Consider the following 144,179-nt stretch of genomic DNA (forward strand, 5'->3'; position numbering starts at 1 on the left):
AAACACGCCTGAACGCGAACACACCTGAACGGGAACACACCTGAACGCTAACACACCTGAACGCGAACACACCTGACCGCGAACACACCTGAACGTGAACACACCTGACCACGAACACACCTGACCTTGAACGCACCTGAACACGAACACACCTGACCGTGAACACACCTGAACACGAACACACCTGACCGTGAACACACCTGAACGCGAACACACATGACCGTGAACACACCTGAACGGGAACACACCTGACCGTGAACACACCTGAACGCTAACACACCTGAACGCGAACACACCTGACCGTGAACACACCTGAACACAAACACACCTGACCTTGAACACACCTGAACGCAAACACACCTGAACACGAACACACCTGAACACGAACACAACTGAACGCTAACACAACTGAACGCGAACACACCTGACCGTGAACACACCTGAACACGAACACACCTGACCGTGAACACACCTGAATGCAAACACACCTGAACGCGAACACACCTGACCGTGAACACACCTGAACGCAAACACACCTGAACGCGAACACACCTGAACACGAACACACCTGACCGCGAACACACCTGAACGTGAACACACCTGACCACGAACACACCTGACCTTGAACACACCTGAACGCAAACACACCTGAACACGAACACACCTGGCCGTGAACACACCTGAACGCGAACGCGAACACACCTTAACGTGAACACACCTGAACGCAAACACACCTGAACGCGAACGCAAACACACATGAACGCAAACACACCTGAACGCGAACACACCTGAACACGAAAACACCTGACCGCGAACACACCTGAACGTGAACACACCTGACCGCGAACACACCTGAACGTGAACACACCTGAACGCAAACACACCTGAACGCGAACACACCTGACTGCGAACACACCTGAACGCGAACACACCTGACTGCGAACACACCTGACCGCGAACACACCTGAACACGAACACACCTAACCGTGAACACACCTGAACACGAACACACCTGAACGCAAACACACCTGACCGCAAACACACCTAAACGCGAACACACCTGAACGCGAACACACCTGACCGTGAACACACCTGAACACGAACACACCTGATCGTGAACACACCTGATCGCGAACACACCTGAACGCAAACCTGAACGTGAACACACCTGAACGTGAACACACCTGAACGCGAACACACCTGAACGCAAACCTGAACGCTAACACACCTGAAGGCGAACACACCTGACCGTGAACACACCTGTACACGAACACACCTGACCGTGAACACACCTGACCGCGAACACACCTGAACGCGAACACACCTGAACGCATACCTGAACGTGAACACACCTGAACACACGCGAACGCAAACACACCTGAACGCAAACCTGAACGCGAACACACCTGACCGTGAACACACCTGAACACGAACACACCTGACCGTGAACACACCTGAACGGAAACACACCTGAACACTAACACACCTGAACGCAAACACACCTGACCGCGAACACACCTGAACGCGAACACACCTGAATGCGAACACACCTGAACACGAACACACCTGACCGTGAACACACCTGAACGCAAACACACCTGAACGCGAACGCAAGCACACCTGAACGCGAACACACCTGAACGCGAACACACCTGACCGCGAACACACCTGACCGCGAACACACCTGACCGCGAACACACCTGAACGCGAACACATCTGAACGCGAACACACCTGAACGCGAACACACCTGAACGTGAACACACATGAACGCGAACACACCTGAACGCGAACACACCTGAACGCAAACACACCTGAACGCGAACACACATGAACGCGAACACACCTGAACGCGAACACACCTGAACGCAAACACACCTGAACGCAAACACACCTGAACGCGAACACACCTGAACGTGAACACACATGAACGCGAACACACCTGAACGTGAACACACCTGAACACGAACACACCTGACCGTGAACACACCTGAACACGAACACACCTGACCATGAACACACCTGAACGCAAACACACCTGAACGCGAACGCAAGCACACCTGAATGCGAACACACCTGAACGCGAACACACCTGACCGCGAACACACCTGACCGCGAACACACCTGAACGCGAACACACCTGAACGTGAACACACATGAACGCGAACACACCTGACCTTGAACACACCTGAACGCAAACACACCTGAACGCGAACACACCTGAACGCGAACACACCTGAACGTGAACACACATGAACACGAACACACCTGATCGTGAACACACCTGATCGCGAACACACCTGAACGCAAACCTGAACGTGAACACACCTGAACGTGAACACACCTGAACGCGAACACACCTGAACGCAAACCTGAACGCTAACACACCTGAAGGCGAACACCTGAACGTGAACACACATGAACGCGAACACACCTGAACGTGAACACACCTGAACACGAACACACCTGACCGTGAACACACCTGAACACGAACACACCTGACCGTGAACACACCTGAACGCAAACACACCTGAACGCGAACGCAAGCACACCTGAATGCACACCTGAACGCGAACACACCTGAACGCGAACACACCTGAACGTGAACACACATGAACGCGAACACACCTGACCTTGAACACACCTGAACGCAAACACACCTGAACGCAAACACACCTGAACGCGAACACACCTGAACGTGAACACACATGAACGCGAACACACCTGAACACGAACACACCTGAACGTGAACACACATGAACGTGAACACACCTGAACGCGAACACACATGAACGCGAACACACATGAACGCGAACACACCTGAACGCGAACACACCTGAACGCGAACACACCTGACCGCGAACACACCTGACCGTGAACACACCTGAACGCGAACACACCTGAACGCGAACACACCTGACCGTGAACACACCTGAACGTGAACACACCTTAACGCGAACACACCTGAACGTGAACACACATGAATGTGAACACACATGAACGCGAACACACCTGAACGCGAACACACCTGACCGCAAACACACATGAACGCGAACACACCTGAACGTGAACACACCTGACTGCGAACACATCTGAACGCGAACACACCTGAACACGAACACACCTGAACGTGAACACATCTGAAAGTGCAGTAGCTCTGAAAGGAAAGTGGATCTCCAGAAGCAGGGTTGATGAGCTGTAGATCCTGATTAAAGATGGTTGCATGTCTTAACCATAGACTGTAAAAAAAGATGGACGACGCCCCTTCGCTCTCTTCCATTGATGAGAACTGAAGCCGCCAGTGTCCCGATATGGCGCTGACATATTGGTCCAAAGCCCGTCTATGGAAAGCCTGTTCACTCCAACGCCCTATTAAATCCTATAGGTTGTAGTCCCAATCAGAGTTCCACTGGGGGCGCTCGCCATGAGTGCAAAATGAATGGGAGTCAATGGGGCTAGACGGCTAAATTTGTCTCCCTCACCCGATTGCCGTTGAGAAATCTCAGATTTGATTGTAGGTTTTGCAAGTTCAACATGGGTTATAGATCGAAAGTTGAATGAACGAGTACTTATTTATTTTCGATTTCTTACAGGTTGAGTTGTTGTTGCCCATAACACGCTAGCATTCTGCTAATGACGTCAGCATTCTGATGTCATTGACATTTTGAAAGACTTTTTAAAGCAAATAAGTGACTCTAAAAAATCTAACACCAAGCAATGTGTAATTTCTTTGCATCCCCTTTCGAAAACAACATTCAAATTACTAGACAAAAAATTATATCCTAAGAAAAGTGGATTTTGAGCGGTATAGCTCCATAGACCTCCATTCATTCTGCACTCGTCATGTGAGCGCCCTCATATGGAACAAGAGTGGAACTGCAACCGGAAGTTTATTGAGTGGCACTTCTCCCCTCATTAGACATTCTCTGCTTGGTCTTAACTCATGGGGCACATGACAAACTGAAGGAGCCGTCACAATTGCATCTGACATCGTGGGGACAATTGATTGTTTGGCGGCCTGATATGAACGAGTTTGCCAAGTAAACTTGGACTAACCAGAGGCCATTTCACAGCCTTTCCCTTGACTTCAGCTAGGCTTTCCGCACAGTCAACCACCTCGATCTTAGAGCATTCCTCTCATGTGCCACCAGGTGCTGGGTTTCAGGAGACACAGAACAGATTTGTCATTGTCAATGTCACAAGCTATAGCTTTCATAGCTTTCATTATCAATTGATTAATGAAAGAAATATTTGATAGAACCATTTGATATTTAACAACCAAGCACCACACTGTAAAATATGGAAGCTTGTTTCCATCAAAAATGCGATTCGCAATTACAGGAGATAAAGTCAGAGTTGCGGAGAGGTGGACCGTAACGAAGTGCATTTACTTGAGTACTGTACTTAAGTACACCTTTTTGAGTATAACTTCACTATATTTGTAAGACAAATATCATACTTTTCACTCCTACATCACTCTTGTAGGGTCACGTAAAGTTCAATGATTTCCCAGGTTTTTTTTAACACTGATCCGTTGATGGCAAAATGGAAGAAAACGCGGTTCCTTGGTCATACTTAGAAAGTATGTTTCAGATTAAAGATTTGTTTTGTTTTAAATATTTGCTTTGTTTTTTGCCCAAAACGAACTATATCATAGCCTTCAAAAATTTGCCGTCTACTCTGCGGAAGCATTTTGAGGCATGCAAACTTTTAATTTCTGGTGAAAGGTTGAAATGGAAATTGTGCTTTTAGAGCTAAAGTTTCAGTATGAAGCAGTGATCATTTCATTGACGAATAATTTTCATCATAATTTTCATCAACAACATACTTTCATTGACGAAAACGAGACCACAACTAAATAAAAAACAGTTTTGAATGACAAAAACTATGACAAAATTGTATTGACATTTTCATCAATTAATAAAAAGGAGATGAAAATGTCCTTGCACACTGAGTCCGAAATTCGCGTCCGAAAATTTTGCACGTTAAAAAATAAATACGACCTCACGTTATGTCAATCACGCTTACACACTGCCTCCGAAACTTTCGTCCGTCATAAAAAAATTCGGATCGGGTTTGATTTTCTGCGTTCTTCGCATCCGTAACAAGCATTTGAATGGTGTTTTGACAATTCAGAGCCACTGAATCACGAATACCGAAAAAACGCATACGAAAATTTCGTACTCAGTGTGCAAGGATCTTTAGGGAGGGACTATTTGGGAAGAGATCCAGTCAGAACTGATGCCCTGCAATGTAAAATGCCTGGGAGAAAGAGAAGAGCAGACATATGGATTTATCTGAAAAAGCGCAACGACGCAAAAGAGAGCTCTACTCAGTCCGGTTTTGTGTGCGCACGCAGAAAGCCGCCTCTCAGACGCCAGCGCACGAGTACTGAATTGAGCTGTATTTCGCGTCTTTTTCGCACTTGATCAGACAAATACGGTCAAAATGTCAGTTTTGGCGAGTATTCACGTAAACACAGTCGAGTATGTCTTAAGTGAACGAAAACAGTTGGGAGAATATCAGATGTGTGTCTGTACGGGATCCGTGCATTCGGTCTTAAAGTGACAGCAGCCTAATAACTCATAAGTCCATCATTAATGTAATCAGACAACAAAAGAAGAAGAGAAAATCACTCAATGTTCTTGACTCAATAACTTTAATAGCTTTCATAAAGGTTAATCTATATTTAATTTATACAAATAAATGTCTGCTTGGAAGAATGAAGAATGTTGTATGCAAGTTGTTAAAAGAAGGCCATGTTCTTGTTTCTTTATGAGAAGTGCCGTTTTATGTCATTTTTAAGATAAATAAAGACATGTTATATGTCACAGCAGTTAAATCTGTCTGTTCAAACCTTAATATATTCATATTAGCATGTTTTCTCCTGAAGTAGACTATATAATGAGTTTTGAAATTTGAACTAAACCCATTAGATTTTAGTCGACTAAATCTGCTGTGTATTTAGTCTAAAATTTAAACAAGACTGAAACTAAAACAATTCAGATGACTAAAATAAAATCAAAATTTGCTGTCAAAATTAACACTAGCATGGTCGGTCAAATCATTTTTTTTTTTTATAGATTTGCCCGCCAAGTTTTCATAGCCTTGTGGATACACTGCTAACACATAGTAAGGTTCAACAACAATGATGTTAGTTAGCATGCAAAAACATAGTTGGGCTAATAACGTTTAATGAAGTCCTTTCAGAAATGAGTTTTAGCATAATCTTATGTTTTAGCATAATTTCTTTTCTAGTATCTTTTCGGCTTTGGAAAGAGCTTTGTAACTTCTAAACAAGTATTTAGAAGAGTTCAAGATAGTCGTGTGCTAGCATGATGGCACAGCCTGCATTCATAAATGCAACAATAATAAAACAATGCGTTGACAGGCAAAAATAAATTTACTTTTGATGCATAAGCACTTTCAAAAGCAAGTACTTCTGTACTTTTACTTAAGTAAAAATCTGTCTTTACAACGTTCACTTGTAACGAAGTAATATTTGACCAGTAGTATCTATACTTTCACTCAAGTAATGGAAACCTCTGGAATGGCGAGATATAAACTTGACTTTTTAATCATAAACTCACAATTGAGAGAAGGAAAATTGTGAGATAAAAAGTCACAATTCGCTTTCTTATTTTTTATTCCATGGCGGAAACAAGCTTTCACAATAAACTCCTCGATAATATCAGTTCATTTCAGTGGAACTTCAAAATGAAAAGAATAAATACATAAATAAAAAGCCCTAGCCAGATTCACTCGCACACTTTTGCGTCACATTGCACAAAACCTCACATTTAACAATCAGTATTTCTGACTGCACACACAGTCAAAGAAGAATGCATAAAAACTAAATTTGTGATTACATATCCGTTAGCTTTGAGGTCAACTCTATACAAAATATGACAAAATAACCTATCAGCAAATATATGTTTGATAAGTTATGCAATATATGTACATTCTTCCATCAAAACAGGCCAAAAAATATTGATGCACTCACGGGTATATTCACATTTTTGTCCAATAAAATGCTCTCTAGAATGAGAACGACTTTTGCTTCTGCTTCTGACTAGCATTAGCAATTACAGTGTGTTTGTTGGTTGAAAAAAAATGCTTTTACTTAATTTCCTTTTCCAACCAACAACTGCTAGAGGGAAGTGGACGGTATTAACCCATTTAGAAAGAGACATCACTGCTTTCGCCCATGTTATTAGAATGGTTTTGTAGAATTATGACATAAACTAAAGGAATTTTGAGAAAATGTCCCATTATTAACATAATTTTTTTTGTCTATACAATGACATTTATTGGAGTCCAATGTTGTCTGGACTCCATCATTCTTCAAAATATCTTCTCTTGTAGTCCAAAGAAGAAAGAAAACGATACAGGTTTGGAACAACACGAAGGCGAGTAAATGAAGACGATGTTTACTTAATTTAGCAATCTCTCATTCTGCTAAGGTCAAATATAATGCATGTGAATTTCCCAGAGCATGAGTGCATCCAGCGCAAGGAAACATGCTTTAAACAAGTTGACAAACTAGTTTGCTTGGAGAATAAAAAAAACAGTTTTTGAGTGCTGTGATGGTTTAGCACGATGACCTAGTTGGGTCTTGGTTTACTCACAGCGAGCAATCACATTCATGCGTACTCAGTAAAATAAACAGCTCTCACGAGGATTTAATAGCACAGAATATCAGCAAAATACATCAAATTAAAATAAATAAATTCATTGAAACAGTGGCAAATGAACGTCCTTCTTATTCAGACAGCAAAGCTGCACTTTAAATGGACTATATTTGCAAGAGGAGACCTGAGGTGAACAAGTATGATCCCAACGCTTGAGTCATTTCTCATTTCACTAAAGCTCTTCTAGGCTCATCGCTTCAAACTGCCGTGGAAAAAACAGTAGCTTATTGCTCAGAATTGTCCATCTTGTGAATCTGCAATACAGAACAATGAGACAACATATGAAGTGACTAATTATTGACCAGATTAAGAGATTGTGTGTAGAATCACCAAAATGTAAAGTAGTTTTTGTGGCAAACCTTTATTTTCATGCATCAGGATTCTTTGAAAGCAAGGGTCTGCGCTGTTGATAGGTCCTCATCCAGCCCTGGACCACCTGCAAACACAAAAGAGGAAAGCTTCTTATATTTTAATGTGGCTTATTACATTGACTGGGATTAAAGGGTTTATTACACCGGAACATTACATCATGAGACCAGGTGCTGTAAATATTTGGAAATATGTTTAAATCCACTCTGGTTGTCGTAGGTCTGAAACATTTGATATTCCTTTTTCTCAAAGTGACCTATTATTTTTTTTTTTTCAGATATTAGCTGTCATGTAGTTTGTTTATAGCTGTTTGTGAATGTAAATGTCAGCAATGTTTCAAAAATCAAAGTGCAGATAAATGGAGCTATCGTCTCCCGATTCTGAACTGCCTGAAACGAGTCGTCAGTAATTCCAGTCTCACTTCCTGCACAAACCTGCGTAGGTTTGTAACACATTTGCATAATGCCAGCCTATGGTCTTCATTAGCTGTCTGCGAACAGGGTCTACTTTGACCCTCAAACACTGTAGTTGTAGCTGAGACTGGAAGAGCTTGGTTCGTGTTGACGTGTTCATGTCGAGAAGATGCTGTTTTCTGAGCTGCCAAAGCAAATCCACATTGATGCACTTCAAAATGATGAGGACTCGGAATTAATACAATAAAACCGATGTCTATGTCACTGTTCATATCACTGTGTATAAAGTGATGAGGAAGATGAAATTCAGATATGGAAATGGGCGTTTATAATGACACACTCTGTAAGCCTTTAACCAATGACAACAGACTGGGCCATCTGACCAATCAGAGAAGAGTAGACAAATCATAACAGACTGGGCCATCTGACCAATCAGAGCACAATAGTCCAATCACAACAGACTGGGTCATCTGACCAATCAGAGCAGAGTAGACCAATCACAACTGACTGGGTCATCTGACCAATCAGAGCAGAGTAGACCAATCACAACAGACTGGGTCATCTGACCAATCAAAGCAGAGTAGACCAATCACAACAGACTGGGTCATCTGACCAATCAGAGCAGAGTAGACCAATCACAACAGACTGGGCCATCTGACCAATCAGAGCAGAGTAGACCAATCTCAACAGACTGGGTCATCTGACCAATTAGAGCAGAGTAGACCAATCACAACAGACTGGGTCATCTGACCAATCAGAGCAGAGTAGACCAATCACAACAGACTGGGCCATCTGACCAATCAGAGCAGAGTAGACCAATCACAACAGACTGATCTATCTGACCAATCAGAGCAGAGTAGACCAATCACAACAGACTGGGTCATCTGACCAATCAGAGCAGAGTAGACCAATCACAACAGACTGGGTCATCTGACCAATCAGAGCAGAGTAGGCCGATCTCAACAGACTGATCTATCTGACCAATCAGAGCAGAGTAGACCAATCACAACAGACTGGGTCATCTGACCAATCAGAGCAGAGTAGACCAATCACAACAGACTGGGCCATCTGACCAATCAGAGCAGAGTAGACCAATCTCAACAGACTGATCTATCTGACCAATCAGAGCAGAGTAGACCAATCACAACAGACTGGGTCATCTGACCAATCAGAGCAGAGTAGACCAATCACAACAGACTGAGCCATCTGACCAATCAGAGCAGAGTAGACCAATCACAACAGACTGGGTCATCTGACCAATCAGAGCAGAGTAGACCAATCACAACAGACTGGGTCATCTGACCAATCAGAGCAGAGTAGACCAATCACAACAGACTGGGTCATCTGACCAATCAGAGCAGAGTAGACCAATCACAACAGACTGGGTCATCTGACCAATCAGAGCAGAGTAGACCAATCACAACAGACTGGGTCATCTGACCAATTAGAGCAGAGTAGACCAATCACAACAGACTGGGTCATCTGACCAATCAGAGCAGAGTAGACCAATCACAACAGACTGGGTCATCTGACCAATCAGAGCAGAGCAGACCAATCACAACAGACTGGGTCATCTGACCAATCAGAGCAGAGCAGACCAATCACAACAGACTGGGTCATCTGACCAATCAGAGCAGAGTAGACCAATCACAACAGACTGGGTCATCTGACCAATCAGAGCAGAGTAGGCCGATCTCAACAGACTGATCTATCTGACCAATCAGAGCAGAGTAGACCAATCTCAACAGACTGGGTCATCTGACCAATCAGAGCAGAGTAGACCAATCACAACAGACTGGGTCATCTGACCAATCAGAGCAGAGTAGACCAATCTCAACAGACTGATCTATCTGACCAATCAGAGCAGAGTAGACCAATCACAACAGACTGGGTCATCTGACCAATCAGAGCAGAGTAGACCAATCACAACAGACTGGGTCATCTGACCAATCAGAGCAGAGTAGACCAATCACAACAGACTGAGCCATCTGACCAATCAGAGCAGAGTAGACCAATCACAACAGACTGGGTCATCTGACCAATCAGAGCAGAGCAGACCAATCACAACAGACTGGGTCATCTGACCAATCAGAGCAGAGTAGACCGATCACAACAGACTGGGTCATCTGACCAATCAGAGCAGAGTAGGCCGATCTCAACAGACTGATCTATCTGACCAATCAGAGCAGAGTAGACCAATCACAACAACAGACTGGGTCATCTGACCAATCAGAGCAGAGTAGACCAATCACAACAGACTGGGTCATCTGACCAATCAGAGCAGAGTAGACCAATCACAACAGACTGGGTCATCTGACCAATCAGAGCAGAGTAGACCAATCACAAGAGACTGGGTCATCTGACCAATCAGAGCAGAGCAGACCAATCACAACAGACTGGGTCATCTGACCAATCAGAGCAGAGTAGACCAATCACAACAGACTGGGTCATCTGACCAATCAGAGCAGAGTAGACCAATCACAACAGACTGAGCCATCTGACCAATCAGAGCAGAGTAGACCAATCACAACAGGCTGGGTCATCTGACCAATCAGAGCAGAGCAGACCAATCACAACAGACTGGGTCATCTGACCAATCAGAGCAGAGTAGACCGATCACAACAGACTGGGTCATCTGACCAATCAGAGCAGAGTAGGCCGATCTCAACAGACTGATCTATCTGACCAATCAGAGCAGAGTAGACCAATCACAACAACAGACTGGGTCATCTGACCAATCAGAGCAGAGTAGACCAATCACAACAGACTGGGTCATCTGACCAATCAGAGCAGAGTAGACCAATCACAACAGACTGGGTCATCTGACCAATCAGAGCAGAGTAGACCAATCACAACAGACTGGGTCATCTGACCAATCAGAGCAGAGCAGACCAATCACAACAGACTGGGTCATCTGACCAATCAGAGCAGAGTAGACCGATCACAACAGACTGGGTCATCTGACCAATCAGAGCAGAGTAGGCCGATCTCAACAGACTGATCTATCTGACCAATCAGAGCAGAGTAGACCAATCACAACAACAGACTGGGTCATCTGACCAATCAGAGCAGAGTAGACCAATCACAACAGACTGGGTCATCTGACCAATCAGAGCAGAGTAGACCAATCACAGCAGACTGGGCCATCTGACCAATCAGAGCAGAGTAGACCAATCACATACAGACTGGGTCATCTGACCAATCAGAGCAGAGTAGACCAATCACAACAGACTGGGTCATCTGACCAATCAGAGCAGAACAGACCAATCACAACAGACTGGGTCATCTGACCAATCAGAGCAGAGTAGACCGATCACAACAGACTGGGTCATCTGACCAATCAGAGCAGAGTAGACCAATCACAACAGACTGGGTCATCTGACCAATCAGAGCAGAGTAGACCAATCACAACAGACTGGGTCATCTGACCAATCAGAGCAGAGTAGATTGGTTTTATGTTGCTTTTTCTTGCTGTAAAACACTGCACTGTCATTTGCAATGCAGGTGCAAAAATACTTTAGTTAACATTTCTAAAATTAACTAAATAAATACTGAATTAAATGTGATATTTAATCACTCTTACGTTCATGTATCTTAGTTATTTATTTATTTTTTGAGTGTCAGACTTCATTACTTTTAATAAACTGCAATTCACAGTTCTGAAGATGTAACTTAACATATCTTAATGGCATCACACTGTGTACAGCTCAACGTGTCAACCAACACAATGACAAAACGTGCGTTCATAGCCCACTGTATTACAGTTACAGATATACATGATCTAAAAATGTCCAATTAACACAAAGTAATGTGAGACAGATTTGTAAGCGGTCAATTATGTAACGGTGGTTCTGCAGTCCAGAAGACATTCCAGAGCTTAAATATTGAAGGGACAGTATTTATAAGAAATTCCTTTAACTTAATTTCTTGCAATATGTCTGTCTGTTACACAATGGGTAAAATAATGCATGTCTTTCTTTCTTATATATATTATAAATAATATTGTATATAATTTAAACATTTATGATTAGGAGCGGTGACAAACAATTTCCTCCTCTTCAAACTTCGAGAATGGCAAAACACATGAGCATCACATTAACAACACATCATTATAATCTTGCTTCAACAAGATGGATGAGAACCAGAAGTAAACCATGTTTACTCTTGCATCTGCCCAGGCCAGACTGTGACTCCATGGGTCGTAATGAACTGGTTGATGAGGATGATGCCAAGGAAACTCTTGAAGGTCTCCTCTATCTCTGTGATGCTAGTGTCCTTTTCCACCACCAAGAAATTGGGTTTTCGGTTTTTATCGAGCACTCCAATCCCTCCGAGGAGGAATCTAGTACATGTGTCTTCATCCCCTATAACGGCGATTAATTTCCCCCGAACCTTTTCTTATATTCACTCAAATTAAAGGACAGAATCAGAGGGTGAAATGGTTTCCCGTCCTGCAGGGGGTCTTATGCTTTCGTTCATGTATCTTATTGTAGGAATTCTCATGGATTCAGAAACTTTACTGAAGATGTCTGTTATGTAACAAAGATGAAAAATCTTGAATTAAGAGGAGAATCTGAACAGAGGGGTGTTGTGATTTAGGTCAAATCACCAGATATCAGATACATTTATTTAATACTACATTTTTAAATGAATTCCAAATATGTCATGTGGTTCATAAATGTCTGCAGTTCACATGGGGAAAAAATCTGGTTGTCAGTGTAAATGTTTACAGGAGCTTTCTTAATGTTTGAGTCACTTATTAGACATATTCCCATTTTTACTTAAAGGGTTCATGAACTGAGATATACATTTTTCCTTGAGCTTTTGGCATATATGAGGTCCTCATACTATAAGAATATCCTGTAGGTTTTCAGAACTGAAAACATCCTTGTTAGTCCAAAAACAGCTTTTATTTTAACCAAGCCCAGAGAACGACTCGTCCTGGAATCTAATAGATAGGCGAAAGACCGAAGGAGATCAACACCTACTTCCTCATCTCAACTTTGGCCCCTCCCACTGGCGTGTGTAGATGACGACGAGAGAAGAGCGATCATTGGATCAATGGACTAAAAATAACACTACCTTCCAAAGGATCCTAATGCAAAGAGTGTGGTTATTTATTTTCAACAATGTGAATGTCTTAGTTGAGCATTATTTATTTGTATTCGGTACATTTCACTGTGGATTCTTTGGTAAATCAGTCGCAATTTCGGTGCAGGTTTTGCTAAATGACTTTTATGATATGGACTCGACAGTAATGCCACAACATTTAAGTAACCGTGTTATTTCTAATGCCTGATCTGTGACTAGTGATTTTGGATATGTAATGATTCATGTACAGTCAGAGGTTCTTTGTCTATGTGCCAGTAAATCAAACCAGTGAGTGACTTAATGGTCAACTTCACATTGTTTTCTTATAGTGGGATGAAAATAATCTGTTATTTAAACTGTGATTAAATTATATACAGAAAGCGATCAAAGAACGCTCCCTTTACAATCGCTGGAGCTGTCAATCAAACAGAGCGAATTTATCAGTGACTCTCGCCAAAACTCCCGCTATAACAAAGTCCATTTTATCTATTTTATCACAGTTAGTTATGAAGAAAGCATTCATGATGAGATCACTGCATTCATGCGCTTAACATGTCTGTGATCGGCTACATGCTCATCATCACTGCAACCTTTGATGCCACAATCTAAATGTAATGCCATAGATCTAAATATAATGCTATAAGCAACACTTCACACGATTAGTTAACCTTGAGAGCTTAATAGTAAAAACGTGCTAAAAGTTTTCAAGAGTTTTCCACACGCCAATCACAGCAGTGGGCGTTTACACTGAAGTCTCACAGCCAATCACAACAGTGGGTCAGTCTGACAGATACACCCCTTCAAACAGAGCGTTCAAATCAGAGGGCAAAAATCAGGGTAGGAAAATGCTTTTTATTTCTAAATAATTATTTTTTCTATGTAAAAATCATACTAACATTATAAGTGCACCACAGGAAACATTATAAGACAATGCAGTTCATGACCCCTTTAATAGCTGTCCAAAGCAAACAAAAGCAAACACTGTGTGGTATTTTGTATGTACAAGGGTTGGACGATGTGGGGAGTCCTTTTGAAGCCCATGCAGCATCAGTTCATCTTGGGAATGACAGATTTAAGTCCTTCACAGCGGTCAGAAGGGATCTTGAGCCGTTACTCTTCCAGAACAGTGGTGAAATCACTATGTGATGCTGGTGGAGGAAAACTGACTCGCTCCTCCAAAATACCCCAAAGTGGCTGATAATATATAGATCTGGTGACTGTGCAGTCTATGGGAGATGTTCAACTTCACTTTCATGTTCATCAAACCATTCTGTCACCGGTCTTGCTGTGTGTATTGGTGAATTATCATGCTGATACACGACACCCCCTTCAGGGCACAACGATTGACCCATTAGGTGCACATGGTCCTCCAGAACGGTTCAGAAGTCCTTGGCAGTAACGCGTCAATCAAGCTCAGTCGGGAATGCCATGATATTACATCTCAAACCATCACTGATCCGCACGTGCTTCACGCTGGACAGAAACAGTCCGGGTGTTCAGCCTCTTTGGTTCTTCTCCACACCGTAACTCACACGGATGTGGGAAAGACAGATGGACTCATCAGAGAATAATACATGTTTCACATTGTCCACAGCCCAAGATTTGCACTGTTGGCACCAATGAAACCGACATTTGGCATTGACACAAGTGACTAAAGGTTTGGCTATAGCAGCCCAACCATGAATATTGACTTTGTGGAGATCCTGACGAACAGTTTTGGTCGAGGTGCGCATTTAATTTTGCAGTGATTTATGTTTTTTTTGGATACAATCCGGGTTAGTACCTGGAAACCCCTTTCAGACAGCGCAAATACCTGTGTTTACATCCTGTTTTTCGGCTGAAGTCCACAGTAGTCGATTGTCGAGTTCACGTGCATAGGTTTAGTACCTATGATCACGCGTGTGAACTCGACAATCGACTACTTTGGACTTCAACCGAAAAACAGGATGTAAACACAGGTATTTGCGCTGGCTTAAATAACATCATTTTTATACATATCTTTCACATCTACTGCAGTCAGACTCACTCGTGTTCACTCTGAAGGAATCACTCACATGACCTGTGCACTTGTAATGACACATCAAGGATGTTAAGAGGCTAAAAGCAGGTTTAAATATTGCCCCATTGAAGTCAACAGGGTGCAAATTTTTAAAAGCGGATAACACGGTGTAGGCAACACCGATTTTTGTCGTTGTTCTCTGTATTGACAGCACTCCAAATTGACCAAAAAATGAGCTCAATGTTAAAATTGACCGGAGTTCTCCTTTAAAATAGCCTCCGTCATTAATAAGCATTAATAAAACCGAATTTAGCCAATGATGAGATCCTTCAGAAATCATACGAATATGCTGATTTATTGCTTAAGAAACATTTCTGATTATTATGAATGTTGAAAACAGTTGTGCTGCTGCTACTTATTTTTTCGTGGAAATTGTGATTTTTTTCTCATGATTCTTTGATGAATAGAAAGTTCAAAAGAACAGCATTTATTTTAAATGGAAATCTTTTATAACATTATAAATGTCTTTACTGTCACTTTTAATCAATTATTGTGTCTTTGCTGAATAAAAGCAAAATATTAATATTGGTATATGTTGACATTTGCTTTCAGTAATCTCATTAGACATCAGCGTTTTTCATTTCATAACAGGATGGATTACCTTTGTGTCTTCCTCTTTCCACAGAATTTCCTGTTCGGCCTCGTTCAGCTCTTCGGTCGGGTCATAAGTGTAGACTGGAAGCAGCTGATGCCGCAGTCGATCAATCCTAAACGTGCATCAGACACACAAGCAGCAAACAAACGCTCATTCAGACCCAGTGTTATTTCCTTCAGCACCTTCTGTTGAAAACAGAGGCTCAGGCGTTCAGCCTAACGTCTACTGTTGTGTTTCACAGAAGAAAAACATTTGGGTTTATTAATTTTTGAGAAAAATTCTGATTTTTTAAAAATGTTTTTGAAAAATGCTCACCAAGGTTGCATTTATTCCATGAAAAAACAGTAATATTGTGTAATATCACTGCAAAACGTGGTTCTAGTAAGGCAAAGCTGTATTTTCAGCATCATTACTCCAGTCTTCAGTGTCACATGATCCTTCAGAAATCAGTATAATATGAGAATGGATGCTCAAAACCATTTCTTATTCTTATCAATGTTGAAAACAGTCGTGCTGCGTCATATGTTTGTGGAAACTGTGATACACTATCATTCAACGGTGTGGGGTAAGTAACGTTTAAAACAATCAGCAAGCAGGCCTTCAATTGATCAAAATTGACAGTAAAGATGTAAAATGTTAAACAAGGTCTGTTTCCATAAAAAGATATTAAGCAGAAAAAACTTTTCAACATCGATAAACATAAGAACCATTAATTATATTTGAGCACCAAAAATAACTGAGCAGCAAACCAGCATATTAGATTGATTTCTAAATATTTAAAGATTATTGTATTCAGAAAATAAATAAAAATAATTATAAGACAATTTGTTCCCTCGACCCATTGAAAACTGGGATTCAGATGTATCTTTATACCCTGACCCCAACTTGTGGACTTTGTAAAAATAGGTTTTCTTTGATTAATAATTCTAATTTACAACTTATACAATATAAGACCATGCATAGAATACATAATTACACAATTTAAAAAATACAAAATGGGTTTTTCTAATTTACCCATCGGTGTCCAATGTAACCTCATTAGCCCAGACACAGAGCTCCATTGTTCATGGCATTGTTCCTCTGTTCAAAGTGTTTGCTCAGAGTTTACAGAGAAATTGTACATTGTTCTTAAGATTAAAATACCGTTCTCCCCTTATGGATAATCATGTGCTTATTAAGAGCACATTCAGAGATTGATGCTGCACCACATTACGTCAAATTAGTTTATATTGCTCAACTATTTGCCAAGAAAGCTATTCTTCAATATTGGACAACGATACAATTATTAAATATTAATCACTGGTTAAATTTAGTATTAGAACACATGGCAAAGGGAAAAAAAAGGGCTACCGTAGAAAGAAAGAGCATGAGTCGTTTACATTTTCTTTTTTTATTATGTATATATTATTTTGTATGGAAGCTTGTTTCCGCCACAGAATAAATCATTTTAAAAGATAATTGCGACTTTTTATCTCACAATTGCGAGTTTACATCACGCAATTCTGACTTTATTTTTCAGAATTGCGAGATATAAAGTCAGAATTGCGTGAAATAAAGGCGCGATTGTGTGTTATAAAGTCAGAATTCTGTAGTCTTGGTTAAAACCAGACCATTCTCAGTAGTAACTGAGTTATGGTCTGACAAAGACAAATCATTTCCAAAGGGGCGTCACCAACGGACATCGCTCAAATGCCTCGTCAAGAGTGATCGTCATCGTGTAAAGCCATATGCTGCATCCCAATTCGCCTAAGTTACACTACGCCATAAAAGTTTGTACTCTTTTTGTGAAGAAAAGGTATTTACTTTTGAATGTGTAGCAAAAAAGTAGGCAAGCTTTGGGACATACTACTTCGTCATCTTTATCGGACGGATCTGTCGCGTGCATCCTGTCACGTAAACTGCCCTGTCAATCATCGTGTCACAGTTAAAATCCTCTATTAAATCTAATTTAATTTCCTACCGTTTCGGAGAGAAATGTAGTAGCACGTTCATCTGCCAGTGGGTCTTTCATGGAGACTGTCCTCATGTGTTTGCAATTTGAATATAATAATGCATTTAAAAGTTGAACGGACGTCGCTCAAATGCCTCTGGGCGCAATTGGATAGACCTAAAACCAATCAGAGCGATCGTCATTGTGTAAAGCCCGCCTCAACGTTTCTGATTGGTGCCGCGATTTCTAGGCCATGGAAATGGGCTTGAATGAGCTCTTTGCCAGACTACTTCTCGAGCAAATCTGAATTTGCCAGAAGTTGTCTGGGTTTTCCCAGGCTAAGAATTCTGATTTTTTTTCTCGCAATTGCGACTTTATATCATGCAATTCTGACTTTATATCTCGCAATTCTGACTTTATATCTTGTAATTCTGACATCTTTTCTCATGGGGGGTTCAGAGAAATGTCCATCGAAGATGAGCAAGATGTGGGAGTATTGTGAAAGCCTACACAAAAACTTTTCCCCTTTCTTCTGTGTCATGTGAAACTAGTAATAATTAAGTTTGTTTATAGGCTTGTTATACTACCGGTTATGAGGGACAATACGGTATGAAATAGCATATCAGAATAAAGCAGAAACACTATGAACGAAACTTCCTTGACACTCGAACAGTTGATATATCAACATCCTAACCAAGAGAATACACTTAACTAGTCCATTGCAAACATTACGCTTAAAACGTTAATGAAGTTAGTCGTTGCACACACGTGTATAGATGTATAAATCTTTTTTTTTTCAAATCAGTTTTTTTTTTCCATTAGAAATTGAAGTACATTATATATACATTTTTTACATATGTTGAATTTAGATACAGTAGAATTAATTTAAGGCATGACTTTATATTTTAGGTGTTTATTTCTGTATTTCTGAGCGTGTAAATTCCAGATTACACTGAGTAATTGGCAGCATGTGTTTTGCTTTTTTCTTGTTTGTTTTCTTGTCTTTTTCTCTTTCTCCTCATATCGTATTGTCGTAAAAAAAAAAGAGAGAATGATTTCTGAAGGATCATGTGACACTGAAGACTGGAGTAATAAAGCTAAAAAAAATGCAGCTTTAAATGACAGGGATAATTTATATTTTACAACATATTCAACATATACACTCACCTAAAGGATTATTAGGAACACCTGTTCAATTTCTCAGTAATGCAATTATCTAATCAACCAATCACATGGCAGTTGCTTCAATGCATTTAGGGGTGTGGTCCTGGTCAAGACAATCTCCTGAACTCCAAACTGAATGTCAGAATGGGAAAGAAAGGTGATATAAGCAATTTTGAGCGTGGCATGGTTGTTGGTGTCAGACGGGCCGGTCTGAGTATTTCACAATCTGCTCAGTTACTGGGATTTTCACGCACAACCATTTCTAGGGTTTACAGAGAATGGTGTGAAAAGGGAAAAACATCCAGTATGCGGCAGTCCTGTGAGCGAAAATGCCTTGCTGATGCTAGAGGTCAGAGGAGAATGGGCCGACTGATTCAAGCTGATAGAAGAGCAACTTTGACTGAAATAACCACTCGTTACAACCGAGGTATGCAGCAAAGCATTTGTGAAGCCACAACACGCACAACCTTGAGGCGGATGGGCTACAACAGCAGAAGACCCCACCGGGTACCACTCATCTCCACTACAAATAGGAAAAAGAGGCTACAATTTGCACGAGCTCACCAAAATTGGACAGTTGAAGACTGGAAAAATGTTGCCTGGTCTGATGAGTCTCGATTTCTGTTGAGACATTCAGATGGTAGAGTCAGAATTTGGCGTAAACAGAATGAGAACATGGATCCATCATGCCTTGTTACCACTGTGCAGGCTGGTGGTGGTGGTGTAATGGTGTGGGGGATGTTTTCTTGGCACACTTTAGGCCCCTTAGTGCCATTTGGGCATCGTTTAAATGCCACGGCCTACCTGAGCATTGTTTCTGACCATGTCCATCCCTTTATGACCACCTTGTACCCATCCTCTGATGGCTACTTCCAGCAGGATAATGCACCATGTCACAAAGCTCGAATCATTTCAAATTGGTTTCTTGAACATGACAATGAGTTCACTGTACTAAAATGGCCCCCACAGTCACCAGATCTCAACCCAATAGAGCATCTTTGGGATGTGGTGGAACGGGAGCTTCGTGCCCTGGATGTGCATCCCACAAATCTCCATCAACTGCAAGATGCTATCCTATCAATATGGGCCAACATTTCTAAAGAATGCTTTCAGCACCTTGTTGAATCAATGCCACGTAGAATTAAGGCAGTTCTGAAGGCAAAAGGGGGTCAAACACAGTATTAGTATGGTGTTCCTAATAATCCTTTAGGTGAGTGTACTTTGCAACATATGATTAACATCATATTGCTTAGTTGGGGACATTTACTTTAATATTCAACAATAATATTGATCTGCCTGCATTGACATTATCATATGAGAACTGAACTGGACGAGGACATCACGGTTTTCTCCAGAGCCGCTATATGTATAAATGAAGTCAATTAATAACTTTTTTACAACAGAAATGAACCATCACTGAACTTCCTTAAGCTGGACTGACACACTATTTTCTTCTGGAAACAAACTCTGTAAAAATCTGTTTTGTAAAAAAGCGCTATATAAATAATGGTGACTTGACTTGACTATTCAAAAAGAAAATAGCTATTTTAAAATGTAATAATATTTCACAATATTACTGTTTTTACTGTATTTCTGATTAAATAAATGCAGCCTTGATGAGCAGAAACGACTTCTTTTTGATTATTCCCATCTTTTGAACGGCGGTGCATTCTTCTAATGCCTTTCACAGAGTGTGTTTCCTTACCTCCGTTTCCTCCTTATGTACATCACCTATGAAACAAAAAGGTACATTATTATCTGGAAAGCACATTGAATAACGTCTGTAATAATGTCAGAGATCGTCTGCGCACGCATTCATAACAGGATAAAGGCCTTTTGTCTCTCTGGATGATCTGCTCAATCAAATGATCATGCGCCTTCACCTTCTTCCCCACACCAGTGAGAAACACCCAGAAGAAGCAAAGCAAAGCCTGCGTGCAGATGTGTGTGTGTGTGTACGGCACCCACCACTGCGGCCAGGACCCCGATCACAGTGATGAGGAAGAAGGGCACGAGCACGTAGCCGACGGCCACATCGTGAGGAGGAGGAGGAGGAGGAGGAGGAGTGGTGCTGTTCATACTGAGGCCTTCACTGCTCGTCTTCCGCACGCATGTGACTCCCACATGCTCCCTCCGCCCCGCGAACCACTGCGAAACACAGGAGAATACACTTATTCATGGCCCAGGAATGCTGGGAAACAGCTAAAAGGGATTCCTCATGTTATTTCAAACTTGTTTGCACTTTATCTACTAGCTAGATCAGTCATATTATAAAGTTTCTTTAAACATTCCCGTTTACAACACTGCTGGGACGTTCAATCCAACATCGGAAAGTTTATTTAGCAATATTTTGAGATACAATATGTAGCCTGATTTAGATCCATATTTGTCCCCATTGTGCCAATGAAGTCTGAATGTTTTATAGGGTTTTCCCTTCTAATTTCCTTGAAGATTTTTGTTCTATCTTCATTTTTCTAATTACTGTAATACAGCAAAACATAGGTTTTATTATTATTGCTATTTAAATCAGCATGTACATAAAGGCACTACAACAGATACTATTATAATGTAAGTATAATACACCATTGCAGTAATACGGGTTTTGAGCATTTAATGAGCATTAATGTTGTATTGTTATTATGCTGTGTTTCTGAGGTATTCTCTAACGTATCATGGTATAAGAATACAGTATAGGTTATATTAAAGTAGCATGTGTGAAGGGTGAATAGTCCAAACAGCCTTTCTAAAGCTCTGTATCTGCAAAACAGAGCCGTTGACATGTCAACATATACTTTTAATATCTGCATAACAATCACACAATCTGCATAACGCACAACTTCTCTCTGTTAGGGAAGTGTGGCATTTGGATTTAATACAAAGCGTCCAGCAGAAAACTGCTTTAATACACATTTTACAATGACAAAGCGTTTATGTCGCACATGACTTAGCGAAAAACTAACTTACGCATTCAATGACATTATCTGCTCCCGTGTGTTTACATAACGGTAGTTGCATCATTATTACGGTGACCGGGCACAGATATCATCAATGTCGCGATGATTATGAGCGGTTATAATCATAACACTGGTGTGTGCTGCTGACTCACGTGAAAACATCATGACCAGTCAAACTTCACCATCGAGGCATTAAAGTAAACACACCTGATTCAGTCAAAAGAGCAGAGTGAGTGTCACTTAACTATAAGACGACTCCAAATCCAGTTATTATAACACAAGTCATGGGTTTGTGTGACATTAAACCCCCACTGGCAGTGTTTACGGAAAGCAAGTCCTGCGATGAAAGGGAAACGATGATGATGGTGCTGGAGGGAGGAGTTATGATCATTCAATGCGCGATATTGATCAGCAGATGTCGCCACTGCATTAAATCCATAGACAGTAAAAGAAATTAATTATATCATACTACTGCATCATATCATATCATGTCATGTCATGTCATAAAGGTTAATAAAGGTGAAACCAATGCTATACGTTATAACAATTGCTATTCTATAACTGATATTCTTTTGTAATTATTTTATTTGCAGGTTTAAGGATTGGAGAAATAATGTTTAAGCTGTAGCACCGCTCTATTTGCATTTGTGTATTATTATTATTATTGGATTTTTATAATATATTTACAACAGTATTTTCAACTTATGAAACCTTGACGTAATCAGAAATTGCAAAACACACAAACCACGCCTACCAAAGACATGCCAGCCAATCTGATTTCAGCAATTCCAAACGCCCATAGGTGATTGACAAGCAAAGCGCGTTCTCTGATTGGCTGAAAAGCGCGGGCCGCCCCCTTGTTCTTTATTTTTTGGGATTTCACAAAGGTTTCATTGAGCTGTCAAGTTATAAATATATTATATTCCTGGCACATTTATACAATAACAATAAATAAATAAATAAAACATAATAAAATATTATAGAAAAATAACCGTGACAGTGTGTATTAATCAACACGTAAACGTCAGTGCGCTTTGAACCAGTTCTTCCTCTACTGCGCATTCTCATATTCACAAACAGGAAACGCGCTTTGGGGTTGTGCTTGAGCTACGCAGTTTACGCAGAGCTCAGAGTAATGGCGTCTGTGCGACGACACCAGCTCACAAGACTCACAAAATGAAGCGACGGAGGGAATATTCATGTTAGCAGAGGGCCTTTAGAGGGGTTTGTGGCTGCGGGACTGCATTGAGAGGCGCAGAGCTGACAGGAGTTAAGGACTTTCATCAGTTCAGCGCGATGATAAAGCTCAAGTCCAACCAGACGCGCACGTATGACAGAGACGGCTATAAAAAGCGCGCGGCCTGCCTGTGCTTCAGGAGCGAGCGCGAGGAGGAGGTGACGCACGCCAGCAATCACTGCGTCTTTATTCTTACTTCAACAAATACATTACCTCTAAATATAACCAGCGTTTACATTTAGCAGTGTGTATGTGTTAGAAGTAGAGTTGTACGTGTGTATATGATGGGTGTGTGTATTATACGACCACAGAACCATATCTGCTCTTATCTGTTTTGTTTTCGATAAAGTCTTTCTGTAGTAAAACATACCGTGGTTAACGTTACCGTTACTAGAATTTCCGCCAATATGATACGGTTTTTGTTACTACTGTAAACACATACATTACTGTGATATCTCCCTCAAATTGTTGCTTAAAAGTGTGTTTAACCTGATCTTTTGGACATTCTGCATGTGGTTAATCTCATGTATATCTTGAAGCACTATACACAAGTGCATGATTATTACCAGTACAATTGATTTTATTAACATCTTAGACCTTCACTGTACCATAGTACTGCCATAGCAGTGTTTATAATGATGACCACAGAGATTGTTTTGACCATGTTGGCTAATACCAGGAAACCACAGTAGTAATCTCAAAAGTAGCTCTAGTAGTAGTATTCAATATAACTGAATATGAAACATTTAGTGTTAAATAATGTTTATTTGCCATGCTAAAATATTCCAGAGTTCAAGCACACTGTTTGTGTTGTCAGTTGTATTAATTTACATTTCCGTAGCCTTTATCCATGATTCACCCTCACTATATCCCGTATCAGTGATTTTGTTAGCCTAGACTAAAGCACTGAAACTCTGAAACACAGCTTATGTTAGAAGTAAAAAGGGTTATGAATGGTTGCATCTTGACTTTAACCCTCTGATGGTCTTTATTTATGTCTACACTCGAGTTTTTTGGGGTCTCTAGAGACCCCAGACAATAACATTTAATTTTGTAACAAGATAGGCCTAATAGTTTTTGTTTTTTTTTCACAAATGTAATTTTATTCTGTTTGTTAATGTTTTTACTCAACATTTGTGCAGTTTTTGGAGAATTTATGATATTTTTTAAATTTCTATAAATAAATAAATATTTAAATAGCCTTTTTACAAAAAAACAGCATTTGATGTAAAATTCACTTTATAAAAGACCCAGATTTCTAACTTTCATTCATGGGGATAACATGGATAATTTTAAATGGTTTAATGTAACATTTATGCCCATTTTTTGGAAAATGCAGTTTTAAAATAAAAAATAATAATTTTAACCACTAGATGGCTATAGAGCTCCAGATTATGCTATTTGCTATTAGACTACCTGAAAGATATCTTTTCACAAGTTGGATTCAGTTGGATTCATATCTAAATATTATAAAATCACAATTATAACAAAAATAAAATATTTTTGTCAAAGTTTAGCATTTTTTTGTACCAAAAAAAACCCCAGTTTTTCAATAATGTTACATTATGATTAGAATCAAACCTGAACAAAATGTTACAAAGAGAAATGTTGGAGTCTTAAGATTTTATCATTTATTTTTAATCTAATTCTAGATTCTAGACACACACAATTGTGTGTGTGTGTGTGTCTGAGACTGAGAGATAAAGAGAGAGAGAGTGTGTGAGTACACATTGTCGATGTGCCAGTGTCACCACACCACTTTATATTTGTAGTGGTTCTGCATTTTGGATGATTTTATTTGACAAATTATAGCCTTACAAATGTTCCTGTGTGTGTGTGTGTGTGTGTGTGTGTGTGTGTGTGCGTGCGTGTGTGTGTGTGTGTGTGTGTGTGTGTGTGTGTGTGCACATTTTTTTTAATGTGTCAGTGTCACTAATTTATTTTTGTGGTGGTACTGCATTTTGGATGATTTTATTTTACAAATGATAAGAGAACAGTTTTTATAGTCTCAAAAATGTATTCCTCTATATGTGTGTGTGTGTGTGTGTGCGCTTGTTGTGAGCAAAATAATTCAGCATTGTGGATGCTTTTTGAATTGGTGGAAGTGTGCCACTTTATTTGTGCCATTTCTGTCGATGTGTTCTGCGTTGTTTCTGATTTTGATGATGAATTTTGTCTATTTTGATTGCGGGGGACCCCGAGGACCACGAGTGTCACAAATTTTGTCACGCTAACATAAAAACAGATATCATTCCAATTGTTTTTTTTTTTTTGTAGATCTAGAAAGTGTTGAGAGCCGTAGAAGGTTTCATACCATTTGGACAAAGGGAACATTTTTTTTAATTTGAGCAAAAGTCATTTGGGGTCAAAAAGACCCCCGCGGACCATCAGAGGGTTAAAGTTGTCTCAGCACATTAAACCAGGATAGGGGGAGGAGGGAGTGATGATACGGTTGTGGTGATGAGCAGATCATTGATCCGCATGTCTCTCGTGTGTGTGTGTGTGTGTGTCAGGTGCTGTTGGTGAGCAGCAGCAGTCATCCCGACCGCTGGATCGTTCCCGGAGGAGGGATGGAGCCGGAGGAGGAGCCCGGTGTCGCTGCTGTCAGGGAGGTGTGTGAAGAGGTGGGCTTTCCTTCTTTAAAACACTTACTTGTGCTTATTACTGTGATAATAGATGTGAAATCAAGGAGAATCGGTTCAAGGGTCGCACTAAATGACTTTAAAATCCAGGTTGTATAAACTTGTGTAATGCATGTTTGTTCATTATGCATAATGCTTATTTATACAGCTGAAATTAATTAGATACAAAAAAAGATTAATAAATGCCGTAAAAGTATTGCTTCCTGTCAGCTCATGATGCATTAACTCATGTTTGCTAAGTGAACGTTACTGTAAGTATTAACGTTTTAATGCTCTATTCCTTTGTTACAGTTTTCCTGACTCTTACGTCTGCATCATTAGTCATGCAGTTCACACTTTTCCATGCTTAGTCGAATAATAGGGATTGTTCCACATGTGAGGGTTACTGGTCAGAGCCACACACACACACAAATAACCTTAGGTTTATGTGACAAGCTCTTTTGTTTGCTACAGTGAGAACATATAGGGCTAAATCTGTTTTGTTTTTGTTAAATATTTTAATATGGTACTGTGATTTAGATGAATTAAGAGCGCTCTTTTCACCAAAGACATAGACTTTGTAAATATTTTTTACATTTTACTTCTGAGAACTGTCTTTTGCTTAAGTAAGATGTTTCGTGATGCTGTAAAATGCTACATGATGTTATCCTGGGTTCCCGCGGATCCTTAAAAAGTATTAAAATAGATTTTTTAAATTCAAAGTCTTATTTTTTACTTATGAGAGATCTTATAGACGACAGACATATCTAAATCCTTTACCAAATTAAAACGATCTAATTAGCATACATATTATTTTTATTATTATTTCTTTGTGGATTTGCTTTTTCACGTGACAATTCACGGCATTTACGACAGTATCACGTCTGTCTCCTGCACGCGAAAGGGAGAGAGAAGGTGAAGAAAATGGGTAAATGTGAGTTCAATTGTAAGTTCATTGTTTGTGCGTTTGGGTGTGCGATATACAGTACCAGTCAAAAGTTTGGAAACACTACTATTTTTAATGTTTTTGAAAGAAGTCTCTTATGCTCATCAAGCCTGCAGTTAAAAAAAAAAACATAAAAAAAACAGTAATATTATGAAATATTATTGCAATTTAAAATAATGGTTCTCTTTTTTAATATACTTTAAAATGTAATTTATTTTTGTGATGCAAAGCTGAATTTTCATCAGCAAGTACTCCAGTCTTTGGTGTCTTATGATCCTTCAGAAATCATTCTAATATGCTGATTTATGATCAATGTTGGAAACAGTTGTGCTGCTTAATATTTTTTTATAACCTGAGATACTTTTTTCAGGATTATTTGATGAATAAAAAGTTAAAAAGAACTGTATTTATTTAGAATAGAAATCTTTTGTAACAATATACACTACCGTTCAAAAGTTTGGGAACAATAACTATTTTTTTTTAAAGAAATTAGTACTTTAATTCAACAAGGATGCGTTAAATTGATAAAAGGTGATGGTAACGATTTATATTGTTAGAAATGTTTTTATTTTGAATAAATGCTGTTTTTATGAATAAATGCTGTTAACGTTTTACTCATCAATGAATCCTGAAAAAAGTATTCCAAAAAAAATATATTAAACAGCACAAAGTTTCCATCATTGATAATAACTGAGTATCAAATCAGCATATTAGAATGATTTCTGAAGGATCATAAGACACCAAAGACTGATGAAAATTCAGCTTTGCATCACAAAAATAAATTACATTTTAAAGTATATTAAAAAAGAGAACCATTATTTTAAATTGTAATAATATTTCATAATATTACTGTTTTTTTGTTGTTTTTTTGTTTTTTTAACTGCAGGCTTGATGAGCATAAGAGACTTCTTTCAAAAACATTAAAAATAGTAATGTCTCCAAACTTTTGACTGGTACTGTATGAGTCTATGATGATAGCGCAATTATTTGTTTTAACGATGTCTGAACGATCGAGTTTGTCACTCACGTGTTCACTGCATGATGTATGCAGTTATATGTATATATATATATACCGTTTTTGTCTTATATCATATGATGTAGTTATACAATATTACACGAGCAAGAGTGCCGTTTTCAAATGTTGTATATTCATTTTATACAACTGAAATGAATAATAAGTTAACATTGTGAGTTACATTTTAGACACAATATTGTTTTTCATTTATTTCGCCAATAAAGCTTTCAAAATGAAACCACAGCAGAAAGCGAGTCTCTGAGCAACAGACAGAAATTATTATTATTTTTTACTGACTGAATCCGTGTTTTGAACGAATCAGTTTAATCAATGTTTCAGTGATCCATTAAACTTCTTCATTCCTGAATGAATCAGGCGTGTGAACGAATCGGTTGAATGAATGACTCACTGACTTCAGTGACGCCTCCTACTGGCAGTTTCAGTTTCATATTTAAAGTGCCTTTTAATACAACATTAGAAATCATTTCATATTTAAATATTGAATTGAATTTATGCAGACTAATTGTCAATGCAGTGTAAATATAATAATGCCACACTAATGTCACTTCTGTCACTGCAAAGATGGGTTTTGTTGATAATGATTTCATTTGATTGGTAACGGCCCTATACGGTGTTATTACTTAATATAATGTGGTTTGATGAATGTTAGAATTTGACATATAAGGTGATACATACATCTAACAAGTTTAGAAAAAAAGCCCTTATATAGATAAAATACCCCTGGAAATCGCTTTAAATAACATTGCCCCTTAATATAAGTAAATTTCTGTCACTGCTATGAACTTTGTACACTGTGTTAACTAACCTTCAAACAAGTTTCATTGCCTTACAACTAGGGCTGGGTATTGACACAAATTTCACAATTCGATTCGATTTCGATTCACAAGCTTGCGATTCGATTCAATATTGATTATTTTGGATATCAGGTACAATACATGGCAAATTTTCTCAAGGAAAACAGATCTCTTCACTAATGCTGTAAGCTATGGGAGTCAGTTGTAGCCTATAGGCTTCATTAGCCTACTATAATATTGAAGGTAAATTAACTGATTTGTATACAAACACTTAAATTACACTTTTATTTATTTTTATAATAATAAAGTTATATGAAATTTTATAAAATTTTAAATGATGGCTGTCATAAAAAACTTTCCAGATTTATTCAAACATGCATTAAATATTGAAGAACATTAAACATTATAATGAATATGTGATATGGAGCATATATTTAGCAAAATGCTCCTCTCTAGAGTTAACTTTTCTTGCTGACTGACGAGTTTATGGTCACTGGATATGGTTTTTCTGAGGTAAATGTGACGTTACATGACATTGTTTACAAGCTGTTTTACTGACGTCTTTGCACGGTTGAAACACTGATTGAGCGATTCCATGTGACATGATACGGACTTCGATAAGTTGTACTCTATCTTTAACACACTTTCAGACGCTCATTCATGTTTATTTCGCGCTGTAACTGGTGTTATTAAGGCGGAAGAGAAGATCATGTGCTTCTCTTGAGCGATCTCATGCCACAGCGCCAAAACGGTGATTATGTTTTTGAATTTCGTAAGAAAATGGACGTAATTGAAATCTGAGACTTTGTTTCATATCAATAGTAACAAAACACAAAGATTATTGCGATTTATTGTATGGGATGCGCGCAACAATGATCCATTCATTCATGAACTGAAAACAGGATGACTGATCGATTCTTGAGATTTAAGGATCGATATCGGTTCGTAAAAATGAGAATCGATTAAAATCGAGAAATCGATATTTTTTACCCAGCCCTACTTGCAACACTCCTTCCGTGGCCTCCAACTGCTCTTAAATGCTAGTAAGACTAAATGCATGCTTTTCAATCGCAGCCGCCCACCGGACTATCATCACCACTCTCCACGGGTCTGACTCAGAATACGTGCCGTTCACAAGTTTGGGGTCACTAAGATTTTTAATGTTTTTAAAAGAGTCTCTTCTGCTCACCAAAGCTGTGTTTATTTGATTAAAAATACAGTAAAAATTGTGAAATATTATTCCAGTGTAAATCAGCAGTTTTCTATGTGAATATACAGTAAAGTGTAATTTATTCCTGTGATCAAAGCTGAGTTTCCAGCATCATTACTCCAGTCTTCAGTGTCACATGATCCTCCAGAAATCACTCTAATATGATGATTTGATGATCAAGAAACATTCATGATTATTATCAGTGTTGAAAACAGTTCAGATTTCTGTGGAAACCGTCATACATTTTATTTCTCAGGATTCTTTGATGAATAGAAAGTTCAAAAGAACAACATTTATTTGAAATAGTATCTTTTGTAACATTATAAATGCCTTTACTGTCACTTTTGATCAATTTAATGTGTCCTTGATGAATAAAAGTATTAATTTCTTTAACATCTTTCCAAAAAAAAAAATTCTTACTGACCCCAAACTTGTGAACGGTAGTGTACTAATACCTAGGGGTGTGTGTAAACTCAACTTCCAGACTCACATTAACCATCTCCAATCCAAAATTAAATCTAGAATCGGCTTCCTATTTCTCAACAAAGCCTCCTTCACTCATGCTGCCAAACATGCCCTTGTAAAACTCACCATCCCACCGATCTTTGACTTTGGCGACGTCATTTACAAAATAGCCTCCAACACTCTACTTCGCAGACTGGATGTAGTCAAAGTCCTTTTAGGCAAGTCGTGCCACTCGGCCGCCATCTTGGCAACGCCTCCGGGCAGCGATATTTTTTTTCCCAGGATGGTAGGGGAAGACTCATGAATATTCATTAGGGAAGTCATCCCTGATTGGTCTGATGACCTACCCCCTAACCCCACCCCTAAACCTACCCGTCACTGGGGTTAAGACCAATCAGGGATGACTTCCCTAATGAATATTCATGAGTCTTCCCCTACCATCCTGGAAAAAAAAATATCGCCTCCGGGCAGCTATTTCGGACTAACAAGACCAGGCTCCTATCTAAATGAATGGGCAGAGAGTCAGAACTGCACTTTCACTGGTCACCGGGACATAAAAACTGCATGTATAGAAACAGCAGTAAAATATGATAAAAATCGCTGAAAAAGTTTGATGACTTTGCCCTAAAATAAGGTTTAAAACGCCTTTTCCCCCACAGGTTATACTTTTACTATGCATGCGCAAGGGTTCACGTTCACGACACCAAACTTCATTTACGTCTCTATCCAGAATGCGCGTGTTGTGCCAAGCACTTAAACAATTATATGTATTTAAATGTCTGAAACCTAAAATAAACATTATGTGGTTAAAACACTGAACAGTTGTGATATAGCCTATGACCAGCGCTGAGCGCGTCCGTCTTTGGCTCAGCGCAAAAGCACAGGTTGAATATGGCAGTCATGTCACTGTACATTCGCTCCTTAGTGGTCAGCTGCTGACTGTTAAAAGCAGATGATTGGCTTTCCAGCGGGAGGGGCGGGACATGTGCATACAACCGCCATCTTTGCCGTTACGGGTTTTCCTTATATAGTTGGATTGAGGAAGTGGCATGTCTCATATAAATAGTCTCTGATGTAGTCTATCACAGTGCCATCCGTTTAGTTACCAAAGCCCCATACACTACCCACCACTGCGACCTGTATTCTCTCGCTACACACTCGTCGCCGAACCCACTGGCTCCAGGTCATCTATAAGTGTTTATGAGGTAAATCCCCGCCTTATCTCAGCTCGCTGGTCACCATAGCAACACCCACCGGTATAGCACGCGCTCCAGCAGGGATATTTCACTGGCCATCCCCAAAGCCAACACCTCCTCTGGCCGCCGCTCCTTCCAGTTCTCCAGTTCTCTGCTGCCGATGACTGGAACGAACGGCAACAATCCTGGAAGCGAGAGGTTTAAGCATCAGCCGTCAAAGCTGCTCATCAATCACTGCACCTGTCTATTGCCCGCCCGACTATTTCATCCCCTTATTTATTTTTTTACTTCCGCTTATTTTGCACTCCAGTATCTCTATTTGCACATCATCATTTGCATATTCCATCATTCCAGTGTTTATGCTAATCTGAAATTTGATTCGCCACTATGGCCTATTTATTGTCCTATCTTCCCGACCTTACTGCATTTTGCACTACATTTACGTTTATATAGATTTTCTCATGTGTTATTGACTGTACGATTGTTTATTTCTCATGTGTAACTCTGTGCTGTTGTTTATGTCGCACTGCTTTGCTTTGTCTTGGCCAGGTCGCAGTTGTAAATGAGAACTTGTCCTCAACTGACTATAAAGATGAAATGATAAAAAAACTGACCATCGCATAGAATATGATTAATATGAATGTCTTCATGAGTCAGCCGTCAACAACAGGCCTAAACCAGCCACTGTACCCGCACAAAAACACACATGCCAAAGTATCATCTAATTATTGTTATCAACAAAATCTTTGAAAATATCGAGATATCGTTTTTTTTGTCAATATTGCAACACCTGTACAGTATTTACATTTTTTCAGGTCTTAAAATGGTCTTAAATGTCACTGTTATAACCCTGTTGTGAATGTCCAGAGTTCAGCGTTTCACTCCACATGTGTTCATTCCCACAGGCGGGAGTGAAGGGCACGCTGGGAAGACTGGTCGGCGTTTTTGAGGTGAGCATTTTCTGATGGTAAACAACAGTCAAGAAAGAAACTGTCAATGGTGTCGAGAACAAAGTCGTAATGTTTTGAGAATAATCTCATAGAAGGCATTTTACAAGAATAAAAGTTTTGAGATTAGTAGTAATATTTAGTGACGTTTTTGAAGTAAAAATGATGATAATAATGTTGCAGCATTATAGATTTTTATTTTAATTAGATATCGATAATGGAAATAATCAACAACAGATTTGATTATCGATTAATCCTGTCTGTGTGTTTAGAAAGTGATTTTCGTTCCCACACCTGCGCATTACTTTTTAAATGAATTTTTGCATAGACAAAACCATTATGGACTTTATGTTCAAAGTTCTCCGCAAAATATCCTGCAGTTTTTTGTCATGATCCATAAATGTATATAATTGTGAATTGGAAAAAAAAATCTTATGCTGCTGGTTTTGTTTGTAACTCTTATTTATATTAATTTAAACAACACAAAATATCTCTCAAACTGACATTTATACATGTGGCTGAACATGCGAGACTGGTTATGGTGCATTATATACTCAAGTGTGAATGTAGACCATGAAATATGGCAAATTTGTAGAAAATATGCTTCAACTTCACGGATTGGCTCCAAGCTAAATTAAACTTACACATTATAAATTAAGCAAAACTGTGATGTTTATACATCAACATTTTCAGTAGATACTCTTATAAAAAAAATAAGACTCTTACTGATAAAAAAATAAGCACTCTTCTGTCCAAGTTGGCTGAAATGACTTGAAATGCTACCCTGTCCCCCTAATTTTGAATGCTGCCAAAAAATTACAATTCTACAATATTCTTTACAGCTCAAAATCAGCTTAAATTATAACACAAAGTATGTTTGCCGTCGAGTCTGAGAGGAATAACATTAGTAACGGTTACCTCAAGCGGTTAAAACAATGTGACAAAAACACAAGCAAACCTGACCCAAATGTTTTATGTCGCAATTGTTAATATCTATTTCCATTAGTTTATATCCAGCTGGTCACTTTTACGCATTCATTAGCCGGCGACGTTTAATATTTAAAGCTAGTGACGTAATTGCTTTCTCAACATTGATATGTTCATGCAGCCGACAGAAACATAACATTCGATTTAGTTTTTTTTTTTTTATCTCTATAATACATAGTTATTTTGATTAGATAATCATCATGTGTTGTAAAGTGAGAGACTGTACATGCAATATAGGTCTACATTTATGTAAGTTTAATGGCCATCTTTAAGCATGACTCTTTGAATTTATATGAAATGGTAACACTTCACAATTAGATTCAATGTTTAGCATTAACTAAGGTTAATACATGTAGAAGTATTATTCATTGTTAGTTTAATTTCAAAATGTACTAATACATTTTAATATTTATTTTTGATCTGTTATTACCTTAGTTAATGTACTATGAACTAACATGAATGATAAAGGTACAATTGTATTGCTCAAATCTTAATACATGCAGTAAAAACGTATATTGCATAATGCATATAGTTCATGAAAGCTTGCTAATACATCCTTGTTAACAAATGGGACTTGCAAAGTGTTACCTATGAAATATACATATGTTTCTAGGTTATAGCTAAAGAAACACACATTTGTAATATTACCTGTAATACCTGTAATATTTTAATGTTTAAATTATTTAAATCAACTTCTCATTTTAATATATTTATATATGTATTTCATTTAGCACATTTCAGTTCAGCACTGTTTTACTTGGAGTGTTATGTTTGTTTTTAATCCAGTATCCATCGGTTGAATAATCGGTTATCGGCATGTGCGGTCAAACCTAAATATCGGTATCGGTAAAGTCCACTATCGGTCGACCTCTTTAACACAGCGCATATTTACTCATCGGTATCATCCCTGTCACTATCATAGCCATCATCCCATGTGGGTCTTTCCTCTGTTTCCTGTGAAACATTTGCACAATTTTGGCACCGACATAAATCAGTACAAGACAGTCTTGCAGACACACAGGAACACCTTCCAGTCTCACATCTGCTAGTGGACTGCCTGCAACACACTTTCAGGGGCAGGACTTCGAGGTGCCATCCATTGCCGACGGGTGAAGGGCCACACATTATACCTTTCAGAGGATGTCTCATGATGGCTGCTTGGTAGTTTGCCCTTTTGCAGTGTTGGTACTTGTCGGGGGACATGGATAGTTCTGGCAAAGCTGACGACGCCATGCAGAATGCTTTGTATCTTGCATCGTTCACATTTTCGGCAGATGACTGGCCATTCGGGGGGCACACGTGCAAAGTAGCTCAAAGGTAGACTGGTCATGGTTAAAACTGCTACCCAGATTTGTAAACGCAGTCAGATATTCCTCTTTCTCACAAGCAACAGAAAATGCCTTTCTTTTGCCTTTGCCATAAAAGGCACTTGTAGAGTCACAACCTGAGAAGGGATGGATCCCAATAAGTGCCAAACAGACACTTGTGCCAAGAGCTGACGACACCTTAGCTAAGTCAATGATCCTTGTTTTTGTTGCCAACCCCCGTGAAAAAATACAACCTACATGGCAAATCTGGCTGCAGACTTAAAGGGGTACTCCACCTCTGGAAAGATGAATGTGTATTTAAAATAGGTCATTTATGTAGAAGAAATGTGAAATTATTTTTGAATTTGGAGCTTTCTAGACTGAGAAAATCCAGAAAATTAATTTTTGGCTTATGTGGATGAAAGACAACAACTCCCAGAATGCACTTGCTTTGCTGCCCTAGGAGGCCACGCCTACCGGTTAGAGAGCAGTTTAAAACAACAAGGCTAAGCTACTAGTGAGTCTCCGTGACGAGTTTGCCCGGGATTTCGAGATCACCCATAATGTCCGGGATTCGGCTTTTACGTCTACAGTCGCCATTCATCATGTTTACTGTGGCGAGCAGGACGAGACTGAGGGGCGCGGGAGAACGGCGCGAGGCCGGTGGCATGATTACTGAGACGCAGCGGTCTCGTGTCTCTCACGGAGGAGCGGGAATCTTCTTAGCAATGTTAAAACGCACATCAACCGATCACTTGTTTAGCGTTCATGTAAACACTATATTCAGATTCACCAATCGAAATGAATTCAGTTAGATTGAAACAAGAGGTGAGCATGTAAACAATGAATGGCGACTGCAGAAAGCAAAAGCTGAATCCCGGACATTTTGGACGATCTCGACGGCCGGACATGTCCGGGAAAAAGAGGATGGTAACCCCTACTTACTCAGCTTTCTCCACAGAACAAGAGCCTGCTAGCTTAGCTTCCAAAAAAAGTTGGCTGACACTATTTGTACATTCTGTGAGTGAGATCCCCCTATGGGCGGGTTGAAGACATGCGGGACAGCTCCTCCTACTGGCTGTAGTCTTTAGCCTCTGGCCAAAAAATCCTCCGATGACGCAAAATGACGATTTTTGCATCATCGGAGGATTTTTTTCCAGACAAAAAATACATAAATCTCTCCTCTCAGGGGGACGTGACGGAGGGAAGCACGGTAATTCGAAAATACTACAGGTTTTCTACTAATACAAAGCTTAATGCTAAATCCTGAAGTATCCCTTTAAAGCAATCACTGCCACATCAGCATCAGGGCTCTGATGACTACAGTTAGGTGTTCCTGTGCTGCATGTTGTGCATGTAAAAACACCCTGGTGTCACATTCCTCATGATCACATGTCAGATCTTCAACAGCACTGAGAGTTTGTAAACCCTCCATTAGTCATGCAGTAACACAGGTCTCCATGTGCTATGTACAAGCAAGGGGTAACGTAACATTCTCATTTTCCACTAGATATTTTCCTCCACATCTCATCAGCAACCTCGATGTTGGCACGCTGTGCATCAGCTGACCACTGAGGAGCGAATGACGTGACACCACTGCCAGACTCAAACTGTGCTATGGCTGGCGCTGAGCCAAAGACGGACGCGCTCATATATCACAACTATTCAGTGTTTTTACCCACATAATGTTTATTTTAGGTTTCAGACATTTAAATACGTATATACTTTATAGCAAAACAATACGTTTATAGTTTGTAAAATACACAATGGTGTCTATGGAGGCAGCAATAACAATCCACTCAAATATATTTGGATATTCATGTTTTATTCATATCAGATACACAGTGTATTACTCTATTCTTCGCCGAGTTCACCGGCCACTTACTTTAATGTATTTCGGGAGGAACTGATGAATTAATAAATCCAACAGACAGGAATCTCTGAACTGCGGCCCAAACAAACATGGCGGCGCCCATCTCCCGCTACAGATCAAGATAATTTATAAAGGGTTTTAAAACGACAAAACAAACTCACTTACACGTATTTGAGAATCGGAATAGAAGTTTGTTAATATTTAGAAATAAAAGCGCTACATCTGTCATTAGGGCTGTCACTTTTGAGAAAAATCAAATTCGAACGGATATCGAATATCAAGAAATGTATTCGAATATATTCGAATATCTACGAGTAAAATGTAAAATGAAGTTAACGAACAACCTCGATCCATCAGGAAACGCCACATGGTCGCTGAATTTCACTGCGCTTCATGAAGAGTTTTTCTTTTGCGTGAAGAAGCCGTTCGCCGGAGATGTGTTAAAGGGTTAGTTCACCCAAAAATGAAAATTCTATCAGTAATTACTCACCCTCATGTTGTTCCAACCGCGTAAGACCTTCGTTCATCTTCGGAACACAAATTAAGATATTTTTGATGAAAAATGAGCCAAGTCTGAATCCTCCATAGGCTGCTATGTGACCGAAACTTGCTGGCCCAGAAAAGTTATTAAAGAGGTCGTTAATATAGTCCAAGTGACTCCAGTGGCTCGATCTTAAGTTTATAAAGCGACGAGAATACTTTTTGTGCGCAAAAACAAACAAAAATAACGACTTTATTCCACTTTTCATTTCCTTCTCTCTGGGCCTCGTAGTGTTTTTGCGCTGCGCGTCTGTGTACACGTCATCACGCATCACACACATGATCAGCGTCGGCCAATAGTGAGCCTACGTGGTGACGTGTACACAGACGCGCTGCGCAAAAACACTACGCGAATCAACTAGACTTTATTTAAATAATTTAAGACTGCTCTTATGAGGACACTCGACAAAACGGACATTTGGCATAATTTGTGTGTTGTGGTTTGTTCAAGCCCGAAAGAGAACTCGATACTGACACGCGTCTTTTCTGTGGGTCGTGTGTGTGTGTGTGTGTGTGTAATAGGCAGGAATTACAGCGCGGACTCATTTGTCTTGTCGTTATCTTCCATTTTCAAAACAAGCTGGCTATTGGCTATTATTCGCTTGATTTGGTCACGGGCCTACGCTACAATACGTTTAGAGCGGCCGCTACTGGATGAGATGGCAAACAATAAAATAAAAAGCAAACGGTCTAATCATAGACTGTAAAAAATGCGCAAAACATGGCACTTTAAAAACCGGATAGTTTATTTATAGTTCGGTTTCGGATATTTCACGTCATGTTCGAATGCATATTCGAATATCGAATAAAAAGTGACAGCCCTATCTGTCATACAGCGCTATTTTGGCTGTGGTGAATCACGTGCCAAGCATGAACATGGAGGGTATCGGCTCAATACCGTGATGCCTGTCAGCCATCGCGATGGACGATGGCATCGCCTAGTGGCCCAACTCTACAATAAATCCATAAGAGCTGATTTGTTTGTTTTAGCAAGTGAACCATCAGCACTGGCTAAAGGATATGACACAGTTCCCAAGGAGTGAGACAGAATTTCCCGCAGGTCTGTCTTTCTACTTTGACCTATGACGAGCAATCTGGAGAATAGTTTCTTGTCGGCACGTAGCATCACTTCTGTGCCTGCTGCAGATTTCTTCTTTGTCTTTGCTTGGTCACTGAAGGTCTTCAGTGTTTGTGTTTTGATGGGAGCAAATATGTCAACTGATGGTGATAACAGTCTTTGGTCCGTAAACTCTTTGACAGCATTTCCTCCCTTTCCCGGAGCTCAGAGCAAATCCCTCGTGATTTCTTCAGCTGCTGCTGTCCCAGAGCTAAGACACACAATGCCATCTTGGTGTGTGTCAAAAGGATTCAGCATGGACTCTAGAGTGGAAATTATTCTGGTCACAGCCTTTTCATCAGCATGGATTCGTGTGCTGTCAAGGTCTTTTCGTTTGCTTATATGGGGAGATTCACCTGCCATTGCCTCACATTGTCTTGCTATGGCAGCTCTTTCATGTTGTGACGATATCCAGTGATACACTGCAGCTCGATTCTGTGTTAACACCCTTCGTCTTGGAATCTCTGTTGCATGTTTGCTCAATGGCCTGATCACAAGCAATCGAGAGAAACCCATGGACACTTTGACGTTGGACGTCCACTGGCCTTTAACACTGAGCTCACTGTGGCAAGAAGGATGTGTGAGGGGCAAATTGACCATTTCGGTAACACTTTATAATAACTGCACGCTATTAATCATTAGTTAAGCATTAGTAAACAGTTAATTCATCATTTATAAAGCATTAATAGACATTAATAAGCAGTTCATAAATACAGCTATAAATGCTTTGTTTTTGATTTATAAGCATATCTATAATGTGTTTAATAATTGTATTTTCATACTTTATTAATGATCAATTTATCATTTCTAAATGAAGTATTGCATTATTTATGAACCAGTTATTTAGGAGTTGTCAGTGGTTCATAAGATCACTTAGAAAGTGTAAGTAAATAATTAATAAATTTACTAATAAAACTGTTTAAATACATATTATTCAGACATATAGTAATAGTTACTTAGTGTGTTAGTAAATGCTTTATTAACATGCATTTCTACTGTAATTCAGGGTTAATTCAGGTAGTTATAAAGCAGTTAGTAGTGGTCAGTGAACTATTTCTGTGAGCTCATCTAAAGTGAGGACTAGTTATGCCTTGAAAAGCATTTATAAAGGAGATTTAAAGGCTGTTAATATTTCTATGTTCTGTATGACTGTGTTGTGTTTGTTTCCTTTTTCTGTTTAGAAGATAACTGAGTCTTTACATCTCCTTTATAAATGATTTACAAGGCATAACTAGTCCTCACTTTAGATGAGCTCACAAAATATTTTAACCGACCACTACTAACTGCTTTATAACGGCCTGAATTAACTACATTTACTTACACTTTCTAAGTGATCTTATGAACCAATGACAACACCTAGTTTGTAAATAATGGTAAATAATGTAACTGGTTCGTAAATAATGCTACACTTAATTTAGAAATTATAAATTGATCATTAATAAAGTATGAAAATACAATTATTAAACACATTATAGATATGCTTATAAATCAAGAATAAAGCATTTATAACTGTATTTATTAACTGCTTATTAATGTCTATTAATGCTTTATAAATGATGAATCAACTGTTTAGTAATGCTTAACTAATGATTAATAGCGTGCAGTTATTATAAAGTGTTACCACCATTTCCATCCAGTATGAAATGCCTAGCATAATTTACACGCAAAGATCGTATGCTAAAAAACCATGCCATCATCAAGCGCACTGTTGACAGGTGAAGCTGCCAGTCCGATTATCTGTACTAGTGCTGTCAAAGTACCGGGACTTCGGTACCAAGTTGGTACTGAAAATGTGACGATACCAGCATTTCTGTAGTACCGGGTATATTCGGTACCCACTAATAGGAGCTGCTTTCAGTCGCCTCCGTGTTTTTATCTAAGCGCAGGGCTCCAGACTAACTTTTTTACTTGGAGAACTGTCTTTAGCCGATATATACACGATATATAGTGTCTGTGTATATTAAACTGCAAAAAGACTATTTAAATATTAACCCTGCATGTTCTGCTTGTCTGTGTGAATGAATGGCGCAGACGCGTGGTTTCATTTACCTCGCACACACACACACACACACACACACACACACACTGAAGCACGAGTGATGCTCACACTGTTTTCAGTCTCTGCTGCCTCACGATATGATGACATGATGAAATTCATCTCCAGAGCCACTCTGAGAGTCACTTCATGAGCATTTTACCGTTTCATTTGAGAAAAAACTATCGTCATATCATACACACACAGAAACTCAAAGGTCTTCACGGCAACCCGTCAACATAAAAGTTCGGTTTAACTTGAAGAAATTGACAGAAAAAATTAGGCTACTGTACAGTAGATTTAGCTACGTCTCAATGGGATTTTTTTTTTTTTATAAGCAATATTTACCTTTAAACAGCATGTAGCCTTAAATGCTTATGTATTATTTACTTATGATTACGGTCATAAATAAAGTCATTGAATTGAATGTAATATTTTTTTCAAATAGTTAAATAAAATAGAAAAATAGTTCCAACAGATTTTGCTGTGGTACCGAATTGGTTCCGAGAACCGTAAAATTTTAGTGGTATCGGTACTGACTGCTGGAATTTTGGTATCGTGACATCCCTAATCTTTACCATGTTGATGTATGAACTCCAGAAGGCAAACGTTGGGTTTTCTGCACTTCTTCCTTTAACAAAGTCTTCATACTTTGAACACATTTTGTCAAATTTCTTATTTGCACACAAAACATCCATTGTTCTGTCTGGGAATGCACATTTAATCTCATTGATGACATCCATACACTCATCTCTCTCTCTGGTGGCAGAGAGTCTAAGAGGGTGAGAAGTCTCAGACTATCTTACAGAAGTTTGTGTGCCCTCATGCTGTGATTGTAATGATGACCGCTGATCACTCCATTGATGGATCCTGGGGCAACAACTCCGGACTCAATGAGTATGTCCTGCAGTCCTGCATCTCCAAACCTTTTTCCTAGACTGCTCAGGTAGTGTGACATTCACTATACGCTGAGTAAAGTCGTCATCTTTCCAGCGGATTTGCTGAGCTTTGGCATGTATAGCTTGGTCAAAAACTAACTATATGGTCCAGTTCAATCTGATCAGCAATTTGGACACTTCGCTTCAGAATTGTGTTTGCTGTTGACATCTCTGTCGGTGAAGCCTCAATGGCTGGAAGATAATGCAGTGCTGACTTTTGCAGAGTGCCATCACCTTGAAGCAATGTATGGAAACTTGGGGTGTGCTTGAATATTCGATCTGTAATTATTATTCGAAAAATAAAATTCTATTCGAATTTTCCTATGTTGCTTTGCTGGTCGTAATTGCAGTGAATCCATGATAAATCCCAAGCACTAACTCACAGTTATAATTCAATCCACTGGGTGACGCTGTGGGGCGTTAACAAGTGGATTGTGTTTGATCACAATGTCGTCGTTTGCCTCGCGAAGTGGAATTACTTGGATGAATATTATCTAACTAAATGATCTTAAACAATGGAATTACTTTTGATCAAATTAATGAATCTGCGTTATCATAATATCATCACCACAATGAGAAATCACAGAAACCGCAGTCGACTGAGGAAGGAAAGACACCGGTCCATCACTGCAAGCACGACTGCAGGTAAAGCACAGCTGTAGCGTGACTGATCAGAGATGATGACTTCTGATAGCAGAATTATTTTGAGACATGTGCTTCCTTTAAGTTTCGTTGAGGGAGACAGATTGAGATTTAAGAAGAGAAACGCAAAGTGCTGTTAGAAACTTCCCTTCACACTGTTATCTGTGTCTCTGAAGCGTCTGTCAGCGGCAGCGCAGCCCGTTTCCTCACTCGAGCACGTGGATCTAGGCTAATTGCTTTTCTGAACATGAAACGATATAAACACGATAACCATATGCTGACTGACTCGAGAGTGTGTGTACGTTCTGTACAATAAGTGGCGCTTTTAACGTTTTTTTTTCCGTTCGCGCTGCTTGAGCTTAAATGCTTTTGTCCTTTATATTTTTTGTTCACACATTGTTTGTTTTCAACTAAAATAAAATCTTAAGATATATTGTAAGCTTGTTGTGTATATTGTCTAATCGTAAATTGGTTCTAGACTGACAACCGTGTCCCATGATGCACAATGTCCTAGTCTATTTAGAAGTGACACAATTTGTGATGAACCAGTTAAATGGCGAACCGTTGATGATTTAGGGGTCTTCCTCCGGCCCTTAGATGCAAGAAACACAGTGTCTTGACAGATAGATATCACTTTTAGGTTCAAATCATCTGGAATATCAACTTAATGGGCCAGTGTTGGTTTCTCAGTTGCACCAATAATCCAGGAAATCAGATTGTACAGTTCAATTGGCATGACAGGTTTTGGCGTGGGTGGCCACGGGCACGTCATACCGGGAGAGTCACGTAGAGGCGTCTTTAATATTAATGCCGCACTGTAAAGTGTCCTTGTGTCCTCTGCAGTTTTGCTGGAGGCCTTTGAAGTTTGTGTTTGTGAACCAGCTTTTGCACTAGCCCTGTTTTCACCGTCACTTTGGCTCGTTACCTCAGTTGACTCTGTTGTCTGCCTGTCTATCAGCTTATCTGCAGACAATGTCTCAACAAAAACCATCTCACTGATGTTGTGCTTCTTGAAACCCCAGCTGGGGGAAATCCCAGGCCAGCCTCCTCTTCAGTTTATCCTGCCTGAATCAAAAAGATAGAGTGAAAGATGATCACAATGGTATAAATGAAGATATATTCACACTGAATACACTGTTAACAGATTCTACATGTTATAAAATATGATTATGATTATTATGAATTCCATTTTTTCATGAAAAAAAATCTTGGAGCCCGAATATTTTTATGAGCCCGAATATTTTTTAAATATTTTACCTTCATTTTACCAGGAAGTCTCATTGAGATCAAAAATCTCTTTTACAAGAGAGACCTGGCCAAGGTAGCAGCCATACATAAACACAACATAGTAAAAAAAATACTATATACATACAATATGGACATCTATGGACTTTACAAAAACATCTATGGACTTTACAAAGACACTCGTGGTATTTAAATTACTTGTAGTTTGAAGCATCAAGATCTTCATGTTTTTTTCACCAGATTTAAAAAGATCCTTCCTGGTGTACGGTCTATAACAGGACTTGTGGTCTCGCACCTCCAGAGACACTCTGTCTTTGTCTCGAATATGCACAAGAATGCTAGTGTCTTCCTTTATCTCAGCAGCTTTCAGCCACTGACCTGTAAATAAAAAAAATGTAAAAAAATTAAACGAAAAAAAAAAAAAGCCATTAAGCAAAAACTGTTAATAGTTGAACAATATTGAGTGTTCTGGCTGTAGCGGTATGCAAAACAATGCAAATCTGACTCTGACTGTAAAATAAACATTAAATAAATTATGTAATTGAAAGTTAGCCATGGTACCCAGCATAAGGGCATAAAACTTCAAGTTCAAACGTGTGTGTGTGTGTGTGTGTGTGTGTGTGTGTGTGTGTGTGTGTGTGTGTGTGTGTTGTTTTTACCTACCTGCTGACATTTCTGGCTGTGAAAGATGGTCCATCTGGCGTTTGCCTCCCACAGTAAAGTACTTGTCCGTTTTCTTACAAATTATTAGGCTAGTCTGACAAGCCAGACCCACATCAAGATATTGGGTCTGGGAACACACCGTTGGCAAGGCTCAATCCGAGGGGCGGGATAAACGCTTGTCTTTCAGATTCCCTCTGCACACAATAGGATAGCACTACAACCAACCAGAGCAACGAAGAAGGTGACGTAGTCAGAGCGGCAAAACTCCAAACACATCTTCCTTTTTTAACCTGTTAAGCTTCACCAGTGCGTGGGCGCACTGAAGCGTTTTTTTATTTATATAGTTCAAAGTTACTATCAGATTTAATGTTATACCTTGACAAACTATACATCATTAACCCTCATAAGGTCTTCGTTTCCTGTTTACAAATCTGGTCTTTGGGGTCTATATGACCCCAACAATTGATAGAGAAATTGGACAAAAAATATACATTTTTAATTATACAAATAATATATGTTTTTTTTTGTTTACTTCTCATCTATTCATTAATGCTGTGTTTTGGGGGATATGAAGTACTTTTTTACCTATTTACTGCAAAATTCCTCAACTACACCATTAGCATACATATGAAATATAGTTTTTTTATGAAAAAAACACATTAATGATGATCAAATTTAACTATGAGTTGTTTCTGGATATTGATCTAGGTGTTAGATGCATAATTCTGCCATCTGCTGGTTAGATGTTTTTTTGTAGCTAATATAGTTTTAGCCACAAAGTGTAATTACCATATACTTCCAGCAGAGGCCCCATAGAGATCCATTCATTTTTCTGGATGTGACTTAATGCTCTTATAATAGCTTTTTTATGAATTACATATTTAAACATTGACAAAATACTGATTTAATGTATTTTAAAAAGTTTAGAATTTTTTTTGTTGTTGTTTGAGGTCTTTTGAAGTGTCTTATTATTGCAATAATTCTATATATATTTGCAATAATATCGTTATTGTTTGTCTCTCTGTGTGTATTTGATCTGTGTGTAGTCATGTTCTTTCCACGTTGCATTTGTGCTCTCATACCATACCTTCATTTATGTGTGAATTTTTTTAGATTTATGCAGAAATTATTGATTTTATTTCACAATTTCAGTAAAAATGCTCTCTATTGCAGTCACACCCTTTCTCTGTCTATGTGTGCATTTGTGTCTGTGTCTGTGTGGGCGCATATGTGTGTGTGATAATGTTCATTCCACATTACATTAGTGCTCTAGTACCAGGCCTTCATTTATGTGTGAGAATTTTCAGATTTATGCTGGAATTATTGATTTTATTTGTCAATTTCTATAAAAATGCTTTCTTTTGGAGTCAGACCTGTGTGTGTGTTTGTGTGCGCGAACATGTGTGTGTGCAAGTGGTCATGTTTGTTCCACATTTCATTTGTGCTCTAGTACCAGGACTTCATTGTGGTATTGAAATTTTCAGATTTATTCTGGATTTATATATTTTTTTTGACAAATGAAAAATAAAAAACATTTTTTCTTCGATTTTCCCATTCATTTCAATGTGGGGTCATATTGACCCCAAGGGACAGATTTGTGACTTTTTTTTTTACATACCTTTAGAACGACCGAATCAAGCCCAGTTTTTTTCTGTGTGTATAGATAGATAATGTAGGAAAAGTCACCAAATTTTATTCCACTGAGATGAAGGGAACCATTTTTTTTTATTAAAGAAAAGTCGCTTGGGGTCATATAGACCCCAAGGACCAATTGAGGGTTAAAAAGATATAATACTCAAGTTTCAGTATTTGACCACTATTGTATTCTGAGAAACTTATAGTGACAGTTATGTCTTAATTTGTGTCAGGAGTTATGAAATGAAAAAATGAGTCGATACCTTTAATATGAATTATGCATGTCAGCCGCTTTCATTCATAAAAAACTCCCGTGCTGTCGTCATGACAGCGATACACAAAACAACGTCCTTCAGGGCTTTTAGCTCAAAAAATGTGCAAACTTGGAGAAATATTGATATATTCTCATAGATTCACGTCATATTTCTAAAGACTGGAATAATATTTATTGAATTTATACCCAAATGCGTCGATGTAATCATTATGATCGCTTCTTACTGAGATGTGCAGTGTTTTCAATTCATACCAATAGCCTGAGGGCGCTATATGCACAAAAAATAATCCATATATGGGACATGAAGAAGAGCCATAATCATGTGACATTCCAGGACGTCACTGCTACACACAAAGCTACAGAGATCCCGCTGTAATATGCATGTTTTGAAGACAATAAACATGTTTGCTATGATATTTGATTTGCCTGTGTTCTTCAAGCCATGCCAGGTATTTTCATAATAATAGATTATATTTATAATGTAATTCTAATCGATATAGACTTTATCATCGTGCATAAAACTATAAATAATGTTTTCTGTCTGATTTTTTTTTATCTGAAGCCAAATTATATCACAGAAGATTATTTAAAACACTCGATTGCATTATGAAGTAAGTTTGGAGCACAAACATGGTTTTAATCTCATAAATGGTCGTGTATTGATGGTGTGCTAAGCTAACATGCTAGCTAGCCCAGGTGCACCTGCCACCAGGGGTTATTCTTTTATGAATTTTGTTCTAAATAAGAATGCTTACTGATATGTTTTAGTGCATTTGACCACTATTTAGTGCACTTCAAATGTGAAGTGAGAACTTTGATAAAAGAAATTAGGGATTGAAACCCTGTGAATAGCCAGTCGTTAGTAACTATAATGCAGACAAAAGAAATGCATATTTCGAGCCATAACCAGTCTGGAGAGGTGTGAATGTGTGCAGGGGGAGACTGAGACTGAATGGGGCTCGTTTGCACCACAAAACAATAGAGACAAAAGACTGAATGGATGCTTAGAAGACGACTAAACATCAGTAGCATTTTTAGAGTAGCCTAATCAAAATAAAGTCATGACATGATCTTGAAAAACATTTAACTAAATACAGAGTTTTAGACTTATTATCTTCATATTTTAAATATAACATGGTCAGACATGTGGCTTTAGCTGTAGTGCATTTCTAGATTGCTCCAGTGCCAACTTCAATTTTATTTTCATTAATATGTTTCATAAAAAAAAAATTCTAATAACTTTACAAAACTTTGAAGCTATTTAAAAAAAAAAAATCATTATGACAATAATTAATTCTACATTTACAATAAACTACCAGGTGTCAGCTTTCAAATGAGATCATACTTGTGCTTTTAGTGCAAAGGGTTCATGAACTGTATCTGTTTCAGTTTGGGTATGTCATTTCTGGGGATTTTTCAAAAGTGGGGTTGCAGCTTAACAGGTTAAGAATGACTTCAGTGCCGTTCTTTGTTCTTTTCTCAAAGAAAAGCTTAACTCCAAGTCCTCCAGAGTCACGGCCAAAGCCGATTGGAAAGACCGCTGTTCGCCAGCAGCAGCTCTTCTTTGTTTTCAAGTAGCAGGGAATTCACGCAGAGCCGTCTCAACTCTGCCGTCATTATGTAAAGCCTGCCCACCGACTCTATGCACGATGTTATTGACCTGACTAGAGTTTGGTTTTTCCAGCTCACAAGCCAACGGAGAGAGACCCTGCCTTCAAATTACACTTGCTGCCGCTAGGGTGCGTCTAGATTTCTAGGCTAGCACAAGGCATGAAGCACAGGACCAGCTCAAGCTACTGGCCTTGATCTTGATCTTCAGGACGCTGTGTCGCCGTTTCTCGGCCGCATCCAATCGCTTTTTGTCAATGAAACGCCTGTAGCAAGTGGAGTGAAACCCAGCGTCTCCGTCAACATTGTCAAACTCAATTTCTAGACAATGTTTGTATGTTCCTGCTATTCTCTGATTCTCACCTTGCAAGCCAAGCCACCGTTTGTGTCTGAATGTATCCCACCGTGTGCGTGTAAAATCCTTTGTTTCTTCTTTCTTTATGGACGTGAGATGCATGTAGCATTGTTTAACATACTTTTGAAGGAGCTCTGGCCGATATCTACTCGATATTAACAAGGGCGCAGACATCTTGGACTAATGTTTACATGTCATCCCAAAAAAGCGGCCACCCTATTGGTCTAGCGGGAAGCACGTGACGATTGTTCCGCGACGCCTCATCGCTGATGATCAAACTATGATTACGCGAGAACTATTGCCAACTTTAAACAGTAATAAAAAAATAAACTGCAGGATTACACATGGAGAACTTTTATTTTCTCGCCCCAAAACAATAGATCTTTTTATTAGAATGAAAATAATTTAGTGCCCCATAAATGGGAACGGGATTAAACGTAAAGCGCCTTCACCTTACGGCCTATGTGTAGTTAACATCTGAGAGACGTGCTCAGCTCCGATTTAATGCTCAGATCTGATTTCTTTGTGTAGAAAGTCACACAGTTATTTCTACTCTGACAAATATTTCTTGTTAGACATTAAATGTAGGTTTCAAATTCTACACGTAAAACAAGCACTAGTATTTATATGATGGCAGTAACTGTAAAAGTGCTATTGTAATCGAGTATAAACGTAATATGATAACTGTGTTTCGATCGATATGTGTGCTCCTCGTTAACATTTAGTCTAGCTTTTGTTTTGTTTATCAGTTTTTATTTAGTTATTTAAAGTCCTGCTTTAAATCGGTAAGCAATTAGTAATTGATTTTTTTGGTTTTGAATGTATAGTTTTTGTAACACCTTTTTTACACGATGTATAGCATGGCCTACATTCATACATTCACTATACTTTCATTGCCTTCAAACTGCACATTGTTTGAAGGACATCATTGGGCAGGATGTGGCATAAAAAAAATTGAATGAATTTTTGTTTTTAAATTAAAATGTTAGGTTTCTTTTAATAATATGTAATTATTGTTTTTTTTTTCATCTGATTAATTAAACAATTAATGACCTGATTAATTGATTATCAAACATTAGTTGAAACCCTCATTTTAATTTGTCGCTAAAACACTTTTACATTTATTAGGCGGTAACTTGTGCTGAAATGAGTTGTTTTTCTTCACAGAACCGAGACCGAAAGCACAGAACGTACGTCTATGTTCTCATCGTAACTGAGGTTATGGAGGACTGGGAGGACTCCATGAATATTGGTAAGGTTTTGAGAAAAGAAAGTAGGTTAGCTTGTGCCACAGTTATGATGTGTTTACTGAATCACCATATAATTATGAGCTCTGGTTAGTAGAAAACCAAAAATCTGTTCTTGTTTGTCAAAACCGTAGTTATATAATTTAGTTAGAAAGTGGCAGCAACCTTATTTAGGTTGAGTTTAGATTAGTGCTGTCAACTTTAAAGGATTAGTTCACTTTAGAATTAAAATTTCCTGATAGTTTACTCACCCCTGCGTCATCCCAGATGTTCATGTCTTTCTTTCTTCCGTCGAAAAGAAGGTTTTTGAGGAAAACATTCCAGGATTTTTCTCCATATAGTGACTTCAATGGAGTTCAACTGGTTGAAGGTCCAGATGTGAGTTTCAGTGCAGCTTCAAAGTGTCGACACGATCCCAGACGAGGAATAAGAGTCTTATCTAGATAAACCAGCGGCCATTTTGTAAAAAAATAAACATTTATATACTTTTTAACCACAAATGCTCGTCTTGCACCAGCTGTGACACATTACGTGATCATGTTGAAAGGTCAGGCGTGATGTAGGCAGAATAACCAACCCAGTGTTTACAAAGCGAACGTGAAAAGACTAAGACAAATGCTATTTACTAAAAAAGCTAAAACAACATTGAAGTTGGAGGAGAAAATGAGATGGAGTTTTTCGGCCTACATTTGTGAACCGGAACACGCGTGATCTTTCAGCGTGATCACGTAATGTGTGTCGCATCACAGCTGGTGCAAGACGAGCATTTGTGGTTAAAAAGTATATAAATGTTTATTTTTATATAAAATGACAGATGATTTCACTAGATAAGACTCTTATTCCTCGTCTGGATCGTGTCGAGACTTTGAAGCTGCACTGAAACTCACATTTGGACCCGTTGAACCCCATTGAAGTCACTATATGGAGAAAAATCCTGGAAACGTTTTCCTCAAAAACCTTCATTTCTTTTCGACTGAAGAAAGACAGACATGAACATCTTGGATGAGCAAATTATCAGGAAATTTTAATTCTAAAGTGAACAAATCCTTTAACGCATGTGATTAATTTTTTCCAGCTTAACGCATCAAAAATATTTAACGCAATTAATGCAGCATCCGTTTTTTCTGTCATCCTTTGCCTAGCGTTACATTACATGATCACGTTCTTCTTCATGCAAATGCTTTTAAACTATTCAAGCGCGACAAGACAGAGAACGTCCTGACACACACACACAACGCACAGAAAGACGCGCGCCAGAATCAAGTTCTCTTTTGCGCTTGAACAATAGCACATAATTATGCCAAAATGCCCGTTTTCTCGAGTATCCTCTTAAATAAAGTCTTAAATAAAGTAACATAAAGAGAAAATGGGACGCGTGTGAGATCCGCGTCTCTGTCAGCAGGTCTTAAAGGGACAGCAGCCACTAATGCTGTCTGTCATTAATGCTAATCAAAGAACAAAGCAAACAGAGAAAATGACTCGCTGCTCTTCACTAAAGAACTTTTGTAGCTTTAATAAGGATTAATCTAAGTATAATTTATAGTTTATGTAGTGCAGACTGTTTGATAACTTTATTCAATTTCTGTATTCTCTACCTGTTAGGTTGGAAGGGCACAGGTAAATATGACATTTATTATGGGTTTATATGAGGATTGTTTGAAATTTACTTAAATTAAAAGTTGTTATATTTTTGTAAAGTCTAATAAATGTAAAAACAGAAAAGAAAAAAAGATCACTTACACTTGTAATGTTGAATGGCTATAATTAATAATGAAAAATAATTTCCATGAGACATCAATAGCTGTATTAATATCAGTGAGACTGGCCTTCATTCATAAAGCGATGCCATTAATCAAGTAGTTAATGTATTTATGTTGTTTCTACATTAATTTGGAGATTAACTGTGAAATGATTACATTATTAAATGTATTAAAAACTTGTTTTTAATCGTGATTAATCCCAGAAAAAATGTGTGATTAATCTAGTTATTTTTTTTAATCGATTGACAGCACTAATTTAGATATAACTGTTTGCAATTTAGTTTTTGCCAATGTTACCTGGTGCGCATGCTTTATTTATTCATTGATACATTTTTGCGGTGACATGCATTGCCGTAGAAACACATTAGTGACCATGAACGGCTCTGAGCACAGTAGTGGAGCGGCTAAGTGCTTATGTTTGGCAGAATCGTTCAGTTTATGATACAAGCGTGAAAATTGGCATGAGCAGTCTCCATGGGTCACTTAACAAGAAAATTGTCCGAGCCACTTGAAATTTCAAGATGGCGGCCATTTTTCAAGATGGCCGACACCTTAGTGGAGCAGTTAAGTGATATAGTGGTTTATTTGGTGATACAAGCATGAAAATTGGCATGAGCAGTCTCTGTGGGTCACTTGACAATAAGCCACCTACAGCTACTCGAAATTTCAAGATGGCGGCCATTTTTCAAGATGGCCACCACCTTAGTGGAGCAATTAGGCTTAAGAAATCATTTAGTTGGTGATACAAGCATGAAAATTGCCATGAGCCTAATTGCTCCACTAAGGTGGTGGCCATCTTGAAATTTCAAGTAGCTGTGGGTGGCTTATTGTCTAGTGACCATCAGAGACTGCTGATGCCAATTTTCATGTTTGTATCACCAAATAAACCACTATATCACTTAACTGCTCCACTAAGGTGTCGGCCATATTGAAAAATGAAAAATCTTGAAATTTCAAGTGGCTCGGACAATTTTCTTGTCAAGTGACCCATGGAGACTGCTCATGCCAATTTTCACGCTTGTATCATAAACTGAACGATTATATCACTAAGCCGCTCCACTACAGTCTCAAAGTCGTCGTCTCATTCCAGACACAACGTGAATGCAGAATGTGTGTTGTGTTTTGTTCACAGGCAGGAAAAGGGAGTGGTTTAAGACTGAAGATGCCCAGCGTGTGCTGCAGTGTCATAAACCTGTGCAAGCCTCTTACTTCCAAGCCCTTCAGCAGGACTGTGTGACCAGCAACGGCACATATAACATTAATCAAAACTCTCTCTCCAGCATCAGATAACCTGCACAATTACCCAGTTTTCTACCTTTTCTTACCCGACTGAACTCCTCCTGCAACCACTATCACTGTTTTTTTTATTTCAGCACATTAATGACAACATTGAATGAAATCTGATTTGCATTTTACCAGCCGTTTTAGTGTTCAGATAAAGAATACAGTCTGGGGATGTGTGAGATGAGAGAAAAGTCGAAGAATAGTTTGCAAATGAAAGTTTGTCTTGTGTTTTAATGAATACTTTGCATGATATTCTCATTTCCTAACGTCAGGTTTATTGAATGCAACTGCTCTTTACTATTGTGTCTTGAAGTAAGTGGTGTTTAAAGAGAAAGCTGTCAGAAGTGTTCATGATGATGTTTTGTGGCCCTTTGGTTCTGCAGTGTTTGGATATGCTGTTATATAGAGTTGGTTGAATTATTTGCATGAGCATGTCACACATTAATGATCTTAAAATACTGGGAGTCTTAGGTTTTCGTGATGTGAACTAAACCGAATGTAGATGTTTTCTTGGTCACAATGATGGACGGGGCCATTCGATGTTTGTTTAGTGGAAAAATCTCATATTCATAGTTTTTAGTTCTTTAAACTGCTAAACAAAATGGGTATAATGTCTTAAATTGATCAAAGTAGTTGAAATCAGCCAATATTACACACTCATGTTGGGAATTCTCATAAACGCAGGTACTGTCAGATTCGTTTTCATAAACACGTTTGCAAAAATGTTCTAATGTTGATGGGGTTTAGTGGTTAGTAGACTACCACTTTTACCATTGAAGGAGATTTTGATAGGAATTGAAGGGAAGTCTTTAAAGTCTAGTGTGGTGGTTTTTCTGGGTCTGCAATCCTAGTTGTCCTGGTGAAAAGGGTTTAATTCAGTGGCTTAATGCGATGCTGGTCGGTCCGGTTCACTGAGTGCACTTGTTTTGTTGTGGTACAGGATTGTATTGAAGAGAGAAGAGAGCTGTGGAAGGACATTCTGACATCGAGTTGAGGTGAAATGAGCCCGTTTAGGACATCAGTAGCATAAATCTCGTACGCTGGACCTCTTCAGCGACTGCTGACGCTCTTCCTCACTCTTCTGAGGGTTTTGCACCTGTAATCATAGCACAATAGCAACCATTTACAAATGTCTCGGTTATTTCAGTTTTAGTTGTAATAATTTCAAATTATTGTCTGTCCAGTCATAAACTATAACCATAGTGTGTGTGTGTGTGTGTACAGTATGTGAGTTTGTATGTTTGAAATAATGTGAATGGTCGAAAGACTTGATGCCAAGGTTAGCTGTCTGTCTAATGAATTTGTTTGAAATGTTTACAACTTGATTGTAGTTTCTCTTCAGACACTGGATATTCACTGACCTCTTTTCATTTGTTGTTGATGACTGTTAATAATGGTGTCATTTCATTTTTAAAAGGCGCTTTTCTTGTTCTTAAACTATTTAATTTGTCCTAATTATAAATAGTTTCTCCTTTTTTTTTTTTTTTTTCTGATTTATACATTTTTCACACATATACTTCAAATGAGAATTGTTTAGGTCTCAAGTGAACTTGTCATCAGTATTTCAATGTATGTTTTTGAATTATTAATTGGAAAGCTAAAAAGATATTTTGTAATAAGATTAGTTCACTAAACCCAATCCAAAGTTGGTCCTCCAATGTGTGTATAAAACAGTTCTTATTTCAATAGTGAACTTAAAATCTGTGGCACAACATCAGCGCATTTAAAGGTGCAGTAAGTGATTTAAACACTTGATATTTGAAATCAAGCCAAACAAACACACACCCCTCCCTTTATTGCTCTGGCCCCAAAATGCACGAACATGCAATTAATGAGTGGATGTGTCTTTATCATAGCTGAACTTACTCTCTCTCCTCCACATCATGAGTGGACACGCCCCCTACTGCTGATTGGCTCACTCTAACCCCTCCCCATCACGAGTGGACATGCCCCATAGTGCTGATTGACTCACTCTAACTCCTCCCTCATCATGAGTGGACACGCCCCCTACTGCTGATTGGCTCACTCTAACTCCTCCATCATGAGTGGACACGCCCCTTACTGCTGATTGGCTCACTCTAACTCCTCCCCATCACGAGTGGACACGCCCCATACTGCTGATTGGCTCACTCTAACTCCTCCCTCATCACGAGTGGACACGCCCCATACTGCTGATTTGCTCACTCTAACTCCTCCCTCATCATGAGTGGACACGCCCCCTTACTGCTGATTGGCTCACTCTAACTCCTCCCCATAGTGCTGATTGGCTCACTCTAACTCCTCCCTCATCACGAGTGGACACGCCCCCTACTGCTGATTGGCTCACTCTAACTCCTCCATCATGAGTGGACACGCCCCCTACTGCTGATTGGCTCACTCTAACTCCTCCCTCATCATGAGTGGACACGCCCCATACTGCTGATTGGCTCACTCTAACTCCTCCCTCATCATGAGTGGACATGCCCCATACTGCTGATTGGCTCACTCTAACTCCTCCCTCATCATGAGTGGACATGCCCCCTACTGCTGATTGGCTCACTCTAACTCCTCCCTCATCATGAGTGGACACGCCCCATACTGCTGATTGGCTCACTCTAACTCCTCCCCATCATGAGCGGACACACCCCCTACTGCTGATTGGCTCACTCTAACTCCTCCCCCGTCATGAGTGGACACGCCCCCTACTGCTGATTAGCTCACATGAGTGGACACGCCCCCTACTGCTGATTGGCTACAAGTGTGTTGTGGAGCTCGGTCCAATCCACTTCCAACAGCGTTACTCAGAAATCGCTTACTGCACCTTTACCAGCTGTGGCAGAGACTGGTGATGTCCATCTAATGATGATTAATATGATCTTTCTCTACCCATTTATTACAGTCATTAGTGGAATGTGAATAAGCAATGAACAAAACACTCTACTGAAATTATGCCAGATTTGTTCTTGAATTGTAAATGCTACATTGTTTGAAAAAAAAGTTTTTACACTTATTAAATTTTTGTGTTGTAGAGAGAGGATTTTTTTTTTGTTTTTTTTTTTGGTGTAAAGTATTCAAAAACATTTCAAGAATCTCAAAATCTTTCCTCAGTCGCTCCCCTTTTGTAACATTTCAAGCACACGGTTTACCCTGTATCGCTCTGCTGTATCTGATATTGGGAAAAGGAAATTCGAATGAAGACTGTATAACAGTTGTGTCAACAATCTATTAATAAAACATAAATGCTACATGCATATCATGAATCACAGGTGCAGTTGTTACAGTTTCTTGCAATTTCTTCTTGGTTCGGTTTGCTTCACAAGGCAACATTTCTCAACAGACCAAAATTAGATAGTAAATATAAATAATAGTTCAGTCACTCACAGTGTTGGCATATGTAATATGCAATAGAGGACACCAACCTGGGACAGTTACAACATCATGTCTCAACCGTACCCCGCTGACCTACTCATACATTTCTCTAGATTGTTCAGTGACCTTGCACAATTTCATGAAATAAGTCAGTTTTTAGAGCACAGAATAATGTTAGCATTGATATACAGTGCTATGCATAAGTTTAGACACCCATGCTAAAGTTGACAAAAAAGAGGAATAAAAAATCATTTTTTGGAAATTAAACTTAATGCCTTAATTAAAAAAATTAGGAAAAATCCAACCTTTAAGGACACCAATTTTCTTTGTGAATTAATAATGTATCGTAAATAAATAAATGTTCTTCCTTAAAATACAGGGTGCATAAGTCTGGACACCCCTATGTTAAATTCCCATAGAGGCAGGCAGATTTTTATTTTTAAAGGCCAGTTACTTCATGGATCCAGGATACTATGCATCCTGATAAAGTTCCCTTGGCCTTTGGAATTAAAATAGCCCCACATCATCACATAGCCTTCACCATACCTAGAGATTGGCATGGAGTACTTTCCATAAGATCATCTCTCAATGCAAATCAAACTAGCTATTAGGCTAACTGAAATAAAACCATGCCAATCTCTAGGTATGGTGAAGGCTATGTGATGACGTGGGGCTATTTTAATTCCAAAGGCCAAGGGAACTTTATCAGCATGCATAGTATCCTGGATCCATGAAGTAAGTGGCCTTTAAAAATAAAAATCTGCCTGCCTCTATGGGAATTTAACATAGGGGTGTCCAAACTTATGCACCCTGTATTTTAAGGAATAACATTTATTTATTTACGATACATTATTCATTCACAAAGAAAATTGGTGTCCTTAAAGGTTGGATTTTTCCTAATTTTTTTAATTAAGGCATTAAGTTTAATTTCCAAAAGATGATTTTTTATTCCTCTTTTTAGTCAACTTTAGCATGGGTGTCTAAACTTATGCATAGCACTGTAAGTTAAGTTTAACAGTCATAAAAGGATAATTAGCTATTCATTGTGGAAGGGACATGGTGAAGTGAAAATCTTACCTTGGAAAAAAACGTTTGCCGATATCTTCGGAGCTGATGGGCGCATGGCTTTCAAATTTCCCACGATCGATCGAAGAGAACATTAATACGCATGTGCGGAGCAAAAATCACGGCGTGCACACAAGTTATTCAAGGTGTTACAACTGTACACGTCCCAAATGTACTCAGTCTATCCCTATACACAAAAGACGTTAAGTGTAGCTACTTGAAGTGGAAGTTCTTCTGAACCAACTTAGAGAAGAATAGCAATGTTGGGCCACAGGAGTCATGGATACATATTCAGCACAGGAGACCTTAGTTTAGATTGGGGTCTGAAAGACTGGAGATAATGAGCAAACAGGAGATGAGACCCAGTTTGAAGACATCGATGAAATCAACTGTTAGTGTGGCGTGGCTGTCAAGACCTAACCATGCATGTGAGTATCCAACCCTCAAAAGCACATTCCCTGGGTAGAGGAGGGGAAATGTGGACATCGAGGTGAAACAGGTGGTGGATCTTCTGCAGTGGAAGAGGATTGAGCTGAACTGTGATGGAGAGCTAAGAGTGAAGGCATGAGCTTCAGCAAACCTGATTCCTGCACAATGGACAGGCAGTGATTCCCCAGCTCGTAACTCGTGTTGGTTAGATGCAAGAATGAGCGTAACTGGTCAGTGACGACCAGCATTTTAGAGACACAGGTTGAAGATTGGAAAGCACTTGGTTTAATGGTCACTGTCCCTATGAACACACTTGTCAAGTCATCTTCATTTATATAGCGCTTTTAACAATATAGATTGTTCCAAAGCGGCTTTACATTGATAATAGGAAATTAAAGTAACATAGATTGTTTTGGCTTTATAGCAGCTCTAGGATAAAGTTATTGTCCAGCTAAAGTTAGTTTTGACTGATTCACTTCCGTCGCAACGATCATTTGTTATTGGTTTTATTACACTTCAGAACCAACAGCAGATACACAAGCGCCAAATCTGGTGCAACGGGCAAATAATTCTCACCTGAAATGACTTTGTCTTCACGAAGACAGTGATTATAAAGTTATAAATATGAATATTTTTCTTACAAAAATGCTTTGCTTCAGAAGGCCTTCATTAAGCCCCTGGAGTCGTATGGATTACTTTTATGATGGATGGATGCACTTTTTGGGTTTCAAAATCTCGTCCTCTATTCACTCCCATTAAAAAGCTTGGAAGAGCCAGGATATTTTGTAATATAACTCAGATTGTGTTTGTCTGAAAGAAGAATGTTATATACAACTAGGATGGCTTGAAGGTGAGTAAATCATGGGCTAATTCTCAGTTTTGGGTGAACTATCCCTTTAATGCTTGAGGCCAACAGCTAATCACAGTATTCCCATTAAGTTTAAGTCACCATGACATCAAAATGGACTATGGACTAATGGATTTTTATTTTTCATGGAATATTGCAGTATTTATTTGTGCACTTTGTTATTATTATTATTTTTAAATGTGTGCCCTCGTAATCTTTAATCAAAAAACCTTTGCTTCTTCTACATCTACAGAGCCCCTAAACGGACATTGTGATGGGGAAAAAAATGAGAAAGGATGAAAAATTGATCAATGCTTTTGCATTCTTTCGTAAATGTTTGTGGCGTTCCCCTGAGTAGCTTGTGTTATGCGAGCGAAATGCAAAAAGTATTTTTTTTTTACGAGTAAACGCAAAGTTTATCTGGGGAACGCAAAAGTTTTGTGAGCGAACTGTTAAAAAGTGAACGCTTCTCTGATGACGAGGGCGGGGCTATAACCTGTCACTCACATGAGATCAGCCAATAGCAAACCACAACCATCCAATCTATTCCCCACGGACAAAATCAAATCCCGCCCCACATTCATTCTTATTCGAGAAGTCGTTTCACTCGTATACGTCACAACGGAAGAAAAGACTATCGCAAATTCCATTTCATGCCGACTTTAAAATATAGCACAGGTATGTCTTTAAGATAGGCTATCTGCTAAAGAGCGCTTGATCTGGAAAACATCTGATAAATGTCTTAGAAAATGCACTTTTACATACATTCTAATCTAAATCATAAACATTTAGACATTTTCTAACTGTCTATTTAACATCTGACAGCAAACGTGTTGGAGACATATTGCAGATGTAAATGCAGACATCATATAGATGTCTCGTTGATGTATGTGTGCTATCAGGGTTTAAATACACCCTGGTCAGTGTGTGTGTGTGGAGAACAATGAACGATGTGAATTGTAACAGCTTCAGTTATAGAGAAATACTCAATGCGTCACCTGCCGATACTCCCACATTTGTGAATCAGGTGGTGAAGATTAATTTAATGCTTAGAAGAAAGATGCCATGTAATGAAAGAGTGCTTTGTACTAATGTGTTTTACATAATATTTATATCCTCTGAGCAAAGATTATGTAACTGTTCAAAGTTTGGCCAACCTGAGGGGCAGGCATGGCCAGACACACAGTGTTGCATTATTTTCCTGTTATTACTGTAAAGCTGCTTTGAAACGATCTGTATTGTAAAAAAGCGCTATAAGGTGACAAAGGCCTCTGCTATTGTATTCACTCGGTTAGTATTAGACTGACACGTAAAGACTCCAGAAGAGGAAGATGCAAGATTAGAAGATGCATCTGAAGGTGCAAGTATAATAGTCTACTGTAATCTAAAAAATAATATTGTAGGCCTAATATTTGTTTGACAGCAAAAAGGAATAAGGCATAAACAGATAAAACATGAATAGATTGTCACCGTGATATAGCCTAGAGGAAACAAAACAATTCAAAAATCATACATTTCTTCCAAAATATGGTTGGGATTGTAGAAATAAGCAGCAGCCGCGTATTTTTCTCTCATCCTTGGGGAAAAAGCGTCGTGGATCGCGGTGGTCCCCTGTTCCCGGTGATTGACAGCCCCGGTTGGACCATCCCCCACCGGCGTGCGGAGAGTGCGCGAGCGCGTCGTTGCGCACATCGTGATCCGGTGGATGCGGAGGGACACGCGCGCGGGGTCACCTTCCATCACTGCGAGCGAGCGAGCGAGGAAACCGCACGCACGGCATTCATTTCGGTAGGAAACAATCTTATTTTCATGTTCCAGCATGGTGAATAGTATTGTATGGTGCATATTTTAACTGGGTGTCGCTCTGTGTTGAAGTGTTTCTTCTGTTCAGACCTCTCTTCCTTTTTATACCCTGAATATTTTTTTCGTGCTTGTTTGCGGTGTATTTCGTGCACATCATGGCACGATATCATGTTAAATACCGACATGTCCACGCGAAGAAAATAAAAGCGATCGCGTTAACCGCGCGTCGTTATGGCTTTACTGACCTTACTGGTTAAATATTCAAATTCAAGCCATCCATCCATCGAGTAAATAGGCTTATTTGAAATTAAACATCACTGTAGTGAATGAAATATCGGGGATTTCATTAAAAAAGAAAGGTCACTTTGAATAGCCTACAGCACAAATCATGCCAAAGAAAAATCAGAGCAAGGCCATGATGATAATCAGGATTGCTTATTTCTAACGTTATGAACATCAAACATGAAATATCACCTATGGTATAGATTGTTTTTCCTCAAGAGCACTGCTGGTTAGGCAGAAGGCGAGGGGTGATAAACAAAACACATATCACCACCAGAAATATAGAAATATAATACAGTCTGCTTGGGATTATTTCGTTCAAAATTCGATGAAAATCATTAAGTCATCGGGCACGTTTGCTGTGAAACCTGTCGGAAAATAACGCAATTCAAGGAAGGCATCTCAACTGGTCGTTACGTAACAGCTAGCAACAACAACAACACTGAACACTTGACAGTCATCGATGAAGAAAAGCCCGAACATGACAGAATCAGCGATATTTACCTCACAGTAAGAGATATGAATGAATTTGTGTTTTTTATTTTGCATTTATTTTGATTATAGGCTGTGAGAGTTCATGTTTTAGATCGCCATGTCCCTTAACCGTCTTAAAACAAACGAAAAGCACACTTGACTATATATTGGCAAAAGCTTCTTGTGTGTATCGATCAGAAGAACCTCCTGCAAATCTACCGGAGATTTTGATGGACTTTGACGCGCCCTTGCGTCATCACCCATTGCATGTTTATACAGATCATTTTGGTAGCCAAAAAATAAAAATAAATAAATTGGTAGCCAATCATTCTGCTTCATTCTTTCAGATGACCACATAAGGTCTATCAGGCTCTGTATTCTAATATCATACACATATCATTTTGATAAAGCGACCAGGCCTCGAGTTGTTTGGTCAGTCACTGGCTATGGCTTTTTAATCAAAATATCATCTGTTCATTTAAATATGGATTTTTTTTTTTTTCCATGTAATTGTATGATATTGTCCAGGTAGTCCCTTAATCTTCTTTTTTTCTTCAAATTAATTAATGTTGCTCAGTCATATTTACTACATACTTGGAGATTCTTGCAGTGTTATGACTGTGCCTGGGTAAATATCCATTTGTTTTGCTGTGTCTATTGAATAGTTTCTTACTGTTCTGGGTATGTTAGCTGTTGCGTTGGGCGCTGTCCGCGGTGCTGAAACCAGATGTGTCCTCTTAAGAGTTTAGGAAATGTCTTTTAGCTAGTGTTTCCATTCATATTTTCATGAATGTTGTGCTTTCTATCGTTCTTGCCAGCCAAAATGACAGTGTTCTGGTATTAACACAGGTTTGTTGAATTTTCTCACACATTGCAAAAGTTCTGTGTGGCAGAATGAGACGCATCAGGATAGTGCATTTTATCATTATTTTTGTATTTAAATTGGATATTCCTCAAAACACAACAGAGAGGAAATAAGCTTTTTCCATTCAGAGTTTAACTGTGTTTGTGTTCTGTTGGAAGATGATTATTTGGCTAAATATGGAGCTGATGAAACCTGAGCCATAATTTGAGTAGATGAATCTCGATTACACAACCAACAGTGACTAAATTGATTTTATCTTTTAGACTAATGAATGTTTGTATAGAAGCTACAAGCTAATGAAGAGTGTAAAGCTTTCAATATGTCAGTCCGAGACCATCCGAGCATTTTATAGCTTTTATTTCAAAAGCTTAATTGAAGAAGAAGAAGAAGAGATGGGAGAAATATATGCAATTATCAAATCTTCATTTATCACCGCTCCATCAGGATGGGTGGATGTTTTTCCATGACTTTCATGAACGCCATGAACTCTCAGCTTCAGTCCCTCTGGAGTAACCCAGGGTTATGTGTCTCGCTCAAGGGCGAAATGGCTCATCGGTTGCGAGATTTAACCATTACACCTCACTATCTACAACAGAAGGAAGCTTACCTTCAGAATGCTCCTGTCTGCTGTATGTAGACAATCATAGTAGCCACTGAACAAGCAGTACAGGCTGTACTTTCCTTCCTTTCCCCCCCCTCAAACACTACATAGCGTCGTCTACTTAGGCGTTCACCATCAGTGTCATTCCTTGTAATACTGTGTGTTTCTACAGCAGTTAATGAAGCAGTTGTCTGTCAGATTCAGTCTGACTTCAGATCATAGTTCAGTTAGATCAAGTTCATTTGTAGTCATACACCCGAACCCTGCTGCGAGTTTGCTTCAATCATTCCTTCAATGTTAGTGAAGCTGCTTTACATAATAATATGTTGATGTAATGATCAAGACTGAAATGATTTGGGATCTTGTTAAAAAATAAACTTCAGACACTTTTGGAAGTCTGAATGTTCGTCAAACAGCTTTTTTCTCCATGCATGTATATAGTTCGTGGGCACCACACACTTCTTAGACTGAAAAAATAAACCCCTTTCCATTTTCTGCTTGGTCACTTATGAATATTAGATTTAGGGTGAGCTCACACTTCGGTTCGCTTGGTTTGTTTGGTCCGGACCAAAAAAAAAAAAAAAAAGTGTACTTCAGTCCCCACGTATCCTTCACATTTTTAGTATCAAACCTAAAGAGACCAAATCTAAAGGCATAGGGATGTTCACAACCTGATTGGTCGGCTTATATTACATATTTTTCATGACAGAACTTCCCGAACAATGCTGTGTTTTGGGATAAATGCGCTCGTTGTATGTGTGTAGCTACATAATGATGGTATTTTGACCAGCTGAGAACTGGTGAAGAGCTTATATAATGTGTAAAAGAGTCAAAACAGTGTCAGGAATCCTTCCGTCAGTTTAGTTGGGAACGGGGCACGGTGCGCATGGAAAATTGGTCATGTGAAAGCGGTCATGCGGACCTGGGAGTGCGCCGGGGTACCGAACCCGAGACTACCTGAAGGAGGACTTCGGTTGCACTCGAACTGTGCCTGGAATGTGAAAGCAACCTGGACTCGGGTGCGCAGTTGTTCAGGAAGAGTGTGAAACCAGACCAACGCTGCGTTCGGAATTGGACCACAGCAAACGTGCTCAGTGTAAAAACACCCTTAGATGTCTTTTGTCCGTGTTGCATTCATATTTCATTCGAACCGCGCCAGAGTTCGTTTGGAAGTGGACCGAGTGCCATCTTTTCAGCAACCCGCTTGATTGGTGCGCGCCAGGGTTCAGGCAGCGTTCGGCAATCAATCACACCAGGGTTTGTTTTAATCAAACCAAACATGCCAACCCAGACAGCAACAGTTTCGGCCCAGATCCGGCCCACATCTGGTACAGGTGGAATCCACATGTACCATATGTGGCCCGGATCTTGGGAGAAAAAACACCTGCTAAATAACTCAACTAAAGAACACACTAAATGCTGGGTCAGTCTGCCTGTTATATATACTTGACAAATATGTCAATGCTGTTTTCTACATTAATAGGCATATTCATTATATTCTAAGTAACTTTAGTTGTCACAGATTCACATGACTTCTTGGGTGGAGAAGGTGGGACTGTTTCCATTTTTACACCAGCTACATTCACGTCTCTTGAGAGTCGAGAGCATCCCTTAGGCAGCTGTCAGTTCCTCTTCTTCAGTGGCAGGACTGGTTCCCAGCATGCACTGCAGCATGGATGACTCATGCAAACTACTGTGCTGCTGTTTACTGAGCTGTTGGCACGGATGTTGTGTTTGTTGCTCCTTTAGGGCATGATTATTGAGTGTCACCATTAAGTTTATCAATTTCTTCCATGGGATTCTGAAGACTATCAGCACAGTGGAAGAAATTGATAATTGTTTTCAATACGGTTACAATGAATAGGCAATGAAGATTTTCCGCTAACCATGCAGTATTTGTTTGAGAAACAAAGTTTTCATCGTGTTTCTGTTGCACATACTGTATAGAAAATGTATGCAACAGTCTTCAGTGCCAGACTTCATTCTAGTTCACTAGTAGCCCTTACATGGCCTCACCCAGGCTTTATACCAAGAGGAAATCGCTCTTTAATTCACAGGATGAATCTAAAATGAGGCAATTGTGTCTGGCAATGGTCTCATGTCATGTAGATAAAAGACTAGGACTTTAGCTGTGCTCTTAGAGTTGTAGTACCACACAAAGCCTCTGAAATGTCTTCTGAATGGCACTTTAAGTATGCCAAGTATGCTTTATTAATAATCAGTTACATTAATTAAATGGACACAGTCGTCTTGGCTTTTACAGCATTAGTTTGCTCAGCAAAACCTTTACTAAGTCAGCGGCATTGAGCGCATCAAGGCTGCATGTCATCACTGAACGTTCACTGTCGGACGCAGCAATCGAATAAAAGTTCAATTAAGGCAACAGTCATTTATTTATTTACAATGGAAATTCTTTGGTATGATAATCTTAATATCTGTTATTATAATGTTATATGACTGTGCATAAAATAGAATTGAAAATGTAGTAGATCAGAAACATCACAACCTGGAATGGATATAGCAGTCAGAATGTGTAACAAATAAAAAAAGTCACACATAATATTTGTCAATAAAATCATTTATTTTCAGACAGGCAAGGATAATAATGTGGCTAGCACCTGTTAACTGAATGCTGAAACAGATGCTTCTGTTGATTATATCGGAAAGGATAAAAACAAGATAAATAAGAAGAGATTTCTCTTGGTGGCTCTATAAAAATAAAAATGTCCATGTTGTACACAGGAGTCTGATCTTTTTATAGAAAGATTTAAAGCAAAATCCTTTTTTGCATCTTGTTGTAGCCACACAAAAACAGGTAAGACATTTAGCGTTTGAATTGTTCCAATATTATCTAATATGTGATTATACATAAAACTACCAACAACCTTGGCAAAAAAAAAAAAGGCAAAATATGTGTGCATCATTCCTGTAGAAATGCCCTTATTTTGCAGAAGAGTTACTCAGAGCTAACAAGCCTGAACTAAAGTTTGGTCAATTGTCTACACAGCTCACTTAGCACTGTAATGATTTTATATATTAGTTTTGCGCCAGAGACAATAAGATCAATGGCTTAAATAGATATAGCTTCGAATGCTGTAACACATATTAATGACAGAATTAATTGGTGACAGACTTCACAAGTCAACAAATCGGATTAATCATTTAAGACCTAATCTTGTGCAGTGGGATGGGGTTAATGAAAAGGTAGGTTTAGGTAGAGAAACGATGCAGCATTTACCTGTGTTTATTATGAAGTATGTGCAGTTGGACTTTATAAAGTCAGCATTGGGTTTAAAGCACTCAGCATATTGGGAGGGAACAGTTATATTAGGAAGTTATTTATATCTGAAATCTGTAATTTGTGTCTTGACCAAGAAATGATAAAGAGAGATTGGTTTTATGCTCCCTACTTATACAGCAAAGACATAATTGATGAGAGCTGACACAACTCTAAAACTCTATAGCTCTACAATATGAGGTTCAGATGCTACATTTCTTGTACCATTATTATCTGTACAGGGTTTTTCCCTACACACAGATCATGCAGTCTACATAGGACCCCCCCCCCCCCCCCCCCCCCCCCATCTGGGCAACTAGGTACATCTCATCCCAACTTGAAGCTGGATAATGGCTGGCCATTACAGTAATGCATATGGAGTAGTGGACAATACAGGTTATGGGGAATTTTGGATTTTTGTGAATCACATGGTGAGGACTTTGAAGAAGTTTGATGAACAAGAATAGGAGCTCTTAAAGTACTCTTAAAAATAAAAGTTCTGAAAGGTTTTGGCAGTGATGCCATAAAACACTGCTTCTCAAACCTGTCCTGGAGCACCCCCCACCACTGCACATTTTGGATTTCTCCCTCATCAGTCACACCCAGTTCAAGTCCTGAGCCGTTTCTCAATATACGTTCTTGTCTGTGCTTGTGTTCTGGTACTCTTCTGATTCAAAGTTCACATCTAGCCAAGGTCAGTTCAAATCCCCGGATGTGTTCTTGATTTTATCGAGGATGCATCGAGAGATGACTTGTGCGGACTTGAAGTAGCCAGGTATCCCAGAATGCATCTCGCATTAACCAGCAAGCGTCAGTGGCGGAGGAGAAAACAAGCGTATTTTAAAAATACTACAGTTTTAAGCGTTTTTCAGGCAATATTGTAGTTTTTTAAAGCTCAAATCTGTGGTTTATTGATAAAGATAGCGCCTATTTGAAAATTTGATCTGACGTTCTCTGAGTTGTGAGATCCAGGCGATCAGCGTGCTCTCAGTGCTAATGTACCCCGCCTGGAACAGCCTTTCCTTGGCTAGTCCTTCTGATGTTTGCTCTGATGTCTCTGTAGTGCTTTAACATGAGGTATAATTTGTCTTGTGGATATCTATCTTGTGATCTTTTTTCTCATGAATGTATCATTTGTTTCCTGGAAAATCGTTTTGGCTGTGGGCAATGTGAAATTTAATAACTTTATATATTTAGGCTATTTAACTTTACCTTTGTTGCTGACTTTGTACGTTTGAATGAATTGTTTGCTTATACTTTTATAATGGCTATTATTGATCATTAAAACTGGCATTTAACAAAAAGAGACAGGGTTGTGTTTTATAACATATTTCGTTTTATTGATGCCTAAAATATACATACAGAGATAACCGGAGTAGTCAGAGCGAGCTGAGTAATGGTATCAAGTACGCAGCTGTACCATTTGCAGAATTTTATCCGAACTTTCTGTACTTGGTATTGAGGAACGCCTCTGCAGTCTCCACTAATGAGCTGATGAGCTGAATCAGGTGTGTTAGATAAAGGAGACATCCAAAATGTGCAGTGGCGGAGGTCCACGGGACAGGTTTGAGAAGCACTGCCATGGAAGAGCCAGTTGCTCCCCAAGCAACCTTTTAGTGTACAGTTCTTAAAAGAACCCCCTTTTTTTTCTTAGTGTGAAGAACATTTTAATAATTTAAAGAACCTTTTTCCTCCATAAAGAACCTTTAGTGGAATGGAATGTTTCCATGAATTTTAAAGGTTCTTCGCGTAGATGCCAAAAATGAAATTTTATTTTTAAGAGTGTAAGGTCTGGAGATAACAACTGGAGTGATGAAGCAGCTATGGGGATCCCTGGAGGTCCAACTGAACAACAGAATGGAGATGCAAAGAGGAACTAGGCCAGTTTTGAACTGAACTGCATTTGCTTTTTGATCAGTCCTTCAGTCTTTGGTCTTATCTACAGTTCCAAGACTTGACTGGAATGTTCCTGCCCTCACTTTCCCCTCATCCACTGTCCTCAACTAATGAGGCTACACCTGAGGGTAAATACTCTACGTTTACTGCCTTTCCAAAACCGTCAATATCTGAGAGAGCTTGGGAAACTTGAGAAACCAGGTTGCCAATGACATGTACCATCCAGTCTGCCCTTCAATACCTCAATATATCTCCCAGTAACTTAAGAAGGTTTCCCAGACTTTGAATCGTGTGGAGCTAAAGATGGAGGACCTCATTAGGCATCCTTGACCTACATACTTCAAGGACAAGTTTCTCTCTCTTCATGCTACGTGAAGACATTTGAGAGGTCCAGAAACATGTTCAAACAACACTGATCTAACATGAACACATTGGATCGGGATAAACCACCAAGAGAGTGGAAGGAGCTCCACACACACAGACACAAAGTCTCCTTGCAATCTAAACCAATTGCAACATGAGCCGCTTTCCGACTGGAGGAACCTTTTCACAGTTCCTAGAACTATTGGCTAAAGTACCCGGATGTCGGCGTGTTCGCACCGCAGGAACTAGGAATGATTTTAGTTCTAGGAACTCCATTTGTAGGAACTAATTTAGGTCCTACTTCAGAGTAGGGTCTAAACCAGCACTATAGGAACTACCCGTGACGTTAGTGTACACTGATTGACCGAACGCACGCGGAACACCAGCACCCGCCATTTTTAAAACAGCTAGAATGTAAACACACAGATTATAGCCTATATATTTACTCCATAAACTAACTATACAAACATGGAAAACAGTGATAGATGGGTCTCTAAACCTTTATGCTGAAGAGAAAATCCAACGCAACTTTGAGGGGACCAAGCCAAACATGATTATGTTTATCTGCCCAGCTAGCAACACTGGACATCAACCACACGGCATAGGCTAATAACCTTTTTTTCATATACTGTCTACTTTCTATAACAGTTCTATCTAATAAGATATTAAACAGTACTGTTAGACAGATCGCTAACTAATAAACACAGAGAATGCGAGCATTGTTTGCTCTGGCGTTCTCAGCGCTGCCAAAATAAAGGTCCGTCGCGCCGTCAAAATAAAAGTCACCGTGCTTGCGTCACTCCCTTACCCCTCCTACCAGTTCCTATGGCCACTTGGCCAGTGCAAACGCAAACAGCAAAACCGAGTTTGGGGGAAGCAGTTCTTAGAACTGTTTAGAAGTGGACAGTTCCTAGAACTAAGTTCCTGTAACTACTATGCGGCTATGCACAGATTAGTTTGGATAATTCTAGCCTTTGTGCTTCACAGAGGCAATTTCCACCTGGACAAATCTGGTGGCACAATATAGATGACATTCCTTATTTCTTCATTGTGTTCAACAGTGTTCTACCTCTCAGAACTTCAGAACAGACAAGGAAATGCTGACTATTTTTTATCCCATTCTGGCTGCGGCCACAGCAGTGTTAGTTCTGAGTGGTGACTAGTGTCTTCACAAACCTTTTCCCGAGGGTCAGTTTAGGTTTTGTTATTTATTGTGATAAATGTTAAAGAAAATGTCATCTGTATTGTTCTAGAAATAAGTGGGCTACACAGCCAACATAAAGGTCAGAGAGGTCACAAACTCATCCTGTTTCTAACATAATCTGAAATTATGCTTGGGAACATTGTTCAACAGAGCAAGCTCATTAAAAAGCTGCTAGATCTGCTGAAAAACTCTTTTAAATGGGAAACTGCTGCTTCAGTTACAGATGCTGTAAGTGATCCACAGAGAGCAAAGGAAACAAACAGATATGCAGATTCAACAGAGTACTCAGCAAAATAGTTAGACGTCTACAACAGTGGTTAGTCGTCTATGGAATAAGTCTATGGTTGATAACATTTGTCATTAAAGAGGATGGGGTGAAATTCACAACCCATCGGTGGAGTCGACAGCCATTTTAAGTAAAAGTGATGTATTCACAACACAAACCATGGATGCATTGAAAGACAATGATCCAAAATTATGAGTTTCCATGTTACACACGCTCTTGGACAAGTGGTTAGGATGATAGCAATGAACTTACACTCTGCATAAAGGGTAAAGCAGTGACTTTTCAGTGTTTAGGAAAGATAAATGGTGAATACATAATTGTGCAGACATGCCATTCTTCCTGTTCATTTTTTGGGCAATTATTATTATATGTAACAAAAGAAGTAGTTCTCTTTGTTGAGCACTTCAGTTGCTTGTCTTAGAAAGTTGAGTCTTTGACTGGGAATTTAATGGATTCAAAAATATACCCGAGGCAGTTTTAAATAATCTTCAGTGACTGAAGTATTTACGCACACGGCAGATGCCTTTGTCTAAGCAACTTATACATTTTATCAGTACGCAGGTCTAATATTGTAGCAGAATGTGATGAGGAAATGAATTCATCTATCTTGCACAAGCAATTGTATTGGATTTCTCTAAATTACAGAGAGACCTGCATAGACAGACAGGAGTTGCCACAGTGAAGTGAATGGGCATTCATTGTCAGAATTCATGTGATTTCATTCTCAATTGAAGATCACACCACTGTTAACAACTACTAGACCACATCACTCTATTCTCTTTTTCTATGCATGTCAAGAATGTCCATTCTAGCATGACTTCAGCTTCAGTAGGAAAGCACTGCTGATTCACTGTACCATAGGATTTTCTGTGCCTGTTCTCTTTGAGTTCTACTTACGAACCACCCTTACACTAATCAGGTAGTCCAGATGCTGACAAAAATAAAAGCAAATGGGACATGACTGTTATTTATAACAATGCAAGCGGCATAAATCTGGTAATTCTCACCTGCATCATCTTAGGCTGTGTTCACACTTGTCATGTTTGTTTAGATTAAAACAGACCCTTGTGCAATTGCTCTGTTAGTGTGGTTCATTTGAATAAGTGTGAACGCTGCCATCTGAACCCTGGTGTCTCCAAACAAGTGGACCGAGACGCTGAAAAGATGGATCTCTGTCCGCTTCCAAACAAACTCTGGCGCGGTTCGAATGAAATATTAATGCAACACTGACCAAAGACATACCAAAAACAGGACATGATGTCATAAGATGCGACCCTAAGAAGCACAGACTGCTCAATTTTTTCTCATCATAGTCGTGGTGTTTCCCATCACAGTTCAATACAGGATCAGAACCGGGTCTCCTCGCAGCAGATCTTCATTTGTGTGACGGAGGGATTCATGATGCTGTTTTGACTCCTTTACACATTATATAAGCTCTTCACGAGTTTTCAGCTGGTCAAAATACCATCATATGTTGCTACACACATACAACGAGCGCATTTATCCCAGAACACAGCATTGTTTTGGATGTTTGGTAAGTTCTGTTGTGAAAGCCGACCAATCATGAACATACAGTATCCCTGTGCCTTTAGGTTCAGTATCTTTAGGTTCGTTACTAAAAATGCAAATGTGAACGCTAAGATTATCTTATCATTTCTGTCTTTTCATTGGTTAATTTTCATCAGTTCCACGTTGTCATTGTCAAGTCAAGTCAAGTCAAGTCAAGTCAGCTTTATTTGGACATGACACATGAATAATTTTCTTCTAGAAGAAAATTGCGTCATCGTCCACCTTAAGTAAGGCAGATCAATAATATTGTAAAATATTGTAAAATATTTTGTAAAATATTACTGTAAAATATTAAATGTCCCCAACTAAGCAAGCCAAAAGCCAAGGCAACAGTGGCAAGGAACCAAAACTCCATCAGTGACAGAATGGAGAACCCAGGCTCAGTCGGGGGCCAGTTCTCCTCTGGCCAATGAGCGAACAGTGTATGATTATGATTCAGACAGCATTACAGGTCAGAAGTCAGATTGGATCAGAACATTCACAATATTATCCAGTTCCATCTGGTTGGATTGGTTTGTTGAGGTGTCGATGAGGCCTTCACAGGGCTGATGAGGCTGGTACTTCAGGGATGCGTCATGGATGGGTCCAGGCGCAGGTCCACCATCTGATCTGGATACGGCCCGGATCCGGCTGACTTCAGTAAACCTCGGAATGAAGAGAAAGACTAACATTAGCGTAGATGCCATTCTTCTTATGATGTAACGAGTATATCAGGTGTTATAGGAAGTGTCCCTGGATCCGGCTGACCTGATCTATGCAGCCTAATAATCATTTAACTGATTTGAATAATAGAAATGTAATGTTCTATATGAATGCCAGGTGAAAGAGATGCGTTTTTAGTCTAGATTTGAACTGACAGAGTGTGTCTGCTTCCCGGACAATGTTAGGAAGACTGTTCCAAAGTTTAGGTGCTAAATAGGAGAAGGATCTACCGCAAGCTGTTGATTTTGATATTCTAGGTATTAAAATACAATGAATGATATTCATTGGTTGTTGTTGTCATTCATTTCCCCATGTCCATATGTTTAAGCCCTCATGTTTGCTTGTTGTGTATTGTTAAATGCAACTCGCTGTTGGTTGCATGGTTCATGTTAAATAGTGATGGGAGACACAAAGATTTTCAGAGCTTCTAATCAATTGAACCAATTGCTTAGCGAAATGATTCAGGTTCGAAGTGTTCGAAACGCCACACGCTGCTGACCACTGCTGGTCAAAACAGTGGAAATGCAACTAAAACTCGTCAAACATGCATTAAAACACCTTCTAACAAACACTTTGCAGATGTTTTATTGAAAGTAAACTATCAAATGCAATTAACTAATCATCTAATAAGATTTAATGTTGTGTCTGTGTAATATGTGTTCTTTTATACATTTTCAAGGCTTGTTTTGTTTGTTCCATTGATGGCTTAGCTAAACTCGAATAAGAGACTATTCACTATTATTTCTTTTAATTATACCAATGTCTTGGTATGTGTACAAATGTATAAAACTGATCAGAGATCAGGTAAAACCCATAGACACTTGTTCAATGGTTCACCGTTGAGGGGTGATCTCAGTAAATCCACATGATTCATGGGTTCACAGAGATCATCGCCCAACAGTGGTGAACCTTTGAAATTTTGAAACGTTTTTTAAACAGTTATGACGTAACAAAGCCTCGTAACAAAACTTTGGAAGTTTGATACATGCTCTGAACCACTGATTTGAAACAAAAGATTTGTAAAGGTTTCGAAGCTTCATGAAGCAGTGTTTCAAAATCCCCCATCACTAATTTTCACGCCTGCTCAAGTTCATTTCATCATTTAGTTCTGTTTTTTTTATGTATTTTTTTATTTATGTTTAACTTTAACTTTACTTCAACTCACCTGCAGTGGACTACCATTACAATATCTGTAAAAACTAGTCTAACTTGGGATTAGTCCAGGAACTGGAACATAACCTTTCAATATTGAGCCCTTGATCAATACATTTAGCCTCCAGGTTCTTCCAGGGTGGCTGTCTCTGTATTAAATAAACTGTTTAATAACAGGTAAGCAATAACAGCCATACTCTAGCTCAAACCCTTACATCAATCATTGTTTGTGTCCCAAAACACAATCCATCAATTCCACCATCTCTTCTTTGTCTTCCAAATAATCAATTTAAATTGAGTTGAGATGAGTAGGTTTCTAACATCTTTCGATCACAGGGTTTAGACCTCTTATTAGTTTTAAGCATGGTAAAAGCATCTACTGGTCTATTTTCAGTTTTGCTCAATATTTGAAATATTCAGAAATATTGACTTTAAATAATTTTTTACTAATAAGTTAAAGTAAATAAAGAGGTTTATACATAAAAATACCAACCATGTGCATATTCTCCCTATTCAATGTCATTTTGTAGTTTAAATTTTAGGTCAAAGTAGGTAATATTGTTAGCTTAGCTAAATAGAAACAGAGGTCTATAATACCTGGACTGGGCTAGTTAGTATTCCCATTCATCTTAACGGCAGTTTCTCGGCTTGCGCAGGATTCTCCTGAAAGTGCACGATTGTAATGTTTTGACCTTTGCTAATGGAGTCTTTTGCTCAGTATCATAAGCCGCCTGATGTCAAAGGCAGCAGACAGACTGTCAAAGCCCATTTCATGCTTTTAAGAGTCCTCCTTAAATTGTAAACTGACAAATAGATTTGTCGTTTACAGTTTATGTTGCTTCTGAAAATTTTCCAAATGTTTTTGTAATAGATGTGCTAAGTGAAGGGTACGTTAAGCCACGCCCAATGTTTTGTACGTGAGTGGTCTGTAGTTTCTGAAGTACTCAGTTAAAATAAGTGAACATGCAAAGCGAGTGTGTGTCGTTCTTCATCCCGAGTCAGCCTCCTATTAAAACACACAGTGGCGACGAGGATTAAAAGTTCTTTTAGAGACTGTTAATTGTAGAGAAAAACTGTTGCACTTGTCGTAGAAGAAACTTAAAAAAAGGAACAAGGCACGAGTGTAACGCTGCTAACAGACTGATCTAACATGGCAGCGATGCCGTTTGGCCGTGTGGATGAATACAAGGAATTGAAGGAGGATTTTGAATCGTACATGGAGCGTTTTGAACAGTGGCTGCTGGCGAATGACATTGCAAGTGAGAAAAAGGTTAATGTGTTTCTCTCCGTGATCGGGGCAGAGACATATGGACTGTTAAAGAATCTAGTCACGCTGACGAAGCCAAGTGAAATGTCCTATAACGAGCTGAAAGCAGCGCTGTTGGCGCATTACAGGCCGCAGCCATTAGTGATCGCGGAGCGCTTTAGGAAACGCAACCAAAAGGAAGATGAATCTGTGGCGGATTACATTGTGGCTTTGAGACAGCTGTCAGTGAACTGTGAATTCGGACAGTATTCGAATGACGCGCTCAGAGACCGATTTGTGAGTGGGCTAAATTCAGAGTCAATGCAGCGCAAATTGCTGAGTCAGAAGGATCTGACGTTCAATCAGGCTTGCAAAATTGCATCATCCATGGAGTTGGCCTCGAGAAACACGCTGGAAATTGCGGGTAAGACAAAGGATTTACAGTCAATGAATGCGGTGAAGGAAACAGAACTTCCATTGGAGAGGAAAGGGGGAGTTTAAGGGGAGAGAAGATTCTGAAAAAGGAAAATCCCAGAAAGAGACCAGAGACAAGAAGATAACAATAAATGTTACAGATGTGCTGGAAAACATTCAGCTAGAGACTGCAGGCTCAAGAATGAGAAGTGTCTTGCGTGTAACAAAATTGGACACTGTAGAAATAAGAGAACAATGGGACAGACACAGTATGTGGAGGCAGAGTGTTCTAATGAAAGAAAAGAGGATGAATCAGAGTTATTTGGTGTGTATACGGTATATACAACCTCAAATGGAAAGAAAGGAGTTCTGGTGAATGTGAAATTGGTATAATGAGGTATTTTCTGACAAACCAAGTGCAATTAAAGATTTTAAAGCTTCTATTCGAGTCCGTCCTAATGCAACTCCGATCTTTCAGAAAGTGAGACCTGTTCCTTATGCTTTACGAGAAGCGGTGGAAAAGGAACTGGAAAGACTGGAAAAAAACAGGTATAATATATAAGATTGAAGTGAATGGGCAGCGCCAGTTGTAGTCGTGCCAAAGAGCAATAAGTCCATCCGCATCTGTGGTGACTATAAAGTCACTATAAACCAGAATTTAGAGGAAGAAACAAATCCGCTGCCCAACACAGAAGATTTGTTAGCTAAGTTGGCTGGCAGAACATTGTTTAGAAAACTGGACTTGGCGCATGCATATTAGCAATTAAAATTAGACCAGCACTCAGAGAAATACCTCACCATCAATACTCACCGTGGCCTGTACAAGTACCATCGTCTCAGTTATGGAGTGGCCAGTGCTCCTTCTATTTTCCAAGCTGTCATGGATCAAATCTTGCAAGAGCTAGATCACATCACCTGTTTCCTTGATGACATTCTTGTCACTGCTAGCTCAAAAGATGAGCACATCAGGAGACTGGACGAAGTGCTTTCCAAATTGGAGAGGTATGGACTCAGAGTAAAACTTTCCAAGTGTCAGTTCATGCAAGGCAGCGTTGAGTATTTGGGGCACAGCATCGATAAAGAGGGTCTTCACCCAACTGAGGAAAAGGTGGCAGCGATTGTAAACGCCTCAAACCAAATAATTGTCACTGTGCTACGGTCTTTTTTGGGCCTCCTGAATTATTATGGTCGGTTATACAAAATCTGTCCAGCCGGCTTCAGCCTTTACACAATTTGTTAAAACAGAAGCAACCGTGGAGCTGGACTGCTGCGTGTGAGACGGCTTTTGAGGAGGCTAATCAGCTGTTGCTTGGTAGCACAGTGCTGGTGCATTATGATGGCAACAGACCCATGAAATTAGCATGCGATGCCTCACCTTATGGGGTGGGCGCTGTAATCTCGCACATTATGGACAATGGTGGAGAGCTCATTCGCATCCCGCACACTGACTGAGACAGTAAAAAGGTATGCTCAAATTGAACGGGAAGCATTGTCCATCATCTATGGGGTTAAAAATTTCCATAAATATATTTAAGGATGGAAGTTCACCCTCATAACTGACCACAAGCCTCTGCTGGCAATCCTCAGACCAAAGGCAGGGATACCAACCATGGCAGCTCTTCGAATGCAGCGTTGGGCATTAGTGCTGATGTCTTATAATTATGACATTGAGTATCGCAAATCAGCTGATCACATGAATGCCGATGCAATGTCCAGACTGCCAACCATGGGTAAAGACTGTATTGGGGAAGCATGTTCTACTTTTCCCAGGTGGATGAGCTTCCTGTGTCTGCAAGGGACATAGTTCACGTAACACGAAAAGATCCGACATTATGCAAAGTGTGGAATTATACACTGAACGGCTGGCCCAACTATGTGTCTGAGGAGGGTCTGAAACCATACTTCACTCGCAGACATGAGTTGTCGGAGGACCAAGGCTGTGTGTTGTGGGGAATGCGTGTCATAATTCCCCCCAAATACGGATTAAGGTTACTGGACGAGTTACACCATGAGAATCCAGGAATCTGCCGTATGAAGGCCCTGGCTCGTAGCTACTTGTGGTGGCCAGGTTTGGATGGGTGCATTAAAGAGAGAGTGCGAACCTGTAGCTACTGTCTGGCAGTTCAAAAGTCGCCAGCTGTGGCACCCCTTGAGCCCTGAGCGGCCATGGCAGAGGATCCACATTGATTTTGCAGAAAAAGATCAGCAGTTTTTCCTAGTAGTGATCGACAGCCATTCGAAATGGTTAGAGGTTGTGCCGATGTCATCAATCACCTCCTCGCTCACCATTGACGCACTTCGAGGATTGTTTGCATCTTATGGGTTTCCGGAGAAGGTGATCTCTGATAACGGGCCACAGCCTGTGTCCGCTGAGTTCACAGATTTCCTGAGAGGGTATGGAATATAACATACACGAGTTCCTGCCTACCATCCGGCCTCAAACGGTGCTGCAGAAGGAGCTGTTCAGATACTGAAACAGTCACTCCTGAAAGGTGTTTTCGAGAAACAGGGTAAGCAGATGCTTTCACTCAAGCACAGATTGGCAATTTTCTTGATAATGTACCGTAGTACACCTCATACGGCCACAGGAAAGACACCAGCGGAGCTGTTCCTCAAGGAAAGACACCAGCGGAGCTGTTCCTCAAGCGTCACATCCGAACACGCTTTTCACTGTTGAAGCCTGATCAAGCTGAGTCTGTTCAAGAAAAACAGCAGGAACAAAAGAAACAGAATGATCGGGGGAAAAGAGTCCTAATAGCCTTTGTTGAGGACGAACCGGTAAGAGTTCGAAATTTCAGAGGAGGACAGGAGAAATGGTTGAGCGCATCTGTGATCGAACGAAAGGGTCCTGTAAGTTACCTCGTGCAGGAGGGTCAGAGAAGGCGCACTGTGCATGTGGACCATATGTTACCTAGAAACGCTGCAGAAGGATCTCCCTTACATGGTGTGTTAGATTTCCCGAATCCAGCTGTCACTGATGATTGCAGTGGACCATTGAGCTTTCCTTTGGTCAGAGACAGCTCTGTGCCAATCATTGAGCCTGAGATCACTGGAAACACAGAGAACTTCACTGCACAAGATCCAGTGAGTGCAACACCCTCAGTGAAAACTGTTCGCAGATATCCACAGAAAGTTCGCACTGCTCCCAAAAGGCTGGATTTATAAGTATTTTACTATTATGGGTTTGGTGCTATTGTTTTGATGTTAAAGGAACAGGTTGTTGTAAAGTTGTGAAAAAATTGTTACCTGAAAATTGGGAACTGTTGTGTTTTCTCTGTTGGACAGATGTGGAAAAAAAAGGTTTATTTCTAACATGTTGATTTCTAAAGAAAGTGTTTCAAATCTAAAGGGGAAGGATGAGTGGTCCGTAATTGCTGAAGTACTCGGTAAAAGTAAGTGAACATGCAAAGCGAGTGTCTGTCGTTCTTCTTCCCGAGTCAGCCTCCTATCAAAATATATTACAGTTTTCATTTGGACAGAAAGAACAGTTAGCTTTGAATGTACGTTGCCCTCAGAATAGTGTAGTTAGTGCGTCTCCCAGGAGGTGCTAACTGGACCATGCTAACCAGCTTTGACCGCTTGGTTAAAATGAGCTTAGCCTCTTGCACGGTTCATGTGAGGAGTGCTATTGGCATGGTGAGTGGCTTTTCCTTCCCATCCTTTCAAAAATGCTGTAGCCCTATCAGGATAATGATGGTGTCAAATGATAATGCTATGGTATTTAGATATATACCACGGCACAAAAAGACAACCTTTTATATACCATGCCATTTATATGGTTCTCCATTGTACTCCAAAAATGCAATGATAGCAGTTTTTCATGACCAAAAAGCCAGGTCAGTAGGTTTTGAGACAAGGCCTATATTTTTCTTTGTAGTAAATGTTGTACAGATGTGAATTATGTATGCCATGTAACTTATGCTAATGGTAACAATATGGAAGGATTTCATCCAATAAGTCATCCAGTCCCGTTTCAGTTCTATGATTTGATGCATGACAAGTTTGTCCATTAGTATACATATATATTATTGTATGTGTAGTTGCTATCGCTTTAAATGTTTTTGAAGCATGCCCAACCAGAAGTGATGAGTTTGCTAGATGTAATAACAGCACCTGCTTCAGGGAACAGTTTCTCCAGGAGCACAGTGAACATCTGTTCTACAAACCAGCTTGTTGTTTAAATGTAATGTTGTGTGTGGCAAATGATTCCTAAGAAACGTAACAGTGTCTTTCTCTTTTATATTAAAACTAATGTGTGTGTATTGTCTTTGTTAACCCTTAAAAAAAGTATACTTCAAGTTCATATTAGTAAGTATACTTTATGTAGTTAGCATACTAATAGCAATGTTCTAGAAGTATATTTGTAAGTGTACTGTTTCAATACTACTTAGGACTGAATTGTCCCACTTTTTAGTGTATAAAAGTATACTTTTAAAGCTACACTGTGTAATTTTCTTAGTTGATTCTTAGCAAAAAACACTTCGTTCTTTCAAAAATATATGTGCTCATTAATGTATATTTACTTCTTTCAAGTAATAAAGTATTGTCGTAAGTTTATAATCTGCCATTGAAAGTACATACGGGTGAGGGGTTCGAATGCCGGTCGCCATGTTGCCCCTCCATCTTGAAACTACATTAGCCAAAGAGGGACATACCTGTAAATTCAAGCTTCGCCTTTTGCGCTTTACACTCAGTGACACAGAGACGAATGCGAGGGGGAGATTACTCGCGACTGCTGGCAGATTTGAAAGATTGCTGATGGAGGATCACGCCTATTTTCGAGGACATGTAGCAGAGTCGCCAAGGAAGCGAAAGAGAGAATTAAAACGTCAACGCGACAGGCAAATCAGCAAGACCAACGTCAATACTGGAGTAACTTTTCCCAGATGGAAAGAGCTCATGAGGAGCAAAGATTTTAAAACGGACGCCGAAGTTGCCTGCTTTCTTCTCGACAGGTAATTCAGCCTATTTGTGTAAATTCAAAGTTTTATAGTTGCTTGTCTAACCATAGCATGGTTGTGCATAACGCTAGAACGACCTCTAGTATAACTTGCGTTACTTTTCCTCACGTCAATGGTGGAAAAATATTGTTTACCTTGTAACATAAATCTGTGCTGCAACGGATCACAGGTAATGAATAGTTTTAAAGGCGCAATTGGACTAAGTCGAACTGGAAGCCATGTTAATCTTGGAATAATACGGCCACCGTAGGAGTTAAAACGCCCTCGGAATTGAAAGGAACAGAAACTAATATTCACTGGGTAGTCATAAACAATTTCACCACTAGATGGGGGAAATTATCACACAGTGTAGCTTTAAGAGTAACAGTGTAAACTGTTTTAACCCTCTTTTTGGTGTTAAAAAATCTACTGTCAGGATTTATTAAAGACACGCAGTGAAAAATTAGCGCCAAAAAGGCGTGGACAGGGTTATTGTTGCTGTTGACCTTAATGCATATGCATTTGTAGGAGTTTCCCGTTCAGTCCCAAAATATATAGGAGGAGAGTATTTAATTGAATCAGGCCAGGTGAAATTCGTATGTACACTACCAGTGGACTAGCCTACACACAAATTTAGATACTCAGAATTAGCATCATATCTTTTTTCTTTATAAATCAATATTTCCAAACAATGTAAGTTTATAAGACTATCCCCTGGTTTCACAGACAGGGCTTAAGACTAGTCCTAGACTAAAATGTAAGTCTGAGCTGTTTCCACTGAAATAAACTTGCACTGACTGATCTTAAAAATATATCAGTGCCTTTTTAGTTTTAAGATGCACATCGGTAATGTTTTTTTCTAAGCATGTTAATAAAAATTACTTAAATGTCCTAATTGATCTATGGTCTAATCCTGGCTTAGTCTAAGCCCTGTCTGTGAAACCGGGCCAATATGTAAAACTATGTGGAAAAAAAGTATTTAATAGGCTATACTCAATCAAAATAGTAAACACAACTACAAGCCATGTATACTTAGAATACTTAATTTAAGTATCTAACAATCAAAAGATTGAGTACATGTATAGGACAAATATACTGAGGCTTTTCTGTCAGTATAAGTCAAGTATACTTAAGTGCAATTTTAAGTACATAAAAAGACTGAAAGTATACTTTCTCATTTTTAGTTTAAAATAAGTATATTAATAATAGCAAACTTGATTAACTTCTTTTTCATACATTTTTTCATAATTTTTGGGCTTAATGGCTATCTAACATAATTTGTTGATAAGTAAATATTTTTGCATATTTAATAAGCGACACTAACAAAACACAATTAACAGATTATTAAAATAAAATCCTCAACCTGTCAGGCTTCTTGGGAGGATGAAGTAGGAGGCAAACTCAAAGATGAAGAATTCCAAGGTTTTAATTCTCAATTATAACAGATAACACAAAACCAGGGAGCATGTGCTCAGAACAAGACTACCTAACATGAACATTGACCGACACAGAAGACTGAAAGACAGGAACTTAAATACACAGATGACAACGAGTGAAGACAGGTGACGGTGATGAAGAACAATGGCTAATAACTAAACACAGGTGATGCAGATGATGATGATGATGAAGACCAGGTGCAGGTGATGATGACTGGGAATTCTGGGAAGTGTAGTGCAGACAGGACGATGACAGACGGTGAATGTGACATTACTCCCCCCTCCCGGTAGGCGCGTCCTCGCGCCGTAGAAAGACCAAAGGGGTGGGAGGGTGGGCGCCCTGGAGGCTGACGGGGAAGACAAGGCAAGGGAGACAAGGCAGGCAGCCTCCAGGGTGGAGCAGACTGTGGGTGTGGTCACGGTGGAGCAGGCTGTGGGCGTGGCCAGGACGGAGACGACCCCTCGGGCGGCCACGGCGGAGCGGACCCTTCGGGTGGCCAGGGCGGTGATGTCCCCTCAGGCAACCACGGCAGTGAGGACCCTTCGGGTGGCCATGGCGGTCCGGACCCTTCGGGTGGCCATGGCGGAGAAGACCCTTCAGGTGGCCACGGCGGAGAAGACCCTTCAGGTGGCCACGGCGGAGAAGACCCTTCAGGTGGCCACGGCGGAGAAGACCCTTCAGGTGGCCATGGCGGAGAAGACCCTTCAGGTGGCCACGGCGGAGAAGACCCTTCAGGTGGCCATGGCGGAAAAGACCCTTCAGGTGGCCACGGCGGAGAAGACCCTTCAGGTGGCCATAATGGTGAGGACCCCTCAGGTGGCCATGGCCCCTCGAGTGGCCAGGACGGAGCCCTATGGCCCCCCCCAAAAAAATACTTGGGAAAAGTCCCGGGTACCAGAGAGGGCTCGGTGCTGGGCAGATCCAGCGACGAGGGCTCGGTGCTGGGCAGATCCAGCGACGAGGGCTCGGTGCTGGGCAGATCCAGCGACGAGGGCTCGGTGCTGGGCAGATCCAGCGACGAGGGCTCGGTGCTGGGCAGATCCAGCGACGAGGGCTCGGTGCTGGGCAGATCCAGCGACGAGGGCTCGGTGCTGGGCAGATCCAGCGACGAGGGCTCGGTGCTGGGCAGATCCAGCGACGAGGGCTCGGTGCTGGGCAGATCCAGCGGTGAAGGCTCAGTGCTGGACGGGACCAGCGGTGAAGAGGGCTCTGGGCTGGACGGGACCAGCGGTGAAGGCTCTGGGCTGGACGGGACCAGCGGTGAAGAAGGCTCTGTGCTGGATGGGACCAGCGGCGAAAAGGGCTTTAAGCTGGACGGAACCAGCTGTGAAGTGGGCTTTGAACTGGACGGAACCAGCTGTGAAGAGGGCTTTGAGCTGGACGGAACCAGCGGTGAAGAGGGCTTTGTGCTGGACGGGACCAGCGGTGAAGAGGGCTTTGTGCTGGACGGGACCAGCGGCGAAGAAGGCTCTGAGCTGGGCAGGATCAGCGGCGAAGAAGGCTCTGAGCTGGGCAGGACCAGTGGCGAAGAAGGCTCTGAGCTGGGCAGGACCAGCGGTGAAGAAGGCTCTGAGCTGGGCAGGACCAGCGGCGAAGAAGGCTCTGAGCTGGGCAGGACCAGCGGCGAAGAGGGCTCTGAGCTGGGCAGGACCAGCGGCGAAGAGGGCTCTGAGCTGGACAGGACCAGCGGCGAAGAGGGCTCTGAGCTGGGCAGGACCAACGGCGAAGGAAGCTCTGAAAAAAGGTCAATTAAGTCCTTCTCGTCCGGACTCTGGCTGAGGACAGGAACAGGAGACACTGGGCGGACAGTCTCTGGCTTGGCGGGCACGGCGCATACTGCTTTGGACTCGGCAGATCTAGCGTGAAGTGCGGGCTCGGCTGGACTGGCGTGAAGTGCTGGGTTGGGTGGTGTTCTGGACCGGGTCGCAACACTCTCCAGACACCGGGTTACCGTCTCCTTCCAACTCAGTCCGGTGGTGTCTGGGAGGTTGAGAGGACGATGGAAAGAGGCCCCGATCCAGAACAGGGTGCTGAGGGTTTCGTCCTTCAAAGAGCTTAAGAGGGCGAGCTGCCAAAACTCCTTGGCAAAGCTCAGGATGTCGTGGTTCTCCTGAGCCACGAGGATGAATTTGAGGTGTTCATCCATTACCTTGGTCGGTCAATCTGTCAGGCTTCTTGGGAGGATGAAGTAGGAGGCAAACTCAAAGATGAAGAATTCCAAGGTTTTAATTCTCAATTATAACAGATAACACAAAACCAGGGAGCATGTGCTCAGAACAAGACTACCTAACATGAACATTGACCGACACAGAAGACTGAAAGACAGGAACTTAAATACACAGATGACAACGAGTGAAGACAGGTGACGGTGATGAAGAACAATGGCTAATAACTAAACACAGGTGATGCAGATGATGATGATGATGAAGACCAGGTGCAGGTGATGATGACTGGGAATTCTGGGAAGTGTAGTGCAGACAGGACGATGACAGACGGTGAATGTGACACAACCAAAGTAAATATTTCCTTAATTATTTTTTTGTTTTTGTTTTAACAGTTCTATGTGTATGAGCACATTCATGTTGAATGAGCAAAAATATTCATGTTTTAGCACATACAGACACAATATTTTTACATATGTTACAGGGTTTGGAGGGTCTCAGTATGAAGATGATTTAATAAGTAATTTAATAAACGATTTGTTTACTATTACAGTGTACAAATTAATTCGTTTACTGGCATATCAATAATCTACTGTAAAGAAAATGCTGTCTTCCTCTGGTCATCACTGCGTTGGCGAAGAGCGATGATCTGTGACAGGACTGCAGGAATCTCATTCAGGGAAATAACAAATATTTGGGACTGTAGCTTTGAATCTCTCATCCCGTCTCCTGTTTCTCCTTCTTTCTATCTTGATTTTGGTCACGCTTTCTCTTGCCAACAGCCTGATGGGAGTGTCACGAGTGTGTGTGACGTGCTGAGTTTAGAGATAAACCACTGAACATCTTAAGGCTCAACCACTAGACTAGATCATCTCCACTTTTTATATTTACTATTTACTATAATCACAAAATCATTCTGGAAAATAGATGTTTCTAACAATCGCTGTGTCGCCAGAGGATCACAAACACACATTCGCTCTCTCTCTGATGATTAATCTCTTAATGGCCGTTCTTCCACATTACATCAGACCCCTTGAACCTCCAGTCACATGACTTGCTTAATCACAGCTCAGCCAATCAGGCTTCTTCTGATGAAAGCCCTATCTGAGGGAGCGCTGTTCCCTGGCAACTCCCAGCATGCTTTTCTTACATGCTGTAAGCTCCTCGGTTATTAGCTGTGGCGTCTCTGCTCTGATCTGTTTAGCCAGAGCTCACCTGGGTGATCAGCCTCTCTCTCTCTCTCTCTCTCTCTCTCTCTCTCTCTCTCTCTCTCACTCTCTCACTCTCTCACTCTCTCTCTCTCTCTCTCTCTCTCTCTCTCTCTCTCTCTCTCTCTCTCCCTCTCTCTCTCTCTCTCTCTCTCTCTCTCTCTCTCACCATTTCTCTGACAACACTTGCTACATACTTTCATTTGTTCCCAGTTTCTTTGTTTACCTCAGGCAAAGTGAAGTCTTTCCTTGCGGTTCAAATATTTTTGACAGAGCTATCAAGTATTTTATTTACTCGAGAACACAGTGCATGAGCCTGAAAAAAATGGATTGAATTTAGTTTGATTTAATTTTCACACCATTTTATATTAGTTTGAGCTGAAGCTATGGGTACGTTTACACGACAACGATATGCTTAAAACTGAGTCGTTTTTCCTTTGAGTTTTCCGTGTACAGACGACTCCATTGTCAAAACAATCCCCATTCACACGGATCCGCAAAAACGACTAAAAAATGCTGTATTTTGCTGCCAGGCCATTAGATGGCGATGAAACACTATAGACTAAACACGTAATACGCATGTGCATGACATCATTGTCTTCAGAAACCTTCAATTTTGTTGTTTAAATGGAGACCGTTTTCAAAAACGTGCACTTTGAAACCCATTTTCAAAACTTTGTGTTTTCACGCACACAAAGCGCTATTGTCGTGTAAATGAACGGCCACAATGCATAAAAAGTTTATGATTTTAGTTGAAAACGGTGTCGTGTAAACGGCCCCTAATTCTGGCAAGCAGGATGAGTGGCGTGATTGATAATGAGATTGGTATCTCTCACGACAGTGAAGGATGAGAGAAGACCAGGCCTGGACTTTACCTTGTGTTATGTTTTGTTTATGTGTGTGCGACAGTTTTGGGATTTTTTAGTGCTGATATTTTGTGCTGATGTTTTCAGCCCAATCATGCCTCCTTTCTATGTAAATTAGGTTTATTATAGATTGTGCCTCATATGTCTGCCACCGTTAACAATGCTCTATTTCCGCTTGTGGGAAGCAAACAGATTTTTATTTAAAATATACTTTTTTTTCCCTAGCAATTATGGCAGCAATAATTCATCAAATGATGGAGATGAGCATTATCTGAGCTTTTTAATGATGGAGAAGAGCATGGAGTGATGTATCCAGTCAAGCACCCTTTCAGAATTCAACTTATTATGATCTAAAGTCGGTTTTAACTGCCTTTTCAGATGTTTCAAACCATACAGTATGTGCATTATTAAAGTCAAATGACTGTGAAAGTAGGCACTGCAAATCATAATGCAGTGCTTTGAGTGACTGTGGACAAAAGTAATCTAATGTTTGTTTCTAATAGTTCAAATAGTTTAATAGTTCAATAGTTCAAATCTAATAGTTTGTTTCTATTAATTAGAAACTACTTATCAGGCCAGTATACTTACTAGGGAGACTGGTGTGATATATTTAGCAGCAGTCTCTGAAATCTGCTTACTATAATAGGTTTACATGTATGTGCGGTAGTTTTCATTCACTAGACATTTGTTAACACAGTGTTTTCAAAGAAAACCATCCAATAAATAGTGACATGTACTATTTCATGAAACAAAGTAGTGCAGCATTTAGTGCTCCAGAAATGAATTATGGCCAGGTTGCACAAGTCATTATTCTTTGTCCTGATCCCATTTCTTCCCTCTTCTTTGGTTTCCCTGAAGCTCAACTAGTCTCACGTAGCAAGACGTTCAGACTGATGGCTTTCATTGGCCAAGGACTTACCAGAGTCCATCTGACCGACATGTAAAGCAAACAATCACAGTTTGTTTTGCTTCGCGTCATGTTTAGGGGTGTGAAAATGTAACGTCGATGTCAATACATCCTACAATAACAGACCAGCGTGCATCTAATAAATGATTCATTCAAGAACGCTGTGCAAGTTTACTGCAATGAGCACTCATTTTCAAAGTTATAAACACGACGGCGGCGTTCTTCTTCCATGAGGGGGTTTGGCCAAAGCCACTCGAAGGCAAGTGTGCAACTGAAAAACGCCTGCTAATGCTGCGGTACACAAGGAAGGAGACGAGGCCTTTTTTTTTTTTTTAATGGATGTCAATGGAGGAGAGGCTTCACTACGCTGAATAAACCTCTGATCAAATAGCTTATCATTTTATGAATAAACAGCCCATCTGCTAATCTTCAACATATTTGCTCTTAAACATTCATTTAGATTGATCTATTTTTAGAGTTTGCTCCAAAAAAAAAAAAAAATCTGTTTTATAAGAGAAGTCACAGACAATTGCATGACAGGTATGATTCAGTTTACGGCACTTCTCTTTCATTTCTGTTGTATATTTTGTATATGTTATATTTTGGTTCAGCCGTGACGTCTGAGGCTGGTAGACCAGGTCGCAAACACACATACTGATAAAAATATATTGCTTAAATGCACTATAAATTGCTGTGGATAAAAGTAGCTGCTAAACATAAATATTAAGGGTGTCAATTTAACACATTAATTTAGAACATATATGTAGTTATGGTGATAAAAATGTAGACATTTAATAATGTTCTCTGACCTGTATGTGTAGTCCCTATATTTCCAACCATCAGAGCATTTAAAGCTTGAAGTACCAAATGCAAAACGTCTTTTTGCAAGTTTGTTTGTAAAAATGCATGGTAACTTTATTTTACAGTGTCCTTTTTACATATGTTACATGTACTTACCATAGTAATAACAGTAAATTATGCATAATTGCATGCAACTAACCCTCAACCAAACCCTAATCCTACCCTAACCCTGTAGTAAGTACATGTAGTTGCTTAATATTACTCAGTACTTAAAGGGCCCCTATTATGCTATTTTAAAGTTTCCTAATGTTGTTGTGGAGTCTCCTACAACATGTATACATGCATCAAAGGTAAAAAAAAAACTGTTTTATTTCCTCATACATTTGCACATCACCACATTTTCAATGATTCTCAAACGACATTGTCAGATGAATCAATCTCTCTAAATCCAGCCTTTCCGCGAGCTACTCTGCTCTGATTGGCCAGACAGCTCAGTCTGCTGTGATTGGTTTATCGCGTACAGTGCGCGTCGAAAACAAAAACGGCCATTGCCATAACAGCGTCAGCTCTGCTTGTCCTGAGGCCTCCTGCACCGTAAACTAAACACAGTAACGAACGATGATGTCGATTTGACCATATCAATGCGAGCGCGAGTCCGATGATGAAACATTGGAAGAACTGTTATTCAACCCGAACCTCCATCGCAAGAACGACTCGAGCAGGACTCAGTGTTTCTCAGCTTGATGTACATTATGAGATGTTGCAACTGTAATTCCTCACCATCAGCATTAACAAGTGCATGTCCATCAACAAATCGATTATTTTACTTGTACTAATTTATTTACCGAGTATTTTTGTAATATATTGCGGTGAACACGTGGAAACTGTATCAATGCAGTGCATGCATGCAATGTATACATTAGCCGAGCTTTCTAGCGTGAATGATCTGATGTAACATAAACGTTGGTAAAACAAATCTTGCTCCATGCTTAATATTTCCTCAAAGTAGTGAGAACGACAGACAATCTGCATTAATAGACACAGTTATAGGTAATAGTGGACAACTGATTAGCAGAAGTATTTCAGTAAGACAGTGATAACATGAGTTAGCCAGTTAGCAGGAGATCTACACAATATAAAACTCAAAACTAAGTATTTTGAACTTTAACCACTAATTCTTCACATGCTCGTCTTTGGGCAGTGAAAAAAAAAGTGTTTCACATTGTAGAGCAACAGCGTCTTCTCGACATGATGCTCTCCAGTATCACAGGAATCATCTGCTGGTTTGAGGTTCGAGTTTTCCCTGGTGTCTGCAAGCGCAATAAGTGGGCGGGCAATATGCTAATGTTGACGTCACTACGAAACGGCTTATGACTCGTTTGAAAAACGATTCATTTCATTGACTCTTACTTAGAGCTATGTTACACACTACATGAAAGGTAATTTTCAAAAATCTATTATAGAGGCCCTTTAAATATATAATTACACTGTAACAATGACACCTTAAAATAAAGTGTAACCAAATGAACAATATATTGCCAGTTTGTTCCTATAATTAATCTGCCACATTAATATAATGGTTTAAATAATGAATAATTGATTGACAGTCCTTGTAAATAAAGGAAAGACAGATGGAGAGCAAGCAAGCAAAGTACTGTTAAAAATCTGTAAATGAATACTGAAGGGGGGCGATTTAAAGTCTGCCTCGACCGCATGGCATGTTTTCTCATTACATCACTGTTGCCAAGGTGATGATGTCATGCTAATAATGACATGTCTCTGTGCACCCCATAATCACACACAACATCTCTCTCTCTCTCCCTCTTTCTCTCTCTCCTTCTGTCTGTGTCAATCCATGTCCACCAGAACATCGTCCCCACAGTTCACCTGACTATTCCCTTATTTCGTCACTGGATTTATTTTAGTTGTCCAAACCTGTGGAGGCTTCTCTTCAGGAGCCTTGTGTTGTTTCTCTGGCTGCTTGCAGGTTTAATTAGATATTAGATGCATTAAACATGCTGTGTGTGAATGAAGCATCTCTGACAATATAAAAATTATTTTAGATATCTTAAATCTTAAATAACACACCACATTTCAAATTATTATCAAGTAGCCTGTTTTACATGTGATTTAGTATGTTAGTCAAGTGTACTTCTTTAAAGCTAAACAAAAGATTCTTAGTGAAAGTTAATGCTTTAAAATTTCATTTAAAATAAAATTGGTAATTTGACATTTTTACAAAGTGCCTTTTAAAGGTGTACTTAAAGGGATAGTTCACTCAAAAATGAAAATGATCCCATGATTTACTCACCCTCAAGTCATCCTATGTGTATATGACCTTCTTCTTTCAGATGAACACAATCAGAGTTATATTAAAAAATACCCTGGCTCTTCCAAGCTTTATAACGGGGGTGAATGGAGGAGGAGATTTTGAAGCTCAAAAAAGCATGTCCATCCATTATAAAAAGTGATATATATGACTCCAGGGGGTTAATAAAGGCCTTCTGAAGCGAAGCCATGCGATTGTGTAAGAAAAATATCCATAATTAAAACTTTATTAGCTATAGTAACTAGCTTTCGGCAGACGGCCGTACGCATGGTTTTAGGGTGAAAGAGTAACACTTGACCCGACGCATTGACGAACGCGGGAGTGCAGAGGATAGAACAAAACAAGTCTAAAACAAGAAATTTAAAGAGAAATGTTGGAGAATTTCAACATAAGATACTACATCCTAAGATAAGATACTCCTACATCCTGCATCATACATCAGGATTGGGGTTACTCTATGGCGCAAGTCGACTCGTGCAGTGTGTGTACGGTCATCTGCAGGAAGATAGTTACTATAGCCAATAAAGTTTTACATATGGAGTCGTATGGATTACTTTTTATGATGGATGCATTTTTTGGGGCTTCAAAATCTTGCCTCCCATTATAAAGCTTGGAAGAGCCAGGAAATTTGTAAATATAACTCTGATTGTGTTCGCCTGAAAGAAGAATGCCATATACACCTAGGATAGCTTGACGGTGAGTAAATCATGGGCTAATTTTCATTTTTGGGTGAACTATCCCTTTAAGAAACAGTCATGAAAGTGTATTTTCTTTATTTCTGTATTGGGGAAAAACCGAAAGCAAATGTACACATTTCCTCTCACCAGAGCAACCCAGCAACTTTCCATCACAATGTTCCCCAGTGATCGAGTGTGATCCCCCCCTCTCCCAGTGCACCCCCCCTTTCCCCTCCCCCCTCTCTCTCCCTCTCTCTCTCTCTCTCTCTCTCTCTCTCTCTCTCTCTCTCTCTCTCTCTCTCTCTCTCTCTCTCTCTCATTCTCTCGCTCCTCCCCGTAACCCCTTGCCTCATGCTGTCTAAGCCATTCAAGTAGAACACCGCAGGATTATCCTCTACATGAGCTCCTGACACACTCCAAAACCCAGACCGCATAAGAATCTAGTGGAGAACAAAAAAAAAAAAAAAAAAAAACCACAGATAGTATCACCAGCCGGATCTGTGTAATGATATCTGGAACATTTTACTCTTAAAAGGTCCTAACATTGTTTGTGGATGGGTTCACTGTTGGTAAGTTCATAGGGGTTTTTCTTTCTTTTTTTTTCAAAACAAAGAGCTAAATTATGTGTGAATGGAAGAACATTTCCTTACATTTGGTTCTGCTAGGGGTCTTTTTGGCATTTTCGAGTAGATCAGTGATTTATCTTTTATGAAAACCACTGCAAAAACGCAGATGATATTGCTAGAAATATCCTCTACAAGTCAAATGCTTGGACACACTTCACTGAAATCTTCATATGTCTTTTTGATCTGCATGCTTTTGATAAAATGCATAAATATGCCTATGCATTTCTCTTATTATTGTTATTTTTTGTTTACATGGGTGAGATTTAGTAGATATTGTAGGAAAAACAGCTCAAAGTGTCCAGGACGCATGAGGTCATGTTGAAAAGACATCCCGTGAATCTCGTGAAGTTGGTTGAGAGTGAGCAAAGTTGTAATCTAGACTTTCTCCTACAGTATTCTAAATATCTAAATAACAGTATCATAAATATAAATACTGTAAATAACCTCTTTTGATATGCTTATGTAGCTCAATGGATAATCCTAAAGGAATAACAGAAACAGATTCAGCATGCTCTGCAGTGAGCAGTTCACATTACAGCACTGCCTTGTCTTCTGAAAATAACTAATGATAGTTTTTTCAAGTTGCTGGCAACAATTTATGTTAGACTAGGTGTAATCACTGTAATTAGCGTATTGTAACTCAGTTCAGAAAATGTTGTGATAAAATGCCAGTGAAGTGACAGAAGCAGCCATTATTTTTCACTTTAGGGCAAATTCACTTTACGGTCGTGCCAGTATTGCACTCAACATTGGTGCAAAAACATTACTAACCACTTGCAATCGAGTGTCCTCCCCTGTGAAAAAGAAATGTGCTTGATTGTATTGAATGTGCACTTGTAGTGTACTTCAAATCTTAAATGTAAATCTAAAAACATATAAACATAATAACATATTAATAAAAAGTGTTCTAAAGAGAGCGCGGTCATGTTTCTTAAAGGGATAGTTCGCCCAAAAATGAAAATGTGTCATCAATTACTCACCCTCAAGTTTTTCCAAACCTGTATCAGTTTCTTTCTTCCGTTGAACACAAAAGAAGATATTTTGAAGAATGTTGTAAACTGTTTGATTACCAACATTCTTCAAAATATCTTCTTTTGTGCTCAACAGAAGAAATAAAAATGGGTTTGAAACAACATAAGGGTGAATAAATGATGATTGAACTATCCCTTTAACACACTTAAAAAGGTGCACTTTGTTGTAATGTCAAATTATATGTTTTACCTTAAAGTGCATTTTAAGTCACTGTGTTTTTAATAAACTTGTGTAATGCTTTAAAGAAGTGCACTCATTCTGATGTGTTGACTAACAAACTAAAGCGCGTGTAAAGCACTTAAACTACTTTAAGTGTAGGGTGTTATTCAATATTAGATTTTAGGTTAATATATTTTAAATTAACTAAATTGCAACTTCATTTCAAAAGTGCATTTCTTGATATATTTAAACACAAGACATACATGTTTTAATAAAATTACATTAAAGTATATTCTACCAGATTAGTATATTTGGCAGTAAACTTTTGAAGTAATAATGAAATTACATATAAATATGTAATTATGTCCTTTTTAAGTGTGTCAAAAAGCACTAAAAGGTTTAATATAATAAGCATAAAAAGCATTTAATATAAATTTAAACTATATTACATTTTCATCTAATTTAAAATAACATTAAGTGTCCTCCTATTACATAATACATTAATTCCACACTTAAGTATATTCTCTTTTTAAAAGTATGCTACAGTGGACTTCTTTTTCGCAAGGATCAGTTATTGTATACCATTATGACATGCATATGTAAATGAAGTAACCAGATGTGGGCCGGATCTGGGCCGACACTATGTTGCTGTCTGGGTTGGCACATCGTTTCACAAAATCAGCGCTTTGTCTACTGCAATTAATATTGTGCTATTTAAAAGAGATGGTTTACATGTTTTGTTTATCATAGCACCAATAATTCATCAAATTATGGAGGAGAATTATATAATCAGGCATATATCCAGATTTATATGTCTTTTAGACTAGCACTCTCTCAACATATTAAAAAAGCAGACTCAGCCCAGACAGCAACATAGTGTCGGCCCAGATCCGTGGGTTCCACCCGGACCAGATTTGGGCCGACACTATGTTGCTGTCTGGAAGGTGCCTGGATCATATAGTGCATGAGTGATTGTGTCCAACTCCTGCAAGTAGTCCAGATCCTGCTAGCCTGCTGCATCCTACACAGCCCAGAGCTGACCTGCAAGATGGGGGATTGTGCCACGCTTTCTGCACAGATTTTGATTGGCTGTCAATGTTTTTATTGACATCTGCGACAAAAGAATCATTCTTAAAGTGATTGCAATGATATGTGTTGTTAATGTTATTGCTGTTGTGTGTACTTATTTGTGCACTATTCACAAACAAATATAATGAATATTTTATCGTCCTTGGTATAGTTATTAGGGGCCAAGCCCCGAAGGGGATAGCCCCTATTGTATCCGTTAGTTTTCTTATTTCCCGAATGGGAGTCAATGGCAGCCCTATCAACGGAACATTGGAAAATTATGAAATTTGGCGCACTTGTAGTGATGGTAATGAATTGTAATTGTACCAATTTTGGAGTCTCTAGGACCAACTCTATAGCGCCACCACCAGTTCAAATATTCAACATTGAAATGGTTTGACTTTTGAACCCTTTGATCTAGAAAAATGACACTTAGTACACCTGATTCCTCTCAGCGTGATGATCACAATCAATGTCTTACATTAAGACTCCGCCCATTACAGTAGTGGCCATTTTGAAAAGTACAGTATTTATTTTTTTCGCTACTCCTCCTTCAAATTTTGTCCAATTTTTACGAAAATAAAGAGGGGCCGGGTAGAGTTCATTATCATCTGTACTTCTGAACCAGCTGTTTTTTCATGTATGTTCAATTTCTGCTGTTTTTACTTTTCCTGCTCTTCACTGCTCTTGCTCCTGCTTCAGGGGCTTGGCCCCGTATCGCTGCTTGCAGCTATATTTCTTTATTCTTATTGAATTGCTCCCCAAGACGTCTCTAGCAGAGAAACAATATTCTCTCATTTTGGTCTTCATAATCTGAATGAAAAGAGAGCTGAATACGGACAGTCTCGCAAATCATGAAATATTAATATTAGTTATATCACTTGTACTGTTGTCCTCCTGACACGGAACACAAAGGGATTGCTGATATCAGCTTCACCTCTATGTTTTCTATGACATGATGTTTATATGGTGACTGGTTAACCATAAATGAGAAATGTAGTAAGTCAGTCTTGGCATCATCATACATGTTGTGAAGTGGATATGGTTTCATGACATGATTCATGGGCACTTCTAATTCAAATTAGTGAGTTATAAGAAAGTACACTTTGTTTTAAGAAAGAATGTTCATGCTTGATATAAGAGCATTAACATGAATAAAAGCAAAAGAACTTGTAGAGATAACACTAGAAAAGGTCATTTAAAAGTGTGTTGAGCAGAAAAAGTCAATATATTCTGTGTAAACACTTATTGTCTTAAACAGTTTGTTTAGTGTACAGTAACCCATTGTTCAGAAGGATTAGACAGCTTTCTCAGAAATTATTGTAGAAAATCCCATTAAACCATCCATATATGCTCTAAAAACAGTCAATTAGAGAAATTGGGCTCAGTGTAGTGTTTAGATGAAGGGATTTTCACAGGTGTTTTCATTGTATTTTGAAATACACTTTATGTTGTGTTTTAGGCTCAAAGGAAATGTCTGTAAACGTAACGAAAAATGTCTTGACAGAAAATTACCAGTATCTTTTCCATTTTTCTACAGATTTTTTTTTTTTATGGTCTGTTTTGTTTTAACCCTTCTGTTAATGTATGTTCAGTGATTTCAGAACAGTGTGTCTTCCTTGAATATGCAAACATCACTAGTGAATAATGATTTTGTTTGAATGAATGAATGTACAGTATGTATGCATGTATGTATGTATGTATGTGTGTGTGTGTGTGTGTGTGTGTGTTTGCATGTATGTATGTATGTATGCATGTATGCATGTATGTATGTGTATGTATGCATGTATGCATGTATGTATGCATGTATGCATGTATGTATGTGTATGTATGCATGTATGCATGTATGTATGTGTGTATGTGTGTATGTATGCATGTATGCATGTATGTGTATGTATGCATGTATGTATGTATGCATGTATGCATGTGTGTATGTATGCATGTATGCATGTATGTATGTATGCATGTATGCATGTATGTATGTGTGTATGTACGCATGTATGTATGTATGTATGTATGTATGTATGTATGCATGGATGTATGCTAGTTAGTTGGCTATTATATAGCCATGAGGAGCAAATAGCTAATAAACTGTGAAATCTGAAGACTCTTATAAGATGGCTGCCTGTGTCATTATGCTTCCTCTACTGTGCTCAATATGTGTCATCAGACATTGTGGGCTTAAGGAATCTGGGTTTTAGAAACTGGGTTAAAGACTCATTAAACCACATTCACTTTTGCATTGCTCAGGGGTCCAGGTTTACTGTGTTATGAATCTGTGTATCAGCCTCAGACATAGTTCTGGGTTTGTGAAGCCATGTTGTGGTAGAGTGGGTCACAAAGCTTCTGCTTTATTTTTGCTGTAATTAGTTTTGACAGCAATTGTTTGTTTTCCTTTGATAAGCAGTTTGCGGTAAATAAAATGTGTTAATTAGTAACGTAGCATTTCTAGCCTTTTTTGCATGTAGTCAGCAGACTTATGAGTGTTCACAGGAGTGTTCCTGTAGCTCGAACAGCGGAGCACTGCACCAAGGTCATGGCTTTGATTTCCAGCTAGTCATTAACTGATAAAATGCATGCCTTCCTTAAATGCCAAGTCACTTTGGATATACGCGTCTGCCAACCGCTTGAAAAGAAGAACTCTTTAGCATACTTTTGAAAAAAGGATCCTTATTACGAATATGTAAAAGAATATACTTTTATACATAAGTGCAAACTGAATGCAAGGTTTTCAGACACTTAATTGCATGTTATTAATAATTCAATAAAAATATTCTATACCTTAAATTTATATTCAATAAAATTTCTTTAATTTAAGGGTGCATTTTGACCCACTAAAGTAATACTTAAGTACATCTTTATATGGTATTTCATAATTACTTCTTTTGTCTTTTGTCTGGTTAACTCTTTCCCCACCATTGATGAAATTTACCAGCAATTTGTGTTTTCACTGTTATAAAAAAAAAGAGCTGTCTATAAAGTGGACAACTAAAAGAAAAAATCTTGCTATATCAGTGCAAGTAAAAGTTGTGAAGTTACCCAGACAGCAACATAGTGTCGGCCCAGATCCGGCCTACATCTGGTGTACCAGATGTGGCCCGGATCTGGGCCGACATTATGTTGCTGTCTGATAGGTAGAGATAATTATTATTATAAATAAGCATTGCTAAATACCCGACGATTTTGTCTTTAAAAAAACTTTAATCTGGAGTACAAACATGGGGAGTGACTTTATTGCATCAGACGTGTTACTTTGCTCACAGCTGATTGGTCCAATTTCAGTTTGAGATCTATTACACAGCACAGGTTAGCCGTTACTGTTGTGATGAACACTGCTAAAAGCCAAACCACTTTCATGGTGCCTTAAACCCAGGGTTGGTGCAAACTAAACTGAAACATACCTTAACCGTCTTCATGGTACAGGCCCCATGTTCTAGATGGCGTACTCACTTTTCCTTGTAAACAATCAGCGAGAGGTTCGCTCTATGAACGCAATAATACTCTCTTTTTAAACTGGGAACAATGAGATGGCATTGGGTCTTATTCAGTAATAATTGAATACCTTATTCATATTTATATGCACATTTGAACTTCTCACAAAAACTTTCCACCTAAGTCACAACACATTCCTATGCACATGAATCTGTTCTTATCATCGTTCAGATGTTGATCAATTCAGTCTTCTAAATGACTGACCAGCCCGAGGATAGTCATTTACATTAAACACGCCCAAACCATGCCCATATAAGGGCTTTCAACACAGCCTTTGCGTTCGTCGCTCTCAGCAAACATGACGCTCTCTATTTAAGATCTATATCTGTTTAAAATTCCATCTTAACATGTTTTTAAAGGCCTCCAAAAGTATGTGATTTTTGCGCATGAGTGGTTTCAGTGGTTCTTAAATTGTTGAAATTTTAGAACGAAAGTTATTGATGAATCATGAAAACGTTCGTACGCAGATTTCATGCACAAATTCGTGCGAACTCATCGAACCTTATGATTTGAAATTATTTGTTTCAGTCTTTTTTGAGTGGAACTTCCCCAAACCGGAAGTGCCTCCCGTAATCTGAAACGCAGTGGAGGCTCGTCGGGAGAAAGGTGGATAACGCAGAAACAGATTTCACATTGGAAGAGAGGCGTACGCACGTTTTTTACCGTGTACATTCGTTTCTCTGAACCACACGCTCGCACCAATGATATTGGATATCAGCTTCTACGTAACATTTTCTAAATGAGGTCCTCTGGTTATTCCACTGGTGTTTGATAACCACACTTCTTCTCTTGAATCTGAGTATTTCATCGTTTGGTTTATCATTTCAGACAAACGGTTTGTGAAATGTTTTGTTTGAAAATCGTGCTTGTGCTTTCTTTCAAACAAATGCCAGTTGGTTTGATGTTTAGTTATCTATTGAAATGGCATTCATACATATTTCGAACAGTGTCTCTGTGTCTCTCTCTCTCTTTTAGTGCTTGAGGAAGTCCGCTTTTCTGCAGACGTGTTCAGTCTTGCTTCGCATCACCCAGCACGATGTCTGGCTCTTACGATGAATCCACTGTCTCTGATGAGGCCATGGACAGCTTTTGGGAGGTACAAAGACCACCGTTTCCTTCCTTTAAATGCTACACTGCTAAGTCATTCAGCCGGTCATCAATAGTTGTGTTGTGATTTAGCCAGCTATAGTTGGAGAACAGGGGGATGTTGTGTTCACAGTCTCAGCATCTGCCAGAATCCTCACAACGAGCTCTATTTACACGACTCTGTCAGAGCCTGTGATGTTGCCAAAGCTCTTCACATCGTCCTTTGTGAGGGTCTGGCAGCCTGTACAATCTTAGCATCATGTCAGTATTATGTCAACATTCAATCATTGGCCAGATAGCGATGCAGACCTGGTGTTTTGTGTGTTTGTGTTTGTGTTTGAGCAATATTAAGTAGAGGTCTACTTCCAGCCGCCAGGCTATTGAGTTATTAGTGCACCTGCATCCTGACTGTGTGTCGCTACACCTGACCGTGAATGAAGAGTGTGTGTGACTATGAGTTTTTATTTACAGGCTGATTTGACTCATCAGAGCTTGTGTGAAGGTGAAGTGTAGATGAATGTGAGAGAAAGCGCCGTGGTTAAACCTGCCTGAAGGAGAACTGTACTATACAATTTGTTAAGAATGAAAAACTCGAATATCACTTACTGCATCTTGAGGAATAATTAGTCTACGCAAGGATAACGTACATCCTGGCAGTCGATATCGCAAAACAAAAAAACAACAAGGTTTGTATCTAGATGTACATCATCCCACTTATTTCACGTCGACTTGCCACATAAGTAAATAAGGCGACACTTTATTTTAGTGTCCTTGTTACATGTACTTACCATAGTAATAACAGTAAATTATGCATAATTACATGCAACTAACCCTCAACCAAATCCTAATCCTACCCTAACCCTATAGTAAGTAATTGTAGTCCATTCATGTCACTTAAATGTATAATTACACTGTAACAAGGATGCATTAAATAAAGTGTAACTATACATAATTAGACACACAGGTTACACTTTATTTTAAGGTGTCATTGTTACAGTGTAATTATATATTTAAGTACTGAGTAATATTAAGCAACTACATGTACTTACTACAGGGTTAGGGTAGGATTTGGGTTTGGTTTAGGGTTAGTTGCATGTAATTATGCATGATTTACTGTTATTACTATGGTAAGTACATGTAACAAGGGCACTGTAAAATAAAGTGTTACCAAATAAAGTGTAACCCTTTATTTTAGGGTGTCTGTGTTACAATGTAATTATACATTTAAATACTGAGTAATAATAATTAACTACATGTACTTACTATAGGGTTAAGTGCATGCAATTATGCATAATTTATAGTTATTAAAACAGTAATAACACATGTAACATGTAACAAGGTCACTAAAATAAAGTGTTACCGTATACTATATATAGCAGTGGTCTCAAACTCAATTCCTGGAGGGCCACAGCTCTGCAGAGTTTAGCTCCAACCAACTCCAACTCACACCTGCAAGGAAGTTTCTAGTAATCCTGAAGACCTTGATTAGCTGGATCAGGTGTGTTTGATTAGGGTTGGAGCAAAACTGTGCAGAGCTGTGGCCCTCCAGGAATTGAGTTTGAGATCACTGATATATAGTATACTAATAACAGTAAATTATGCATAATTACATGCAACTAGCCCTCAACCAAACCCTAATCCTATAGTAAGTACATTCATTCATATTACTGAAATGTATAATTACACGGTAACAATGACACCTTAAAATAAAGTGTAACCGTAAATAATTAGACACAAAATATTGATTTGAGCTGAAATATATGATAAGCTTCCATGAAGAAAAGCAGTTCCTGGCAAGCAGCTTTGAGCCAACAAGTTCAAACAAGATGAAGATTTAAGGGATAATGTACAGTCATACCACAAATTAGGCTGCACGATTTTCACTGCATAAATAATGAGGAGGACATGAAATATTAATTTGAGAAGAAACCATTTTATTGTCACCATGAAATCAAAATTAACAATTTTTTTTTTTTTTTTATGGAATATTTCAGTATTTATGAGTAGTGATTTATCTGTGAACATCATTATTTGCTTAAATTCATGTGCCTCGCAATCTTTAATCAAAATAACTTCCTCTCCCTCTTGCAGCGACATCATCTCTTCTCTTCTCTGATGACGAGGGCGGGGCAACCTGTCACTCACATGAGATCAGCCAATAGCAAACCACAACCATCCAATCAATTCCACATGGACAATATCAAACCCCGCCCCACATTCGTTCTTGTTCCAGAAGCTATTTCTCTCGGACATACGTCACTATAGGGAAGAAAATGCTATTTCATGTCGACTTTAAACTCTTACCTGCTTGTTATTTTATAGTCCATAACGGTGTACAAAACAATCGTTTGTCTAGCAACAAACGAACACTTTCAATATTACCGTAGGCCTTCTGTTAATATGAAAGTCGTCTTGTTTTAATTGACAGTAAATACAATCGATAATTGAGGTGCAAGATTACACCAGCTGCATTCGAACGAATCGAGAGAGAGCGTGCAATACGAGAGACATGGAGAAAGCGTCGGATGACCATCAGTGCTATTAATGATGGTCATTATCGGGTAATAACTGACCAATCAGAATCAAGCATTTCAGAGAGCTGTGTAATATATACTGCCTTCTAGAGATGGGCATTATACCTGCTGATTTTTCAGCATTTTGCCTACGTCAGTCATTTAAAAGGCATTCAAATAACCTGTGTTGTTTATAAATTCAGGCTATGTGGAGACGTTGTGTCTTTCACTGGTTTAAACCTCCCTGAGCTTTCTTGGACGTGTATGCAGTCGGGATGTCATTGTTAGTGCAGTGAAGCGCAGGATTAGAGCACTAGCAGCACATGGACACAAAGCTGTGGCAGTCATTGCATAACTTCACATGCACAACAATGAGTCCCATCCCCCTCATATCATCTCCTCTCCCACTCGCACTCATTCCGCTGTGCTTTCTTATGCCCCCTGCAGGCGCCAGGGGGAACTACACGCTCCTCCTGCAGAGCCACAAACATTTCCTGAAAAAATAAATAAATAAAAAATTATTATATTATATTATATTATATTATAGTATATGCTATTATATTATATTAATTATATTAATTATATTATATTATATTAAATATATTATATGAATTATATTATGTTATGTTATGTTAAATTGTATTATATTATGTTATATTATATTATATTTTATTATGTTATATTATATTATATTAATTATATTATATTATGTTATGTTAAATTATATTATATTATATTATATTATATTATATTATATTATATTATATTATATTATATGCTATTATATTATATGCTATTATATTATATTATATTATATTATATTATATTATATTATATTATATTAAATATATTATATGAATTATATTATGTTATGTTATGTTAAATTATATTATATTATGTTATATTATATTATATTTTATTATGTTATATTATATTATATTAATTATATTATATTATGTTGTTATATTATATTATATTATATTATATGAATTATATTATGTTATGTTAAATTATATTAATTATATTATATTATGTTGTTATATTATATTATATTATATTATATGAATTATATTATGTTATGTTAAATTATATTATATTATGTTATATTATATTTTATTATATTATATTATATTATGTTAAATTATATTATATTATATTATATTATATTATATTATACTATATTATATTATATTAATTGGTGTAAATTCAGTTATTATTTTGTCTTATTCACTACCATTCAAAAGTTTAGGGTCAGTGTTTTTTTTTTTAAAGAAATTAATACTTTTATGCAGCAAGGACACAGTAAATTGATAAAAAGTCACAGTAAAGACATTTGTAATGTTACAAAATATTTCTATTTTAAATACATGCTATTCTTTTAACAGTGATTTCTGAAGGATCGTGTGACACTGAAGACAAGTAATGATGCTGAAAATCCAGCTTTAATCACTGGAATAAATAGTATTTTAACATATATTCAAATAGAAAACAGTTATTTTAAATTGTAATAATATTTCACAATATTACTGTTTTTACTGTACTTTTTACTGTATCAAATAAAAGAGACTTCTTTCAAAAACACGAATGAATCTTTTGAACAGTAGTGGTATGTACACATCTGTTATGTACAATAACTTAATCAGGGCAGTACTAAATTTAATAACTAAATGCAATTTTCAGAATCCCTTTATTATTATTATTATTATTATTTATTTACTTTTTAAATGAAAAACATCTTGTAGATTCTGCGTGGACTATGTAAACGTATGAGCAGAATTGTACATCCAGTTGGATGTAATATGATGTGAAATGAATTATTCATTTTTTTTCTAGGTGGGGAATTATAAGCGTGCAGTCAAGAGAATCGACGACGGCCACCGACTTTGCAATGATCTTATGAACTGCCTTCAGGAACGTACCAAGATTGAGAAGTCCTACAGCGCGCAGCTCACCGAATGGTCCAAAAGGTGGAGGCAACTGATCGAGAAAGGTCAGGAGTTTTAAGCAGTTATTTTATTTAATGAACTGTGATTTAAATCATAGCCATAAAAAGTTTTCTTTATAAGTTCATACATCTCTAATTTTGTGTGTGTGTGTGTGTGTGTGTGTCCAGGGCCTCAGTATGGTTCTGTGGAGCGAGCCTGGTTAGCTATGATGACAGAGGCTGATAAAGTGAGCGAGCTTCATCAAGAGGTGAAGAACGGTCTGATGAACGAGGACATTGAGAAGGTGAAAAACTGGCAGAAAGACTCGTACCACAGACAGATGATAGGGGGCTTCAAGGAAACCAAAGAGGCAGACGAGGGCTTCAAGAAAGCCCAGAAACCCTGGGCTAAGAAACTCAAAGAGGTACAAAGAAAAGGTTTTAACTGTCAATTCTGTCACTCTATGGCTTTTTTTTTTCATTGCATGCATATTAAATATGCATAGCAATGCATGCAGTCTAAAACTCAACTGAAGTGTTATGCTTAATATATGTTTGCATGTTTAAAGGAACAGTTTAAATTCTTTCATCATTTACTCCGTATGACTTTCTTTCTTCTGTGAAAGACAAAAGGAGAGATATTAAAGACTGTCCTGCTCGCTTTTTTCCCAAGGCAATTATAATGAATGAGGACTAAATCTTTAAAGGAAAAGCACCATAAACTAAATACCAAGTCATATGTGATTGTGTGCATTGTGTAAACGTGTTGTTATTCACTGCTAATCTTCCCATTGTGTAACTTCTATAACTGAATTATTGAATCAGTCACTTAAACTCGAGAACCGGATCAGTTTTATTAGTGAACGAATCATTCAGACCAGTTTGTGAACTGGATCAACTGATTTATTGAAAAGAATGAATTTTCTTTTCGAATATCTCAACTTGACAAATGAGCTCCAATGAACAAGACAAGGAGAGCTAGACTAGATTTTCAGTAAATCGGCCTGTTTCTCACCAAGCTATTGTGTAGTTTAGGACTATGTTTATGGCACTTTTAAGGTGCTTTTGCATCCTTTTTCCATTTTTGCCTCAGTCTCAATCATTGAAATTGCATGTACAAGAACAACCAGTACAATATACAGCATCTTTCCTTCCACGATCCATTGAGAAAAGAAAGTCACATGCTATAGAACGGAAACTATAGCAGGAACTAAACTGTTCTAGTGTCCTCAGAACTGACCTTGACTATTAAAAACTCTCTAAGCTTTATTCGTTCAGTTGCAGTATTGCGGTCATTTAAACGTGTCATGTCTGGCTGCAGATGGAGACGGCTAAGAAGACGTATCACATGGCATGTAAAGAGGAGAAACTGGCTGCGGCCCGCGAGGCCGACGCTTCTGTCACTCCAGACCAGCAGAAGAAACTGCACGAGAAGACAGAGAAATGCAAACAAGATGTGCAGAAGGTGCGGAAAACAGCCACGACAAACACAATTCAAGAACTATTCACTTTTAAGCTCAAAGTATACTTTGAGAATCAAAAAAAAAAAACAAGCTTCACAGAACATTTAATGCATGGCAGAATAATTCATTAATGGGTATAATAATGTGAGCCGGTACACAGGAATTATCATTGTGGGAAACAGTGTTTTTTTACAGTGCATGCGAGCTTTTTCAGATAGCCTAAATAGCATGAGTTATGTGGAAACATCTAAATGAACTGGTAAAAGAAAAAAGATAATTTAATCTGACTATATCAACCTGACAAATACATGAACTGAAGTACTTTCTGGTCACTGGTCAACCCTGTTGTGAATGATCCTGATCCTAAATTCCCAGCACAATCTAACTTTTGTGTAATTTATACCAGCACACGGACATTTTACATTTATATTTGAAGAGTTCAGATGCAAAAGCCTCTAAGTGCCATCTGAAATTTTCTTCTAGAATGATCATTTTTATAAAGCTCATATATTTAAGTTCAGTAATTTCACTTAAATGGCAATTAATAGGTAATTTGCATTGCCATTTAAGTGAAATTATTGAACTTAAATATATGAGTTTGATAAAAATGATCATTCTAGAAGAAAATTTCAGATGGCACTTAGAGGCTTTTGCATCTGAACTCTTCATATATATATATATATTGAACGTTTGGCCTAATGCATAAATTGTAATTGCGTAATTTATACAATTCTTACAAATATGTACATATAGCAATGCTACCGACTACACTGAGAAAATACTTAATACTCAGATTTGAGAAAAGAAGTGGATCTACAGCGCATTCAATATCTTACAACACTGAGCTATTAAAATGAGCAGTGACTCTTAAGTGAAGAGTTATGACATTTAAAGATATAACAATCGCTCTCTCTCACTGTACTGAATTATTCAGTTACAGTCCTATAATGGGATTGCTCTAGCATTGCTAAACTGTAATTCCCACTGGATGATGCAGCTCGTGATGTGTGTTCGTGTGTGTGTGTGTGCGGCAGGCGAAGGAGAAGTACGAGAAGTCTCTGGACGAGCTGTCGAAGTGCACACCGCAGTACATGGAGTGCATGGAGCAGGTGTTTGACCAATGCCAGCAGCACGAGGTCAAGCGGCTGACCTTCCTCAAAGAGGTTCTTCTGGACATCAAACGACACCTGAACCTCACCGAGAACCAAAAGTCAGTGGGAACCACACAACCAGTGTGTCTGTGCTCATTTACAAAGATATCAGTTCGAGGTTTTGCCGAGATACCAAAACAAAAGTTGAGATCTCATTAGTGATCGAACTCTTCTAAGAGTTGAATTTGCTAGCGCTTCACTCCGTCTGACTCGAGCTCGCTGGAGCTAAAGCAGTGCAAACTGTGGGAAACTGTTCAAACTTTTCAAACACAGAGTGGGAAAAGGTGTGTCTCGCAAAATCACTTGACTGCGGCTCAGTGAATTACACACACACGCACAAAAACAGTTTGGTCTAGGGAAACACACCCTGAGCAGCTCGTCTCATTATTCAGCGGCTCGGTCCGCTTTATTAACCAGCAGAAACTCATTCGCTTTACACCGGAGATTCAAATGTCACGCTGTTTCAGGCCATCTCTGTTCAACTCAGCACTGTTGTCTTTCCCCCCGCCTACCAACACGTAAGGACAATGCGTCTGTAAAAAAGCATTTTACATGCACACACACACAGAACGAGCATGAGAGCGTTTTCTGCGCCGAACATTAGCGATCAGTTCACACTTCATAATTCAGGATCACAGTTCATATCTAGACTGAAGAGAGTGTGTTTCAAGCTTTTGTGAACATATTTCATACACTCTACATGCACACACGTTTTCTTAAAATAGAGATTGTACTTGTCTTGGTGGGTCCTGGATTGGAAAAGTTTGGGAACCCCTGGTCTAGTTGACTTGTTGTCTAGCTGTAATGCATTTGTCAGAGCTTAATGTTAAGTGTGTGTTTTTGTGTTTTCCATGCTATAGCTATGCGTCAGTGTACCGCGAGTTTGAACGCACCATTCTGGCTGCCAACACACAAGAGGATCTCAAGTGGTTCAGTAATAATCACGGTCCTGGCATGCATATGAACTGGCCCCAGTTTGAGGTACACAACATTGAATGAACAAAGAGGTTTTAACAGTTGTGTGACCTTGTCTAGTTTGCTTATAAGGTACAAGAGACCGGGGTTAGTGGTCACATGTGAAAGTTGTCACAGACTCTAATATCCCAGTAAGGCTTTAAGTCAAAGGTCCAGTTGCACTCTAGACGTTTTCATGTTGTGTTCATGTTTCTTAAACCTTGTTAAAAAAAAAACAAAAATTAGGATTTCATTTGTTACCTTTTCATTTTCTCACATGTTTTTCTCACATGTTTATGATTAGCTAATAAGCCATTAAATACACATTTTAAATGCAGATAATCTATTAAATATGCTTTTCTTATTACTTTTGATTTCAGATTTCAGAAAAGGTATTCTCATTCGTATTTAGTTTGACTATATGCTGACGTGTTTTTTTGTTTTCCTGAAAAATAATGGAAAATGGAAATGTTTAGCAGCGGTTTGTAACAGATTTTCTGTTCTGAATCTGTTTCTCTCAGGAATATAATCCAGACGCCACCAACGCTGTTGCCAAGAGAGAAAAGAAGAAGCCAGACGGAGTGGCTCCCGCGACTCCAAACACAGAGCACGCGGGTCAAGCCGGCGACCGTGGCAGGTCAGACGTCATTCCTGCTTTCTTTTATGGAGAATATCCTTCTCTCTTTTCAGAGGTTGATTGCTGTCCACTTCACTCGTTCAAATAAAGATTCTGTGAAGTTAAACAGAGAACTCACTTCTGATTAAAGGGATACTTCAGGATTTAGCATTAAGCTTTGTATTAGTAGAAAACCTGTAGTGTTTTCGAATTACCATGCTTCCCTCCGTCACGTCCCCCTGAGAGGAGAGATTTATGTATTTTTTTGTCTGGAAAAAATCCTCCGATGATGCAAAAATCCTCATTTTGCGTCATCGGAGGATTTTCTGGCCAGAGGCTAAAGACTACAGCCAGTAGGAGGAGCTGTCCCGCATGTCTTCAACCCGCCCAATGGGGGTGGGATCTCACTCACAGAATGTACACATAGTGTCAGCCGTCTTTTATTGGAAGCTAAGCTAGCAGACTCTTGTTCTGTGGAGAAAGCTGAGTAATATGGGTTACCATCCTCTTTTTCCCGGACACGTCCGGCCGTCGAGATCGTCCAAAATGTCCGGGATTCAGCTTTTGCTTTCTGCAGTCGCCATTCATTGTTTACATGCACACCTTTTGTTTCAATCTAACTGAATTCATTTCGATTGGTGAATCTGAATGTAGTGTTTACATGAACGCTAAACAAGTGATCGGTTGATGTGCGTTTTAACATTGCTAAGGTAATTCCCGCTCCTCCGTGAGACATACGAGACCGCTGCGTCTCAGTAATCACGCCACCGGCCTCGCGCCGTTCTCCCGCGCCCCTCAGCCTCGTCCTGCTCGCCACAGTAAACATGATGAATGGCGACTGTAGACGCAAAAGCCGAATCCCGGACATTTTGGGTGATCTCGAAATCCCAGGCAGACTCGTCACGGAGACTCACTAGCAGCCTAGTCTTGTTGTTTTAAACTGCGCTCTCTTACCGGTAGGCGTGGCTTGGGAGTGGCCTCGTAGGGCAGCGAAGCAAGTGCATTCTGGGAGTTGTTGTCTTTCATCCACATGAGCCAAAAATACATTTTCTGGCTTTTCTCAGTCTAGAAAGCTACAAATTCAAAAATAATTTCACATTTCTTCTACATAAATTACCCATTTTAAATACACATTCATCTTTCCAGAGGTGAAGTACCCCTTTAACAATCGTTTCTGGCCGTACAGGGTTCGTCTATAATTTGACAGGGTGGATGCATTATAATCATGAAAATTAAAATATTACTAGGATATTGGCTGTTTATTAGCACTTATAAAGCACAAATTAATGCATGACCATATTCTACATCCCTTATCTAACTATTATTAAGCAGTAATTTGGAGTTTATTGTGGCAAAAATATTTTTTTTTTAGATTTAATTATATTTGTAAAATTGGCAGGGATTACATTTGACTCTTTAGCAGTGTTCAAATTGTGTCAAAGCCCTAACCTCCTCCCCCTTAAAAAAACATCACAACCCTAATAACATACATTTCTTTTATTGTCAGTTTCAGAACATGTTAGTCACTGAATACATTATTATTCATTATTCATTTTATTGTCTGTGATGTATATACTTGCTGGATAGGTCAATTAAAACAGTGCACATAGACTCACAGATATTTATTTTCATTTTATGCATTTGATTTACTTTCATATCTAATGTATCTTGAATGTGGTTACATAAGTGCAGTGCACACAAAAGCATTTAAATGTGCCTGATAACTCTGATCTCTGAGGGATCTGACCGAAAATACATCTTACACAGGACAATCTCTTTTTTTGATGTCTTGAATTTTTATCAGTTTATTTCAATTAAAATGTTGTTATCATTTCAAACCATTTTCATCGTTAATGAAATTAACACTGTCTTTGAGTAAGTCACAAGATTTAAAATCACGTAGTCGTTTGACTCAGAATGGGTTGCTAGCTACAACTGTCTAAATTACATTAGATAACTAATAATTACATCTGTCTGATAGTGAGCTAGCATAATATAGCAAACTAAAGCGTAAGCGGTTGCTGTATATCATGCTAACAGCACACGTCCCCTGTCTTTGTCTAGTGTGAGCAGCTATGATAAGAACCAGGCGTACTCCACAGAATGGTCCGATGACGATCAGCCCGCCGGATACTCGGGGAACGAGACGAATGGCGGGGGAAACTCTTTCGAGGATGACACGGTCAGCAGAGGAGGCGTGCGAGTGCGGGCGCTGTATGACTATGAAGGCCAAGAGCAGGATGAGCTAAGCTTCAAAGCAGGTAAACTGCAGTTAGCTAAAATGCAAATCAAAAAAACTGATGTTAGCTGTCTTTAGTGGTGTTACTGGAGCAAAGATGTCACCATGTGCAAATCCTTTTGATTTAGATATTTTTGAGTACTTATTCAGAATAACAACTTTGGCAAATGATGTAACACTTTTCATTAAATGAAATTATATGTCTCTAATTGTATTACTCTAATGGATTCTTTTGCATGGATTCACATTTACTACATAATTTGGATACATAAAAATGACAAAACATAAAAAGGTTAGATCAAATGATCTCGAAATCAGTTTATGTCATTGCATTCCCTTGTAAAAACGAAGGACACTTCAGCATACCTTCAAAAAGAGTACTTGTTGTCGAAATAATACGTTTTAAAAGAATATACTTCTATGCAAACTGAATATGATGTTTGCAATTATATGAAAATGTATCATAGTTTACATTTATATTAAATGCTAAAATTAAAAACCAAAAAAAAAAAAAAAAAAAAAAAAATTAAATTGGACCTCTTTACGTGATTCCATAATTACTTCTATTGCATTTAAAAAGCAAGAATTGTCATTTCTATTTAAACGTGTATGTCATGTTTTTAAATAAAGTTATAATTACACGTAAAATAATTTACGAATTAAAATCAAGTGCTGTTTTTTGAAAGTGCTTAATTGTTTTAAGAAACATAACTTAAGAAGACTTGAGGCCTTTAACTCAAAAACCCAAAAGGGTCTTTTACAAAGAAATTTTACAAAAGGTTGCTTTTCTGGCGTCAAGGAACATTACTAAATTGTTTAAAATATAAGCCTAGAACAAGAAAAACTATTTGCCACTTGGGTAAGAAAAAATGACCTAATTCAAGATGTACAGTATTCTCTGAAAACAAGTCTTTATGTAGAATGCCACATGATTTTTCTAGGGATGCACCGACATGAAAATTCTGGAAGCATGTGGTTGAAAACCAAAACAAAAAATGACTTAAAAAAAATATATATATTTTTTTTATTAATTTCTTTTTTAAATTTGTTTTTTTTTTTGTAGAATTGTATTAATATTAGACTTTTTAATTAAATTCAATAATTTATTGAATCTGAATTTAAAAAATACATGCCAATCAAATAAAAGAATCACACTTTTATTTAAAGTCACACAAAATATATAAAAAAAAATATTAAATATTAGGGCTGCACGATGGATATATCGTTTTAGCATCGACACCGCGCAGAGCCGTGCAGACAGCACGTGAATGCCGAATTCAGTTCTCTTTCACTTTCTTTTGATCTTAAACGGACACGTACACGTAAAATGAAGTCAAAATGCCCGTCTCGGCGAGTATCCTCGTAAACACAGTCGGTTATGTGTTTTTTAAACAATTGAGAAGGAAAACAGATGCGTGTCATTTATATTAGGTCCGTGCATTTGTCTTAAAGGAAGAGCAGCAATGGTGATAAACAACAAAAGAGAAAGAGAAAATGACTTTTGTAGCTTTAACAAAGATGAATTGTATTAATGAATTAATTATATTAGTTATGTTTCATTTATACAGTGAAGACTGTTATTTTACATTTGTATACAGATTGTAGCGGGTGGGGCGGCATTTATTTTCGGCTCATATTTTCGTGCCATAATAAACGATAATTTTCGGCGGCCGAAATTTCGGTGCATCCCTAGATTTTTGACTATACATACAGTATAGCAGTCAGTTATAATATGTATCACCCACAGGTGATGAATTATCAAAGATCGAAGAGGAAGATGACCAGGGCTGGTGCAGAGGTCGTCTGGACAGTGGCCGGACAGGCTTATACCCGGCCAATTACGTTGAGGAAATCTGATCACCTGACTGGAGGACAACACACCTTTGGAGGCAGCTCTGATTGTCCGATCTAATAACATGGCAAAAACGCCAGAGACTTAATATGAACGACTTTCCCTGAAGATGTGCAATGCAGTCTTGTTTAAAATAAAAAAAATCTTAGTAAAAATATCCACACTGTATATATATATATTGATCTTATCTGCGAGGCTGGGAAGAGCTTGCTCACTACTAATATCTGTTTGCAAATATTTAGAAATAATATACATACTTACAAACAGATTTGAACAAATAAATGACCCATCAGTTATGCAAGTACAGGATACACATTATTTGTGCTGATTACATTTAAAATTATATTACAGACATGAGTATAGAATACTCCTATTAGCATAATATCCAACTGAACAGTTATTCATAAGGCCATTCTGCTGTATTTTAATACAAAGTTCATATAACAGATTCAGTGTGCAATTACGGGGTACTCGTCCAGTGTCACGGTGTTTAAACAGAATATGACTCACAACAGGCTATCCGGTTTTCCTCTTACTGTCTCACCATCAGTCCATGCCTTGTTGCGCTGATTATTCTATTAGGTATCGTCTTGAAGTGTGTGTCTTTACGCATAGCAGCATGTGCTATGGAGCATGTAGCCCTTGATTCCTCAGGCCATCTGTACTGTTTGCAAATCCCACAGTGACCACAGGGGGCAGCAGACTCAATGTCAACCTCAGAATATCTAGAATATCTATGGCTGTGTCCGAAATCGCCCCCTATTCCCTTCCCGAAACCATAGTGGACACTGTCCAATGTGGGTACAGCGTAATATCATACAGGTCTAAATTCCTTCTTTAATTGATCATTAAATTCTTTGATTAAGGTTTATACATGCTACTTTCCATGACAGAGTTCAAGATAAATATTTTCATTACTTCTGGAGCTGCCAGTTTGCTAAGTTTGCTAAGCACAAACTATGCAAAAGTGGCAGCCCTTCCAGCGCACTTAGTGTCCGAATTCACTCACTCAAGTGGACTATAGTAGTGGAGTAATGTGGGGAATAGTGAATGAGGGTATATGGGGCGAATTCAGACACAGTTTATGTTCAGAACAGAATACTACTTTAGTAGTAGTATAAAATGGATACTGCATACTATTTTTAGAAATAGTATGTGAAACAGTATGCATTATGCAGCGAGAAACTTTTCAAACAGTTGCATGCAATTGTCGGCATGTGACGTCTTCGTGTTGCATGCGAGTGGTGTCCAGGTGTCGTCGAACAATGCAGTTGTTTTGAATTTGTGAATTTTGAGACCTCCGGAATAGAGACGTCAAACTAGATTTTTTTTTTCCGTCATGCTAGAAATGGAAGGTCAAGCACTTTGCATATTAGTATACTGTTGCTAAATGTACAACATCAATCTGGGTATTCCATACCTACATACAATTTGCATGCTGTGCACAGTATACATACTATATACTGCATAAAGAGTACAAATTGTAAGTGTGCTGTTCTGAACATGACTCATGTTCTCCAATTGGATGTGTCATCTTTGTCATGTTTGTCAAAGTCATGTGTTGTAATTTGTTACTCCAAGAAGGTCTTGTATAAGCAGTCTTGTCTCTATTTGGCATGTGTTCATGGTCACTTCTTGTACCAAATCAAGGTTCCTCAGATGGACATGAATGCTTTCTGTGCATGATTTGGGCTACTTATGCACAGCAATTTTAAAGTGCCCCTACTATGCCATTTTAAGGTTTGCTCATTTTGTTTTGGAGGTCTCCTAAAATAGGTTTACAAGCATCAAAAGAACAGTTTCATTTTCTCATAATATACATTGCAACATCACCGATTTCTTCACAGTGTCTAAACCAGGGGTGTCCAAACTTGGTCCCGGAGAGACACTATCCTGCAGTGTTTACCTGCAACTAGCCTCAACACACCTGGCTGGAAGTTTCTAGAATGCCCAGTATGTGTTTAATTGTTTAACAGGAGCAGGATTGGACACCACTGGTCTAAACGGTTCGATAAAGGATTTAGTCTCTCTATGCCTCTCCTTTTCCGAGATCTTCCTCTGCTCTGATTGGTCAGATGGCCCAGTCTGTTGTGATTGTTCGACCGCTGTGGGAAATTAAACGGTCATTACCATATCTGAATTTCAGCTATGGATCTTTTTCAGCACTTTATACACAGTGATTCGAACAGTAATGTTGGTGTTGGTTTTATCGTATCAATTCCAGCCCGACTCCTTATCCTTCGGCAGCACAGAGAACAGTGTATTCTTGACATGTCGACAACACAAACTCAACTCTTCTGAACCATTCAGTTCAAAAAGAAGGCCGAAAGCACTTGTTAGAGGCATTACGCAAGTGCCTATTACCAATCTGAATTTAATTAATACATCGTTCGACTGGACCTAACTGTTTGTATATATAAATATAGGCCATATGTGTTTGCGTACATGATATCAGGAAGCAACGTAATGCGCACATGACGACAGGAAGGTGACAGTTACCATTCCCACTTCTGCTAGTTTTACTGAGATATCTTTTCCCGTGCGAATTGGCCATTATTATTACAGACGTCCTGTGGTAAAATTGCCAATTGTCTTGTAAAACTAATCCCATCCGAATAAGGGCTTAAGACTGGAATTACTGACGACTCGTTTCAGGCAGTTCAGAATCGACTCTTTCTTTTGGGAGACAATAGCTCCATTTACTTTGATCTTTGAAACATTGCAGACCTTTTACATTCACAAACAACTATATTACACACTATATGAAAGGTAATAATCGAAAAAGCATAATAGGGGCACTTTAACAGACTTTTAGAATTTCACAGCTGGACCATCACATTCATCACTAGTTGATTCACTCTGAGGAATCCCTGTAGTTTCATGGCCTGTTAACTAGCGCGCACTGCTTTTGCATCAAGTTTGAAAATTTGTATAAATTCTTTGATTAATTTTGAAATAATAAAAAAACTAAAAGGTTCGCACAAAGTGGCAACATATGATTTGCTGGCAATATACTGTAAATTGGTCCCAGAAGTATTTGGATATTTAAGTCACTCATTGCAATCCATTGGATTTATTTGACAGAAAGATAGCACAAGCACACTTCTCACAAAAAAGTGTGACTCTAGTACATTTTGCGACCACTGTATTTTACTCCTTCCACCGCTGACCTCTGTATGGCGTACCGCCACGATTTTGATAAGGCAAGCAGTGCTCCTTGTGTGCCTGTATTTTCCAAATTGCAGCACTGAGAAAATGTGGATCTGTGTATCGTTCATGAAGTTTCAGTGTGGGAGTGAAAATGAACAACAAACAGGATGTGACATAATACATTCAGAGGAAAGACCGCCTAGCATCTTTGTGATTGAAACTGTTCAGTCTAGAAAAAAAAAAGAGAATTCGCATTGTCAAAATATTCCGTAATGTACACAAAAAAAGACGTACGAAAGGGTACATGTGTCGGGGTTATCGTATTGGGGTGTATCCACTTTATTATATTCAGTGTGTATGAGTTGTGTTTATGTATAGAAAATAAAAATTGTAGTTTAATTGTAAATGTTGGGTAACAAAAGAACTACGCTTTGAAAAAAATAACACTGTAATGCTATATAGGTACCATATTGTATTAATATGATTTTGATTGCAATGAAATCACTATGTACCATACCTGTATAAATGCGTGTGGGTCCACGCCGTCATATTTGTATATGATGATGTAATTTATTAAGATTATATTCTACTGTAACTGTACAACTGTGTTGAGTAGAGACAAACCGCTAAGTTGCGACAGGAAAGAACCGTGTAATTTAAATGCTATTTTTAATGTTGATTTGTTCTTTATGCAAATGAAGGGATGAAGGTTTATGTTGTGAACGTTACTCTTGCAGTGTAGAGGACGTGTGTATGTTCATAGTTAGTTGATGTAAATTGATCTCCTTGCTGGTGTAGTGCCTCCTCATCCATAACATAATGTTCATTTATATATGCATAAAGTTAATGATGATGAACATAATGTTGAAAACCTGATTTGAAGTTTTTGTGCTGAAGTCAATATTGCAATATTAGTTTGGAAGGAGAAAACATGTTTGTTGAGAAAAATGTACAAAATGTGTGCTCCATTTTTTTGTAAACGAAGTTTATATTAGTTTCTCCTTGTCTCAAAATACTTTACACGCTTCTTTTTGTTTTTACCAATTCATTTGGAAAGGTTCACACCTACTGAAAAAACTTAGTTTTTGTTGCAATACATTTGTGTAACAAAATGCACCTGGTTAGAAAAATTAGATTGTACAACATACCACTTTTTACAATGGATATTGTCCCAAAGCATCTTAGAGAATCTAAGTACCTCCAAAAAATAAACAGAAAATGAAAAAGGATGCTCAGGATGTTCAAAAAAATTATCCACGTATATATTATACGTGACTTACAGTGGATTTGAGATATTTCATCAGGGCATGTGTTTCTTGGGAGTCCCTCCAACAATTAGGTACATAAACAGAAAAAGAAAAATCTGAAAACCTTGTCCAGTAGTCACACTTATAATAACAGCCACTTGAATTTTGTACATCCATCACAGTGGGTCAGAAAGCAACATATGCTTGTCTGGAGAGATGAGGGTTTGGATCTGGATCCAGTGAACCCCTGGACGGGTGTCACAAAGTGTGGTCAAAGAAGGGACGAAGTGAACAATTCATCCGCTTACAGGGAAGACTCTAAAGTTCCTTTTACTGAAACTTGTGTAACCTAATGATTCCTTAAATTCTCCACTTAATGACTATATTATTCATATTCCAGCACCAGTCAGATGGAGGTATAATGGTTGAGACAAATTCACATATCTAATTAATATCTGAGGAAAAACACTAAAAGTTATAAACAGAAAACTACAAAAAATAAAGTCAAAATTGCAAGGTGTAATCTCGCAATTCCGAAAAAAAGTGAAATAATTAGCAATTATTATGATTCTGAATTACCTTTTTTTATTATTATTATTCTGTGGTGGAAACAAGCTTCCATAGCTTACAGCCTAAAACAATGTAATTAAAATAAAATTACAAAATACCTCATTTTAATAAGTATATGAAGAGATGTCATGTCGATCACAAGTTCAGTATGGAGTACCTCAAGGCTCAGGACTAGGACCGTTGCTTTTCACCCTGTACATGCTACCCTTGGGGGATATCATTAGGAAGCATGGCATTTGTTGTGTATTTACGGGTTTCCTCATACCCATATCATGAATATGTTACATGATTTTTCTGCGTAAACGCCGTAAAGTTTGAGCGTGTCATTGTTGGAATAAACAGCAAGCACTTGGTTTATGCTTACTCCTGCCTCTCATGTATTTCCTAGAAAATATAAAGAAATATATAATATAGTTGGAACCTTCATACCACGTTACGCTTAGTTGTTTTTCAACATTAGTCAATGTTTCAATGTTTCACATTCATTCACAAATTGTCCATAAAAAAGAAGAGAAAAAAGTAATCATTGGCTAAACATTTCATTCATTTCGTTGTAAAACAACAACATCAAACAACAATTTTAAAGGGCAGTAATAATCATGAAAATACACTAAGCACACAGAATGTGAGAATGTGAAAGGTATGCGAGTGGGTGTGTGTGTAGTAGTGCTACTTGTAATGGCGGCACAGAGGTACTGACCAAGTTTGCAGGTATGACGGCAGCGAGAGAGTATCGCGGGTCATTGTCAGACACCCAGATAGGCGGATAAGCAGCCTTGACTTGTCTTCAGAACAGCTCATAAATAAAACAGTCGGTCTGGAAATGCAACGCTTCAGTCGAACTTCACGACTCACAAGACATCAAACACAGGAAGCATCAGATTGACAAGCGGCCGTCTCTCCACAATAATCACATCACATGCAAACAAACGGATGACGCCCTTTTCCAGGTACGACACACTTCCCTATATCTTCCTTCCTTCCGTCGTTAATTGAATCCCTCCATCCATTCATGAAAGTGAAACAGAAACAAAGTTGTGGCACAGATTTTCTACACTGCCACACACTGGGTAAAGGATCACACACTGGGTAAAGGATCACTGAATCAACGCCTCAACACTTTTCTACTTTCTTACAGAAACACCCCCCATGCCACCACCAAAGTGTCTCCTGCCGCCGCTATGTTCAAGAGACAACTTCGCACTCGTCTGGATTTGTTGAAACCCCTGAAAACAAAACAGACTGTTCAAGCACAACAACACCTTCAGATGGAACGACGTCTAAAAGCAAAACATTGTTTCAGACCTGGAGACAAAGTGCTAGCTAGTAACTATGGAAAAGGTGTCAAATGGCTACCAGCAGTAGTGATTGCACAAACAGGGCCAGTGTCTTACACGGTTGAACTTGCTGATTGTCATCTTATCTGGAAAAGGCATGTAGACCAGTTATAGCTGCAAATTCATGTGACAACTCGGGAGAACAGGTGACGATAGATCCTTACCTGGAAATTGCTCCAGAATACCATCATCTGTCTGAGAATTCTTCCACACCAACCCTCGAGAATGCTCTGACTGAGATTCTGCTAAGTCAGGTGAAAGAGACTGTTCCAGGTACAAGTCAGTCAGTGCCCTTGTCAAACCAAACCCCTGCAAAAGAGACTGTAACTGTGAATGTGCCTACAGTTCGGCCATATCCTAAAAGAGAACGTCGACCTCCAAATAGACTGACATTCTAGTTAGTGACAAACCCACAACAATGGGGCAGAATAATCCCCAGGGTTATTTCTGGGAATAGAGGTAGTCTACCCTCTTTCCCTAGTTAGTAAAAAAAAAAAAAAAATTATCTTATAAAGTTATCTTCTGTATATGGTTTGTTTGCATATGCATCTGAAGCTAAAATAAATGTTACTGTTTAAGTAATGTTTTTTTTTTCCTTTTTTTTTTTTCTTACTGCTTCAAATTTAGGATGGAGGTATATGTATTTACGAAATGCAAATGGACCCTTCTTTGTTTCCTCATTCCCTCCTATGTTATGGGATTTTTTCTAGTTAGTTAGTAGTACTAACTACTATAATAAATGTATAAATGTTTTATTGACATTTATCAATAAGGAACTTGCTTCATACCATTTTTTTTGTTTCAAAACCTGCTCCTCAAACACATACCATAAAAGTGCTACAAATGCCATATATGTAAACGCCTTAGAGTTTAAGTGTGTCATTGTTAGAATAAACGGCAAGCACTTGGGTTATGCTTACTCCTGCCTCTCATGTATTCCCTAGAAAAAAAAATGTATAACAGCATTAGTTTTCACTGTTATGCTGTTTATACTGATGAAAGCTCTATATTTATTCGTGCCCCGACAAAATTTACCAATTCACAAAATTAACGGAATGCATACCTGATATAAAAATTTGAATGACTAGTAATTTCCTAATATTTAATTCTTAAAAAAAAATAAACAGATTTTCTAATTATTGGGCAAAAAACCTCAGCACGTATTAACCTAGAATCCTGTCTAACAATTAATGGCTGCTCTGTCAAGTCTTCATTGTCGGTTAGGAACCTGGGTGTGCTCTTTGATACCAAGAGTATCAAAATCAACTGCAGGCGGTAGATCCTTTTCACCTTTAGTACCTAAACTTTGGAATAGTCTTCCTAGCATTGTTCGAGAAGCAGACACACTCTGTCTGTTATGTGGATACAGAGATGAACCCAAGCACAGACAGAATGCACTACACACAAGGTTTATTGATGACAAAGAATGGGGAAAACAAAACCCACGAGGGGGCAAAACACAGACAGGACAACGAGTGACTAAACTAGACTATGACTTGACATTCATGGGGGGGGGAAGTCCATGGTGGATGGGTGGAATGGAGGTCTTAGGATGACGGGACGATGGCTGATGGCGAGGGGTCCGGGCAGACTTGGATGGGGACACATGAGGAAAAGTCTTGGGGGAAACAGTCCTCTGCAGCTGGCTTGGGATCAGCGCTCTCTGCAGCTGGCTTAGGATCACCGCTCTCTGCAGCTGGCTTGGGATCAGCGCTCTCTGCAGCTGGCTTAGGATCAGCGCTCTCTGCAGCTGGCTTGGGATCAGCGCTCTCTGCCGTAGACTCGGGAACAGCGCTCTCAGCCGTAGACTCGGGAACAGCGCTCTCAGCAGCTGGCTTGGGATCAGCGCTCTCTGCAGCTCTAGGCACGGGGTCTGGGGACAAGACAGGTCTGACAGGGACTTCTAAAATCTTGACAAGACGTGATAAATAATCCGACAGGGTTTTGGCAGCAATGACGAGAGGCATCTCCAGACGAGCTGAAACAGACTGTAATACAGCTTTAGCAGCAGAATCGGCCGCGGCATTCTCTTCAGCTCTCACGACGGCAAACTCAGGGACGGCTTTCTCTGCAGCAGACTCCGGAACGGCTTTCTCTGCAGCAGACTTCGGAACGGCTTTCTCTGCAGCAGACTCCGGAACAGCCTTCTCTGACGCCGACTCGGGGACAACTCTCTCCAACGCAGACTGGGGAACTGCGCTCTCTGCAGTGGGTTCAGGAACAGTTCTTCCTGCAGCAGAGTCCGGAACTGCGCTTACAGCAGTAGGCTCAGGAACAGTGCACTCTGTTACAGCGGCGGGTTGGAGAGCCACCGCGGACTCAGGGGGAGACAGAGACGGAGGACAGAAAGCTCCCTTCTTCCTCCTCTTTCTCCTTGGCCGCGGAGCCGAGGCCATAGCTGGACTTGTGACCGGTTGGGGAATCTCAGCAGGAACCGTTACTGGTAGTGGAAGAACAGTCTCAGGCAGGGTTGACTCCGTCGCTGAGGACTCCGAAGCAGACTCCCACGAGATCCGTCTCCCTCGTTTCCTGCAGAGACTTAAAGGCGCGGAAGACGCCTCGGGATTCGAGGAGGGATGAGCCTGGTCCCCCAGTGTAGCTACGGCTAAGACACGACCCTCCGAGATAACTGGCAGCTTGGACGCCGATGACGACATGGAAGCCTGCGGCTCCTTCCTTCTCCGGCAAGAAAAACCTCTTCCCTTCCACGACCTGGGCGTACCGTCTCAAGGTTGACTCACCCTGGGGAGGAAACGGAAGTTTTCCACTCTTACTGTCGGCGATAGCCAACTGCCACCATAGTTCCTGGTCGTCCGAATGTTGCTTGAAGGGTTACTGTCTGCTGGGTTCTGTTTTGGCCGGTTCATTCTGTTATGTGGATACAGAGATGAACCCAAGCGCAGACAGAATGCACTACACACAAGGTTTATTGATGACAAAGAATGGGGAAAACAAAACCCACGAGGGGGCAAAACACAGACAGGACAACGAGTGACTAAACTAGACAATGACTTGACATAACTAGACTACAAACAAACAGCAAATACAGAAACAAAACTTTCTCTTGACAACACTCTTGACAGGGTACTCACAGAGAGGAATGATAGAATATAACAATGTAACAATGAACCGGCACAAGACAGCAAACACAAGGGGATTAAATAGGAAGACTAATGACAACACAACAGGTGACACAGGTAAAGCAATGAAGACCAAACGAGGATAACAAGGGGGCGGGGCAAGAGAACGAGACAACACAAGCACATGGCCCGAACAAAAGGCCATGTGCTTGCACACAAAACATGGGTCTGTCATGATCCTGCCTCAGGAATTAAAGAATGACAAGGACTAGATGGCAGAATCATGACACTGTCAGTTTAAATCTAGACTAAAAACACAAAACACTTTCACCTGGCATACCCATAGAACATTATCAATTTCTTATTATTCAAATCAGTTAAATGATTGTTAGGCTGCATAAACTAGGTCAGCAGTAACCAGGAACACTTCCTATAACACCCGATGTACTCATTACATCATAAGACGAATGACATCTAAGATAATGTTAGTCTTTCTGTCTATTCCGAGGTTTACTGCAGCCAGCCGGATCTGGGCCGTATCCAGATCAGATGAAGGACTTGCACCTTGCATCACTCTGTTGACTATAAGTAACTTCGCAACTACATGCCAACTAACTCTCATTCGAGTATTAGTAGACTGCCTGCCTAATATCTGCTGACTCCTTATTCTGATGCTCCCCCAAAAGACATACTACTGGCTATAAGTAAATTTCAAGGAACTTTATTGATATTTGCCAGAACATATAGACAATTGTAAGGGAGCTAGGATCAATATAACTCATAGGGTGATTGAATTACAGTGAATAAGAACCAAATTAATATGCAAATGATTCAGAATTAATATTTATATTGTAATAGCCCACCATACCCAAAAACAGCATAAGCTCTCGTTTAGTACTAAGTAGTGGAGAGAAATTATTGATTGCCAAGACCATGCATGTTACCCTGCCCGACTACTTTCCCCAAGATCACACTCGCTTTGGCAAACTCACATTTTGCCAAGTTGACCCCAAGCCTAGCCTTAGCCAAACACTCAAAAAGTTCTCTAATACATAAAAGATGCTGCTCCCACATATCACTGTATACAAATACATCATATAAGTAGACAGCACATCTGTTTAAACCAGAAGTTACTTGGTTCATCAAGCATTAAAAGGTAGAGGGCGCACTTCTAAGACCAAAACTCACAATAGAGTCCAGAAGGAGTAATGAATAAGGCAATCTCCTGTGCACAAACTGTTAGAGGCACTTGCCATTATTCCCTGAATCTGGTCTCATTACGTTATTCACCTTTTGATAGTCAGTACAAAAGCGGTACGTTCCATCCTTCTTTCCCACTAGTAAACAAGCGGATGCCCAGCTTGAAAAGGAAGGTTTAGCAATGTTATCTTCAACCATATATCTCATTTCAGATGTTGTTTAAAGGGGTGATGAACTGAGAAATCAAATTTTCTTTGAGCTTTTGACATATAAGAGATCATCATACTATAATAATATCCTGTAAGTTTCAGAACTGAAAACTACCTTGTTAGTCCAATAAAAGCTTTTATAGACATCAGGCTCAGCAAACGACTCGTTTTTCAAAGTGGGGAACTATGACGTCAAAGAGGATAAAACACCGCCTCCACAAAAGAAGATCAACTCCTACTTCAACATGGCCTGTTTAGCCCCGCCCACCGATTCGCCCAAACATGCTAAATAACATAGGACGACATGATGATTGCTAAACCGGATCGAGCTACTTCCAAGCAATAAACATGCTGTTTACTAAATATTGTGCAGTGCCTGGTTGTGGAAGAAGACAGTCTGCATAAGCTTCCTTTGGATTCCAGCATGGTTAAACTTTATTAAATCAGTCAATCACAATTTCCCGACACGGATCTGCCAGCAACATGTAAGTAACCATGTGTATTCTAATGCCTGATCTGCGATCAGTGATTTCTGATGTGTAATTATTCAAGTTCAGATATCTTTCTCTTAAAATCGTTCAATACTGTTTATGCATCAGTGACTAAACGATCAACTTAACATAATTTCTCATAATTATCTTTTTTAAACTGTTATTAAATTATATACAGAAAGCGATCAAAGAACGATCCCTTTCCAATCGCCCAAGCTGTCAATCAAACAGCACAGCGCGAGCCGCGAGAGCTTATCTGGACACTTACCAAACTCGTGACGAAATAATGACACTGTTACACTACACAACGAAGCTCTTACTGTGTATTCACATCGTGTTTGCATTGTGATTTGGTGTAAGCATTTGTGAGAGTGCAAAAATTGCGTTGCAATGATAAGATCTTTATTCACGTGATCAACAGACTGTCTGTCATCTGCTCAGTCAGTGCTTATCATGCTGCAACCTTTCATGTGATGGAATAGATTTAATTATAATGCTTTAAACAATACTTTTCACGATTTGTTAATCTTGATAGCTGTAATAGTAAAAACGTAGTAAAAGTTTTCGAGAGAGTTCATGTAATACTAGCTATTTCATATGCAAGCATGTCAGCCAATCACAGCAGTGGGCGTTTGCACTGCAGTCTCACAGCAGACACGCCCCTTAAAACAGAGCGTTCAAATCTGAGGCTGAAATCAGGCTTGGAAAAATGGCTTTTATTTATAAATTATGACAATTATGTAAAAATCATACTAACATTATAAGGGAACCCCAGGCAGCATTATAAAATAATAAAACAATCCAGTTCATGACCCCTTTAAACAAAAACACTGTAAAAATTATGGAGTATAGGTTTTGTCTCGCCATCATCTAAATTGTTCTCTATGAAGGGGAATCTGAAAACAACATAGAAAAATCTGAAATTAAAGTTAGCAGTTCGGCTCTCTGGTGAAGAGGGAAATGTTGTGCAAAATCTTACAAATTGGTGAGCATCTTAGGGATGTTAAGACGGGACCGCAAAATGCAATCCTCAGGGGCTTTAACATCCTCAGCAACATCCAGCACAGAAGAAGCCCCAGCAACTGCTTCGATCAAACAAATGCTTAATCTTCCTTTGTTTGTTCAACAAATTTTCTTTAGCCATTTGACCTGCTAAGAGTAAGCAACATCTGAAACCATTAACAAGAGTAAGCAACATCTGAAACCATTAACATATTGTAGCAAACTCTGAGGTGCATCGCAGCTCATTTGGACTAAAACCTAAACTGTCATGAACTACAAGAGTCGTCAACAATAACCAGGGTAAACCCTCCTCCCAGTCATATTTTAACTTCATACAGTAAGCCCGCAGCAAAGACTTAAATGACTGGTGGAAGCGTTCCAAAGCCCCCTGACTCTGTGGATGATAGTCACTAGAATGGTTTTGCATCACACCAAGCAAGACTTCCTGAAACATGTGAGATGTATTATTTGATCCTTGATCACTTTGGTTAACCCTATTCTGACACATTACTGTAAGAAGATAAGCATTTCCTGACTTAGAAGGGGGTAATGGACCCACACAGTCTATTATCAGATGCTGGGAATGGTGGTTCAATCACTGGTACTGGATAAATCTGTGCTGGATTTATGTACTGATTTGGCTTTCCTGTTTTGTTGCAGGATGACCAGCTACGAAACGTAATACGTAAAAAGATATTAGAAACAACCTTACTATGTGATGGGTATAACTAACGAGAAAATACTGTTATTATTGTTATTTCATGGTTAATATGTCATTGGCTCCTGTAGTCTGTTATAATGCAGTACCGAAAGAATCCGACAGGGGATGGAGCGAGCATGGAGAGTTTTAAAAGGCACATGGGTTCCCTTCCCCCACTCTTATAACACACAGATTGAGGGAAATGCAACAAGTGTTCATGTTGTCTGTTGTTTAAAATATCTATGTTCCCCTTTTTCGGTGTATCTCCCCATCTACTTTGGGTGTTTAAGTAGGGTCCCTTGCCTCCCTTTATCCCTTTATAATCTTAAAAAAATATTATATTTGTTGATTACTTTGCTCAGTGTGTATTTGTCTTTTGAATGTTTTACAGTTATTGACCTGTAACAGGGGAGGCCTTGCTGCGTGTTTGCATGTTCTCCCCATCCTCCGGGTGCTCTATTTTCCCCCACAATCCAACAGATATGCAGCATAGGTGAATTGAATATATTCAATTGCCCGTAGGTGTGAGTTAGTGTGTCTGTGTGTAAGCCCTGTGATGGACTGGCCATCCATTCTAGGTGTCTCTTGTCTGTGGTCCAAGATGCTGGGATAGGCTCCAGCATCCCTGTGACCTTGCATCGGTTTGGAGAATGGATAGATGGACCTGTAACAGTCATACATTCATTATGTCAACTCCAAAAAGATTTAACTTTTAAATTAAAACTGCCATGTGTCCTGATTGATAGGGGACAAAACATGTACAACTTGGATCAATTGAGGGAGCTGAGTGACCTATTCAAATCAGCTGTTTCAGTCATGTACTTTAAGCAATTTGAGAGCAATCCTCAGCATTCCCCATGGAATCCTCGGATCTTCGGAGATCAAGCAAGTTGGATGCCAGGAAAATAACCTTGATTCCAATGCCAATATTAATACAAGTGGAAGTTTGGAAGTCTTCAGCTATGGAATCAGCAGAGTGTTGGCTACTCTTATGCACCATGTGCCTCAGCACTCGGTGACCCCGCTCTGTGACTTCGGTGGTCTTTTGCTTCATGGCTGAGTTGCTGCTGTTCCTAAATGCTTCCACTTTCCAATAACACCTCTTACAGTTGACCATGGAATATCTAGCAGGGATGAAATTTGACTAACTGACTTATTGCTAAGTTTATTCAAAATAAAATACTTTAATGCATTTTATATAAAGGCTTCAAGTAAAGCCTTTTTTTACTGTATATGGGAAGTTGTCAAAACTGTGTGGTTGGACACACACAATGAGGAAGATGAAGATACAGAACCGTGACAGAAGCAAACATGATGGAAATATTTTATTCATCAAGAAATTTGCGATAAAATATTAACTCCAAACTACTTTGCTGTAATGAATGCACACAAACAGAAAACGACTACAATGGGATCTATACAGTAGCAGAAAAACAAACTCTTTTTTTTATAGCGTTTTCGGATCAATAATGATCCAATATGAACCTCGTGCATCATGATTAGCACATGCAGAGTTTATGGATGTTCTCCCAAGGCTGAGGAGATTTAGCTTTAGGATTATAAGATTTAGGATTGAATTTCTGACTTCTGCATTGTTGCGAGTCCCCCACCACCACCATCACCACCATCACCACCACCATCTGAACTCAAAATCAACTCTGTTCAACTCATTTCGATAGACAGGCCTCTTTCACTTGTACATTTTTTGTGCATGACATTATGAAGGGTTAACATATTTTTAATAATTTAATAACATTATAGTTTACGAAAACAAAACCAGCTTTCTGAGGTTTTAAAAAAATTAAAAACTCATTCAGTGATATAGTAGTACTTCATGAACACTGTAAAAAGAAAAGAAAAACAAATTATTTAATTTAATACAATTTCAAGTCTACTATGCAGTCATAAAACCCAACCTCAACAAATGTATGGTTTACTGTTTTGAATAACACTTCCTCTATAATGATAAAGTTATATCTTTCTGACATAATTTATCTTTCATCCAGCATGGGGCGTTTCAGGGTTTATCTAGCTCTCTTAAAGACGTATGGTGATCGCTGTAGAGTGATGGAAGTCCAAAGATCTGCGCCTTCTGCGTCTGCGTCCAGGGTTGCATGACTGAAAATGACAGACATTTAAAATTACTTGAACACATTCTACAGTGTCATTTTCTTTGTGTTTTCTTTATTATAATAATCATAGAGTAATTTATCTGGAGGTTACTGTTAAAGCAATGCAAGGGGTGAATCACTAAAAAAATACTTTGGTCATTGAATATTTTACCTGTGCACATCTTCCATTCTGCACCAGGCAGAGGTGAACCTTACAGTGCAAAAATATGTGATCAGAAACTCCTGTGAAGGTGAACATCCTAAAGGAGAAACGGCTTGTTGTGTCAATGCCATTCTGTAGAACCTCCACTGTTCCATCCTCAGGGTTGGGGCATCTAGAAAAGGCAGACAAAATGTGAATAAGGACTTATATAAAGCCTATAACACTTTCAGTGTAAATACACAATCCAAAATTTCAAGTAAAATTATTTATTGGTCAGAAATGGTTTTTATTATTTATCTATCATTTTTTAAACAAGTGATGCATTGTTTCCTTTTTTTTTTTGGATTTCAGGGGGCCCAATTCAATAAAACCACACTTACTTTATTATTTCACAGTTTTGCCTTTTTGAGATGACAATAAATGTAGCCAGCTAACCATGGAAACTTCAAATCAGTTACTCACTCTCTAATAATCAGATTCCAGCTAATATGATATTCGCTATCATTAACTGGTGTGGCCCAGCAGTTGTCCAGAACTGTTGCAATCTGACTTCTGTCCACTCCTTCCACCTCAACCGCCACGTACATCTGCTGGTTAACCTGCACTTCCACACCCCCCTGAAATGGGCGGGTAAACTGTGCATCATGGTAAGGAATCATGTAGATATGGTATGCGCCCTGGCCAGGAAGGTCAATGCTTATCACACTGTGGGGCAAAATGTAAAAAGTTACATAAAACAATGGGGTAAAAATGTATGTAAAGAATGAACAGCAATGGTCATGACTAAAATATAGAAAATAGCAACAGCCACTTATAGTACAAATGCACAGTAAGGTTGGGAAGCATTAAGAATTTAATTCCACAAAATGATTCTGGTACACAACTGATTTGCTTACCAATAGAAAATATTTAGAATATACCATATATTCTTATTACTGCCCTCTGTCACCAGCAACATTAATGGAGCTTCATGAATATTTTTCTAATATTTGTTTAAAAATTACCTTTTTTTTCTTGACTTTTATTGTGAAGTTGTCTCATAATAATGCCTCAGTTTCCTGTTTCTTTGTACAACATGCATCCTTAGGGCCCTATTTTAAGGATCTAAGTGCATGGTCTAAAGCGCACGGTGCAAGTTCACTTAAGGCGTGTCCGAATTCACTTTTGCTAGTTTAACGACAGGAAAAATGGTCGGAGCGTCAGGCGCTTGGTCTAAAAGCGTTGTCCCTATTCTCTTAATGAATAATGGGAGTGTTTTGGGATTTACGTGCGTTAAACCAATCAGAGTCTCGTCTCCCATTCCCTTTAAATGCCAGTTGCGCTCGCGCCATGGTGGATTCGCTATTTACATGATGGAATTTGATAGTGGAAAGACCGAACGCGTCTCCATAGTGCAAACGGATTTGCTCATGCGCGAGGTAAAAGTGCGCAAGCAGACCATCTACGGGACAAGCCGGTTTCTACCATATCTTTATGTACACAGTAATAATCTTTTACATTGTAATCCTTTTATTTTAAATATTCGGCATGTTTGTGTGTTGCTGTGCGTCCCTGTGTGTTTAATAAGCAGAGTGTATGCGTGTTGTGGACCCTCCTATAGGCGCACATTACTAACGCACTCATTAAATAACAAAAAAAATATTGCGCCATTGACTTTAGACCAGGTTTCAGTTGGTCAATGGCGCAGTCAATTTCTTTTGCCTCAAAATAGCAACACACCAACAATGCGCCAGAACAAACCTCGTTTTCAGACCAGCAGCCCATGGGTGCACAAATGGGCGCAAATGCATTTGCTATTTAAACAATGTGGCGCAGGACGTAAAAATGATAACTGCGTCGGACTGAAACTAGCAAAGAACACTTGCGTCGCGCTTGGCGCTGCATTGCGCCGTGTGTAAGATAGGGCCCTTAACCTGTATGTTTTTAATAGGCGTGGGGGGTTAAAGACTTGACTGGTAGAATCAATCCGTTAGCCGCTACTGATGGATGCAGTATCTGTTGCCTCTCTGGGCACAGCCATGGAGTACTACAATATTTGCTTAAAGGACAAGATTTTAGAAGACAAAACTCGCTTTAGGAGCAAGGAACTGGCAACATAAGGGGAGAAACACACAAGACAAGTGTAAGACTTAAAAAGGTAAGAACATTTTTTTTTTTATTTTGTAGTCAAACCTTTAAATAAAGAATGAAAAAAAGACAAACAATAAACTTAAAATAAAAATATATTATTTCTTAAGATATTCAATTCAATTTGTCTCTGCCCACTGTCACTAGATCAAAGTATTATAATATTGAATATTTTACCATTAATAATATTCACTAATGCTCACAATGCTTTATAAAATTCAGTTTAGTTAAACCCTTCGGGCACATACAACTTGTTGTTAACAGTCACTATAGTTTGCACTCTAGTTTTTTGCAGAGCATTCATATTTAATTTGCTCTGTCAAGGTTCAAGCTACAGTAATTCTTAATCAAATATCATTATGTGCTATTAATTAGCTTGGTTCACCACAAGTTAAATTTGTATTTTAACACCACATTTATTTTCCTTAGCACTGACTGTTTCTTTCTGTTAGGAACACTCGAAAAGTGTAAACAACAACGATAACAATAAAAACAGGTATAGCAATGTTTGTTACAAATCAACCCAACTAGATGAAAAGGGTGTTCTTATACAGTATAGATGTCAAGACTCAGTTCAATTTGTCACCAGTTTAAACCCAAGTGATCCACATATGTAAGGCTTGCATTTTAAAGTTTATTCCGGAAGATGAAATGTTGACAACATTTTAGTTCCAAAGGTGATGAGTGTCCTAATCCAGCGGTCCACAAACAGAATTGATCCAGCCATATTAATGACTCAATCAAAGAAACTATTTGTCCTACCACTCTGTCGATGAAACCATTGACGTATTCTTGAAGTATTCTCTGATTCTGTCTTGTTCCTTTGGGTTGGCTCACCAGTCCTTCTGCCCCAGTGCAAGAGACCAAGGATAATGCTCAATCCAAGAATTGCCACCGTTGAAATAATCAAACTCAGGACCAGAAGACGAAATGAAAAAGGAAGATTCCAAAAATAGAGGGAGGTAAAGTCCCCCCGGCTTTGAAAACACAAAGCCAAAAGCATAATTAATATCTGTTTTCTTGGATTTTCTTTTGTCATCTCACAGCATCATAATATTTTTACAGTTCTCTAAACATTTCAGTAAAACATATAGCCTATCACTTAACATTTTCTTCATAACTCATTACTCTAAATGAAACATGTATAACTTACAAAGTACACTTTATCTGTGTACTGTCAGTCCCAGTTCCTTAATTTTTAATATAATACATCTCAAATATGGTGTATGTGGTCAATGTAATATTTATTAGTTAACATATCCATGTGCTGCTACTGCTGCTAGCAAGCTAACTCCACATGCTGCATGTGTGCCATCACCTATTTTGTTGTATTTTCAACGTTACGTCAGATGACCGATGAATAGGAATAGCCAATCTACTTCGAGTGTAACTAAAACGAGCCAAAGCACATTGGCATGCGATAATTGCATCAGCTGCTCTGCCTCGCAGCACGGGTATATAATGAGAAGCAGGGGCATTATGTGTGTTGAACAATTATATTATTTTCAATAAATCATCAACATCTAAACCTCTGTTGATTCTGTCGCTGTATGACAGAAATCTAGTCAAACTGTTAGTAATAAGTGAAGCTGGTAATGCTGTGTTTGTTGTTTAACCCTCCTCTGCTGAGATCTTGAGAGATCTGTTAGTTTTTAGCATTCTTTTGGGATTTAAAGGGTTTCTGTTGTCTGAGTTTTGTGGGACACCATTGTGCTGAAGAGTTTTTTTCCAGTTAAGTTTCTGTTTAATAAATACAAATTAATGCATGTCATTGTCATGACACTGACACTCTTTTTTTGTGTGTGTGTTTTAATATTAGAAACTTACGAGTAAAACATCCTTGAGAAATTTAAGGCAATCTTTTTCCACGCTTTCTAAGTACACACAACTAATTACATTTTACAGTGTAAATATATTGTAAATAAATTTTTTCAATATATGAAAGGCGGCAATTCCTTATGTATTATTCAATATATTGTAATATATAACACATTGTATTAACGCAATATATTATTTAATATATTTTTCAGTATATTTACACCATATAATACTGATCAATACTGATTCAAATATATTGATCATAAAAATATGGAAATATATTTTCGTTCCGTAAGGGAGTAGGCTATGCTTAGCAAAGTCAGATCGTAGTATGTCATTAACAGCAGCAGCACGAATAGCAAATACTGTAACATTGAGCATATTATTAACAGCAACAACACATTTAAGTTCAGTATTGGAGTGAATATTATTAAAGGATTAGTTCACTTCAGAATTAAAATTTCCTAATAATTTACTCACCCCCATGTCATCCAAGATGTTTATGTCTTTCTTTCCTCAGTCAAAAAGAAATGAAGGTTTTTGAGGAAAACATTCCAGGATTTTTCCCCACATAGTGACTTCAATGGGGTCCAACAGTTTGAAAGTCCAAATTGCAGTTTCAATGCAGCTTCAAAGTCTTTAAACGATCCCAGCTGAGGAATAAGGGTCTTATCAAGCCATTTTCTAAAAAATAAATAAACATTTATATACTATTTAACCACAAACGCTCATCTTGCAGTAGCTCTGCGATGCGCATTACATAATCACGTTGAGAAGGTCACGCGTGACGTAGGAAGAAGTACTGCGGTCCGACATGTTGTTTTACCCTTTTTTTTTTTTTTGTAAAGTGCATTTGACTTAGTCTTTGCATGTTCGCTTTGTAAACACTGGATCGGTACTTTCGCCTATGTCGCGATTGACCTTTCCAACGTGATCCCGTAATGCGTGGCGCATCCCAACTGGTTCAGGACTTGCATTTGTGGTTAAAAAGAATATACATTTTTATTTATTTTTGGAAAATGACAGATCGTTTGGCTAAATAAGACCCTTATTCCTCGGCTGGGATCGTGTACTATAGAGCCTTTGAAGCTGCACTGACACTGCAATTTGGACCTTCAATCCGTTGGTTGTCACTGAAGTCTCTATATGGAGAAAAATGTTTTCCTCAAAAAAATTAATTTCTTCAACATCTTGGATCAATTAAAAGAAATTTTAATTCTGAAGTGAAATAATCCTTTTAAAGTGAAAGCAGCAGAAGAAAGCAATCAATCTAGTTGCTTTGAGGTACAGTGAAAAAGCGTTGCTGGTAGTAAACTCATTACACAGTGTCTGCACTGGAGTACCACGCTGTTGACGCGACAAGAGTTTACATGTCCTTTATGCTTTTTTTTCCCAAAACAATTTTACAATTTTAATAAACAAGAGACATGTTTTGAAACAATACTTAAAGCTACACTGTGTGATATTTTCCCCCATCTAGCGGTGAAATTGTATATGACTACCCAGTGAATATTAGTTTCTGTTCCTTTCAATTTCGAGGGCGTTTTAACTCCTACGGTGGCCGTATTATTCCAAGATTAACATGGCTTCCAGTTCGACTTCGTCCAATTGCGCCTTTAAAACTATCACCTGTGATCCGTCGCAACACAGATTTATGTTACAAGGTAAACAATACTTTTTCACAATTGACGTGAGGAAAAGTAACGCAAGTTATACTAGAGGTCGTTCTGGCGTTATGCACAACCATGCTATGGTTAGACAAGCAACTATACAACTTTGAATTTACACAAATAGGCTGGATTACCTGTCGAGAAGAAAGCAGGCAACTTCGGCGTCCGTTTTAAAATCTTTGCTCCTCATGAGCTCTTTCCATCTGGGAAAAGTTACTCCAGTATTGACGTTGGTCTTGCTGATTTGCCTGTCGCGTTGACGTTTTAATTCTCTCTTTCGCTTCCTTGGTGACTCTGCTACATGTCCTTGAGAATAGGCGTGATCCTCCATCAGCAATCTTTCAAATCTGCCGGCAGTCGCGAGTAATCTCACCCTCGCATTCGTCTCTGTGTCACTGAGTGTAAAGCGCGAAAGGCGAAGCTTGAATTTACAGGTATGTCCCTCTTTGGCTAATGTAGTTTCAAGATGGAGGGGCAACATGGCGACCGGCATTCGAACCCCTCACCCGTATGTGCTTTCAATGGCAGATTATAAACTTACGAGAATACTTTATTACTTGAAAGAAGTAAATATACATTAATGAGCAGCACATATATTTTTGAAAGAACTAAGTGTTTTTTGCTAAGAATCAACAAAAAAATTACACAGTGTAGCTTTAAAGCTGCTTTTCTTCTGTTATATTTTTTATTCACTATTTCACTTTTTAATTTATTCACTGTATTAAAACATGGTATTATATAGCACGGGAATTTTATAGCACTGCTACAGGGAAATTTATTAAATCACAAGGTTTAGAAAATAATCTATAAAAACACAGGGGGAAAAGTTATCCTTTTTGCTAGCTGTCCATTATTCAATAGATTACACAATACCATGTAGTATATATGTGTTGTAGTTTGTGTTGTAGTTTACACTAATTTCACTATGAAGAAGAGCAAATAAGCATCCACTAACTGCCAATGCTTTTCTCAGAATATTACTGTAAAATGTAGAAACAGCTTTATGCTGTATTTGCAAAAACAGCAGCCAACTGTAAATTTCACCAACAGTAAGACACCGTTAATTTAACAGTAACTTGCCGGCAACTGTGCTGCCAGTAAATTACTGGTTTTTTTTTTATAAACTGTAGTCAACTGTAAATTTCAACAACAGTAAAACACTGTTAATTTAACAGTAACTTGCTGGCAACCGTGCTGCCAGTAAATTACTGTTTTTTTTATAAACTGTAGTCAACTGTAAATTTCAACAACAGTAAAACACTGTTAATTTAACAGTAACTTGCTGGCAACCGTGCTGCCAGTTCTTTACTGTTTTTTAACGGTAATTTTTTTTAACAGTGTAGCCATTCGCTTACGTTTTCGCTTATTCAACAGGGCTTACAGGAATTCTAATTTCTTGTGCAGCAGCATTCATATATATTCAGATTGCATTGTTTGCAAAAAAATATTAGCAGCAGCATACATGGCAAATTCAGATTGTATGTTTGAGATTATTATTATCAGCAGCAGCATGCATGGCATTTCCTGCGGTTGTGAATATTAATTGGTCACAAATAATATAAACCTCAGCAGCATGCATGGTCAATTCGTGTGGGGGGATTTTGTCATCAATCAACAAAATTTAAGGTTCCTTACAACAGAAGCCTTTGTGTTCAAAGGATTGACATTTTCTTAAAGGAAGTAAAAAGAGACTTTATATCAGAGGAGAACTTTCTAAAATTGGGATTCTGGGACGTCACAATGTTGCTATGTGGGTGTATATTTGACCGTTCCAGTGTTACTTTTGACAGCAAATTTTGATTTTGTTTTAGTCATATTTTAGTCATCTGCATTGTTTTAGTTTTAGTCTTGTTTTAGTCTACGAAATATAATAAGATAGTCGACTAAATCTACAGTACATCTAATCTACTGTAAATCTAAAATCAAATGGGTTAAGTTAAATTGTAACGCATTCATTTAGAATTTCTCTAGAATTTCCAAACCCATTACATACTCGCAGAGAAAACTTTTAACCTGTTAATATGAATGGATTTTAAAGTTTGAACATTCAGTACAGACAGATTTAACTGCTGTGACAAAACAAATATATATCTTAAAATTAAATAAAACCTTTTCTCCTAAAATAGAACACAGACGTCTTTTCAATGAATGATATTTGCATTCTTTATGGCAATTTGCATACATCAAAAGTGGAGACATATGACGTCACAGGGCAGTGAAAGACCGCCTTTGCTGAAGAATATCAACGCCTACGTCTACATCACCGTGTGTTTAGCGCCGCCCACTGGCCCTTTAGTGAATAGTGACATGAGAATGAGAAAAGATCGACACAGTATCAATACCATTACCTTCCAGACGATCCTAATGCTAGGATAGTGGGGGTTGTTTTTTTCAACAATGTGAATGTCTCAGCAGTGCATTATTTGATTGTATTCGGTGCATTTCACTGTGGATTAGGATTTGGTCAATTTTGGCGCAGGCTTTACAAACAGACTTTTATGATATGGATCTGCCAGCAATGCCAAAAACATGTAAGTAATCATGTTTATTCTAATGCCTGATTTGTGATCAGTGATTTCTGATAATTATAATATAAATATTATAGTATAATTATTCAAGATCAGACAGATTATCTCTCAATACAGTTTATGCATCAGTAAATCAAGCCAGTGACTAAATGTTCAACTTCACGTCGTTTCTCTTGGTAGGACAAAAATTCCAATCGCCCAAGCTGTCAATTACACAGTGTGAGTTTATCCTAGACACTTGCCAAAACTCGTTATGAAATGATGCTGTTACACTGCACGACGAAGCTCTTACTGCATTTACATGGTGTTTGCATTGTTATTTGGTGAAAGCATTCGTGAGAGTGCAGAAATTGCGTTGCAATGATTAGATCTCCAACTGACTGTCATCAGCTCAATGCTAATCACTGCAACCTTTCATGTGATGGAATAGATCTAAATATATGATCAATACTTTTCACGGTTCGTTAATCTTGATAGCTGTAATAGTAAAAACGTAGTTAAAGTTTTCGAGAGAGTTCCACATGTAATACTAGCTATTTCATATGCAAACGTGTAAGCCAATCACAGCAGTGAGTGTTTACACTGAAGACTCACAGCAGACAAGCTCCTTCAAACAGAGTGTTCAATACAGAGGCTAAAATCAGGCTTGGAAAAATGCCTTTTATTTCTAAACTATGATAATTTTTTATGTAAAAATCAAACTAACATTATAAGGGCACCCCAGGAAACATTATAAAATAATAAAATAATCCAGATCATGACCCCTTTAAGGGCACATACGGCTTGAGGTTTATTACGCACTGTCACTTTAAGGCCGGATGTGCGGATAGCCTGATACAATTGCACTGATCACATCCGATATTATCACAACTGTTTACATTCTGTAAAAACATAACCGTGTTTACGAGGATACTCTCCAAAGCGGACATTTAGATATAATGTTGTGTGTATTTGTCCATTCGGACGCGAAAGAGTGCTCAATTCAGTACTCGCATGCTGTAAAGCTTTCTATGTGCATGGCTGCATGCTTCGGGTGTGTGCAAACAGAAAACCGTACCGAATAGAGCTCTCATTTGCGTCGTCACTCTTATTCAGATCTATCCAAATGTCTGCTCTTCTCTTTCTCCCAGACGTTTAAATTATTTAAAAAAAAAAACATTTTAGGAGACATGCAGCAAGCGCCTGCCAACAGGCTAGTTTGTCCTGCGGGGTAGATCAGCACGTTACAGTTCAAATCTGTGCATACACCACAAACACAGCAACATCAGTTCTGACAGGATCTCTTCCCAAATCGTCCCTACCAAGCATTTTCGTCTAGTTTTCTTTTAAAACTGTTTTTTATTTAGTTATTGTCTCGTTTTCATCTGTAAAATTGTTTAACGAAATCAATGCTGGACCGTTTGAGCCCAATAAGGCGCCAAAAATAACTCAGTTCCGTACTCACACGCGGTGTGAGCAGCGGCTTTATGTGCCCGCGTTTATGTGTGTGTGCTCAGAAACCGTTTCTAAAAGTGTGCACACATACTGAAATGAGTTCTGTTTCATTTTCTTGAGACCTTGTTATAATTCCACACTGCTGATGACATGACTTAGGCCAGGGTTCACCAATCTTGGTCCTGGAGGGCCGCTGTCCTGCAGAGTTTAGCTCCAACCCCAATTAAACACACCTGAACCAGCTAATCAAGGTCTCACTAGGCATACTAGAATCTTTCAAACAGGTGTGTTGGAGCTGGTTGGAGCTAAACTCTGCAGGACAGCGGCCCTCCAGGACCGAGATTGGTGAACCCTGACTTAGGCGCTAGTGGAGGGAGGTGTGTTAGTTCTGACAGTTTGAAGTTATAACTAATGAGAAACATTATTAACAAAATGAAGTGTTCAAACAGGCAACCATCTGAGGAATTATCCATTGTTAAAGCAATAATCCTCATTCAGAGACGACTTTACTAGCAAAAAAGGAAAGTGACAGAGCCCGTATTACAACTCATTCTCTCCCAGTGGTGCTAGTGGACGTGACATATCAACCTTCCAATATTACAGTTTCGGGTTCAAGCCTCTACTCTGATTCAAGTGAGAATACTCAACAGCTATTTATGAGCACTATTAATTTTTAGCACACCTTTAAGCTAAGCTTTGAAAAACTCATGGTGTACACTACAGTGTCCACATCCCGGGCACCAATATTTTTTTGAACAAGGTCAATATGTCATCTGCATAGAGCGAGATTTTACACTCCATATCCCCTCTATGAATTCCTTTAATAAAAGTATCTTGCTGTATGGCTAAAGCCAGTGGCTCGAATGCAATGGAAAATAAAAGTGGAGACAGCGGGCAGCCTTGTCTGGTACCTCTTTGTAAACTAAATAAGGCAGATCGATTATTGGTGCGAAATGCTGCCATTGGGAGGAATAGAGGATTTTAACCCATGAAATGAAATTGGGGCCAAAACCAAATCTTCCTAGAGTGCAGAAGAGATAGTCCCACTCCTTTAGGAGGGAAATGGGACAATAGGAGTTGCACTGAGAGGGACTCTTTCTCCAAAATAAGAGAAATAGTTGCTTCACGCATAGTTGGGGGTAGAGAATTAGAGGACAAAGATTATTTGAATACAGTGAGGAGCAGAGGGGCAAGTGTGTCTGAATTTTTTTCAAGGAACTCAGATGGGAAGCCATCTGGGCCCTGGTGACTTACCACATTGCATACTTCTAACTGTGTCTATGATCTCTTCTACCGAAATGTCTTTCTCTAGGTCGGATGCCAAATCTGGGTCCAATTTGGGAATATCCAAACTATGAAAAAATGTGTCTAGGGCAGAATTATCATCAGGTGGTTCTGAAGTGTAAAGGGCAGTGTACAGTATAAACTTTTTCTCCATATGATTTGACCTTGTTCATCACCAATCTCCAAGATATGCTGATTAGCAGTCTTCTGACGCAACAGGTGCTAAAATTTTCCCAGCCCTCCCTCCATATTCATACGAAATATGCCTAGATTTTAGTATAAGGCTTTCTGCAAGACATGTCGAGAGGAGGTCAAACTCTGTCTTAAGCATCAGACGATGTTTAAGTATATCATCAGATGGTGAGTGGCTGTGTCTAATATCTAATTTCAAAATTTCATCCTACAGCTGCCTAAGACATCGGCGGTGGCTTTCCTCTGCATTGAACCATACGAAATGATCTACCCCATCAGATATGCTTTCAATGTTTCCCAAATTGTTTAAAAAGACATCCCCGGGGTCTTATTGTGAGACAGAAAGAGATCAATCTCTGATTTAATAAAATTCATAAAAGTTTCATCTGAAAAGAGGAGGTGGTTGAACCTCCATGGGCGGTATCCAGGATCTACGCCTGGAATGCTTAGCTTCATTTCCAAGGGGGCATGGTCCGAAATGACTATGGATTGGTATTTACAGTCAGCGACCATATAAAGAAGTTTATCATCATTAAAAAAATAATCGATTCGTGAGAATGAACTGGAGAAAAGAACAAATAACCTCTAGAGGTAGGATTTCTGAACCGCCAAATATCAGTCAAACCATATGTCTAAAGAAAAAGGTTAACTGTTTGGGATGACTTGGATTCAGGGCACAATCTAGATAAACTGTGGTCTAGTTTTGGAGAGAGTACACAGTTTATATCCGCCCTAATATGAGGTGGTGAGTATTTATATTGGAAATTCAGTAGAAAGTATTATCGTCCCAGTTTGGGGCGTAAATGTTCATTAGAATAACGGCAAGTCCATATCCATCTCCCCATCACAATGATATGGCGCCCCATGGGATCAGAGGGGAATATTTATAAAAACAAATAAATGACTTACAAAATAAATAAATAATAAAAAGAAAGGGGGGGGGGGGGGGGGGGGGTGTATATGTGTATATATATATATATATATATAAATTATAACACCAGTGGAACACCAGTGGAACATTATGAATGTTATATACATACATCAATAAGAACGGCAATTGTCCATAATGGAGCCTTGCCGTTTAGTTAAACACAAAAGTCCCAATGTCTCTTATAACTATTGAACCGAGATAAATGACATCTCTGCACTCTCAGCTTCCCAAGAAGAGAAAGGCAAAAAAAATAAAATAAAAATACATATACATACAGTATATCGTGGACTTCACATAGACTTCCATTGCTTTCTCCAGGTCCAAAAATTCCTTGTTGTCTCCCTTGTAAGAGATTCTCACACAGATCTGTTTTAAAGCTACACTGTGTAGGATTTTCTCCCATCTAGCGGTGAAATTGTTTATGAGTACCAACTGAATATTACTTTCTAGCCCCTGCCATTCCGAGGGCGTTTTAAAGGGATAGTTCACCCAAAAATGAAAATGCTGTCCTCATTTACTCTCCCTCATGTTGTTTCAAACCTGTATGACTTTCTTTCTTCTGCTGAACACAAAAGAAGATATTTTGAAGAAAGTCGGTAACCAAACGACTGATGGACCCCATTGACTTCCATAGTAGGAAAAAAATATATACTATGGAAGTCAATGGGGACCAACAACTGTTTAATTACCAACCTTCTTTAAAATATCTTCTTTTGTGTTCAACAGAAGAAAGGAAATCATACAGGTTTGAAACAACATGAGGGTGAGTAAATGATGACAGCATTTTTATTTTTGGGTGAACTATCCCTTTAACTCCTACGGTGGCTGTATTATTTCAAATCTGCCGGCAGTCGCGAGTAATCTCCCCCTCGCATTCGTCACGGTGCCACTGAGTGTCAAAACGCGAAAGGCGAAGCTTGAATTTCCAGGTATGTCCCTCTTTGGCTAATGTATTTTCAAGATGGATGCACAACATGGCTGCCGCCATTCGGCCGACTCACTCATATGTATTCTAAATGGCAGATTCTACGCTTACGAGAATACTTGATTAGTTGGTAGAAGTAATTACACATTAATGATCACATGGGGGGGGGCTCACGGGTATTAGAAAACAATGTCCACAATAAATTCGCCGAAAATGCACTATAAAATAATCATTTAAAAGAAGCTGCACAGGAGCTAAGTTCCACAAGTCTTAGTCCATTGTATGCTCACTAGCACCCCCCGGGCACCAATATTTTAATGATTCAGTGAAGATGGATCACTGTATTGGCCAACTACGATTTCGGCATGGAGATAAAAGTTAGGATTATGATTTTTCTGTTGTACTACAGCACACCGTTTAGTGTATTGTAGAGTGAATAGAACAATAACTTTAAAAGAAGCAAAGTGAGTGCAGAGGAGGCAGTAGAGGTGGTGACTTTTTTGTGGGGAATGGTCTTACTTGTCTCTCTGAGACAAAAGGCCCTTTGGAAGAAGTTAATTAGACATGGGAGAGGGGTGTGTGAGAGAGTTTGAGTTAGATCCATTTTGTGAAACTTTTAGTGTCACCAATTTCTTTGATTATAGCTTCTTAGAGTTCTCAGAGTGTAGCTATCTTACTTCCAAAGCTTATTAGAACAACGAATGCAAATTATAAAACGAACTACCATTTTTATTTCCTCCTAACCTTTTGGAAAGGAGATCCTGGAAAACTGTTACTGTAATTAAAATGAACCTGCTCAAAATCTAGAATCAGGGTGGCCACTACAACAAGATTAACTAACCCACACGGCTATATAATATAATTAACGTGGCATGCAAATGAGCAATATAAAACTGATCACACAAATCATCATTACATTTTTTTTAGTATGCTCCTGGTAAAATGCCCATATTGTCCATACCTGAATGCATAAACTGTGACTTGACGTAATGCAGACATACCTGCGGTAACTGGTTACATTTGTTCTTCAACCGGTGGAAAACCTCTTCACGATGTTCAAGGAGTAAGTGGGGCAACGATCGAAATCTGGGGTCCAAGGAGTACTCTCAAGCAGATAATCCTGTTCCTTTGTGTATCTGCTTGAGAGGTTTTGCAGGATGGCAGTCTTCATGTTAGCTATAGTTGTAGAGTCTTTCTCGTCCAGTGTCATGCTCTGTTCAATCATGTGACATGGTGGTGCTCTTTTCATCAGACAGGACAGTGGTCGCGGTTTAAGCTGGTTTACTATTTCTTCGGCATGACTGGTGTCTGCGCTATCGAGTTGACGGGTGTTGCGCACCTCTGTGCTCAAGAGGGCTGCCGTTATAGCCGCTTGTTGCTTGATATAGCATTCCAGCATTTCCATTGAGCTGTTTCATCGTCTAACAACATCCATGATAAACTTATGTGATGCGATATCAAGCATTTTTTGCTTTGCCGCAAGCACAGCTGTTGCTGTTGCACTGCGGTGAAAGAAAGCCACGATTTTTCTCAAGTGACCAAGCAAGCGACTAATGCGGGGAACATGCAATCCTGCTTGCGAAGCAAGATTCAATGTGTGCGAAAAACACTTAAAAGGTGACAACCCATCTTCTCTCACTGCCACCTACATGTTGCATGCGTTGTCTGTAACGACAGCAATGCTATGAGCAGATCTTTCAAGCCTATGGCCGCTTTTAAAACTTCGGCTATGTTTGTACTAGTGTGTGAAAAAGCGAAATCCAACATTGTCGACAACAGAGAATGGTCTCTTGTCTTTTGCGATTAAAAACTCAAGATACACCTGGTTATTTCTTGAGCTTTTGCACTTGACTGAGACCACATTGAAGCGAAACTACATTGTATAGATGTTTGGCCTTCTTTCACTGTCTTTTTCACACCCAGTTGCAGGAGTTTGTCATTGTGGTGCCGTTTTAAATGACACATCATATTTGTAGTGTTTGGTGTTGTGTATAACAATGTTTGTTTACAGTATTTACACACAGTTTGTGTTCTGTCTGTTTGTTTTTTACTGTCCTCCTGTCGAGTGACTGGAAAAACAAAATGCTGCCAGACTTATAAGTGGACGGGGCATCCTCTATTTTTATTTCAGTTTAACTCATTTTGCCCTGCTACTGCCCAGTTCAAGCGATTTCTGTGATTGTGAAGGCAGTGAATGCACGTGTTACACAGGTGCGGTAGCTCAACCAATAGGATAAAACAGACATCATATCGTAAAAAAATCGCCATAACTCTACGATACACATCGTAACATTTTTGCAACAAGATATATCGTACCACGATTTTACACCCCTTACAACGATCGTTACACCCCTAGCCACTTCTGTTATTTTCCTGTTTAAACGACATGGGTAAATTGCAATCGAGGATTTTGTTTTGTAAATCGAGCACAATTTAATCGAGGAATCTTGTTAGCCCTATCTTGAAATTGATTCCCACTTTAGTTCTACTTTCTGAGTAGGAGACAGAACAACATAATGCAAGCACTGTAAAAGTTGTTTTTGCCACAAACTCAACTCCGTCATACTGATATAGCATGACAGCTTTTCTCCTTGACGAGAAATTTAGTCTAATTTTTAATATTGCAAGATATCGTCACACCCCTTTGGGGAAAGAGAGCAGTTTCTGATTTTTTCCTCTCCTGTAAACTGATGTCCAACAGTATACTGATGCCTCATTATATTTCTGATACTTGTGCTCCTTTTGAAAACAGGACTAATGGATTTGGAACGTTCACACTGACCTCCACTGTAGACAGCCTTAGACTGTTCCAGCATGACACGACAACAGTTTCCCCCGTGTAGACACAGTGTAAGAGTGCAAACAAAGAAACAAACAAAAAAAAAACGATACAATCCCTGTATTGTTTTTTTTTTTTTTGTTGCTTTGACACTTGAAATAAAGCTGTCCTTTGAAATAAATAAATAAAGAATTCCCAACCCTACTGCAGAGTTATTATGATCTAATTAACCAGAGAATGATGAAGGCAACCAAATGATTCAAATATATGGGACATCTCCAATCTCACACAAATTACAAATCTTATGTATTTCGTTCCTACCTTTGTTCAACTTGAATGTCCTTGGGCATAGAGAGAGTCTGGATCAGAGGGTACACACAAGAAAATGTAATATTCATCCATCTCAGTCTTGTAATAACACCCATCGGCAAGTTAGAATGAATGGAGTTTTGGTAGATGAAGTGAGTGCCATTGCTCTGTGAGGACATTAACAAATATCAATCTCAAGTCAGTTTACTAATCGTCACAGATGTATAGATTAAAATGCATCATCAGTATCACTGGTGAGGAACGGATAATCAACCAAGCATTACCGATAGAGTGGTACCACAGATGTGGTCTTTATTGTCAAAATGAAACAGAACCCTGCCATCTTTAACAGTCCCTGTGCATTTGGGATCATTTAGGTGCAGGATCTCAGGAGAAAAATCAGATTCAAAGAGTTGGCAGCGGGAAAGAGACATGGTGCCAGTGCTGCTGGCACAGAACTCTGTGGCATCTGAACAGAAAGAGGATTCAGTGAATTATCTCTTGTATTAGTCCGTATTGCCATTTGTGTTGATCCAATTTATTTGCAGTGCAGTACATCTGCTTCAGCAAACTTACCAAAGATTTCAGGATTAGGTCTTTGTCCTTCCAAGCAACCACAGCCATAGCCATCTCTAAAACGGCAAACCTCATTTCCAGTGCAGTTTAAGGTATCACAAACTAAATGAAAAGAGATGAAAAAACAGAATATCATAGTAGCTAAGTAGCTAAGGTAAAACAAGACAGAACAATGCATGGATCAACTCCCCCTCCTATCCCCTCCTCCATACAAATGTTAATGTATGTGCTTATTGCCTTTTATTATAAATTACTATACCCAGGATACCTTTCACAATATTGCATTTTGGTGTCAGTTGGCAAAAAAAAAAAAAAAAAAAAAAAAAAAAAAAAGCATTTATTACACATTAATAAAATAAAAAGACATGATGAACTCAATATTTTGACTACTGAAAAAAACAGAACAACTGAAACTGCAAACAAAATCTTTTGAAACTATCTCTGTAAACATATGAAACAATCGTCATTCAACATTTTTGCAATGAAAAAACCTGATGAAACTGTTGTCAAATGCTCAGATTTAATAATGTAGCATTACCTAGTGACCTGTTATCTCTAAACCAGAATGCATGTATACCAAATACAAGTATTTCACACCACAAATGGATAGCTTACAATAAATGGTCAAAAGTATTGGGACACCTGACCATTAGGAAAACATATAGCAGTGTTTCTCAACCCTGGTCCTGGTGGACCCCAACACTGCACATTGTTTGTGTCTCCTCTGTCTGACACACCCATTACATATTCTGGAGTTTCTTCTAATGAGCTGATGAGTTGAATCAGGTGTATACAGTAATAACATTATAAAGTACTAACAAATAATTAACAAGCAATTAGTTTATAGTTTAATCAGTTTATATACTGTAGTCTCTACATTGTTAATATATTAATAGGCTATATATAATTAGTACATTCTTGTGAGTACAGAATCTCAGGAGTAAAACACGGGCAAAAAAGAATACCAAGCAATAAAAAAGTTGCTTATGCACATTGTTGTCTTTGACATTAATGCGATTTTCTCCGCTATTTATTCGAAATGTTACTTTTTTATGAAACTTACTTTGATAAAAAGAATGCAAGAAGCTAGAATAAAACCCTTCAAATAACGTCTTCCTCTGGCATTCCGAATAAATTAACAAGAGTGGAAAGGTTCTCTCCCTTTTACCATGCACGCTCTGTTCTCTGTATTGCCTCCTCCTAATTGTAACTATTGCAGCCATGTCAAGCGCAAAAAGGCTTAAGACATGGTCATTTTAAATACTTGTCACATACATTTTGCGTTTAAAAGTGCACGACACAAGAAATAATAGAAATCTGGAAAAAAAAAGTTGCACACCAAGGCTCCAAAAAAAAAAAAAAAAATAAATAAATAAAAGAAAAATGGACACACACTAATTATGGTTAATGTTTTGAGCACATAGGGCCCTATTTTAACGACCTGAACGACCTGAAGCGCAAGTATCAAGAACTAGAACTTTTATAATCTAAAATGGGTTGGTCTGAAGTAGCTTCATTATTCATAGGTGTGGTTTGGGCGTAACGTGAAATAAACCAATCAGAGTGTCATCTCACATTCCCTTTAAGAGCAGGCGCGCTTGTTCCATGGCGGATTGCTATTATAACGGCGGATTTGCCAGGCGTACGCCAGGAGCGGTTCACAGCTGAGGAGACCGACGTTCTCGTCAGGGCCGTAAAAGACAGAGAAGTGACATTGGGGATGGGAGAAACACACCCAAATTAGCTTCGGTTAAACAGGCGTATAATAATTTTGGTAAATGTGCTAGATTTATGCCTATTTTTCACATCTTCATGGACACCACAATGATTTCCCTCATGTGGAATATTTCTCCTTGTAATAATGTATGATTTGCAAAAAAAAAAAAAAAGGCAACTGCTGCGTCTGTGTGTAGATGAGAGAATCAAAGTGTATGTGCGTTGTGCACACGCTACATTATGGCCAAGGATGCGCCCTTAAAATAGCATCTGAATAACATGCGCAACACGCCACTGACTTTAGACTAGGTTTTTCCTGGTCAGTGGCGGAAGTTTTCTGAAACTGCAAAATAGCACCAGGGAATGTTTGCGCCGGAACACGCCTCCTCTTTGCACTGAACCGCCCCCGGGAGCGCAAGTTCATTCCCTAATTTACCGACGTGCGTCTGTCGAGGGAAAAGTCCGCTGTGCGCGGGTGCAAAATAGGAATGATACATGTGTCGGTGTACAAGGTCAATTGCGCTGGGTGCAAGATAGGGCCCTCGGGCTCTTTGTCGAAACATTACCTTTATTATTCCATTATTATTATTATTATTATTTGCATTTTTGGAGCCTTGGTGTGCTGACATTTTTTAAAACTCCTATAAATGCACGTCATAAGGGTGGCACGTCAAAAATAACTCTCCATACGTTTTCATCACTAATTTTTCACTTCATGTCTTTAGTAAATCCTGACAGTAGTTCTTTAAAGGGTTAGTTCACCCAAAAATTAAAATTCTGTCAGTAATTACTCACCCTCATGTTGTTCCAACCCCGTAAGACTTTCGTTCATCTTTGGAACGGTTTCTCAGTTCTCGCGCATGCGTCGTGGCGCTCTCGTGAACTCACATCAGAGGCCCACACGGAAGTAAATAAATAGTTGAATAGAGTCGTTATTTTTGTTTTGTTTTTCACACAAAAAGTATTCTCGTCGCTTGATATACTTAACCCCCTGAGGTCGGCAATCACGCCGGCGTGATCTGCTCGTTTTTTTTCCTTATCAGTGCAAAAGAGATTCAAAATACAATGTTGATTTTGAT

At 39.0% G+C, this 144,179-nt stretch overlaps 4 protein-coding genes and 2 long non-coding RNA genes across 10 annotated transcripts in view; 3 read left to right on the forward strand and 3 right to left on the reverse strand.

Moving 5' to 3' along the window:
• Positions 1-7,665: 7,665 nt before the first annotated feature.
• Positions 7,666-22,626, reverse strand: smim29 (small integral membrane protein 29). The gene is made up of 6 exons (XM_079848511.1): positions 22,417-22,626; positions 21,279-21,458; positions 21,016-21,041; positions 16,223-16,328; positions 8,049-8,125; positions 7,666-7,943 (listed from the first exon to the last, which is right to left on the reverse strand). Exons 2-5 carry the CDS (start codon positions 21,387-21,389, stop codon positions 8,057-8,059), a joined length of 312 nt encoding a protein of 103 aa, XP_079704637.1. The 5' UTR covers positions 21,390-21,458; positions 22,417-22,626; the 3' UTR covers positions 7,666-7,943; positions 8,049-8,056.
• A 728-nt stretch (positions 22,627-23,354) lies between these two features.
• On the forward strand, positions 23,355-55,465 carry nudt3a (nudix (nucleoside diphosphate linked moiety X)-type motif 3a). 2 transcript variants are annotated; one of them, XM_079848509.1, is made up of 6 exons: positions 23,355-23,659; positions 26,015-26,125; positions 32,675-32,719; positions 49,103-49,187; positions 50,785-50,799; positions 52,075-55,465. In XM_079848509.1, exons 1-6 carry the CDS (start codon positions 23,561-23,563, stop codon positions 52,230-52,232), a joined length of 513 nt encoding a protein of 170 aa, XP_079704635.1. In that variant the 5' UTR covers positions 23,355-23,560; the 3' UTR covers positions 52,233-55,465. The 2 variants fall into 2 exon arrangements, with proteins under 2 accessions (XP_079704635.1, XP_079704636.1); XM_079848510.1 differs by lacking the exon at positions 50,785-50,799.
• LOC307145410 lies at positions 51,030-52,071 on the reverse strand. The gene is made up of 2 exons (XR_013818953.1): positions 52,006-52,071; positions 51,030-51,323 (listed from the first exon to the last, which is right to left on the reverse strand). It is a non-coding gene; the product is annotated as an uncharacterized lncRNA (long non-coding RNA).
• Positions 55,466-59,566: 4,101 nt separating the features above from the next.
• On the forward strand, positions 59,567-114,874 carry pacsin1a (protein kinase C and casein kinase substrate in neurons 1a). 4 transcript variants are annotated; one of them, XR_013818948.1, is made up of 11 exons: positions 59,567-59,703; positions 96,729-96,849; positions 101,186-101,342; positions 101,466-101,701; positions 102,598-102,741; positions 103,774-103,949; positions 104,751-104,871; positions 105,366-105,481; positions 107,525-107,721; positions 109,447-111,251; positions 112,345-114,874. XR_013818948.1 is itself a non-coding variant. In XM_079848487.1 (10 exons), the coding sequence occupies exons 2-10, from the start codon at positions 96,790-96,792 to the stop codon at positions 109,554-109,556; spliced, it is 1,317 nt and encodes a 438-aa protein (XP_079704613.1). In that variant the 5' UTR covers positions 59,567-59,703; positions 96,729-96,789; the 3' UTR covers positions 109,557-112,111. The 4 variants fall into 4 exon arrangements, 2 of the variants coding, with proteins under 2 accessions (XP_079704613.1, XP_079704614.1); XR_013818949.1 differs by lacking the exon at positions 59,567-59,703 and adding an exon at positions 89,737-89,945; XM_079848487.1 differs by lacking the exon at positions 112,345-114,874 and having other exon boundaries at positions 109,447-112,111.
• A 9,679-nt stretch (positions 114,875-124,553) lies between these two features.
• LOC307146230 (pancreatic secretory granule membrane major glycoprotein GP2-like) lies at positions 124,554-125,513 on the reverse strand. Its single transcript, XM_079850109.1, has 3 exons — positions 125,274-125,513; positions 124,821-124,983; positions 124,554-124,655 (listed from the first exon to the last, which is right to left on the reverse strand). The coding sequence occupies exons 1-3, from the start codon at positions 125,468-125,470 to the stop codon at positions 124,575-124,577; spliced, it is 441 nt and encodes a 146-aa protein (XP_079706235.1). The 5' UTR covers positions 125,471-125,513; the 3' UTR covers positions 124,554-124,574.
• A 4,686-nt stretch (positions 125,514-130,199) lies between these two features.
• The window catches only part of LOC307145408, a 1,105,317-nt gene continuing 1,091,337 nt past the window's right edge, over positions 130,200-144,179 (forward strand). Inside the window, exon 1 of the long non-coding RNA XR_013818951.1 lies at positions 130,200-131,087. This is a non-coding gene — a long non-coding RNA (uncharacterized lncRNA). The remainder of the gene's footprint in view (positions 131,088-144,179) is intronic.

Source organism: Squalius cephalus (genome assembly GCF_949319135.1).
Source record: "Squalius cephalus genome assembly, chromosome: 18".
In the NCBI taxonomy this organism is placed as follows: domain Eukaryota; kingdom Metazoa; phylum Chordata; class Actinopteri; order Cypriniformes; family Leuciscidae; genus Squalius; species Squalius cephalus.

What these genes read in the sequence shown, in the direction of transcription:
- pacsin1a (XM_079848487.1), top strand. Translation starts at nt 96,790, where the DNA reads ATGTCTGGCTCTTACGATGAATCCACTGTCTCTGATGAGGCCATGGAC. An exon ending in GCAAACAAGATGTGCAGAAG is followed by an intron (nt 102,742 to 103,773) that starts GTGCGGAAAACA and finishes TGTGTGCGGCAG; the next exon opens with GCGAAGGAGAAGTACGAGAA. An exon ending in TGAGCTAAGCTTCAAAGCAG is followed by an intron (nt 107,722 to 109,446) that starts GTAAACTGCAGT and finishes TATCACCCACAG; the next exon opens with GTGATGAATTATCAAAGATC.
- nudt3a (XM_079848509.1), top strand. Translation starts at nt 23,561, where the DNA reads ATGATAAAGCTCAAGTCCAACCAGACGCGCACGTATGACAGAGACGGC. An exon ending in GGAGCGAGCGCGAGGAGGAG is followed by an intron (nt 23,660 to 26,014) that starts GTGACGCACGCC and finishes TGTGTGTGTCAG; the next exon opens with GTGCTGTTGGTGAGCAGCAG. An exon ending in TCAGGGAGGTGTGTGAAGAG is followed by an intron (nt 26,126 to 32,674) that starts GTGGGCTTTCCT and finishes TCATTCCCACAG; the next exon opens with GCGGGAGTGAAGGGCACGCT.
- smim29 (XM_079848511.1), bottom strand. Translation starts at nt 21,389, where the DNA reads ATGAACAGCACCACTCCTCCTCCTCCTCCTCCTCCTCCTCACGATGTG. An exon ending in TCGGGGTCCTGGCCGCAGTG is followed by an intron (nt 21,042 to 21,278) that starts GTGGGTGCCGTA and finishes TTTGTTTCATAG; the next exon opens with GTGATGTACATAAGGAGGAA. An exon ending in GGAAAGAGGAAGACACAAAG is followed by an intron (nt 8,126 to 16,222) that starts GTAATCCATCCT and finishes TTGTGTTTGCAG; the next exon opens with GTGGTCCAGGGCTGGATGAG.
- LOC307146230 (XM_079850109.1), bottom strand. Translation starts at nt 125,470, where the DNA reads ATGATTCCTTACCATGATGCACAGTTTACCCGCCCATTTCAGGGGGGT. An exon ending in TGGAATCTGATTATTAGAGA is followed by an intron (nt 124,984 to 125,273) that starts GTGAGTAACTGA and finishes TGCCTTTTCTAG; the next exon opens with ATGCCCCAACCCTGAGGATG. An exon ending in AGAATGGAAGATGTGCACAG is followed by an intron (nt 124,656 to 124,820) that starts GTAAAATATTCA and finishes TGTCATTTTCAG; the next exon opens with TCATGCAACCCTGGACGCAG.